The sequence below is a fragment of the Nomascus leucogenys genome, chromosome 18 (genome assembly GCF_006542625.1).
Source record: "Nomascus leucogenys isolate Asia chromosome 18, Asia_NLE_v1, whole genome shotgun sequence".
NCBI lineage: Eukaryota > Metazoa > Chordata > Mammalia > Primates > Hylobatidae > Nomascus > Nomascus leucogenys.
Genome location: NC_044398.1, coordinates 81,190,294 through 81,311,831, shown reverse-complemented (window position 1 = coordinate 81,311,831; position 121,538 = coordinate 81,190,294). Strand labels below are relative to the sequence as shown.

Here is a 121,538-nt window from a genome sequence, read left to right as displayed (position 1 = left end):
ACTGGGAGTCAGAGTGCAGGGGAATACAGAAAAAGGCATCCTTGAGGTCCAGAACTGTGAACCATTCTGCTTCCTCTGGTATTTGAGAGAGGAGGGTATAGGAGTTGGGTACAACTGGATATAAAGGAATTACTACCTTATTGATGAGTCTAAGATCTTGCACTAGTCTCCACTGAACGCTCGGTTTTTGTACTCCTAGAATTGGGGTGTTGCAAGGACTGCTGCATTTCCTTGCTAAGCCTTGAGCTTTTAAATGTTTAGCAATATCCTGTAATCCTTTATGAGCTTCAGGCCTTAAAGGATATTGCCTTTAATAAGGAAAAGTGGTGGGGTCTTTTAGCCTGATTTGGACTGGGCAGGCATTTTTTGCCCTCCTTCCAAATTGTCCTTCTAATACCCAGACTTCAGGGTTGATTCCCTCCTCAAGTAGGGGACAACAAATGGGTAACTTGTTCCCCATATTCATGTAGATAATAGCTCCAGTTTTGGCTAATATATCCCTCCCTAATAAGGGTGTGGGACTTTCAGGCATAACAAGAAAGGCATGTGAAAAGAGCAAAGTCTCCCTATTACAATTGAGGAGATGGCAGAAATACCTGGTTACAGGCTGTCCCAGGATTCCTCGGATGGTAACGGATCTTGAGGACAGTCATCCAGGACAGGAGATTAGCACTGAGAAGGCTGCGCCAGTGTCCGGGAGGAAGTCAATTTCCTGGCCTTCAATGGTTAAACGCACCCGGGGCTCAGTGAGGGTGATGACATGAGCTGGCGCTTGCCCCAAGCACCCTCAGTCCTGTTGTTGGATCATCTGGTTGGGGGCTTCTGACCCAGAGAACCTTTGTCCTCTGGGGCAGTGCACCTTCCAGTGATTGCCTCGGCATAGCAGACATGGATGAGGGGGCGGCTTGTTTCTCATTGGACAATCTTTTTTAAAGTGTCCTTGCAAACCATACTGGTAACAAGCCCTACTGGGTGATTGGCCTGCTCCATTTTCTGTCCTCTCTGAGCCACCAAGGTTTGTTTGTCTGAGGGCCAAGACTAAGGCTGCAGCCTTTTTCTGATCTTGCTTTTCCTTTTGGGCTTGTTCCTCTTGGTCCCTATTATAGAACACTGAGGTTGCCAGGTTTAATAATGCCTCCAAATTTTGTTCAGGGGCCAGGGCTTGCTTTTGGAGCTTTCCTCTGATATCTGCAGCTGGCTGGGTAATAAACTTATCTTTTAGAATCAATTGACCCTCGAGTGATTTGGGTGACAGGGGAGTATATTATCTTAAGGCCTCCCATAGCTGCTCAAGGAAGGCAGGATTTTCTTCCTTTCCTTGAATTATGGTGGACATCATTGAATAATTCATGGGCTTTTTCCTAATTCTCCTTAGTCCTTCTAGAACACAGGTCAACAGATATTTACGACTCCAGATCTGGGTCAAGGTCCCAGTGGGGATCCATACTGGGGACGGCTTGCTGACCGGAAGGGAATTTATCCCTTTCTTCTGTTGTCATTCTATCATTCACTTGACTAAGATACCAAGTATCTTTAAACTCTCGGGCTGCAGCTAAAGCTGCATTCTTTTCATTAAAGGCCAGGGTTTGATCTAACAGCAGCATGACATCCCTCCAAGCAAGGTCGAAGGTTTGCCCTAGACCCTGTAAGACATCTGTGTACCTATCAGGATCATCTGAAAACTTCCCCAGTCTGCCTTGATCTGCTTTAAGTCAGACAGGGAGAAGGGGACATGTACCTGGGTTGGGCCAAATTCCCCTCCCCCTACAGCTTGATGGGGACATAACCGATAGCCTGGGGGTTTTTGTGGTCCTTTGGAGATTTCTTTGCTTATATCCTTCTGGGCAGGGAAGATTAGAAGAGGCTTATCATTAATATGAAGGGGAGCTATAGGGATGCTAGGATATGGGGGTAAGCTGAGAGGTCTTCCTGTGGGATGTAAATTGCAAGCTTTGCATAGTTGTGTATTCTCCTTCAATGAAAAGAAAGCTTGGGCATAAGGTGTTTAACTCCATCTGCCTTCCCTCTTACAGAAAAGGTCAAGCTGCAGGATAGTATTGTAATTTATACTTCCCTCACGTGGCCATTTTTCCCCATCAGAGAGAGAATATTGGGGCCAAGCCATAGTGCAGAAAAAAATGAGCCACCTCTTTTTCAGGGTTTGTGGGTCAAATTTGTCCCAATGGCTTAGGATGCATTTCAAGGGTGAGCCTGTTGATGCCTGTTTCCTATCTGAAAGACAAAACTGCCCACAGTTTTGGTTTGTTTTGTTTCTCCCCCTGCTCAAGAACCCGCAACAGTCCCTGGACCCTGCTGATCAGAATAGTTGCACTCACCAACGTGGCAGCAGAAACAACCCCTACCCAAGAGCCTGCAAAGGTCCCTGGACCCTGCTGATCGGAATAGTTGCGCTCACTGACGCAGCAGCAGAAACACTAGTTTTCCTCCCAGACCACAAGGAGGACCAAGGAAGGTCGGATTTAGTGGCCCTTATTGATGCATTCTCGAAAACCTGCACCCTTGCCTGTCCTCCTAGACCACAAGAAGGACCAAGAAAAATCAGATTTAGTGGCCCTTACCGACGCATTCTCAAAAATCTGTTAGAGTCCTAAGCATTCTCCTGTTAGTATTGGGAACTTACCCATGTCCTATAAATATGTTATGCCCCAAAAATTAAGTGGAGGGCCATACCCTGAGGGAGGGAAGGGATTCTCCAGGGTTGGAAGAGTGACACCTTTTGTCCTCACTTATATGAATAGGAAGGATATGATTTCTGAGGCTGCCCATATCCTAGCTTCATGAATAGCTTTTGTTAGTCTGAGGAAGGATCCTACAATTCCAGGTAGTCCCCCCTACGATGGGGCTTTGGGCAAAAATTATGTCTTTCTGACTGGTGAGCCCAGGTGCCTAAAGAAGGGAATAGAGTCCTAGAGTTTATAATAGAAATCATTCTTATAGGAGAAACTAGAAAAGCACCAGAGACAGTGAGTGATTTTTAGAAGTGGGACTAGCCTCAGAGAAGAGAGGTGAGAGGAAGTTTGTTTGGCAGGCATTAGGACCCAGGAGGCAAGGGTCAGGGTAGATAGAATAGATGGGCGAGTCTTGCCTGGGCGACATGACTTTGAGAGTTCCGCGCATGGCTGCAGGGTCAATCAACTTGTTGTCAGGACCCCGGAGCTGAATGGCTTTCCTCTCTGTCGACCCTCGGCTCAGCCCAGAAGTACAGGAAAAGCAGAAGTCGGTTCCAGGTAAGCCAGTGCTCCCAACTCTGAAGAGTTGGGGGTTGTTAGCCCTTTCCCAGAAAGCCTGACACCTGTGTCTTTAGTCTGGCGGCCGCACTAGTCGCTTTTAACTGGCTGACAGGTGCCCAGTATTTAGCCCCTGAATTCTAAGGAAAAATAGGACAGAATAGCAAGCAAAAGGGGTCCAATGGTACTCACCACTTGGTGATAGGCGATAGTCTCACCGCTTGGCAATAGGCGACAGTCTCACCACTCGGCAATAGGCGACAGTCTCACCACTCGGCGATAGGTGATAGTCCCATCTGGGTCACCAAAATGTGTCCAAAATTGATGGGTTCTTGGTCTCACTGACTTCAAGAATGAAGCTGCGGACCCTCGCAGTGAGTATTATAGTTCTTAAAGATGGTGTGTCTGGAGTTTGTTCCTTCAGATGTTCAGATGTGCCCAGAGTTTCTTCCTTCTGGTGGGTTTGTGGTCTCGCTGACTTCAGGAGTGAAGCTGCAGACCTTTGCGGTGAGTGTCACAGCTCTTAAAGGCAGCGCATCTGGAGTTGTTCATTCCTTCCGGTGGATTCACGGTCTTGCTGGCTTCAGGAGTGAAGCTGCAGACCTTCACGGTGAGTGTTACAGCTCTTAAAGGTGGCGCGGACTCAAAAGAGTGAGTAGCAGCAAGATTTATTGCAAAGAGTGAAAGAACAAAGCTTCCACAGCGTGGAAGGGGACCTGAGCAGTTTGACACAGCTGGCTCGGGCAGCCTGCTTTTATTCCTTTATCTGGCCCCACCCACATCCTGCTGATTGGTCCATTTTACACAGAGCTGATTGGTCTGTTTTACAGAGAGCTGATTGGTCCATTTTGACAGAATGCTGATTGGTGCATTTACAATCCCTGAGCTACACATAGAGTGCTGATTGGTGCATTTACAATCCTCTAGCTAGACATAAAAGTTCACCAAGTCCCCACCAGATTAGCTAGATACAGAGTGCTGACTGGTGCATCCACAAACCCTGAGCTAGACACAGAGTACTGATTGGTGCATATACAATCCTCCAGTTAGATATAAAAGTTCTCCAAGTCCCCACAGGACTCAGGAGCCCAGCTGGCTTGGCCTAGTGGATCCTGTGCTGGGGCCACAGGCAGAGCTGCCCATCAGTCCCGCACGGCGTGCCTACACTCAGCCCTTGGGTGGTGGATGGGACCAGGTGCCGTGAAGCGGGGGGCGGCACCCGTGGAGGAGGCTCGGGCTGCGTGGGAGCCCACCGGGGGTTGGGAGTCTCAGGCACAGTAGGCTGCAGGTCCTGAGCCCTGCCCCGTGGGGAGGCGGCTGAGGCCCAGAGAGAATTTGAGCACAGCGTGGGTGGTCTGGCAGTGCTGGGGGACCCAGCGCACCCTCCACAGCTGCTGGCCGGGGTGCCGGCTGGCCACTCCGAGTGTGGGGCCCGCTAAGCCTGTGCCCACCTGGAACTTGCGCTGGCCCGCGAGTGCCGCACACAGCCCCGGTTCCCACCCATGCCTCTCCCGCCACACCTCCCCACAAGCAGAGGGAGCCAGCTCCGGCCTCAGGCAGCCCAGAGAGGGGCTCCCACAGTGCAGTGGCAGGCTGAAGGGCTCCTCAAGCGTGGCCAGAGTGGACACCGAGGCCGAGGAGGCACTGAGAGCGCATGAGGGCTGCTAGCACATTGTCACCTCTCACAATCTTCCTTTATTTCATTTATTTTTAAGTCTTTTTTTTTTTTTTGAGATGGAGTCTCACTCTGTTGCCCAGGCTGGAGTGCAGTGGCACAATCTTGGCTCACTGCAACCTCCACCTTGGGTTCAAGTGATTCTCCTGTATCAGCCTCCTGAGTAGCTGGAATTTACAAGCATGTGCCACCACACCTGGCTCATTTTTTTTTGTATTTTAGTAAGGATGGGATTTCACCATGTTTGCCAGGCTGGTCTCAAACTCCTGACCTCAAGTGATCCGCCCACCTCAGCCTCCCAAAGTGCTGGGATTACAGGTGTGAGCCACTGCACCCAGCTTACCTTTAAATCTTTAACCTATTTAGAATATAGTTTAGATGGAGTCATAACATAGGAATCTAACTTTATTTTGTTTCTAGTTATAACACAAGTTAATTAACTTTTTCATTGTTTTGCTATTGATTTAAAATATCACCTTTATCATAAATTGGGCCCCTAAAGGCAATATTATCAAGGCAAAGTTGAGCACAAAATAAACCTACACACAGAAGGGGATAGAAAGGAGATTTGCTAATTTGACCTTCACACTAGATGGAGAAAATCTCTGCTAAAAATTCATAACCACAAACCAGGACTTACATGAATGTGTAGCCTGAGTTCATGGTACTTAAAAAAAAAATCAACCAACTCTCAAGCAGGAAATGTATTTCAAAGTGGCCCTGGGTTACTTGTATGCCAAGTAAGTAGCAGAGGCAAACATAAATTTTCTCTGGACAACAATAATTTCAACTCATGCCTCAAGAACTTCCATAATAAAGTTCTAAGAAACATGAAATAAGCAAATTTAAAAATCACAAAACACAAGGAAATCAGGTGCCATAAATAAAAGAGAATCACACATACAAAGATTTCAGATATTGAAATTATCAGACACAGAGTATGAACAACTATGTTGGCTGGGGGCAGTGGCTCATGCCTGTAATCCCAGCACTTTGGGAGGCCAAGGTGGGAAGATCACTTGAAGCCAGGAGTTCAAGACCAGCTTGGGCAACATGGTGCGATCCTGTCTCTAACTAAAATAAAAAACCTACCCAAGCATGATGGCATGTGCCTGCAGTCCTAGCTACTCAGGAGGCTCTCTTCAGCCCAGGAGTTTGAGGCTGCAGTGAGCTATAATCATACCACCACACTCCAGCTCAGGCAACAGGGTGAGACCCTGTCTCTAAAAAGAAAAAAAAAATATGTTTAATATGTTTATACACAAAACAAGAAATTGAAAATAATAAGCAAGGAAATGAGAGACTATATAAAGTAACCAGATTTGAAAAAGCATTAACTAGAAATTTTAGTTCAATACAATAAATAAAATTAAAAATTCAATGAAAAAATTAAGTGGAGGATTAAACAGAACCGAAGACAGAATTAGTGAACTGGAAGATAGATATCTGAAGACAATGAGAAAGAGATAAAAATATTAAAAAGTGGCCGGGCCTGGTGGCTCATGCCTGTAAGTCCAGCACTTTGGGAGGCCGAGGTGGGTGGATCACTTGAGGTCAAGAGTTCAAGGCTAGCCTGGCCAACGTGGTGAAACCCTATCTCTACTAAAAATACAAAAAATTAGCAGGGCGTGGTGGTAGGCACCTGTAATCCCAGCCACTCGGGAGGCTGAGACAGGAGAATCGCTTGAACCTGGGAGATGGAGGTTGCAGTGAGCCAAGATTGCACTTCTGCACTCCAGCCTGGGTGACAGAGCAAGACTCTATCTACCTATCTGTCTGTCTGTCTATCTATCTATCTATCTATCTATCTATCTATCTATCTACAAGTTATTAAAAGACAAACAACAGAGTGAGGTCTAACAAACATTTTATGATATTCCACAAGTAGACAAATATTCAATGTTTTAGAATTGAACTGGTAAAAATTATTAATAGGTATTAATCTGCATACCTAGCAAGATCAGTGTCTCCCAAGCAGGATAAATTAGAAATATTTCCACAAACAGGATAAATTAGAAGGATTTCCACACTATTTTAAGATCTTAGAAACAAAGAGAAAAGCAGATGACCTATCAAAAAAATGAAAAAATGGTAATTCTCTGGGCATGGTGGCTCACACCTATAATCCCAGCACTTTGGGAGGCTGAGGCAGGCAGATAACCTGAGGTCAGGAGTTCGAGACCAGCCTGACCAACATGGAGAAATCCTGTCTCTACTAAAAATACAAAAAAATTAGCCGGGCGTGGGGGCACATGCCTGTAATCCCAGCTGCTCAGGAGGCTGAGGCAGGAGAATCGCTTGAACCCGGGAGGTGGAGGTTGCGGTGAGCCAAGATCATGCCATTGCACTCCAGCCTGGGCAACAAAAGTGAAACTCAGTATCAAAAATAAATAAATAAATAAAAATAAAAAATAAAAAAAGGTAATTAGACTGAGGATTTACTTGTCAACAACAACAATTTAAGGCTCAAGACAATGGAATGATATCTTCAATGTGCTAAGAGAAAATAAATGTCAACCTAGAATTATCTGCCCAGTGAAAAGATCTTTCAAGAAAGAAAGCAGAATTAAAAAAAAAAAATTAGGCAAGCAAAAATAGAATTTACTACAAATGGTAATATGGTTAGGCTGTGTCCCCACTGAAATCTCATCTTGAACTGTAGTTTCCATAATCCCCATGTGTCGTGGGAGGGACCCAGTGCGAGGTAATTTAATCACGGGGGTGGTTATCCTTATGCTGTTCTTGTGATAGTTGTCATGAGATCTGATGGTTTTATAAGGTTCTTTTCCCCCTTTTGCTTGGCACTTCTCCTTGCTGCCACCATGTGGAGAAGGACGGACTAATATAAATGGATTTTCACTAAAGAAAATTCTGGCCAGGCGCGGTGGCTCACGCCTGTAATCCCAGCACTTTGGGAGGCCGAGGCAGGTAGATCACGAGGTCAGGAAATCGAGACCAGCCTGGCCAACATGGTGAAACCTTGTCTCTACTAAAAATACAAAAATTAGCTAGGCGTGGTGGCCACACGCCTGTAGTCCCAGCTACTTGGGAGGCTGAGGTGGGAGAACTGCTTGAACCCGGGAGGCAGAGGTTGCAGTGAGTCAAGATCATGCCACTACACTCCAGCCTGGGCAACAGAGCAGACTGTGTCTCAAAACAAAAACAACAAAAAAGAAAATTCTAAAGTATGGGCTGGGCGTGGTGGCTCTTGCCTGTAATCCCAGCACTTTGGGAGGCCAAGGTGGGCAGATGACCTGATGTCAAGAGTTCTAGACCAGCCTGGCCAATGTGGTGAAACCCCATCTCTACTAAAAATACAAAAACTAGCCAGGTATGGTGGTGCATGCCTGTAGTCCCAGTAACTCGGGAGGCTGAGCCAGGAGAATCGCTTGAAGCAGGGAGGTGGAGGTTGCAGTGAGCCAAGATCATGCCACTGCACTCCAGCCTGGGCGATAGAGCGAGACTCCATCTCAAAAAAACCCGAAAACCAAAACCAAAAAACAACATGGAATGAGTAGAAGAGGAAGGATGATATAAACGTCAATTAGTGCTAACTAGTTTCAGAAAAGAAAATGGATTATAGCAGCCACCCATGGTCTCTTTCTTGCCTTGTTATTAAAATACTATATATATGTATATATATATATATATTATATATATATATATATTTTTTTTTTTTTTTTTTTTTTTTTTTTTTTTTTTGAGATGGAGCCTCGTTCTGTCACCCAGGCTGGAGTGCAGTGGCACAATCTCGGCTCACTGCAAGCTCTGCCTCCCAGGTTCACGCCATTCTCCTGCCTCAGCCTCCCAAGTAGGTGGGACTACAGGTGCACGCCACCATGCTCGGCTCATTTTTTGTATTTTTAGTAGAGACTGGGTTTCACTGTGTTAGCCAGGATGGTCTCGATCTCCTGACCTCGTGATCCACGTGCCTCGGCCTCCCAAAGTGCTGGGATTACAGGTGTGAGCCACCGTGCCTGGCCAAAATACTATATATATTAAGCAATTTTCTTTTCTCTTTCTTTCTGATAAATCAATGGTAATTTAAAAACTTAATCCTTAGAATATAAGATATCAAGGTACAGTTGATACCAGGAATTTAAAAAAATCTATTCAGAACTCAAACTGGATTTGTTTGCTCTAGTTCTTTGAGCTCCTCTCTGAAGCAAATAAATGCCCACCAAGGCTCTGAAGCCTATGGGTGGGGGAAGGAAAGTAGAGAGGAAAGAGGAGGCAGAAGAAGAGAAAAACCTATGCTAAATATTACCAATTTTTGACCTGATAAATAAACATATATATATATATATATATATATATATATATATGAAGCCAAAATTCCTTAAAATACCTTTCTTCATACTGATATAAATGAATACAGAGTGGGAAAGGAAAGACCTTCCCTATAGTAGAATGCCAACTTAAAAATGTGGAAAAACGCAATTTGGTAATCCACATAGTAATAATTGACTCAAGGCAAGAAAAATCAATAAATGCTAAAACTACTGGAGGTGTAATGAGGAAAAAAGGATATAGTATTTGCAAGTTTCAAGTATTGGCCTGCAAGATACTTATTAATTGCAGAGAAAGTAGTAACTTTACATTTGAGAAACACGGTAGATAGCACCTTAATCAGGAGATCAAAGTTGACATTACTAATAATGGTACCAATTGGTATGTTTCCCCTGTAGAATAGTATTTTTGCCAACAATGCATATTTCTGGATCCAATATTAAGGAAACAGTAGATGAACAAAAGTCATGAGACATTCTACAAAATAATTGGTTTTTCCTCTTTAAAAATGTCAGTCATGAAAGATAATGATCGAGGAAACTTTCCAGATTGGAAATAAACAGACAAAACCAACTGGATACAGTGAGTGACCTGGGAATTTTCTTCGCAAAGGTTGCAAATTGAGTCTTAATTTTGACCATTTTTCTATGGCTATGTAGAAGAATATTTTAGGACATACAGTTTGAGGTATTTATGGATAAAGGGGCCTTCTGTAACTTACTCTCAGGTGTTTCGGGGGAAAAAGAGTTGTAGTTATTAACATTTATTTCTCTGTAAAAAATTACCCCAAAATGTAGAGGCTAAGTACAATATTTACTCAATAATATTTACCCAAGTGAATACCTTATATATGGTTTTTATAGAAACCAAGATGTTCAACAAGTAAAATGATAAACTGTAGCATATCCATATAATGGAAAACTACTTAATAATAAAAATGAATGAGCCATTGATTCATACAGAACTAATGAATCTTAAATGAATTTTGTTAAGAAACCAGATTCAAAAGGCTATATGATTCAATTTCTATGATATTGAAAAGACAAAACTATAGAGTTGGAAAATAGATCAGTGCTTGCCAAGGAAAGGTGAGTGGTTGACTACAAAGGGCCTGTATGAAGAAGGAGTTTAGGGTGATGGAACTGTTTTGTATAGTGCTAGGGTAGTGAAGACATGTCTTGCTACATTTGTTAAAATAGAAGTTTTACTGCAAACAGATTTAAAAAATTAATTGGGAAATCGGGGGACGTGGGAATCCAAGTATGAAATGCAGATTGAGAGAAGTGAAATTTAACTGTATTTGTCATGACCTCATCAGAAGCAGTGATGAAAAAAGGAGCTGACCTAAGTAACTTTGGAAAATTTGCAAAGTGTAATTTGTAATTTGAAAATTTGCAAAGTGGTGTAATTCTGAAACTACACCACATGTTTACCAGAGTCAAACAAATAAGTAAACACACTGAAGATAATTGGAGCTAGGTTTATTACTTTCAGAAAAATAAATTATAAATAAGTAAAAGTGAGGGTGGAGAGGGAAGAGACTAGAATGGATTGTAGCTGAAGATATTTGAAGTTATGTTTATTTTCCTATAGTAATAGAGAAATGTAGATATGTGGGTATACATGGGTTCATATACACATATTTCCTTGCCCTGCTCACTGAGAGGACTAGAACAGTGGCAGTAGCAGTTAACTCACACAGTGGCCCAATCTTGGTTTCTAAATGCCATCCTCCAATAAAAAGAACCAGGACTTCTTAGGGAAACAGCCAATTCTAGGGCTGGGCAGGAAATATACAAGATGGGCCTGGAGCATCATATAGTGCCAGAAAGTAAAGAAGTGCTACAAAATAAAAAAGGGTGGGAGTATGTCAAAAGTACACTGCTAGGTGCAATGGCATGTGCCTGCAATCCTAACTACTTGGGAGGCTGAGGCAAGAGGATCACTTGAGCCCAGTTTGAGCCCAGCCTGGGCAGCATAGCAGGACCCTGTTTCTAAAACTAGCAAACAAACAACCCCTCCCCACCGACACACGCACACACAGGAATCAATCTGAAAGTGTTCCCAATAGTCTAACCCAGAACAAGGTGGGCAATGAAATAATGATAGTATTAGATTATAATCCAAAGAATACAACAAATATTCACGAATCCATACTAACATAAATTACTAGATAAACAGAAAAATAAGAGAGAAGGAACAGTCTTCTTAAGAGAGGAATTCCAAATAGGATATGTAGTGCTCCCCCTTCCAGGAGGTGAGGTTTAATTCTTGTCCTCCAGAGTGTTGGCTGAACTTGATTAGCAGTTCAAACATTTGAAACTGATGGTATGAAGACCTTAAGGTTCTCCTCACTTTGTGATGAAGGAACAGAGAAGTCATGTGGCAGGGGGAGGGGGAAGGGGAAAAGGAGAGAAGGAGAGAGGGAGGAGAGAGGGAGAGGGAGTGTATTTCCCAAAAGAGGAAGAGGGGAGAGGGAGAGGGAGACTCAGCTGGGAGATACAGAAAGGGCCAGATGACACAGAAACCTGTGAAAATTTGATAGGCCCAAAAGAACTATAAGAAACAAACAATCTTAGTATGTCAAGTATTTCTGCAAAGTATTGGGAGCAGAGAATTCTCCAACAAGAATATGTTTAAGGGACGTTGAGATTAAAGGAAATAAAGACATCTAAAAGGTAGGAGAAAGGCTTAGGTAAATTTCAGTTTACATATACAGGTTATCTTTTATGTTTCCTAAGAATAAGATAGAAGCTTTCTGAGATATCCATGAATCTTCCTATTCAACAAAATCGTTTTTGTTGGGTCCGGGTGTGGTGGCTCATGCCTGTAATCCCAGCACTTTGGGAGGCTGAGGTGGGTGTATCACTTGAGGTCAGGAGTTCGAGGCCAGCCTGGCCAACATGGTGAAACACTGTCTTTACTAAAAATATTTTAAAAATTAGCCAGTGTGGTGGCGCACTCCTGTAATCCCAGCTACTCGGGAGGCTGAGCCAGGGGAATCACTCGAACCCGGGAGGCAGAGGTTGCAGTGAGCCAAGATCGCGCCGCTGTACTCCAGCCTGGGCGATAGAGTGAGATTACATCTCAAAAATCAAAATCAACAAAAAAAATTTTTTTAATTGGGACATTATTATTCAATATTAAATACAAAGCTACAGGAATTTAACTTTCAGCCACAAAACAAATTTGCGGTAGACAGAATGGATTAATTGAACAGTAAATGTATTTATTAATACCACACATCCCACCATTTATGTGCAAACTTCTGGTAGATAGAAAAATTTGAAATAGTCATCTATTTTTTTTTTTTTTTGCCAGATTTGCAAGTAAGATTAAATTGGCAGCTTTGGAAGATTAGAAAAAGTAACAACGCCAAGTAAAACTTTCTTCTGATAATATGATGATTAACTGGAATGGCAATTCCTATCAGAAAGCCACAGAAGATAGCTTAGTACTGATCTCTGGTGCAGCAGAAAGCCTGAAAAATAGATATTAAATAATTCCATTTGGCTGGTTGCCAACAAACACTTGAGGAGCTCCTGTCTTTATCAGTCATCTTTAATTTGGGATTATGACCATTCATTCCTTTGGCTGATGAAACTATAAGACTTAACCAAATTAGATAATGGGTTAAGGACTAGTGGGCATCTTGTTCCTTCATTAACCCTGAGCGAGTCTTAACTGAATGTCTCTCGTTTCTTTCCCACCCCTGATGTGTGAGCCCAATCAGAGTGGGGAAATGCTCCCCACACCAACAGCGTGCAGTCTTGACTGCCATCATCAGGACTCTATGCTGTGGCATAGCAAACCTCACAGTCAGACAGGAACAAGCAACCATCAACAGATGTATCAGGCCTTTGGACAATAATCACCTGTATCAGTCTGATACTTGAGCTCTGTGTTGGTAACAACTTACCTAAAGATGGGTGGCAGTGACAGTAGAGTATTTTTGTTAAAGCATGGGCTCTTGAGTCACACTGATCAATTATTTGGGTTCAAATCCTGGTTTCATTACATACAACTTATTCGCTTCTCTGTGAGCCAGGAATAATAGAACTTACCTCAGAGGCTGTCAAGATTAAATGAGTTACTATACGTAAAACACTTAGACATGTCCTCATTCATTCAACAAATATTTATTGAGCATTTACTTTGTTTCAGGAATTGTTCAGGGCACTGGAGATACTTGAGCAAACAAAATACACAAAGCCTCTGACATCTTGTGAACTGTACATGCTATTTTGTTATTGTTGTTAAAAGGGAACTTCAATTTCCCAAGAACTCTCTGGGTCCTTGCTAACTCAAAGTGGGTGAGGTCCATAAACAAACAATGAGGCATCACCCGGGAGCCTGTGAGAAATGCACAATCTCAGGACCAATCCAGACTTAATGAATCAAAAGATGCATTTTAACAAGATTATCAGGAGACCCACGTGTACATTAACGTTTGAAATGTCCTGTCTATATCATAAACACTGTACTTGGACTTAAGGAAATATCTTGAAGGTTTCCTGCATTCCAAGGTGAGAATGGCATTGAAATTTTAAAACTGCTCTAAAAAATGTTTTCAAGATTATTTTCATGTAAAAATGCATGTTGAAGTAAGTGAACTTAAGGGGTGGAAATATGCTTATTATATGTATATGCCTTACATTCCTACAAAATACTGTTCTGATACTAACATTTCAGGGTTAATCTAGGTAAATGGCTCCCTCTAATGGAAATATTTTGATTTATACATCACTGGGTATAGCTTAAGCTTAGAGTCCTAAGAGAATCTCAAGAAAAATAAAACTCATTTTAAGAATCTTAAGGAAAATGTGCATGCCTATAAAGGACAAATAAAGGATGAGGTTTAACTAAAACAGAAATGCTTGTAAAATCCTAGCATACATGGGAAAGACTTAGTAACCTTCAATTCCTTTCTTTTCACATATAAAGAGTGGGCCTTCGAACAAGTGCTAACTTTTAAACCGTAAGGAAGTGTTAAGAGCATCTCAGATGTACTTTTCTAGTTGGGAATATGTGCCTTCAAAGTGAAAAAGTGAAAGTACTTAAGGAATTTTGTCAGTAAAGATGACAAAATTTCAACAGTAAGAACGTCAATTACTTTTGCACCAACCTAATATATTATCTGTCCTTGTAGAAAATATTGAATACTTGAGTCTAACAACAAAAGCTCTTATACTCTTTAGTTCCCAAGAATACTGGATTAGAAATGATCTTGAGTTAACACATCATATAATATGTTGTGTTGTTATAAATTTGCCTTTTTAGGATGGACATGGTGGCTCATGCCTGTAATCCCAGCACTTTGGGAGACCGAGGCAGGTCAATCACCTGAGGTCAGGAGCTCGAGACTAGCCTGGCCAACGTGGTGAAACCCTGTCTCTACTATTAAAAAAAAAATTAGCTGGGCATGGTGGCGGGCACCTGTAATTCCAGCTACTCAGGAGGCTGAGGCAGGAAAATCTCTTGAACCGGGGAGGCGGAGGTTGCAGTGAGCCAAGATTGTGCCACTGCACTCCAGCCTGGGTGACAAGAGCAAAACTCCATCTCAACAAACAAACAAACAAACAGACAAAAAACAAACAAAAAACCCTGCCTTTTTTCGCAGTCTTAGTTCTATTATAAAAGGCAAATTTGCTAAAAAAAAAAATAAATAAAGATAAGCTGCCATTGCATGGTAAGCAAATAGAAGTCTTCTCTGGTGCAATGAAGTTATGTGTGAAATGAGTATTTACGTACCATTTAAAGAATATCCATGTGCCCAACACCCAGGTACACAGATGTTCATGATTGTATTCTCAGCTCTGCTTCAAAGATGTAACCATCTTAATTTTGTATTATACATGCATCACTATGTATTTTTTGTTTGTAAACTTCGATATAAATGGCTTCTCTTTAGGTACAGAATTGAGACTGGCTTTTTTGGCCAAGCTCTATTTTAAAAATTTGCCCATTCTTTCGGGCATTTGAGTTATTCCTTTTTGTTTTTTTTGCTATTACAATGCTGATATACATTGTTTCCTGGCACAGATGTTGTTATTCTAAGGCAAATATACACTGTACATACACCTTGGGGGTAGAACATAAGTCTAGGGATAGGCATAGGTTTTAGCCTATGCAAGTGTTCAACTTTACTGGGTAATGGCAAATTGGTTTCCAAAGTAGTTGGACTAAATCATTACTGTAAGTTCCTATTCCTCCATCATTCATCCTAACAATTGATAGAGACTGATTTTTCAATTTTTGCCAATTCAGTGAATGTGAAGATATTTAACACCTTTCCATTTGTTTATGGAGGTTATCATGCAGGTTACTTAAGGGATGATTTATAGGTCAAACTATACACACACACACACACACACACGTATTTTAAATATATTAGTAATTTATAAGTTCCCTTCATGTTGTACTAATTTACTCCCACTAGCGATGTATGAATGTCTGTTTCTGTATTCCCTAGGTAAGAGTATGTCCTCAGCCTCTTTCACCTTTAATGTGTGACCTACTAAATTTCAGTTGATTGGAGTGACTATCTTTAAAACTTAAATTCAAACTAGTCAACTATACATACTCATTGCCTACTTTTCTATTGGGCCATCCTGACTTGTAGTGCTTTATAGATTAGAACATTACCATTTTCTGTGAAAGGAGTCTGTCAAGTTTTTCCCAAGCTTTACTGTCATGCAGACTTTTGTCGTTTTTTAAGACAGGGTATTGGCCAGGCGCGGTGGCTCACGCTTGTAATCCCAGAACTTTGGGAGGCCGAGGCGGGCGGATCACGAGGTCAGGAGATCGAGATCACGGTGAAACCCCGTCTCTACTAAAAATACAAAAAAAAAAAAATTAGCCGGGCGTGGTGGCGGGCGCCTGTAGTCCCAGCTACTCGGAGAGGCTGAGGCAGGAGAATGGCGTGAACCCAGGAGGCGAAACTTGCAGTGAGCCAAGATTGCGCCACTGCACTCCAGTCTGGGCGACAGAGCGAGACTCCGTCTCAAAAAAAAAAAAAAAAAAAAAAAAAAAAAAAAAAAAAGACAGGGTATGATTCTGCTGCCCAGTCTGGAGTGCAGTGGCATGATCATAGCTCAGTGCAATCTTCAACTCCTAGGCTCAAGTGATCCTCCCGAACCAGCCTCCCAAAAGTAGCTAGGACCACAGGTGTGCGATACTATGCTTGGCTAATTTTATTTTTTGTAGACATGGGCATCTCCCTAAGTTGCCCAGGCTGGTCTTGAACTCCTGGGCTTAAGCAATCCTCCCAACTTGTCCAACCAAAGTGCCACAGCGCCAGGTAATTTTTGTATTTTTTGTAGGGATTGGGTTTCACCATGTTGCTCAGGCTAGTCTCAAACTCCTGAGCTCAAGATCCACCTGCCTTGGCCTCCCAAGGTGCTGAGATTATAGGCATGAGCCACACCTGGCCTTTTTAAAATTATACTTTAAAGTGCCATAAAATGGTTTCCAAATATACTAGTGTATTTAGATGTTTCTAAACTTAGTTCTTCTAAGCTGCCTATTCATCCATCAGTTTTAATTCCTGAAGCCATAATTTAAAAGAATGTCAAACTGGTATTGTCCCACACTCATTGTTTTAACAATTTTTCTGCCTTATCTTACTTTTTCATATGAACTCTAAAATAATCTCATCTAACTACAAAAACTTTCTACATCTCCCATAGCAATACAAAAATCTGCCAAAATAATGACCTTCATGCTATAAATGTAATTCTCACTGCAGACAATATACATCACAATACTACGCTCCTTTTTTAGTCAGCTCTCAGACTTCAATGTTGAGTGCTACAGGGTTAGTCCCTACCATATTTAATTGTTCCAGTCCTCAGATGATGTTCTTGTTCAATGATTTGAAACAGTATTTATACACCAACTTCCAGCTTTCATCTTCAGCCAGGTTATCTCCCTGAACTCCCAACTGCCTACTCTACTTCTCGTGGATGTCTCAAACCAAATGCCAGATCTTTCCTACTCTGGTTAAGGTAAATTGCACCCTTCCAGCTGCTCAAGTCAGACCAAAAGTCTTAAGAGCCATCTGTGATTCTTCTCTCCACAATCCAAATCCAGTATGTTGACAAATGTTGATTCCTCCTTAAAACATATCTAGATATCCAGCCACTTTTCACCTTCCCCACTACCACCCTGATTCAAGCCATTGATAACTCTTCCCTGTTCATAATAGCATCCCCTAAAGGGTCTACTTGCTTCGACTCTTGTGCTATAGTCTATTCTCAATTACATCACTTTTCTAACACAAAACCCTACAATGGCCCTTTGCTTCATTCAGATATAACACCTATACCATCTGGCCTTCCAGTTATCTCTTAGATCTACTCTACTCTTCTCCCTCACTCTGGGTGCTCAAATTAGAACCCTCTCATTTGTTTTACACAAACGCATTACGGTTCTTGGGACATCTGTCCTTATTGTTCCCTTTACCTAAGTATTCTTCCTCAGACATCCATCATTTCTTCAGCTTTTTGCTCATATGACGACACCCTCTCAGACCTACCTGCTTACTCCATTTGAAAAAGCAACCTCCCCCACTCTATCATCACCTTCCATCTCCTTCTTTCCTTATGGGCACTTGCCACCGTTAACACACTACTATCTGTCTTCCTAAAAGAGAATGTTAAGCTCCATGAGATCATGGAACACTGCCTGCAATATAAGACTCAAATTAACTGTTAAATATGTAATATAAAAACCTAGATTTGGTATATAAAATTTCCTAAAGTTAGAAAATCATGCTATTAAATCACAACTTACAGCACACATGACAGAATCCACTGAAGTTGGTGCTGGATATGAAAATTAGTACAATTTAACTGAAAGGTAATTTGACTAGACCAACTACCTTTGACCTGCTAGTTTCACTAAGAAATCGCTACAGATGTTTGCAAACATTTAAGCATTGCGACTCTCATTACAACTTTATTTCTAAGAGTGAAAAATTAGAAATAACTTCTGAATGTCCAACAACAGTAAGATAGTTGCATAAATTGCTTATAGAATAATATGTAGGTATGTCCATGTATATTAACAATTCTGGATATAACTAAAAACACAAATTCACCATATATTTATATATGTGCACAGGAATATTAACAGCAGTTATCACTAGGTAGTTGTATTACAATTCATTTAACTGTTCACTCTCTTTCTTAAAATTGTTTCAAGTTCTTCAAGAAGTAACACAAAGCTTGAAAAGAATACTTAAGATTCAAATCATCAGAGTAAGACTGCCATAACATGCATATAAGTGAACTGACTGGCACAAAAACCTAAAGGGTCTCAGTACAACAACTCTTCTCTGTATTGTTCTTGCCAATGGCTTAGAAATTGTGTTAAATTTACAAATTGTGGCCGGAGTGGTGGCTCACACCTGTAATCCCAGCAATTTGGGAGGTAAAGGTGGGCGTATCACTCGAGGTGTTCACTCGAGGTCAGGAGTTCGAGACCAGCCTGGCCAACATGGCCAAACTGTCTCTACTTAAAAAAAAAAAAAAAAAAATTAGCCAGGCGTGGTGGTGTGTGCCTGTAATCCCAGCTACTTGGGAGGCTGAGATGGGAGAATTGCTTGAACCTAGGAGGCGGAAGTTGCAGGGAGCAGACATGCCACTGAGGACTGGGAGACAGAGCGAGAGTCCTCTCAATTAAAAAAAAAATTTACAAATTGTGATGTGTAAATTATTTGTGTCTATCTGAATACTGGAGATGTTTCAGGAGATTCTTAAACTTTTACATCAAATTAACACAACTCAGAAATTAAGAATTTTAAAAATGACAGAGCTTTGGCAATTCCATATTCCACTGTATAAAACACGAAGGAAATTCAAAGTTAGCTGTGTAGTTCCTACTGCCACTTTTCCAATCATTCTTAAAGAATCACGTGAAATTGTGGAGTCATACTGATAATGAACTCATTACAAGAATGCCCGCCAGTCCAAGAATTGTTAAGCCAGCCTTATTCATTTATCATTACGATGGTTTAATCACCTGAACTGAGAAGAAAAAGATCATTTGCATAAAATGAGTAGGGCTTTAGTATCACTAAAATATTGACGACTTAGAAAAGACTTTTGGTTTCTGATCTGGAACAAGAATTAGGATGACTTTAATTATCTTTTCCCCACAACCTAAGTCCTGAAATTCTGGAATATTAAACTCTTGAGGCTGTGTTTTAGAACATGATATCCAAGTTCCATTTTTATTTTCTTGTTAACACAACAGAAGTATCTCAAATATTTTCTTGGCCAGGTAACAAAGAAAAAGAAACCCCAAGCCTCACTTCTCTTAAGAGTTTTGGAATTGTACTGATCTAATCTTAGGCTCTTTCCTGTTCTAAATCTCAAATAAAAGACTGTATGACAACGCTAGGCACGGTGGCTCACAGCTGTAATCCCAACACTTTGAGAGGCCGAGACAGGTGGATCGCCTGAGGCCAGGAGTTCGAGACTAGCATGGCCAACATGGTGAACCCCCATCTTTACTGAAAATATAAAAGTTAGCCAGGCATGACGGCACATGCCTTAATCCCAACTACTTGGGAAGCTGAGGCAGGAGAATCGTTTGAACCCGGGAGGCAGAGGTTGCAGTGAGACAAGACTGTGCCACTGCACTCCAGCCTGGGCAACGGAGCAAGACTCCGTCTCAAAAACAAAAGACAAAAAACAAAAAAAAAACCATACGACAGTTATGCACACATACTTCCTGAAATGTGTTAATACATTTAATTAGTAACATGCAACTATATTAATGGATTACAACCTGAAGAAAAAATTACTTTTATAAACGTTAATTTCCCAAATTACAAATCTTAACTGTTTGAAGGATAAACAGGAAGCCTTAATAGGACATACATTCATACACACTCATGCAATCTCTCCTTACATCAACATTTTATATTCACAATTTCACCTTTAATTCCTTTTAGAGAATAGTATCTCCCCCATCCTCAAACAGCGGAACCTAGAATCAACTGTTTAAAACACATCAAGGAGTTAAGTTAAAACGTGGAAAAATAGGTTTTTACTATACTATACAAACAAGAAAACACTTGTTTTAAGAAATAAATGATGCTCAACAAAAGTGTACTAATGTGTAAGCTAAGGAAAAAACAAAAGCTCAAACTGAAAACAAGGAAAAAAATCCCAAAAAACATAAGGCTTATCTAGACCCAAAATGGGGTAAGAGGGAAAAAGAAAACTCATTTCCTTTCATTAAAAATCAGAGTGCAACATCTATAGTTAAACAACTTTATTAACATAGTCAAGCAGTGATTAACATTCACATCTATTATGTCACATCATACAAATGTAAATACAAAATTACTACAGTACAATATATATTCTCTGCATGATCCAAAATATTTGGTGGCCCCAAAAAACTCTCTTTAAAATTCAGCAGCTTATCAAAAATTAAAACCGTATTCTATTTAAAATGGAGATCTGTTAGCACAGAGTTAGACTTCAAGAAATATCAATTTAGTACAGTTTGAGAAGTTGCAGGAGGATATGTTTGAAGGACACATTCTAACATAGTGTGGCAGGTACAGGAAACATCAGATTTAAAGCTTTTAAGCATAACTCATACAACCTAAGTTGTCAGCAGAAAGATCCAGTTATTTATAACTAAAGCTAATGCTACTAAATTATTGCACCCAATGTTAACATATTAAGTGTAAAACTGTTTTGTAATATGAAGTGATTTACCACGTTTAAACATCTCTTCTCACAAGATGATAATCTATTAAGTAAAACTAATTATACAGTATTGTCTACTTATTATCTCCATAAAAATCACTGAAGCTCAATTTGCTTATATATCCACAAAGGAAAACAACAACAAAGTAATATGCGGAAAGTACAGTGGAACCCCTTTATGAGGCCGATATTAGAAGGGGACCAACACTGCCTTATAGGCTAACCATGTTATAATAGGCTTTTAAAAAGATGTAACACCTGCAAAATAGCTAATCTTGAATAATACCAAGCCACAGTATAAGGAAATTCTATGGTAGATAAACAAAAACTGCAATAAAAGGAAAAACTGCTTTTCTTATTAGTGATACACTGCTTGGCAAATAGATTTGGCTTGGTTTTAAAATGTATGAGGTGAAAAAAAATCACCATTTTAACTTCTTTCAAAGTCATGCATACATTCAGCTATTATGCATCTTTTAAAAAACAATACATTCTGGGATACAAACCACAAGGAACAATTGTGTAATTTAAATGTATACCTTAAAAATTAATATGTATAATAACTAGGCATAAAGAATTATCTACGTAAGTAATGCTAATGGGTGAAAGATCTATGTAAGATTGAAAAAACTAGTCACAACTCACCTGGAAAGCCTAAAGGTGAATAAAACTAACTTTTATGTAAAATTTAATTTTAGAGAGGCATTAGAAGTATCTCCATATTTAATACAGTATAAAATGCACTAAGTTGGTATACAATGCTATATTGCATGGTATTATTACCAGGTAATATTGTTAACAACACAGCTCATTACTGATCTGACTTTTCACTTAGATTATCCCAGGCCCTTAACTATCTGAAGACCAGTTTTCTTAAATGTTCCAAGGCCTATACTTCATTAACAACACTAGTAGCAACAGTTAGTTTCCCCGCCTTGTATTATTTGCAAAAATAATTCAGTAAGCAAAGCTGTGTGTGTTTTAAAGTACTATCAAAGGAAGGACTTAAATTGCAGTTATGCATGATACACTCTTCCCCTGGGAAGAATGCTTTTGCACCATTATCTGTTAATACATTCAATATGAATAATATAGATTAACCATATGAAGCAAAAAACCACTTTTTCCTCATGGCAAAGGACTTAAATTTAGACTAAGAGTTTAAGATGTAATTAATTTATTTCTGGCATTTCTGCTAGGCAGAATAATTTTATATAGGGGAGAAAAACTTCCACTTTCCTATTTTGAGAGTTTGAAGAAAATGACGACCAAAAGTAGCTCATTTTCAGGTAAACCTGTATGCAAAAGGCTTGTCAGGAGGGCTTTATACCACCCCAGCCTGCTAGAATATTAGGAAAAAAATCAGACTAAATGGAAAGATTCTCAATGAAATACACTAAAAAACAAAGAATGTAACTAGGATGACCCTTTATAAGCATGTCACCAAAGCAAAAACAATACAAGAGTATTCACCTGAGATAAAACTTTTATCTGAATATTTTATAACTGAGTAGACAAAGCATTTCAAGAGGAAAATCCATTGAAATTAGTTTAAAATATACATCTGATCCTATTTTACAATATATGCAATTTAAGCAATTCAGATCAATGAAAAAGTCTTAACCAAAAAAATCACAGTGTTTATCAATATGTTAATTACAAAATGTATGCTACTTGTTTTGTTTTTAAGATGTAATGGCTTGGTTAAGTGTTTTAAAATCTATTCTTCTGAAATCTAACTTGCGTAACAAAATCAAGTAGCAATAATGTAAAGCATCAGAACTGGCTCTTAAAAGATTATTTACATGTTGATTATTTGGGAAATAACCAACCAAAAAATATAAAAGTGATTTTTTTTTTTACACAGTATGAAGTCGTTGAAGAGATTAGACAATACAAAAAGCAAAATTCTTTCCTGAATAAATGAATACCTGTGGCACTAAGTTCACTCGCTAATGGACTGTAACATGGAACTGCCAAACATGCATTTAAGTTATATTAATTACACTTTCTGTTTCCAACTTAGGTTGATCAGCAGCTTTGTTCTGTTAGAATCCTTCAAAGAGAGAAGCTCAAACAGGAAAAAGAAGGCATATATAAAACAGTAAACACTGACCTCCTGAGGTTCCTACAACATAAAAATATTCAAGTAGAAATCTACATCACTTAGCAGCGGCTATTTCTGTAGTTGAGCACACTAACAGCATTTTAGTGTGTAAGGAGCAGATGAAGTAAGCCGTGCTTTAAGCATGCCAAGAGGCAGAAACACTGGAATGTAACAAAGACAAACTCACAATTTCATAGACATTCAGTCAACATTCAAAACTATTAAGACTACACCACAAGAATTAAGTTGCTTTATATATATCCCATGATGTATTAGGTTTTATCAGAATAAATGCTAAATCAGAGCTTACCTCAAAAGATAACTTAAATGGCTTCTGCAAATTCCTGTTCTACACTATGTATCTGAAATATAAATTGGGAAGAAACAATAACCTCAAAGGGAAAAAAATACACAAAAAATCCCAACTCAAATTCAGGTTGCCAGTCATATTTCCCTAATTTTATTTTCTATTTTCAAATTAAATTTCATTTAAATTAAAAAAAAAGTCAAGTGACTACTAAACCGGGTGCATTTTTAATAGTGTTATTCATCTGCCTAACTGGAAACTAATTTTTAACGTGACAGGTGACAATATTGCCTTTAGTCAATACAGAATTGCCAACCACAGGTTCAAATAACTTTACTGAAGATTGTTATGTGTTTGTTTTAAATTGAATTTGGTCATTTCAATTTAAAATACTATTTATTCCAGAATATTAAACTATCTCTCATATTATTCTAAGTATTTGAAGCACTACAGAATAATCTAAGAATAAAACAGCTACTCTACTCAGTTATTAAAGACTAACAGGGAGGCAGATTTTGAGCTCCCAGTGAAGCAATGGTACTAAAAAACAAAATGCTGTATACCCTTTGAATCCAACTTAAAATTTTAAAAATATCAGGCACTATAAAATAATTTAATTTCAGGCTCTACAGACTGAAATTTGCAAAGCCAAAGTAGAGGAAAGGTGAAAGAACATGTTAAAAAACAGAACAAAACAAAACACACACACACACATAACAAAAACCTTTCTACATGCTACCATGCATTTGAAATTTTTGAAACAGTATAAATTCACACGCACACAGCTCAAACTTCAGTGCAATGGCTGTATCATTCAACACTTTCAGAGAATAGAACCATGCAAAGAGGAGCAACTGCTTATAAAAATGGTTATTCAGTATTTATTCTGCAATGCAAAGGTGACAAACTAAAATATAAAAAGGCTGTTATGGCTTAACATTTTTGTTGCAGATTAAATATGCAGCATTGAAAAATGGAAAGGCGTGGCTTCATCTCTGACCAGCAGAGTTAAAAAGAAAAATCTCTCCATTTTCCTTCATCATCATGGGATACACTGTTCAGGCAATCCAAATTAATAAAGACTTGCACTTTCATATGAACACAAGATCAAGTGTACCAGTTAGGTTTTCACATTCACAGTATATAAGAAAATACACATGGAAGGAAAAGTAAAGGGTTAACTTAACAAGGATTTATTCACAGGAATACATGTAAGTAGAGAAAAATAACAGAAAAGCTAAACAAATGAAATGAAGAGGATCCAAACCAACTTTCACTCTGTAGCTTTTAACTTGCACCCTGTGTGCATATATCTAGGGCACAGAGGGCCACCAACATGCGCCAAAATACAGTGTAGGAACCCTGCATTACATCCATTAACTTAAACATATCTTTAAGATCATGCTTTGAACAAAAAAAGGGAAGCTTAGAAGGCAGTATGTTGAGTGGGAATAAACACTGAAATATAGCAATCATTTTTCAACTTCTACAATTGTCTTTATGTGCCAACTAACATTTATGCAGCCTTTTACAGATCTTTTACCATGTAATTTAAATTTTAGAAGTTTTGATAAAATCACTAGTAGTATATAACCATGCAGAAAGCACATCACACTGACAGCACAGAGGCAAAGATTTTGCACAGGTATATCAGCTTTCCACATTGTGCAGGTTACACACAATACAATATCAATCTTATTCCTAACAGATCCTAAAAAAGATATTTCAAGGCCTACCTGTAAACTACAGTACTTTATTATATCTATATTCTTAATAAAAATAAAATCCACAAATCTTAAAAAGGAACTTTAAATGCAGGGCTATACTGAATTGGTAAACTGCAACACAAACTGGCGCAACATAGGTAAATGAATACCAATCTCACTCTATGTGATGCAAGCATGCTACTTTCCCACTAATTTAAATTACTTTCAACCACTATGAGCCAGAATGCATGCCTGAACCTTAAACTGCACTTTAAAAAGTAACATCTTGGCCTAGAAATTAAATCTAACGAATTATAACCATCAAATTATATCCGCTACATTAATGTTCAATGCAAAATTAAGATGTCATCTTTAGTTTGATATGCCCAACCCCATTTATTCCTCCCTCCCTGCCCACCCCAAAAAAGGTAAAAGGAGTGACTCATTTGGCATTTCACAGGGTGCTTCATTGTTTATGTTTGTTTTATTTCCAACTTTTTTGGGGTACCTTAAATTGTAACTTCCAAGAACCTGCTTCTACTATGGGAAGGCAAGCTGACTTTAACTATATTAGTTTTGTTTGTGTAGTTCTTCACCAACATGCAAAACAAGGCCCCATCATGTGGGAAAACTTATATAAAAAAAACTTTAAATTAAAAAAAAAAAGCTTCTTTACTATTTGTAACTCCCATTCTTAGGTTTCCTTTATTGTGCGCTATAGAATTGTTCCTCTTTCTTCTCCCTAGGCATCACTTATGTGGTTCTTGTTTTGGTACAATTCCCCATAATATTCCACAATGTACTGTTTTGTGAGTAGACTGAATAGATTTTTTTTTTTTTTGCTTCTTCACATCCACTGCGGAGTTGTAACTGGAGACATATTTCCACCCACAAAGGCTCCAGATGTTAAAACGTTTCCCAACATCGACTTAATACAGTGACGGCAACACCTCCCTCCCGCCCCTCCCAGTAGGGTTGGGATTGTACTGTATTCCCTACTGGTTTACCCTTCCCCCCTGTAAAGGGTAACATTTTCCCTGGGTGCAGAGGCTCCCTCATAGTCTCCAAGACTGAAGGACCTATAAGAAAAAGAACAAAAACAATTTTATCTTTAACAATCGTTTGTCTTTCAAAGCCAGCAGAACACAAAATTAATCAAATAAGAATGCTATCTTTACCTATAAAGAAAATGAGAAATTTGGACAAATTGCCTAATATCGTGTTAGTCACTTAGTCACTTATAACCATGCTGCTTCCTTCTCCTATGGTGCTGAATTGTTTGCTGCATCAGGTATGAAAAGTGAGGCCAAGCTGGGTAGGAGACTTGTATAGACAGGTGTACAACACTTTGTACAGTGAAATATGCCTCGTATGATGCTATCAGTCTAATTCTTTATTCCCTTTTGCAAAATGGGACCCAATGGGAACTGGTTATTTCTTATATAACAAGTGGCCTTACTTTCTTAAAAATAAAGTAGCACTTTCTTTAGGACAATCCTTAGAATGAAAACACCATCTTTTTTCCCCCCAGTATTCCCAATATTAAGCAAACAAAAATCCAACCTATCAAAACACAAAGGAGCATTTGTTATTTGGGGTTGTCTGGTATTTTAGCCAATAAGGCACTAGAAGTGTTCATTACCACAGCAGGGTCACTACGTTCAGTAAGTATCAAAAAACAAATTCTACATAAAAAGAGAGGAAAAAAAAGCAAATTTAACATTTATTTACTTATTTTGGAGATAGCACCTTGCTCTGTCACCCAGGCTGGAATGCAGTGGTGTGAATATGGCTCACTGAAGCCCCAACCTCCTGGGCTCAAGCAATCCTCCTGCCCCAGCCTCCTGAGTAGCTGGGACCATAGGTGCATACCACCACGCCCAGCTAATTTTTTTCTTTTTTTTTTCATAGAGATGGAGGTCTCATCATGTTGCCCAGGCAGGTCTCAAACTCCTGGGCTCAAGCAATGTTCCCACCTCAGCCTCCCAAAATGCTAGGATTACAGATGTGGGGCCATCACACCCTGCCTACACTTGCCTTCTTGATGTTCCTAATTAGTTCTCATTCTGATCCTATTTCACTTGGTCATTTCCACTATCTTCCAGTCACTTGGTTTTCCTGGTAAGAACTTTTTTCTATGCTGAACAGTTTTAATGATAAAAAGGATATTAAGAAATAAGGTAGGATTACTGGGAGATTTAAACTGTTACCTGATAGTGGTCCTTTTACAAACAGAACTCTACTACCCAATCATGCCAAATTTTGGCCATTTATGAACGTCCATGTGAATTCACAGAGGGCAGTTAATCCATCTGTGTAGAAATACAAACAACCCCTTTTCTCCTGCCTCTGAAGAAAGGGAAGAGGAGTACAAAAAGGCAGGAATAAAAGATACTCATCTACTTTTAGCTCTAATTACAAAACCGAGAACTATTTCATACCTTGTCTTAGAACAGTTAATTCATAATTGTTGATGAGACCACAGAGGTAATAAATCTGAAAGTGCTCAAGACTTGTTAGTAGCTCATTGAACCTTTGAAGCTCCAAGTCATTCTCATCTTTTGCATTCTCATAATCTAACATAAGGTGAATCCAGCACTTTTCCAAAATGCCAAAGCCATTTTGGAAAACAGCTCTTGAGGACTCAAGACTGAAGTAGGACAACACATACAAAGGGCTCTGACATATTCTGGAAGCTTCGAGTCCATTTCTACCACCTCCTAGGTTAGACAGCTTGGATGGTGAAATCTTTCCAGATTTAAATTTTAGCTTGGAGTAAACAAGCAAGCAAGCCAAAAAAAACCCCTCCAATTCAATCTAAAGGGTAATTCAACTTGGTGTACATCTTCTGTACATGCTCATTCGGTACATCTTCTGGCTTCCAGTCAAATATGTCTTAATTCATGCTGAAAATCTAAAGATGAATGTCAAAACCCTGATATTTATTGTACTGGCCCAGTTCCTAACCTTTACTGAGTCAACTTAGTGTGCCAGGCAACATACTAAGTTCTGGCATCACATACAGTATAGTATTTAATCCTCAACATAACTCAATGACAAAACCGAAGCTCAGAGATGAGAACTGCTAGTCCCATTTAAGTACAGAAAAGCTCAAGGAGCAAGAGTCCAAATGAATATAGTCCATCCCAAATTAAAACAATCTTTCATTACTTATTTTAAAACATAGTGCTAGGCACCGGGCTCAGTGGCTCACGCCTGTAAATCCCAGCACTTTGGGAGGCCAAGGTGGGTTCATCATGAGGTCAGGAGTTCGAGACCAGCCTGGCCAACATGGTGAAACCCCATCTCTACTAAAAATACAAAAATTGGCCAGGCATGGTGGCATGCGCCTGTAATCCCAGCTACTTGGAAGGCTGGGGCAGGAGAACTGCTTGAACCCAGGAGGTGGAGATTGCAGTGAACCGAGATTGTGCCACTGCACTCCAGCCTGGGCGAAGAGTCTCTGTCTCAAAAAAAAAAAAAAAAAAAAAAAAAAAAAAAAAAAAAGTGATGGGTACATGGTAGGTACTCAGTGAAACATACAGTGAAAAACAAAAACAGTGGGCCAAAACCCAATTGAGTTTTCTTTCAAAGCACATGAAATGAAAAGTCCTTGTTATAGCAGAGACTATAAATTCATGCTCCAAAATGGAATCAATTTTACCCCGTCACTATGAATGCCGAAGTCTTCTTGCAGGAAAAAAGAAAGAAAAAAAGGAATAGTTGAAGCAATGTCGAGAAATCCAACCAGTGTACCAACATGGATTTCTTTATACCTCCGATTCAAACTGGAGCTATTCATTTTTATTGGCTTGTTGGTTCTATTAAGAAAATTTCTTTAGCCTTCACTTAAGTAATTTTATTTTCTATTTATTTGAGATGGAGTCTTGCTCTGTCCCCTAGGCTGGAGTGCAGTGACAAGATCTTGGCTCACTGCAACCCCCATCTCCCAGGTTCAAACAATATTCCCACCTCAGCCTCCTGAGTAGCAGGGACTACAAAAGCACATGCCACCACAGGTGGCTAATTTTTGTATTTTTAGTAGAGATGGGTTTTCACCATGTTGGCCAGGCTGCTCTCAAACTCCTGACCTCAAATGACCTGCCCGCCTTGGCCTCCCCAAGTGCTGGGATTACAGGCATGAGCCACCACGCCTGGCCCACTTAAGTAATTTTAAATTTAAAGCCCAAGATAGAATGATATGAGGCTACGTTTTATTCAACCTCTGTAGAAAACAAATAGCTTTTTATTCTATTTAGTAGTTTGAAATGATAGCCCTAACAAAATTTTCTTCATCCTGAAAATTCACAAACTTCTCATAACTTACCCCTAGTTTTGGGACTGCAGCTTAAGTGTATTAAATTAAACACCATAAAAAGCTGCAAGACGCTCTTTTAAGGGAAGAGGAAACTGGTCAGAGAAACGCCTCCAATTTTCATCACCAACTTGATTTTTAAATCCATGAAGGATCTGTAAGAGTGAAAAACCATTAATCTATCAATAACAAAAGAGAAAAATTCAGATCTGCATAGCTTCTGAAATCCAACACAACTGATTTTATTATTTATAAATTTTATCCATTTTAAAGTAGCAATTCTCAAACTTCGTAGGATTCTACACCATTCCCTGCTAATATGGCCTGGCTCTGTGTCCCCACCCAAATCTCATCTTGAATCGTACTCCCGTAATTCCCACGTGTTGTGGGAGGGACCCGGTGGGAGATAATTGAATCATGGGGGTAGTTTTTCCTATATTCTTCTGGTGGCAGTGAATAAGTCTCATGAGATCTGATGGTTTGATAAGGGGAAACCTGTTTCACTTGATTCTCATTCTCTTTCTTGCCTGCTGCAATTTAAGACCTGTCTTTCACCTTCCACCATGACAGTGAGGCCTCCCCAACCACATGGAACTGTGAGTCAAATTAAACCTCTTTCTTTTGTAAATTACCCAGTCTTGGGCATATCTTTTTGTGTGTGGGGGCGGGGGGAGGGGGCAGAGTTTCACTCTTATTGCCCATGCTGGAGTGCAACGGCACAATCTCGGCTCACTGCAACCTCCACTTCCTGGGTTCAAGCGATTCTCCTGCCTCAGCCTCCTGAGTAGCTGGGATTACAGGTGTCCACCACCACCCCAGCTAATTTTTTTGTATTTTTAGTAGAGATGGGGTTTCACCATGTTGGCCAGGCTAGTCTTCAACTCCTGACCTCAGGTGATCCACCTGCCTCGGCCTCCCAAAGTGCTGGGATTACAAGTGTGAGCCACTGAGCCCGGCCCTTGGGCACATCTTTATCAGCAGCGTGAATATGGACTAATACACCTGCCTTGCCTAAAAGTACCTCATAGCATATGTTTAAACTCTGCTTTGAGAAGTTTAGAATTTGGCAAGTGTTCCAGTAACAGATATACTCTAAGCAATCTCTGATACCATACTAATGAAAAAACAAAGAAGTAGAGAAGTCATCCAAGCAATACAATTTTTATGTCGTATTTTTCAAACTGGAAACATACAAGCTTTGAGTTCATGACAAACTATAGTTCACTAACTTTAATCTTGGGTGATTCAAATGTGTAACTGCATTTTATTTTTTACTGTGGTTGAGTACTGACGAGTTAATCAAAAGGGGGTATTAACAAAGCAAATAATGACATGGGCTTACTCCTGTGGCAGCCATTTAGATTTACTCTTTTTCAGATTATACTCCAAGTCTCCATTTCCATCTTGAAAAACATACACTGTTTTCCTTAAATGGAATAATAGGACCACCTAAACTAGTGGTACACTTGGGAAAATACTTTCAAAACGCATCCTCTACAGATAAGAGTCACTGCTGTATTTTAAGAAAAGATCAAGCCAACTTTGTTACCAAGAATAAAGGTTATATATATAAACTATCAATACTGACTTGAAGAGCCTAAGTTTCACAAAAAATGTAAACATAATTTGAAGTTTTCCACTAGGATATTAACAGTCCCAAGATGATGCATTATAAAGACTTATTAGTTACCTTACAGAACATGTCTCTGAGATCATCTTTTGGATTAATCCATGATGCAACGGCATCACAAAAAAATATAAAATCCTGTAACAAGCAAGAAATACATATTAGATTGATACTATATTTGTCAAACTCAGCAAAAGATATATGTAAACCTCGGAGTTTATGTCACAATAGAATCTAGCTTAAAAAAGGAAACATTTAACAATTAACTATGATCATAAGGAATTAGAAGAGATTACCTTAATGGCTGTCCCTATTAGCCCACAGTCAAGGAACCTCAACTCATTCAGTTTATACTGGACTTTAATGACCTGCATCACACAACAAAATAACCCCCTGTGCAGTACATGTTCAGCATCAGAAAGGAACTGAAAGCACCAAATCGACACCCATAAAAATACTCTTTCATTTACTGGATTAAAGAAAAACATAAAACCAATGATCTTACAGTTCTGACTGGCCTACAAAGAAATTAAAGCTAGCTAAATATATATTAAATGACCTTGATTTGAAACAGGGAGATTAGTAATTTCAAGGTCCATTTTCAGACATAACTTAGTTGAAACAACCAAAAAATTGAAGAAAAACTAATTATGTAATTACAAATACCCAATCCAAACAAGAACAAAAAACCCAACTTTTGGACAATTACTTAAAAGGTAATCAGGCTATTCTGACCACAAGAACAAGATGACAATATGCTTTAAGCATTTCATTAAAATATTCTCAATCTTGCCTATCATACTGAAACATTAACAGTTCAACAAACAGCATTCAACATATTGCTGATTTTCTGACATGTCAACTATAAATTTTACTATTAAATTCAGAGAACTTCACTAATTTCAAAAAGTTTGGTAATACTACAGTGTATGTTTATTTTAAGCAAATAAGATTTGCTTAACACAATTTATTCAAATTATGTCTTCCAAATACCAAATCTGATGTTAAAAATTTAAATGCAGATACCTAGAATTTGTGATTAAAAAATTTAAATGTAAATAAACCTATGACATTTTATTTTAACCATATCCAAAATAAGGTATGTGAATAAAAGTTATAAAACAGAAATTTCTACCAACTCTTAAGTTGGTAACAATTTTATGATCATACATGTGCTACTTTTATCATCTTAAAACATCAATTCAAAAAGAAACAATAAAATCCTGGTCGGAAGATGCTTTTGAAAAAGATGGTACATGTCTTATCTGATACCTCTAACACACATTTGAGATCACACAAAGTTCCTAAGTATTAAAAAAAAAACAAAACCCAGAAAATGTCAAAAGCTTATTTTGTAACTAGAAACGTCTCAAGATGGCACTGGCTTGTTCTAACAGTAAGTTATGAATATTTTATGAGTGTGAAATCAGTCAGAAGTTATTTTCTAATTCTAACTTGTAGGTTTTCAATGTCTATCACCTGTATCAATTTGAATTTTATAAAACAGAATTAACGTTTCTAAAACGGAGTTAAGAAAAACCACAATACAAGCTAGGAAACATCAAAAGGTCACAATTTAAACATGTTTAAAACACCCCTGAGTGGAAAGTTTCAATTTTCTTGAAAATTGAGAAATGTGAGAAAGTTATTGCTATAAAAGCATTTTTTGGGGCAGTTTTATAACTCTTGTGTGCATTCCTGGAAAACAAAATTTAGTTCTTCACTTCCCTCCCTCAACTACATTTTTTTTTTCCAGACAAAGTCTCGCTCTTCTCCCCTAGACTGGAGTGCAATAGCGCGATCTCGGCTCATTGCAACCTCCGCCTCCCAGGTTCAAGCAATTCTCCTGCCTCAGCCTCCCGAGTAGCTGGGATTACAGGCGCCTGCCACCACGCCTGGCTAATTTTTTATCTGAAGTAGAGACAGGGTTTCACCATGTTGACCAGGCTGGTCTCGAACTCCTGACCTCGTGATCTGCCCGCCTCGGCCTCAACTACATTTTTAAATTGATTTGATGTATCTTGGGTCTCTTGTCTACAGGATTCCTTCTATGCTTTCTTTTCCTTAAACATGTCTGCTGAAGAATCCAGGTATTTAACTTACAGTCCAGTCCCACAGTTAGCATTTTGTTCACTGAATATACATGGTGTAATTCAACATGTTTTTGTTTTGTGTGTCTAGAAAATTGGCAGTTGGATCCAGATGCTTAACTGGACTCATGTTCAATACTACTGCCGAATAATTAAAATGTCTACATATAACTTGAACTTGGAAAATAAAGTAAAGATGAATAAATCATAAGCTCTCAAAATTAGAGCAATTTCAATGGCTGATTTGTATTTTATTTTATTCATTATTTCTAAATCTGATTCAAAGTATTTTATTTAGAACAGACAGATAGTATTCCTACTATTTGGTCACTCTCTTAAATGTAGATCTCCACAAACTGATATCCAGGGATGGGAGGCAGGGACAAAGTAAATAAATGAGGTCTGAAATTTGGATGAAAGAAGCCATGGCCTGATTCAAGACAAGAATATAACCTTGTTGTCCCAATCTGCTGTTACTATCTCATTTCATGACAAAAAAAATTTAGGAAAAAAAAAAGGCATTACAATTTCAAGATATTAAGAAATATACATTTTAAAGGTTTAACTGTATTTTGATATCTTTGAAAATAGTTAACTTTTTATAATTAAAGTATCAGAATGTTTCTTCCTTTAAAATTTTATTAATTAGACATTAAAAATAAATCTTTGTGAACATCTTACTTGGATTACGCCACTGGGATTCACACTGATCATGGTACAAATTCCACGGAATGCTGAATCCTTTTCCTCATTGTCTCTTATGTTTCTCAGAGAGGTGCACCTATTGAATTACAGAATTGAGTTTAGCATTTAAGTAATAAGCAGATTCAATTACAATACTAATGGACAGTATTTAATGGAATAAGCACCACAGTATAGATAATGATTATATTAAAAGAGTTTTTCGGAAAGCTTTAGTTTTGTTTACTCATACTTCCTGTTTGTTGGGCCCATCTTATCTCAATATAGTAGAAACAGTGAAATCCACATTTTCTTAATAAATTGCATTTATAAAGTAGATAACTAATTTGAATCTCCCATTTAAACTATTAATGAGACTGAGCCAAGAAGAACAAATTACCAAATTAACTTTTAAAATTGTACTCATGACTTGTATTCCATTAAACACTACTAAAATGATTTGAATTGAAAGATTATCAATTGAAAGAAGCAAAACATAGGATATAGTGCCACAATATAAACTATTACTATATAGCTTATGGTGTAGATGTTTAACTTTTACATTAACAAGCAAATAATATTTTTATACATAACAAATTTAAACATGTATTTCTTAATGCAATCCAAGTTTCCAAATTAATTCTAAAAAAGAAACGTAATGCAAAAACCTAAATTTATAGAATTTGCATGCATCTTTATTTTTCTGGTGGATATTTAAATGCTTTTTATGTATAATCAAGCTTTTTAACACAGCAAGCATGTGACAATCTTATCCCATGCATCAATTAGTCGTTAGCCACAACATAAAATAAATATACATGACGATGCTATTGAAAAACCTCACAAACCTGATAGGACAAGATTAGTCACATGGTTGGCAATGATAAAGGATTGTGATTTTTGTAACCAACTGAAAATATATCTAAAAGTGAGATAGAGAAAGAAAGAGTGAAGAAAAATGAATTAAAAAAAAAGATTGAATAATACACACCAGGGTCTTATAAACTGCTGTAGCATGGGGGCCACCTCTTGAGGACAAACGTAACCAAGACGACCAATTGTTATTGCTAAGGTAACGCAATCACGGTTATACACCACCAAACGCCAACCAAGACATGAGCAAATGAGGGGGAAGGAGAAAAAATAAAGAAAAAACAACAAATAACTCAGAAACAGAAACCAACAGAATTTGTGTATGATAATAAACATAAGATTTCACCAGTGCTGTTTATTACCACCCCCTAAAATAAGGGGCAGCAACATATATGGCATACTCTTGGAAAAAGAAAAACAAAAGGAATTAAAAAAATCTAAAGATTGAGAGAACACCAAAAACCATGATGAATTGCTTTTCTCGCTCAATCGAGTGTCAAGGTATCATTCTGTTAATAAGATGAGCAGTTAAATGGACAAATTTAGAGAACCTTCATTCAAAAGCCAGCCAAAATTTCAGAATTTAATAATAAAACCTATAGTTTTTTTGGTGAGGAAATATCAGTAAATATGATTATATTTCTCAAGTATCTCTAACTAATACAGGTGAAAGTGATTTCCATTCCTTGGAAGTTATCTAGAGAATTTAAACCAAATTTTTGGTAGTTTTAAAAATTTTTTCTTTGATTAACATTTGCCAAACCAACCAGTGGAAATTTGTTACCTTACATCAAAATCAACGGTCAGATTTTAAGTCTCATGGTACTCACTGAATGAATGGATTAGAATATTGCTATGCTACAATGTCAAATCTCATGTTGTCAAACCTCTGATAACTCAGATAACAGTCCACTAACTTTAAGCCATGTTTGAAATAAAATTCTAATAAAGGAAATTTACAGTCCACTGCAATGACATATGATATGTGGACCATAGGAAAAAATATTGTTTCTGCTATTAAAGGTATAGCACAAAATAGATAATACATTATACTAATTACACACTGTTTTTTTTTTTACAATTTTGAAGTGGGCAAACATATATTCACCATAAAAATTGAGGAAGTCTTTAAACTTACAAAGAGCTAAAACAAATGCAACTCGGAACTGCATTCTGCAATTCAAAGGTACGTACATGTAAATACATTCATACACAACAGGAAAAAATACAAACAGAAAACAAACCATGAAGTGCTTTAATGGTGTTCTCTCAAAAACTTACAGGTTAACCTTTCATAAAAAAAGGGTGGGGGGTAAAGAAAAATGTTTAAGGATTACTTGAAGCAAACTACACAGATAATACTAAAATCCAGCAGATTCATATGAAGCAAGAGAAAGAAAACCTATGTTCAAAAGACACAAAAACTATGCAACATTCTCATTAAACAGGCAAGTATGAACAATCCAATGAAACATGCGATAAAGCAGATGATGGTCCATTGAAAAAGTTCAGTGCAGGATATACTAATCGGAAAAAGCAAATTAACGGCAGACTAAGGAATTGGCTTTATGAAATATTGAGATAATGGTAATTAAAAGCTGCTAAAATCTAGATATTAGCCATTGACAATGATTTTAATAACTAAAAAAACCCGCTTTTTTGGGTAAGAAATAAAGAAAACAATACTTTATGCAGCCACTTGTGATAAGAGGTAATCTAATGAATCCCAAGTGTGTTTCTCAATAATATCAATTTAATCCATCAACTTTAGGGCATTATGACTTGTTTATTTATGTAGGATATAATCATATTTAAAATATAATCTTATAAATAAAGCCAATTTGTTAAACTATGTAACAAATTCACCAGCTGATATCCCACAAGAAACTTTCATATACATTACACTCAACATTTATTTGCAGTTAAGCATTCACATTTAAAAATAAATAGAAGTTTCTTTAGGTTCAACAATAATTTTATAATGGCAAGTGTTTCAAATCTGAATGTCATGTATAGGTACTGCATTCTGAAAAGATAAAATCCTAACAAGATTTCATAACCCATCCTATACATAGATTTTTGTACTTTTCAGCAAGAAAATCTAATTCACTTTGTGAAATAAACAGTACCCATACAGCCAAACAGCCAGATAACTGCTTCATAATTAAAAGATTTCCTTCCATACCAATAAACATTATCAATTTTAATAGCATTAGAATAAAATGAACTTTCTATAATTTAAAAATACCAAATAAAAATGCCTTTGAAAAGTAACTTTCTTATTTGGAAAACCTTATTTTAATCTTTGTCTAGTATTTTGGTAGAATACTCATTGAATTATAAATAAATTATGGGAATCATCTTAGCATGTAAAGAAAGGAATGTGCCTGAATGAAAACAAAACTTCTCTTTCTGGATTGTTAGCAGCAATCAGGGAGGGTAGAAAGAAAAGGACCGAATCCACCCACAAATGTGTTCTATAGTATGGAAGGTACTCTTTAATATAAACATGCTCTCTATAAATGCAAAAGAGAAACAAGCTTCCTAAAAAAAAAAAAATAAAAATAAAAAAATAAATAAATTAAAAAAAAATCCCATAACATACTGCCTAAAGTCCTAATTCGAATAAAATTATATGATGAAATACAAACTACAAATGCCACTGTTAACCAATTTGCCACTGAATCTTTTTGACCACATTTGGACAGATTAAAAAAAAAAAATTACTTCCCAGCTCCCAGTTACTCTCTGAATTAATTCAAAAGCAAAATTCAGATGGTTCAATAGTTATCTTTGCTGGGATCCATTTTAGGAAGTATTAAAACACTGGAATAGGGGAAAAAAGTGTTTTTCTGGTTATACCACTGAATATATAACCACTGAAAACTGGTTATAGAATGTAGCTGAAACATCCAAAATAGCAATTAAATATAAAATATGCTAAATTTTAAAAGCTAGTTTTGCTTTGGTTTCTCTACGCATATTAAAATTAAAAGGCAACAAATTTTCTCTTCACTGAAACAGTTCAGTCATATGGTACCTGTATTCTCTAACAACGTCTTTGGTGTGTTGGGTCTGTTAATGATTTCTACAAGCTGGTGCAACACCATAGGAATATAAGGCTGCATCTCTATACCTAGAGTTCATCCCAAAAAGAAAAAACAAAAAAGAAAAAATTGAACGTTAAAATACCAATGTGAAATATTTTGCTTCCTGTATTAACTCTGACATGTCATATAAATATAGAAATACAAATAATTAAAATTAAAGCAATTACAAAAATATCAAGGCACCTAAAAATTTATATTTTATTTATTTATTTTGAGACGAAGTTTCGCTCCGTTGCCAGGATGGAGTGCAGTGGTGCAATCTCAGTTCACTGAAACCTCTGCCTCCCAGGTTCAAACGATTCTCCTGACTCAGCCTCCCAAATAGTTGGGATTATAGGCACCCACTACCACGCCAGCTAATTTTTGTATTTTTAGTAGAGACGGGGTTTCACCATGTTAACCAGGCTGGTCTCAAACTCCTGACCTCAGGTGATCTGCCCGCCTCATCCTCCCAAAGTGCTGGGATTACAGGCGTGAGCCACCGTGCCAGGCCTTATGCTTTTAAATAGGGAAAAACATCTTACCCATTTGAATGGAGATTTCTCCAATTGCCCATGTGGCATTGTTGCAGACTGAAATGAATTCTGGATTTAGGTTGGTTCCCAATATTGGCATGAAATCAGCTAGAAAAAAAATTTAAACTATGTAGTAAAGTTTTCAATAGCAGTATATTGTACTTTAAAGGAATTCTACTAAGTGGAAACAGAAATCTAAGCAAGAAATAAGTTTCACCATTAAAAAAACTATTGCAACATCAATTTTAAAATTGGTGGAAATAAACTAGGCAACTGTATTTAAAAAATATTTTTTAAAGGGCTTGGTAATGTTTACCTTAAGAAACTGAAGAAAGCAGTATCTGGCCAATGAACTTTCAAATAATGTGGAACAGGAAATATAAGTTTGGGTATATTTTACATACCACTAAAAAGAGTTGGTCAGAGTAATCTCTTGTAATTAGACTAAAAAAAAAAAATCAATGATTTTGGCTTTTAAAGCAACTTTCACTCTTGTGCTCTGATTGTGGTCTCTGAATATCATTCGCCACTAAAAAAAAATAAGGACTCTCAGAAAATGTCACATTACAGGCAAAGGCAGGAAATGTGCAAAATAAGTGGACTATTTTGTCATAATGAAAGGACTCGGGAGCCAACTTAAGTTCTCACTGCAAGCAGTACAACAGCTTGAACATCATGAAGTCACACTAGCACTAAAAAAAATCAAAAACTAAACTCTGAAACATCAAAGATACCTTTGGAGGATGCTAGGAATCAATTCATTATTTTGAAAATTGGTAAATAAAAAGAATCAAGTATTTATCTTGCCTCTGCTATATGATTTTACCTCAGGATAGTTAATTTATTGATATGGGAAATGTCTCTCTATATAAGTACCTTCATTATTAATGAAGAATTAGAATATCATAATTTTTTAAACTCCTAATAAATCAGGAGATGTAAGCCAGGGTTTCTTGATCTCAGCAATATTGACAGTTTGGGCCAGATCATTTTTTTGTTGGGGGGAGGGGGAGCTGTCTCCTGTATTATAAGATGTTTAGCAACATCCTTTGCTTCTACCCACTAGACATCAATAGCACCTCTCCAGCGTTAAACAAAATGTCTCCAGACATTGGCAAATGTTCCCCAAATGGCAAAATTGCCCCTAGTTGAGAATCACTAATTGAGACAATCATCAAGATTGGTAACATTAAAAAAAAAAAAAGGAGGGACAACTAGACACTATGTACACTAAGTACACAATACCATCTATAAAGTCTTAAAAACAAAACAACGTAAATCTCATTGAACCTCAGTCTCTGTATCAAAACAATTTACAATAAATACAACGGACAGAGGAACATGTTAAAGACAACAGAAAGACGCAATCAGTAAAATCCACAGTAAGGGAAACTCTTTAGAATAAAAAACATGGTTTCTTTAACAAAAAACAATTGTAAGAAGAGATAGTATAGTATGTACTAAAATATTAAGACTTCAAATGCTGTGTTTGAGATTTGCTCCAAAATATCTGAGATCTATGTGTCTCACCATTGACAACAGTATATAGGAAACATGACTGGACAGTTGAAGCTGGGTGATAGGGGGTTTGTTACATTTTTTCTACTTTTATACGTCTTAAACACTTTATAATAAAAAAATTAATCCTTTCATATAAGTTTCAACTAAAAAACTAAATTAGATGGTAAATATGAGAATGATAAGCTTCCCATAAGAATTCATTACACTGTTAGGTTTAAACTTGATGGTTCTTAATATATCATAATTAATGTTAATTATGTTAGTTTTTTGAGAAATGGTTATTATCCAAAAGCACAATTACATCAGATGATAAAACATTCAATTAGTATTTTAAATTAAGGTTTAAATGAAGTATTAAAACAATTTTTTTTCTTTTTTTTTTTTTGAGACGGAGTCTCGCTCTGTTGCCCAGGCTGGAGTGTAGTGGTACAATATCAGCTCACTGCAGACTCTGCCTCCCGGGTTCAAGTGATTCTCCTGCCTCAGTTTCCCAAGTAGCTGGAACTACAGGCACATGCCACCACGCCTGGCTAAGTTTTTGTATTTTTAGTAGAAGCAGGGTTTCACCGTGTTAGCCAGGATGGTCTTGATCTCCTGACTTCGTGACCTGCCCGCTTTGGCCTTCCAAAGTGCTGGCATTACAGGTGTGAGCCACCGTGCCTGGCCGTATTAAAATAATTGTTACCCAACATGCTGAGATACAGAAAAGGGGGAAAAAAAATCCCATAACTCATTTATAACCCATAGGTTTGAGAACAATTCAGGGTACAACATTCAAGGAATTCCTTATCATTGTCACAAAAGGCCAAGACAAATGCTATGCTAGTCTCCAACCTCACACTCCTGGCCTCCCAAAGTGCTGGGATTACAGGTGTGAGCCCCCAGACACAGTCTCAGTTAAAGTGACATTTGTTGGAAGTTTTCTGCAATATGTGAAAAAGTATGCTGGTTTGCTAGAGAAGAAAATCTGGTATTACTATTTCTGTGTACCTCTACCAAAAAGGTGGCTGCTCAAAAAAGGATCTATTAACTAGTCCATGGTACCAAGGCTTCCCTGGTGGGCATGTCCTTTACTCTGAAGTATTATTACTAAGCTTTCCTCCAGTCACAGGAGTACCTAAAAAGCTGAGATGATGGCAAGCTCAAGGAAATATTAGGGGTTCCTGCCATCTTGCCTGCTTCAATCACAGCAAGTTTACTTTAACCAATAAAGTATACATTTATAAATGTTGGGATTCCATGCAATTTCAGTTTAATAATAAAAAAACAAAGCTGGTGTAAAAATAACTTTAAAAAACCATATTCATAGCAGTAGAAAATATTCATACCTATACAAGGCTTAACATGCTGAAAGCAAGCTTTTGTGAGGTCACCTAACAGGGCAAAAGAACTCTGTCGAACTTCTGGCATTTTATCCTACAAGAAATAAGAAGAAATTAACCCCAATGTGACACAGAGAAACAGGCTTCAATTCATTTTCACCTTTCAAGTCTCACCTGCATGCACTGATACATTAGTGTTAGGATGTTACTTCGGGCTACCAGCTGTTCAATGTTGCCTCCAAGTCCTTCAGCCAGGCCACTCAGTAAATCAAGAGCCACTATCATAAAATCTTTATCTGGAGCTTCATATTGATCTGGTTGGGCATTGTTTAGCTGAAATTAGACACAATGTTTTTTGTAAGTTTGTTTTTAATTAACTACTTAAAAAGGTTGTATACATTATGCCTATCTTTAGAAAAATGTCCACCATGTCAAGGGGAAGACATTTTAAAAATATTACCATGGCTTGTGCAAGAGTCTTCTGTACTAGGTTTACACAACGCTGATACACAGGTTCACAGTATGGAAGGAAGCCAGACTGCAGTGCTGTGGCAACTGAAGATAGGCACTAGGAAGAATAGAGTACACATGCTAAATTTTCTAGGTATACTGAAGATTATGATGAATGCTTGAAACTGCGCTCAACAGGATCCTGGTCATTTATGAGCTTGCTCTACTAGTTTCTACAGTAGCAGGTTTGTTTGTCCCCACCCCCCGCCCGCCAAACCTCTCTTTTGGAGGCCATTCATTGCTGTTAGTTTGCCAGCCAATCAGGTCAGGTTTACTCACAGGAAGCGTTTCTACAAGAAACATTATCTTTTAAGGACAGATTGAGTATTTTGTGTTCATATTTTCCCCTCAAATTGAAGAGACTCATTTCATGCTCCCATCATGGTCAATGTTGTGAATGGACTTTACTGGGCACATTCTGAGATCCCGCCGGAAAGTAATATATATACAGTTGGCCCTCTGTATCTATGGATTCAACCAATCTTGAATCAAAAGTATTTAAACAATTAAAATGATTTAAAGTATATTGGGAGGAGGTGCATAGGCCATATGCAAATACCACACCATTTTATATAAGGGACTTGAGCATCGCTGGATTTTTGTATCCAAGGGGAGTCCTGGAAACAATCCTTGCAGATACTGAGGGACGACTGCATACAAAAAATGAACCATAATGATTCTTCTTGTTTTGTTGGGCCCAGAATTAGTCATTGCTCTTAGTCATAGAAAATTTAACTTCTTTGGCTAAGGACAATCCACGGTAGAAGATGGTGAACCTTGAAGTAACAGGGAGCAAGAATGAAAAGGCCTGAACTGGTTCTATTGATGTCAATTCAACTAAGTTTAAGTGACTACATTTCACAGTGTGTTCGGTTACTAGAACATCATATAAAAGTTTGCAATGGAAGGGGTGTAAAAAAAAAAAAAAAAAGTAGTAAGTACACATGGAAACATTTTCAAATTCGAAAATAAGTACCTCCTTGCACCAAATCCCACTACTCCACATCTATGTATGAGTGAAAAGATACATATATACCCCGGTATATATATCCTCCTAGTATGTTATCTACTCTATATAGAGAGTAGATAACATAAGAGAACTTAAAACTCTAATTTATTATCAATTTAGTAAAGCAGGTTAGAGAACAACATGTATAATTTCCTTTGTCTACTTCAGAATATAAATTTATTAATACTTATCATATATACCCATTTTGGATTTGAACATGTGTTTTTGGCAACAGATTAAATATTACTAGCCCTGCATACCTCAAGTAAAGGGAAGAGATCTTTATCTTCATCCTTTAACATGTTCCATTTCTGGATCAGTGGAGGCATTAGCATCTGAATATATTCCTATTTACAATGATGAAAAACATACAAAGTTCCACTATCACATGTCAACAAGACCATTTTGAGTCTTTGAAAATTAAAATTCATTTTGAGGAATTGTGTAAAATCATTACAAAAGGCATTTTAAGAGTCATTCTTCACTCTGCACAGTCCCTTTTAAAGTTTTCCTTTCTTTTGCCTACCTTTATACTTACATGCCCATGTTCTACTTTTAGATCTAGAACTAGCGATCTACTGATCTTTTATCCTTGTCGAAAAAAAAGTCTATCAATAAACACACAGCTAATCAAAATCTATTACTTAAAAAAATCACAATCAAGGAAGATCTAAGTTTTTCTCTTTAAGTTACAGAATATTTTTAGTTCTGGGGCTGGGCATGGTGGCTCACACCTGTAATTCCAGCACTTTGGGAGGCTGAGGCAGGCAGATCACTTGAACCCAGGAGTTTGGGCCAGCCTGGGCAACATGGCAAAACTCTATCTCTACGAAAAGTTGGCCAGGAATGGTGGTACACGCCTGTGGTCTCAGCTACAGGGGAGGCTGAAATGAGAGGATCACTTGAGCCCAGGAGGTGGAGGTTGCAATGAGCTGTGATCACACCACTGCACTCTAGCCTAGGTGACAGAGTGAGACCTTGTCACACACACACACACACACACACACACAATTCTTTTCAGTTATGGAACTGTAACGTGTAATATGGTTGTTACTATATAGTACATTTTTAAATCAACAGGTAAACTTATATAGATGCATTTGTAGAAAAACAGACTTAAAATCATTTAAGTGTCAAACTAAAGAATGATCCATAAAACGACTAAACATAGTGATCATGTAAACAGGGGCACAGATTCTAAAGACATTCAGAAAACAAACCCCCACAAAAACCAAACCAACCAACCAACAGCAAAGCAAACCTATGACCTGCCCTGTACCAAATCTTAAGTGTAACCTAAAAATAAAACAATTTCTTAAGACTTTGGATATAGCAATCATATAGAAGTCTACTCATTCAGCAGGGTATGTGGAGCTATATTAAAATTCTACTATCACTTAAATCCTCATTAGGCAAATCCATCCTCCTCTTCTACTAACACTACTGGAAACAAGGCACTTTTGCATTATTATTTAGCATTTTTAAACCTACTACCCCAATTTCTAATTGTTTTATACAGTATACTCCTCATACTTGCTGAGAAAACAAAGATGTCTAGATATGGTACTTTAAAGCTATAGTGTTTATGAAACGGTAGATTCAAAAACATTAGGAATTAAGTAAAAGCAGATATCCAGATTATAAAAACTTTTTTACCCCTTTGCTTTAGTCATTCTAAAAAGTATCCGAGCATTCATGTGAAATGCTGCTGTAGTTTCCACACCAAGTATATACTTACCTTAAGAATACCATATGAAAGGGGATATACTTGCTGCCTTTGTAAGATCTATACTCTTAAAGTAGCTAACGCTAACTATTCACATCTCCCAAAACATCTTAATTTCCAAATATATGCTAATCTATTGATTGTAACTATGCTACACATTATTTTCCGTAATAGTTCTTAACAGATACTTACTGGTTTGTTTAAATGATGTCCTACTGAATCTGCTAATGTTCCTATGGCATCGTAAAGAATGAGCAGGTTCTTATGCTGGTATTTACTAAATGCAAAGACCAGGGTATCAAGTATATAAGCAAGGTAAGGAACAAGTTCTGTACAAGCCTCCTCTTCTAGGGTAGCAAAGGCACTGTTTAAAAAAAAAAAAAGAATACTTATTGACTGTAAGATATATCTAACTCTTAATTTCTAAAATGTTTATGTTCTGTTTTACCCAATCAGGAATTTCCTAAAATGGTCTAAGCCATCTGTTAATGAAAGCCCTGGTCATCAGCACTGTGAATTATTTACCGATTTCTTCTATAGCACTTGCCATAAATGTTAATTATGTTGTTGCTTTGTATTTCCTACTAACCTGTAAGTCTCAAGATGGCAGGGACTTTATGTAAACTCAGCATTTAGTATATGCTTAACAATTAATAGCTAAAAAAAACCCAGGTACTGAATGAATAAATTATAGGATCTCAAACATAATCTATATCCTCCCTCCCTTAATATCTTCCAGATATGACTGCCTCAGATGGATTAAGGTCAAACTCAAATTTACTTTCCCTGCCAGGCGCGGTGGCTCACGCCTGCAATCCCAGCACTTTGGGAGGCCAAGATGGGTGGATCACTTTAGGTCAGGAGTTCGAGACCAGCCTGGCCAACATGGCGAAACCCCATCTCTACTAAAAATACAAAAATTAGCTGGGCATGGTGTCGCACACCTGTAGTCCCAGCTACTCAGGAGGCAAAGGCAGGAGAATCGCTTGAACCCGAGGCGGAGGTTACAGTAAGCCAAGATCGCACCACTGCACTCCAGCCTGGGCGACACAGCAAGACTCCATCTAAAGAAAATAAAATAAAATTTTACTTTTTTTGTTAAACAGTTATTTTTTCCTACTATCAAGGTCAATGGTAAAAGCAAACCTACTCGAAAAAGTAAGAACTATAAACATAAGCAGAAGGCCCTTTTAAAATATAAAGGTATGTTGCAGGAAACTGGAATATCTGTAGTAATAAAAGCAACTGCTGGCTTGATATAAAAAGACAGCCTCCAAACCAACCAATAGAATGGCTACTAGAGCAGAACTATTAAGCACTCAAAGACCTGTAACTGGGACTTTCTGAGTTACAGTGGTTGACCTAGTCTGAGGATGTCAATCTGCTCAAACTTTGTTATTCCTTCAAGAGCAGGAGTCCTGCCATCACTACTTCAGATGTCTGAGGGAATTACGGTGTAAGATAATTCTGTTATAATAACCACTGAGTAGGAAAAATGAGCCAAAGAAGAAACAGCTAAGATCGATGTTGTCACATTTAGATCTACAAAATCATCAGGTAAAACCTACGTAACAAAATTCTCCCGGCCAAACAAAACGTATAAAATATGCTAATATGCAAACCCAAAAGCTACAGATCCTGCAAAAAACTTCACCAAGAAGAAAAAAGAAAACTAAGCTTTCTGATATAACTGGAAAATTTTCAGTTACGAAACACTTCATTAAAGATTTAACACCAACACTCCATCAGAAGGTTGAAAATTAGTTTTTCACTCCCACAAAGAACACTGTGTTATGAATCTGTCCCACCTGCAGGCAGCTTCTTGTACTCTCTTGTTGCTATCCAGGATGCGCTTTAGCAATTCTGTCATTAATGGCTTCAGGTACGTGTCTGGTGGCTGGCTGACTACCCAGTGTGCATAGCGGCTAAGAGTCCAGCAGGTTATGGAACGCACAAGAGCCTTTTTATCAGAGAGGCACTGAATAAGGTGAGGAATAAGCTCAGGCAAGTATGGAATCATGCCCTGCATGCAACCTAGAAAAAAAATAAATCAAAATGCTAAAATTTAGTTAACATTATTTTGGTTATGAAAATAAAACATGTATCTATGAAAAAATTCAGAATATTTCTACCGCTATAAACATACTATAATAACCTATACCAAAATTATTTTTAAAACCCTGAAGTTAGAGCTACCTGCTCCCAAGCATCTTACAGAGTGTTTCAATTTCTTCTAATAGATGTTTATTGCCAGGACAAAACCAATAGTAACCCTTCATAGAGAATGATGAGAGTCTTGCCTTATTGTGTTTCCTATACTTACCTAAAGAATCAAGGATTTTTTTTTTAAAGCAATGGGGATGCTTCAGACATCAGAGCCTTTCATTCTGTTCCCTTAATTTTTTTTTTTTTTATTTTTTATTGAGATGGGGTCTTGCTCTGTCACCCAGGCTGGAGTGTAATGGCACGACTTCAGCTCACTGCAACTGCCACTTCCCAGGTTCAAGCGATTCTCCTGCCTCAGCCTTCCAAGTAGCTGGGACTACAGGCACATGCCACCACGCCCAGCTAATTTTTGTATTTTTAGCAGAGACGTGGTTTCGCCATGTTAACCAGGCTGGTCTTGAATCCACCTCAGGTAATCCACCTACCTAGGCCTCCCAAAGTGCTGAGATTACAGGCGTGAGCCACCATGCCTGGCCTCTGTTACCTTTAATGAAACAAAAACATTTTGCAAAATATCTAGCTGGGGTTGGAAGACAGCCTACGGCTGTTTAATACTAGTTATCTGGTTCAAAATAGCCTAGGCTTAAAGTAGCCTAGCCTTATTAGTACCTAATAGTAGATACTAATTCCTTAAAGTAGCCTAGCCTTATTAGTACCTAATAGTAGTAAGAAGCCAACTTACATAATTCAAACTGGACTTAAGCTTACCTTCAGCAATTGCTCCTAAAACCAAAATGCCTGATTCTTTAACAACCCATTCATGATGAAAAAGCAATTCTTTCAAAAGGGGCAAAATATGTGGCAGCAGTTCATCACGATACACATTTGCAAGAACATCTAGGGCAGCAGCAGAACATTTTCCTAAGGAAATATTTAATTCAAAAATATTACATTAACCTCTTATTACTTATATATTCAAATATTTATTGTATATGTAAAATTTTATTCGTATCTCTAATACAGAGTTTTAAAGTAAGAATTCAATTGAATAGGAGGTAGTCTGTCACGTGAAAACATTTTCTTTTTTTTTTTTTGAGACAGATTCTTGTTCTGTCGCCCAGGCTGGAGCGCAGTGGCGCGATCTCGGCTCACTGCAACCTCCGCCTCCCAGGTTCAAGTGATTCTCCCGCTTTAGCCTCCTGAGTAGCTGGGATTACAACATGATCAGCTGATTTTTGTATTTTTAGGAGAGACGGGGTTTCACCATGTTGGCCAGGATGGTCTCGAACTCCTGACCTCGTGATCCACCCTCCTCAGCCTCCCGAAGTGCTGGGATTACAGGTGTGAGCCACCACGGCCGGCCGAAAACATTTTCTATTAAGATGAATATTTTTTATGACAAGAACTTACTTGGCAAATTAATTGTGAAGACATTGTATTCTGTACATAACTGTCATACTAGAATTGTCTATACAGTAAAAGAAATACTGAGCCACTCAATTCAGTGCTTCTAACATAACCATTCAATATGATACACTCATATTACAATCATGATTACAATCACTGTTACAATCATGCAAAAAACATACATTATTAACTCTACTTAACATTTCCAGCAGTATATCATCTAGAATTAAACAGACAATTACTTAGCTGGACTTTAGACACAAAAATTGGAAGAAAAGTCACTGGCACATGAAACATAACACATGCTAGAAAATACTCTTTACAGACAAAGAATTAACTATGGGACTATAAATCAACCCAGATTTTATTATCATAATAATTTAGACAAGAGCAACAAAACCGAAAAGAACAACAAAAATATCATTTAACTGTTATGGGTAGGAACGTGTTCCTGAAAGTTCATGTATTAGAAACCTAACCCCTAAAGCAACAAAGATGGGAGGTGGGGCCTATCAAGAGATGATTAGGTCTTAAGGGTTCTGCCCTCCCAAATGGGTTAATGTCGTTATTGTAGGAGTGGGTTAGTTATCAAGAGAGTTGGCTTATTATAAGCGTGAATTGAGTTCTCTCTTAGGTGTGTCTTTCTGTCATCAGATGATGTTGCAAGGAGGTTCTCACCAGATGCAGCCCCTCCACTTTGAACTTCAGGTATCCTGTTATAGTAGCATAAAATGGACTAAGAAAATATTAAAAATTTCCAACGTGAACTAGGCATAGCAAATGGCTAATCACAAACTACTAGACAATAATAAAATCCTTAAAAAAAAAAAAAACCAAAAACCAAAACAAAACAAAACCATTACATTGGCCAGAAGTTAACACCTTACCCATCAACAAGGATCTTAGTTATACCACATGGTAGATCCATACAACTAAACAGTACACTGACATGCAACAAAAGGAAATCTAAATCTGTATGTACTGAGGAAGAATGAGGCATGTGATATACAGAAAGAAAGCAACAGAGTACATATAATCTGATTTCGCTTTTAGAAATTTGGCTTCTCCTCTAAAAAAGTTGTCTGTATGTTCTTCCAAGCACGCACAGAAAAACTTTTGGAAGGATACAAAGAATGGGATGTGACGAGGAAGTATTCCCCCATCCATGTATATTATTTTGTAGTTATCTGTGTAATGATCTTGAGCCATCCTGCTCCCCCAATCTGAAAGTAGGGATACACTGGGAGGTAATTTGTAATAGTAGTAAACACCACGTGTTGTCTTAACAAGTGAGACTTGGGTCCCAATATTAGATGTGCTATCAGTACTAGCTATGCTAATCTTGGGTAAATCTCTCTGCAGTTTTCTTGCCTATTCAAGGTTGTCGGAAATCTTAAATATGACTTTATTCTTACTTATGATTAAACAGACTTTGATATGCATGCAAAGTCCTTGGCCTAGTGCCTGGCACATTAGGCACTCTAAATAGAATGTTAGTTATAAGAAACTGAAGAGGCAACAGAGAAATTAGCATTATCTAACCAAATGAATAACACAGCTCAGACTGATAATGTCTGTTCTTAACTGCTTTAATCACAGTTATTAGAAATCCCAACACTTTGAACCAGAGTAGTGGCTCTAAACTGGGGTTGATTTTGTTCCCCCAGGAGATAATGGTTTGTCACAATTGTGTTTGTGCTGCTGACATCTTTGGGCAGAGGCCAGGGATGCTGCTTAACATCCCACAATGTGCAGGACAGCCTCCGCAACAAAGAATTACATGCATGATGTGGCATTCACATGTAGAAAAAAAAAAAAAAGAATTATGTGGCCCAAAATGCCAATAGTGCCAAGGCTGAGAAACCCTGAACTAGAGCAGTAGAGGTTTAAAATCCAGCAAGCAAGCAAAATCAGAACACAGGTGTTTAGGTTCATCCCCAATTAGGAAGTGTGGGCCAGAATGCTAGCTCCACCGGTGACATGATTTGCAGCTAAGGTTGGAAATTAACATATTTTAAAAAGCATATTTCATAAGTTTTGAATATAACAAAGCAACTTACATTATTTTAGAATTACCTATGATAGCCAATTCTCATGCAAATTACCACACAAAAAACACTCACGTTAGAAAAACCAAAAAAGCTTGTGGCAATGTTCTTACAGTATTAAAACAAACAGTCTTTTGAGAAATGGTAGTTTAAGAATATAGTAATAACAAAATAAGAGCAGGTCCACCAGGAAAATGCAAACCAAAACCACAAAATACCACTTCACATCCAGTAGAATGACTATAATAATAAAGAGATAATAAAGCAAGTGAGCATGTGAAGAAACTGGAACCCTCCAGACAACGCTGCTAGGAAAGCAGAATGGTGCAGTCACTTTGGAAAACACCCTGGTTATTTCTCAAAAGGTTAAACATACAGTTACCATATGACCCCAACAATCCTCCTCCTGAGTGTTTACCCAAGAGAACTGAATACAAATTGGGCCAGACACAGTGGCTCACGCCTGTAACCTTAGCACTTTGGGAGGGCAAGGCGGGTATAGAGCCCAACAGTTCAAGACCAGCCTGGGCAACACGGCAAAACCGTCTCTACCAAAAAAAAAAAAAAAAAAAAAAATCAGCCAGGTGTATTGGTGCGCACCTGTAGTCCCAGCTACTTGGGCAGCTGAGGTGGGAGGATCACCAGAGCCCGGGGAGGTCAAGGCTGCGGTGGGCTATGACTGCACCACTGCATAATCACGCTAGCCTGGGTGACAGAGACCTGTCTCAAAAAGAAAAACAAAGCAAAAAAACAAACAAAAAAAAAGTCTACACACAAAAATTATACCTGAGTATTTATAGCATCACAACTCAACAGCTACAAAAAGAGAAACACAAATGTCCACCAACCAATGAATGGAGAATATATGGCATATTACTACAATGAAATATTATTTCACAATACAAGTGAATGCTACCAACATGAACCGTGAAAACTTTATGCTAAGTTAAAGAAGATGGTCACAAAGGACAATGCATTGTATGACTCCATTTACATGAAATGTCTAGGATAGGCAAGCCCAGAGACAGAATATTGACTAGTAGTTGCCCAGAGCCAGTAAACAATAGGAAGTTACTGCTAAAGGGTATGGGTGATGAAAACATAGTCTACAACTGATTGTGGTAATGGTTGAACAGCTCTCTGAATATACTAAAAACCAATGAAATGTATACTTTAATGGTTAGTAAATTGTACAGTAGATGAATTATACCCCAATAAAGTTATCATCAAAGTAGGCAACTGTGCTTTTCCCTTTCTGACTTACTTAGATTCCAGTCAGAAATTGTATCATCATCATCAATTTCATCATCATCATCATCTTCCTCTTCAATTCCATCTTCATCATGCTGCTGAGCCACCGTCCTTGATCGGTGAAAACGTGGCCGTATATCCTGTTCACTATCAGGAATCGTTTCGTCTTCTTCAACATCACCCTGTTGTTTTTTTTTAAGAGAAATTTTTGGTGGCATTCATGATAGGCTAATATGTACATGAGTAAGAGAAACAGAATATCCAGAGATGGGGTCATGCACAGAATTCTCAACTATACTTCCAGAGTGATTAAGAACCACGCCCAAGTACAGAACATATTCATCATGGAGGGGCGAACAGACTGACGTAACACACCTGTTAGGTTATATGGCCCTTTAAGTCAACTACATGGCCTCCACTGGCTGGTATAATCTAAGTTACCTGAATCAAATTCAGAGCAGCATATATAAGAATGTTTTTAAAATAACTCCAAGTAATTAAGGGGAAATTAATAATAACCCACCAATGTCACCATCTAGTACCAAATTAAGCAAGAATGTATCATTACTCAAACTTATGCTTCTATCTTTAAACTTCTGTAACCTATTATGGATAACAGGAAGTCTATTTACAGGAGATCTATTCTCAATGAATGTTTTATTGGCCAAATCCAGCCAAAGATGTACTAAGTCAATATAAAAATCATGTTCCCTATTCATCAAAAAAGCTTCCTTACCTTAAGTAGGATAATATCTATATCTGAGTACTTCATGCCATTCACTAACACAGGAATCAACCTATAAAGAAAGAAATTCATGAAACAAAGACCTAAAGATCTCAACAGAATAATTAATAAGTCTTAACCTTACATGTACTAATAAAACCAATGAGATAATCAATGGTAATATTGTCTTTGAACTTATTCAGTGATATATGTCCGCTCTCATTAACTGAAGAAATGCTAATAGAGAAAAGGAAGCAGTGAAATATAAAATCCCCTGGATAGGTTTAAGAAATGTGGGCCAGCCAAACTTTCATGCTCAAAGTCCTTCTAAATTCTAAAATAGAAAGATTAGTAGTAATTAAACATTACATCTAGCATAATTTAACTAGGTAAGACTTGCAATACATAGAACTGCATTTTGTAAGATACAGGCATTTTGCAGGAGAACCAGGTGTATCTGGATCACTAACACTTTATCACTGATGACCTTTGTCAACAATTTCAGGGAAATGGTCAGGACAGACATCAGAATGTTAAGATAATGAAGAGTTAACAAGATGTGGGTTAAAGAAGTGAAGACAGTAAGTCCCACTCAAAAAAAGTTTTGAGTTTTTTTTTTTTTTTTGAAGACAAAAAACGGCAGCAAGTTATAAAGTTATGGAAAATGAGGCAACGAGGAGAAGCTAAGAGTGAATATTTATCTGGTACGGTGAGGGTCTTTGGGTATAAGAAAAATTTATATTATACAGACCTTAAGGAGAAAATTGGTTAGGAGAGAACAGCTCATATGAAATTACTATCTGTTAAGTTTTGGGGCAAGATAAAGGGTCACCTGCTTTCTTTATAAGCCTAAGTGCTCGAAGTGAATTAAGAGAACATCAAAAGAGTAATAAAGGTTTCAAACAGTTGCTCTTGGTGAATAAAAGATAAAAGCTGATCTGGAACATGAATTAGCAGATTGTGAAGAGACCACTTGCAGTTGAAGACCACAGATTTCTATAGCCAACAATCCCCCTGGGGGAGTGTAACTTTCCCCAAAGGCATTTGACAACCTGGTTAAAGAAAAGAATTCAGAGTTCAATTAGTCTAGAGCAGGGTAGATAGAAGTTTTGGGTTAGTATGGTTTATTTGTGGCTCTGATGTTTGTCAGATAGAGAATAAAAAGAATCAGATTAGGTCGAGGCAAGCAGACCATGAGGTCAGGAGTTCGAGACCAGCCCGGCCAACATAGTGAAATCCGGTCTCTACTAAAAATACAAAAATTAGCTGGACGTGGTGGCGCACGCCTGTAGTCCCAGCTACTCGGGAGGCTGAGGCAGGAGAATCACTTGAACCCGGGTGGTGGAGCTTGTAGTGAGCTGAGATCACGCCACTGCATTCCAGCCTGGGAAACAGTGAGACTCCATCTCAAAATAATAATAATAATAAAAAAAAATCAGATTAGAACACAAAGGTCAAGGGCCTTGGAATGGGGTGGCAGATGGGCCTACTAAGGTTTGCAAGAAATAAAGGACTGGCTGGTAAAGCTGGGCAATAAGAAAAAATGAGGTCAGAAAATAAGACAGAAATTCACTGTGACCATGTGGCAATTTGGCATTTGCCTGGCCAGGTCTAATCATGCTAGGCAAACTCTTATTTTTGAGCAGGTCTAATTGTGAAGATTTCTCCTGAAGCCCCCATGTAGCCATTGAAAATGAGTTTTTGTTTGTTTTGAGATGGAGTCTTGCTCTTGTCACCCAGGCTGGAGTGCAATGGCACGATCTTGGCTCACTGCAACCTCTGCTTCCTGGGTTCAAGCTATTCTCCTGCCTCAGCCTCCCAAGTAGCTGGGACTACAAGCATGCGCCACCATGCCTGGCTAATTTTTTATATTTTTAGTAGAGATGGGGTTTCACCACGTTGGCCAAGCTGGTCTTAAACTCCAGACCTCAGGTGATACACCCGCCTTGGACTCCCAAAGTGCTGGGATTACAGGCATAAGCCACTGCACCCAGTCAAAAACGAGTTTTTTAATGCAACATCACATAAAGTAATAACATAGACAATAAACGTTTACTGAATACTTAAATATGGGCTGAGCATTGGGTTGTTTTACATGGAAAATCCACACAACAGCCCTATAAGACATTAATGTACAAGAATAAAGGTGGGAAATAGCCAAAACAACTTGTAAAAACAAGAGAAATCAAGAGCTGCTATACCAGATCACAAAATACATTAATGTTCAATAATAAAAATAGTACTAGTTAAAAAAAAAATGAGAGACTATATAGCCCAGAATGATAATAGAACTTAATATCCTCCTTGTTACACTGGTGCATTTTTTTTCTGAGAAAGGGTCTCACTCTGTTGCCCAGGCTGGAGTGCAGTGGTGCCATCTCAGCTCATGGCTCACTGCAGTCTCTGCCTCCTGGGTTCAAGTGACTCTCCTGCCTCAGCCACCCAAGTAGCTGGAATTACAGGTATGTGCTGCCGCGCCCAGCTAATTTTTGTATTTTTGGTAGAGACGGGTTTCACCATGTTCCCCAGGCTGGTCTTGAACTCCTGAGCTCAAGCGATCTGCCTGCCTCAGGCTCCCAAAGTGCTGGGGTTACAGGCATGAGTCACTGTGCCCAGCCTACAATGGTGCTTTCTAAATGAGTTTATATTTATGAGCGATCTTGTTAACACATACAATTTTAATTCCTATGCAAACACTTTTTGCTCGTATTATACTAAGCAAGTGTGGTTAATAAATAGGAAAAACAAGTTATTTCATTGTGCTTTTTAATCTCAGCATCAGATTGATGTTGATATTCTGCTATCCTGTCAATACATTATCTAAAACAATAAAAACAGCTGCGTTTTATATACAACAGTGGCTCCCACTGGGTACCGTGGCCCATGGCTGTAATCCCAAAGTTTTGGGAGGCCAAGCAGTATGAATTGCTTGAGGCCAGAGGATCAAGACCAGCTTGGGCAATACAGTGAGACCTCCTCTCACAGTAGTAGGGAAGACATAAGTCAAACTCAGTCATGACTGGCTTGAGTTGTTTAATGTTGGCACTAATTAGCACAGCAAAATGGGTGGTGCTAATCTTTTAATTTCCTGCTTGGTTTAGGACTATTTGGATTATATTAGTGCAGTAATAGAGTTAGAGTACCTAGTTAAAATTCCATATTTTTAACATCATCTCTAATGTTATAACCTAGGTTTTCATTAGCATAGGTTTGTTACAGCATAGGTTTATGTTATAGCGTAGGTTTTCATTATAAAATAGTGAAGCAGCTGCTGCTGAAATTTGGGGGCAAATAACTGCAGCCTGCTGGGAATAGGACTTCTAAAAGGAAGTATGTCTGGAAGGCTATGGCCCAAGGCCTTTTCTGCTGGCTAAAAGCAGGGTCTCCAGAACCAAAGGAAACACACAGCTCTTCTTAAAATTGAAGATGTTGATGCATGAGGTGAAACAGAATTTTCTTTGGGCAAGAGATGTGCTTATGTACATAAAACAAAGAACAACTCAGAGACTCCCGGTGGCAAACTAAACAAAGCCAGAGTAATCTGGGCCCATGGAAACAGTGGCATGGTTCATGCCAAATTTCAAAGTAATCTTCCTGCTGAGACCACTGGACACAAAATCTGAGTGATGCTGTACCCCTCAAGGATTTAAACTAACGAAAAGTCAATAAATAAAAGTGGATTTCTGCTCTTGAAGAAAAAAAGAAAATCTCTGCATTTTTATAAAAATTAGTATCTATGACTTTTAGAATTATATGACCCCACAGAAACACGAACGTTATCATTAAAGTGGTATTACAAAGTAAAGAGAAAAGGAAGAACAATTAACAGATTTCCTAAAGAGAAAAAAATCCAGTCAGTGTATCTGGAGGGCAAGGTCAAGCAAGTATGATGCACCTTGCTTAACTTTACCCTCCAAATAAACTGACTGGAATTCTTGCTTTCTTGATGGAAAGAAAAAACTCAATTGACCATATGAAAATAGGAACATTCAAGTACCATAAACATCCAGAAAAAAAAAACCCTTTGCTATTAAGACGTATTAAAAACTTTTTTTTCGTTTTGTTTTTTTGCTTATCCAGATGGCTAAGATTTGAGAAATTAAAATTCATGGCTGGCAAAGTTGTGAAAGAACAGACACACAGTGAGGTATACAGTTCTATAAATTTCCTAGAGAACTATTTGGAATATTGTGAAAAAACGTTAAAATGCTCATATACTTTGACTCTGAGGAAAAAAATCACTCCTAGTAATTATAACAAAAAGAAACAACCTTTTATTGACAAAGAAAGATATTCACTCCAGGATTATTTATGAGGGGGAAAAAAAGCCAAAACAACCTAAATATTCAATGGCAGAGAACAGTCTCTCTCTTTCTCTCTATAGTGTACCCATATATAATCGTCAATTATGTAAATAAGGTTATGTATACCATGATAGAATAGCATACCTCCACTGAAGTTTTAAAGACTAATGACATGGAGGACAGCACACAGCATACAATAACTGAAAAGAACAAACCATTAAACAGTATATTTAAAATTTTAAGCACTAACTATAGGCGAGATGTCATGTTAATGTATTATATATTATTAAATCAAATTCCTTCTCAACCACCCTGAATACATGCTATTTAGTATACGGTACTTTCACAGAAAAGAACATTAGAAGATGACATAAAAAATACTACCAGTGATTACTCAGGGTGGTGAAAATGCAGAAAATATAGAATTTTCTGCAATTTAGTTTTCTCTCATGAGCTTATATTACTTTACTTTTAGAAAAATGGGCTTAACATCAACTAAATTTTATTTCATCACAACTAGTGGGAAATTATTTTTTGGAAAAAAACAAAACTTCACAAGAGTCTGTGGTTAAATAACAAGGATTGTTTTTTAAAAACAAAACCAAAAAAAAACCAAAAAAACCCCCACAAAAATACTGTGCTGTAAATTATCCAAAATCAATTACAATTTAGAAGAAACCATACTCACATAATTTTTTTAAAATAGGCAATTGCTTTTTGAAAAATCCCTTTACCGACAATAAAATTAAGTCTGGCTTCTTTAGAATCTCACTCCCTGATGGCAAAAGAATGAATTTTATAAAAACATGAAAATGAAGAATCACTTAAGAAATTAACGAACAAGGCAGCATTTAAAAGAGAGAACACTTACTTAGGAAGATGCCTTACAAGCACATCTTTGCATATTGGCTGTTCAGCTAAAGTTAGCCAAAATTCACAGGCTTCTAGAGCCACATTTTCATCTTGATCTTGAGTCCTCTGTAGCATGTACTGGAAACACAAGATCCTTAATATTAGTCAGTTTAAATCACACAATATCAATTCAGTCCTATAATCATGCAAGCTTTTGACCTTATGGTTTTCAACCTAGGCATTTTAATTTTTTTTTTTTGAGATAGAGTCTCACTCTGTCGCCCAGACTGGAATGCAGTGGCGCAATCTCGGCTCACTGCAAGCTCCGCCTCCCGGGTTCATGCCATTCTCCTGCCTCAGCCTCCCGAGTTGATGGGACTATAGGTGCCCGCCACCACGCCTGGCTAATTTTTTTGTATTTTTAGTAGAGACGGGGTTTCACTGTGTTAGCCAGGATGGTCTCGATCTCCTGACCTCGTGATCTGCCCGCCTCGGCCTCCCAAAGTGTTGGGATTACAGGTGTGAGCCACCGCGCACGGCCAGCATTTGAATTTTTAAAAAGTTTCCTAGGTGACTATAAAATACAGTTAAATTTAAGAAACACTGATTTAAACTGTTACTCAATGAAAAGTGTTCAGTGAATATATTATCTATTTCTGTGTAGTTTTTTTATGATACTACTGATTTTTTTGAAATGTGAATGTTAATCAAATATTAAGCCTTCTTAGAAACATAAAAAATTAAGAACTCATTATATATTTCTTAAAATGAAGACTCTACAACTACTCAAGCTGTCTCTTGTATATAGACTTTCACATATTTAAAGTGACATATACATACTGAAATTATAAAGATAATTTTTAATTTGGGAAGTAGTAGTGACATCTCTTAGTGTGAATATAATTTGTAATTCTCAACAAAATAGATTTCTCATGTCCTCTGAACACACCAAGCCAAATTCACTCATGTGATTTCACAATGTACCTGAGGGTAGAACTGTCAGCTAATAGATTGTACACATCCTCTTATGGACTGAAACATCTCACCTAACAAAATATGCCCATACAACAGTGTCATAGGCCAACCCCTATTACATGCTACATCATGTCCTACTCCTTTGCTACTGAGTACTGTGGAAGAACTGTAACATTATAAATTAGGCTCCCCAGCTGTGACCAAGCAACTGATAAAATTTCTTCACTTTAGTTAACACTAAACTTTCAATCAGTCCTGCCTGACTTTTCAAAGAAAAAACAGGCCTACCTTATGCAGCCATGTGTAAAGTTTTAAAACAGGAGTTGCTGCATACCATGAATGCTAGCCTTTTAACAGATCTTAGACTGCATCCTTTAAAAAAGATCCTCCCTTCTCTCTACCATATGGAACTTTGGAAGTGAAAAGGAGGCTCTAGATAACATACTACTTAAAACACTTCCAAAGTTATACAGTATGTACAACTATACCCAGAAATACAAAACTCCTCACAAAGATAACTTATAATTTTAAGACAATCCTAATTATTTTATAGTCCCCTTCCCATCCGGTATGTTGTATTTTCTATCTAGTATTTCTCTTAGGGAAAAGATGATGAAAGAGCCTTTATTTTAGCCAGTGTTACCTCAACTATATTATGCATGTGAGGAAGCAGGCGGTCCATTCGAACTTCGAGCAACATCACAAGTGCTCGGCACACATTTTTCCGTACCTCTGGTTCTTCATCACCAGCTAATGCAAAGAGATTCTGTTGCACAAGAAATAATTTTTTCTAGTTTTAGAAAGGCTTACACACAAGTTATAAGTAATCTGCAAGTTGGTGACATTTAAAGAAACCCTGCGAAGGTACCAAAAACTGACTGAATTGGCCTACAATATTAGATTATAAGAATTAAATGTGAAATGATAACTGACAAAGATTATGATTTTGATAAAAGATGAAGAGCTATTCTTTTCTGATAGAGTACAATCAGTTGTACTTTGAGGAAATTTTTAGTTTTTAAGAAACCATGTCATTAGGACATAGGAGCATTTGTTTGCTCACCCAGAAGCAGAGACAAAAGACTATTCCCTACCAACCCTGATTTTTAAGGTGAGAGGTGGTAATAGATTCAAGATTTATAAAAAGGTGATACAGATTCAATAATCGGCAAATATTAATATATACTGATTTTCTAACTTAACCCTAAAGTGATGTTCAATAAAATTAGTAATACATATTATGCTGTTCCCGTCTGCAAGGTAAAAAGCAATGTCTGAATGGACAATAGACTATTTTGTTTAATCTTCAAAACTCTAAGATGTTATTATTCAATTTTACAAATAAGGAAAGAAATTAATAGAAGTTAAGTAACTTGAAAACCAGCAGAAGATCTGAATCTGGCTTTCATGGAATCAGAGTTCACACATTCATTTCCCTATACCAACAAGCTTCCACTAGAAGAAAAAGACATCTCTCAGAGTGGGGATGTGAGAGGAAAACCAATGAAGCCTTCCTCATGTCACACATAAAGTCTTACTTTATTTACACATACATGTATTAAAAGCAGTAAAACAAGCATTTAAAAAGTAAGTAACATCCAACGTGTCCCACTGTCTTTTTCCGGGAAATCACAGAAATCTCTACAAAATGAACCTAAAATCTCATTACAAGAAAGAGGAGAAATTCAATGATCAAATGGGACACTGTGTGAAGTACTATTGCAGCATTTTTAAAATGTTGATTTCCCCAAGTCCTGCTTCCACATTTGACACTCAAAACTACGTAGTTCCTGTTTTAATTGTATTTTACATAGAAAAGAGCACTGTTTTCTCAGCAGGCATTGCCATTAACAGTACCTCCTCCATTAAATTTTATTAAAAGATTTCATTAATTTACTCTAGAGAACAGCAACTGGGTTGGGGGTGGGGATACCCAATGCCATCATCTTGCATTTGTCAGTTTTGTTACTACTGTCAATGAATACCCAGTTTTGCCAAGGTTATACATTATAGCCATGTACTGGTAACCAATAAACTTTTCATCAATATGTTAGACTTAGCAGACATACCATGAAAACAATGGCAAGTGAAGAAAATTAGTTTACTTATTCACTTGGCAAATTGCTATTGAGGGCCTACTATATGTTAGAGGCACTTCCTCTAGAGGTTTACTGTTTTTGTAGGGTGGAGAACTGGCTAAATCCTGTAGTACTATCAAGTAGTAAACAAATATTAACATATTTAATAGTAAAGCAAAATACTTTAAAATGTTAGAAAATGTTTCTGCCTCACTTGCTGAGTACAGTCCTATGAAATTTTTATTTTCAGAGATAATTCAATTTCATTTATTTTAGATTATATTTCCTTATAAGGTGCTGGTTTGTCTATCACTGTCCCCTTTATTTAACTGTGAAAGAGTAATACCAAAAGAAAACACCAGGATATAATTGCAACAGAAATACTACTATTAATACTTTAACAGCTAACATGAAGTGCTGGCTTACTCTGTGGCAGGCATTGTTCCAACTTACTTATATCAACTAGGTTTATAACAATCCAACAAGGTAGGTCAATTATTGACTCATTTTACAGATGATATAAAGAAAACATCAGTTAAATAAAGCATCTAAGGTTAAAAGCTACTAAACTGAGAAGCTGGGATTTGAACACCAATAGTCTACTCCAGACCTCTAGTATTATCCACTACATTATACCACCTCTAGGCTAGACTGAAAGAAAACACCTTGCGGGCATAAAGTTTAAGTATCCCTAGTATCAAACACAGTATCTGTTCCATAGCAGGTAGTAGTCAGTAAAACTACTTAAGACACATTTTGGTTTTAACTTGTAAATGGCTAAAGGATCTTTATGGCTACTACTCTATGTCTATTGGTAAAAGATGCTCAGAAAGAAGCTGGTCAATTTAAGTGACGAGAAAAAAAGTAACATAACCCGCCCCCACTCTTCCTTATAATTTCCCAACAGTAGTATCAGCAGTCTGACTTCTAAGGGACTTCTAAAATTCCATTTCATGAAAATAAAAGTGAAGGTGTTTAAGGAACTTTAACAATCCTTTTAATTGTTATCAAGTGGCAGAGATTTTGAAAAGAAATTGTGGTGCTTATGGTTCCTGGCCAGAAAATTATGCTTTCTTTCCGCTTTTATCAGAAAGTTCAAAATACCTTTAAGAGTCTATTATTCCTGATGCCTCTAATTTTACAATGGAAACCAATGGAAAATACTGTCCTTGTAGTCTGTGCCTTCAGATTCTACCAAATCAACTTAATCTAACCTCACCAATTTTTCGCATTTCAAAAACTGCATGAGCTGAGGGACTTGGTTTCCATATGCCATTTGAACAGTATATTGAAGGAAAAATTTTTTGAAGTAGTCAAGATACTAAACATCCCCCGCCACCAAAACCAGTGTTTGTAGAATGATACAAGTAGAAAAATTAGTAAAAGTGCTTTCTCAGCTAACAAAAGTTACAGTCTATCCCATATCCAGTTTTAATACTATCAGAAATCATTTAATTAAATATTGGGTTTAGAATTATAAATGATTCTTGTTTTAAAGCAAAACTACATGCAGTTAGCATCACCTAACCTTCTCGAAAAAACAGTTGGGGGGTGGGGAGGGAGACAAGAACAAGTCTTACCTCAATAAAAGAATCAATGTGCAACATCAGAGCTTGAGTCCTACTGATGATAAACTGATTGACACACGCAACAGCGTGAGACCTAGAAACAAAGTTTAAAATTTAACATATGCTGATTGTAACTTTGTTCTATCTATAGAAAATTGGTAAAAACATTCCTCCATAAAAATATTACGGTATGTCTATCAATATACCCACTAAAAAGAATAAGTCAAACTTCTGTATCAACAAGGAAAGAATTTGAATGATATATTAAGTGCAAAATGCAAGTTGCAGAGCAATATGTATTTCTAAGCAACTGAAAAATGTTAGAAAGGACATGTGCAAATTTTTAATAGTGCATACCCCTAAAGAGTGGAGGCTGGGGAGGGGCAAACTTTTTTTTTTTAGATACCTACAGATTTAAAAATGATAGGTAAACATTCCTTTTGAAACTAAAAATGGAGAATAGTCCATGTGTTCTGGTCAGCAGTTCTTATTGGCACCACCTCTAAAAATTTACTCTTAATCTAATCATTTCTCACTGCTTTCACTTCTCTCATCCAAGCCATGATCTCTGATCCCTTACTAGGGTTGACGAAATAGGCTGTACTTGGTTTCCTGACTTCCATTGTGCCAAACCCCACTACAGCCTGTTTGACACACACAGACCACACTATACTCTCATTCAGATTGCTGCAATGAAACAATCTACTTTTTCTACAAAAGGTCAAACAGTAAATATTTTAAGCTTCGTGGGCCACATGAAGACCTTTGTTGTCATTTTTTTCCCTCTTAATTACAACCTCTTAAATTTAAAAATCATCCTTACCTTGCAGGTCATGGGCTAAATTTGGCTCCATGGGACATAGTTTGCTGACTACTTGCCTAGACATTCCTTTATACTGTGGCTCCTCCCTTACCCCCTAACTTCAATTCCCATTATGCTGCTACAGCCCAAAGTTTCTTTCTTTTGTCACTCTAAAAGGCTGATTCCTAATTCCAGAGACTTCTCACTTGCTGTTCTGTCTTAAACATTCTTCACCACCTTTCAGACTCACTTCCTTACTTTGTTCAGTCTTTGCACAAATGTTTCCTTTACAGAGAGCCATTTATATAAAGTATCTCTGAATCACTGTCTATCCCTGATCTCATTATTTTTCCATTGTACTTATCACTGTATGAAATCATATTACTTATTCATTATCTGTCCTGTCTCCTCTTCTGAAATATAACCCCATGAAAACCTTTCTTTGTCTTAACCACTGTGCCAAAAACAGTTGATTTTTGGTTCTGCAGTTACAGCAAAGCACATAAACATTTACTAAGATAACATTAAGTGAAAAAAGCATACTATGGGGAGCTCAACCACTTAAATGTGCAACACAGGGTAAGCTACCTATGCTTTAAAGTCTGTTTTTCTCATTCTATAAAACTACTACTGGCTGGGCGCAGTGGCTCACGCCTGTAATCCTAGCACTTTGGAAAGCTGAGGCAGGCGGATCACTTGAGGTCAGGAGTTCTAGACCAGCCTGGCCAACACTGAAACCTTGCCTCTACTAAAAATACAAAAATTAGCCAGGCCTGGTGATGCATGCCTGTAATCCCAGCTACTTGGGAGGCTGAGGCAGGAGGCAGGAGGCAGGAGAATCGCTTGAACCCGGGCAGCGGAGGTTGCAGTGAGCCGAGATCACACCACTGTACTCCAGCCTGGGCGATGGAGTGAGACTCAGTCTCAAAAAAAAAAAAAAAAAAAACCCAAAAAACTCTGTCTCAAAAACAACAACAACAATCTACAATTCATTCATCTGTTGGGGGGATTAAACTACATGAGCTAATACATATGTTAAGTACTTGGCATAGTAAACAAATGGAAAAAAAATACAATAAAGTCTTTTAAAGGGCCTTTAAATCAACAACAAAAATATTTTAACTTGCATTTTTTTTGTGTGCATGTGAGGCAAAATTTAAAGGCAGAAATCTCTCCTATCCCCAACCTCCAGAGGCACCTACTACTAGCCTCCCCAAACAATTTTTAGAAACTTGGGAACAGTTAGGATTTACATTTTAAATTAAAAAAAAACAGTTTGATATGCTTTCTTTAGAAGTTTAATATAGTTTCTATACATCAGCAATGAAGAAAAAAACTAGAAAGTGTAACTTAAATGCTACCATTTACAATAGTATCATAAGACCAAGTGCCTGGGAATACATTTAATATAATATGTTCAAAGCCTCTAAAAAGAAAAGTATAAAACTTTATTAAAAACAAGCAATTGGCCGGGCATGGTGGCTCATGCCTATAATCCCAGCACTCTGGGAGGCTATGGTGGGCGGATCACCTGAGGTCAGGAGTTCAAGACCAGGCTGGCCGACATGGTGAAACCCCATCTCTACTAAAAATAAAAAAATTAGCTGGGAGTGATGGCATGCGCCTGTAATCCCAGCTACTTGGGAGGCTGAGGCAGGAGAATCGCTTGAACCTGGGAGGTGGAGGTTGCAGTGAGCAGGGATAATGCCATTGCACTCCAGTCTGGGAGACAAGAGTGAAACTCCATCTCAAAAAAAAAAAAAAAAAAAGCAATTAGTATTGTGAAAATGACAATTTCTCCTAAGTTGATCTACAAATTTAATGTTATTCCAATGTAAATTCCAAAAAGGCTTTTCATAAAACTTGACAATTCTAGAATTTATAAGGAAGAGAAAAGGCATTCCTACTGTCCTACTGTAAGCTCTAAATATCATTTCCCAATAAAAGGAATCAGATCTAGGCCAGAAATACAGATGATAAACTTGGAATGCTATGGATATCTGTGTATATAAAAATAAAACTTCCTTGTATTGATTTCTGGTAATCAAAGGCAATAACAAAGGCAGAGTAATTACTCATGTCACATATTCATAATCAACATCAATTTGTTAATTAGATCTGATACTATATAAATGGCATTTGTTTGTGAAGAATGAATTTTTTTTCCAATATGATCTCTTCCTTATAGATTATTAGAAAATATTCCCCCTAGAAACATCTGAGGTATTTAGTAAGCTCAGAGTAATTCTGCTAAATCATGTATATTTTCAATTCTAATTTCTCATCCTGAAAGTCTGCATATTCCAGGTCAAATTCTGATTTTTAGCCTTTCTTCAACTCATATTTTTATAAGGTAAAACTGTTCTTATTTATTTTTTTGAGATGGAGCCTCACTCTGTCACCCGGGAGGGAGTGCAGTCGTGCAATGTCGGCTCACTGCAACCTCCGCCTCCTGGGTTCAAGTGATTCTCCTGCCTCAGCCTCCCGAGTAACTGGGATTACAGGTGCATGCCACCATGCCAGGCTAACTTTTGTATTTTTAATAGAGGTAGGGTTTTGACATGTTGGCCAGGCTGGTCTCCAACTCCTGACCTCAGGTGATCCACTTGCCTCAGCCTCCCAAAGTGCTGGGATTACAGGCGTGAGCCACTATGCCCTGCCATTTATTATTTTAAAAGTTCTGCCAAATTTATATGTTGTAAAACTGTAGGCCTTATTTTCATTCCATTCTGGGACAGAATATAAATTTACCTTATAAACAGGAGTAACATTACCCAAAATTTTTTTCAAGTTGAGATAAGCCAGAACACAATAAAAATATGGAAAAATTATCTTAATATAGTTTGAGCTGTTTGTACAACTCTTTCCTTGCTGTGTAGAAATTCATTGCAATATGTTATAAACTTTTTTTATTTTGAGACGGAGTTTTGCTCTTGTTGCCCATGCTGGAGTTGCAATGGCACGATCTCGGCTCACTGCAACCTCCACCTCCCGGATTCAAGTGATTCTTATGCCTCAGCCTCCCGAGTAGCTACAATTACAAGTGCCCGCCACCACGTCCAGCTAATTTTTTGTATTTTTAGTAGACACAGGGTTTCACCATGTTGGCCAGGCTAGTCTTGAACCCCTGACGTCAGGTGATCCACTGCACCCAGCCTAAACTTCAAGTAACTGCAACTTGTTAAAAAAAGAAAAAAGCCTCAAAACACTCCAATTTTTGCTCTAAGATATAACAGAATTCAATTTGAAGCTTTAGCCTTGAAACAGCAATGGAATAAAATAAAGGGCCCATTAATACACCTATGCACGCATATAACTAAGCATATATAACAGAGATGACATTTTAAAATGATGGGGAAAAGGGACTTCATAGTGACAGCAAGAAAAGTTACCTAAATGGAAAAGACAGAAGGTTTATCTATCTCGTAACACACCCACAAATGCCTGATACATTAAGCTCTTTTTTTTTTTTTGAGATGGAATCTTGCTCTGTCTTCCAGGCTGGAGTGCAGTGGCACAATCTCAGCTCACTGCAAGCTCCGCCTCCCGGGTTCACGCCATTCTCCTGCCTCAGCCTTCCGAGTTGCTGGGACTACAGGCGCCTGCCACTATGCCCGGCTAATTTTTTGTATTTTTAGTAGAGGTGGGGTTTCACCATGTTAGCAAGGATGGTCTCGATCTCCTGACCTCGTGATCCGCCTGCCTCGGCCTCCCAAAGTGCTGAGATTACAGGTGAGAGCCACCGCGCCCGGCCATATTAAGCTCTTAAATGTCAAAAAGCCCTTAACATTTTAAACTCTTAGTAAAGACAAAAAGGGATTAAGATATTCTCTACACACATAACTGATAAAGGATGAGAATTCCTGTAAATCAATGGAGTACAAATAACCTAGTAGAAAAAAGGAAGAGACAAGAACAAGATAAAGGCAATAAACATACAAGATTTTCAACATCATTAATGACAGCAGAGTATTATCAAGACCATAATGAAACACCAAATATCTATTTGATCGGCAACACTTAAAAAATATGCTAATTGTCATGCAATGGAGTATTACAGAGGAGTCAAAATGAGCTATAGTGATTCAGTACAGATGAATGCAACATAACATTAAAGTTGCCTACGTCTACATTCAGTACTGTGCAGTTCTTACAATGCTAAAAACTAAGATATGTATCACCCTTTGCATATGCATGCAATAAAATTATCTATCAAGAAATGTAAGGGAAATATGAAATTGGGATTTAGATGTAGACTGTTGTCAAGGTCTTCATTTTGTTTCAGGTGGTGGATCTGATTGCTTATGTTATTAAAAATAATATATAACTAAAGGCTAAATATGAGTAGGCCATGATGAGAATGTCATCAACTAAGAATAATTCAATTCTGAGTACTTCAAGTCTGATAAAATGGTTCTTATTTTTAAATTGTTTAATCATTGCCTATAGAACTAGGCAATATAGTTTCCTATACTCTAATTTTATATTCTTGAAGTCCAACAGTTATGTTGAGAGAGAACGCTTAAGAGTACATAGCAAATGCCAGTTAAACTATATTAATAAGGTATTAAATAATGTAGAATGACATCATATTAAAGATGGATGATACATTTAGTATATATTTATAGCAGATAGTTATTTACCCAAATATACATTAAAAAGAAATGCTAAAAGTATGTACAACAGAATCTCAAATGAGTATTAATCAACATTCACGGAACGGAATTTTTTTCCAGACAGGGTCTTATTCCATCACTCAGGCTAGAGCACAGTAGCTCACTGCAGCCTTGAATTCCTGGGTTCAAGTGATTCTCCTGCTTGAGCCTCCAGAGTAGCTAGACTATAGGCACACACATCACTACACTCGGCTAATTTTTTAAACGTATTTTTTGTAGAGAAAGGGTCTTGCTATGTTGCCCAGGCTGATCTCTAACTCCTGGCCTCAAGCAATCCTCCTGCCTCAGCCTCCCAAAGCGCTGTGATTTTAGGTGAAATATTTCTGAATTGCTCAACTTTACCTAATATTTTAATCAAATGACCATCTACAAAATAAAAATCGTGAAAAAATATTTATTAATATTTAATATCCAGCAATGGTGTTATCAATTACCAGAAATATAGTTTTTGGATTTTTTCTGTTTTTCTTTTTTGAGACAAGGTCTTGTTCTGTCACCCAGGCTGGAGTGCAGTGGTACGATCTCAGTCCACTGCAACCTCCTCCTTCTGGGCTTAAGCAATCCTCTCACCTCGGCCCTCCAAGTAGCTGGGACCACAGGTGTGTGACACCATGCCCAGCTAATTTTTATATTTTTTGTACAGATGGGGTCTCATCATGTTGCCCAGGCTGGTCTTGAACTCCTGAACTCAAGCGATCCACCCACCTGGGCCTCCCAAAGTGTTAGGATTACAGGCATGAGCCACCAGTCCCAGCTGTTTTTTTAATTACTGAGAATCAGTCACAAAAAGTGAAGTAGGTATATTACTACATTTTCATTATCTTAGTTAAAATGTTAAAAGGGGGAAACTTCCTGGAAATGTGAACTCCTATCAACTATGCCAGAAATAACAACATTATAATAATGTTGTAATAATGGAAAACCAAATACCTGCATGTTCTCACTTATAAGTGGGAGCTAAACATTTGGTACACATCCACATAAAGATGGGAACAACAGACACTGGGGAATACAAGAAGGGGGAGGGAGAGGGCCAAACCAGCTAATGGGTACTACGCTTACCACCTAGGTGATGGATTCATTTGTACTCTAAACCCCCAGCATCACGCAATACGCCTTTTTAACAAACCTGCACATGTATCCCAATTCTAAAATCAAAGCTTAAAAAAAAAAAAAAAAAAAAAAACAAAACAAAACACAAAAACCCACAACTAATCCTGGCCTTAAATAAAGGAAGTTAGAAGATGCCTGTTAACTATCATGAATATAATTAACCACTATAAAAGGCACAAAACCTTTATCATGTTTAACGAAAATTTCCTCACAAAGAGTCAACATTTCACAGGTTTTGTTACTGAAGTAGTCAATTTCAATTATGTAAGTTCACCTCTCTGGAACATCCAATATCTTTTGCTAATGTCAAAAACATTAGGTAATGAAAACTAAGATAATGGTCAGGTTTATATCAGAGTTAATCAATTAGTACTGGCAATATAAGTACCTTATTTTTGGACTACTATGCTTGAAGAACTGTAAAAATTTGGGAATCATGATGTTGAGAGGACGATCTAAAACATCACTATCTAAAATCTCAGCAGAATCTTCACAAATCTTCTGAAGGGCACCAAATGCTCCCTGTAAGAGACACACTTAAATTATTAGAATTTGTTAAAAATGAAGCCATTTGAAAACAAACTGAAGAATGCTGATTAATTTGTATGGACTAATGTTCTCAGCCCTCATAAATGCCTTCTAAAATCCATAAATTTAATCATTCATTTTTTTTTTTTTTTTTTTTTTTTGAGACGGAGTCGGTCTGTCGCCCAGGCTGGAGCGCAGTAACACAATCTTGGGTCACTGCAACTTCTGCCTCCTGGGTTCAAGTGACTCTCCTGCCTCAGCCTCCCGAGTAGCTGGGATTACAGGTGCCTGCCATTGTGCCCCGCTCAGTTTTGTATTTTTAGTAGAGATGGGGTTTCACCATGTTGGCCAGGCTGGTCTCAACTCCTGACCTCAGCTGGTCTGCCATCCTCAGCCTCCCAAAGTGCTGGGATTACAGGCGTGGGCTACCATGCTGGCTCTAATATTCAATTTTAAAACAAATTATTATATCACTGAGTATGTAAAAATCTCAGTTAAAATACAAGGGTATATTTTAGTTTTAGCATTAAATGACTTAGAAGTGGAGGATATTTTGGTTGGCCGGAATTAAATACCAGTTTGTTTAAATTAAATATAAAACTCTACATTTACATAGAAGAGTATTTAACCACTGTAATACTTTTCTTTTTGAAGCACAGAGAGGTCATTAATACCCCTAAAAAGTTACTTAGGCCAGACGTGGCTCACGCCTGCAATCCCAGCACTTTGGGAGGCCAAGGCAGGTGGATTACCTGAGGTCAGGAGTTCGAGACCAGCCTAGCCAACATGGTGAAACCCCATCTCTACTAAAAACAAAAAAATTAGCTGGGCGTGGTGGTGCATGCCTGTAATACCAGCTACTCTGGAGGCTGAGGCATGAGAATCACTTGAACCTAGGAGGCAGAGGGTACAGTGGGCCGAGACGGCACCACTGTAGCCTGGGTGAGACAGAGCGAAACTCTGTCTCAAAAAAAAGAAAAAAAAAAAGTTACTTACATATAGAAAAAAAAAGTTACTTACATATAAAAGTATTCACTGGGTAACTCGTGACAAAATCTGTTGCAAGGGCAGGCAATGCAAATTGGCAACCATTTTCCTATAACCATTTTAATACTAAAGGGGATAATCCAGAGCCTTTGTACATAACATGTAACCTACTAGCTACCCACCCACCTACTTTACTGTTTATATTATATAATGCCATCAGCAGCAACTTGATGCTTATTCTCCATAGTACAGTTTTAAAGTGTCCAACAGAAGGTAAAATCCTTTAAGGAAATTACCCAACATCCTTTTAGATTTTATAATATCTTAAAAATACTAAATCTGAAAATATTTTTAAGCCAAAAATTTAATCAATATATTAAATTTCAGTCTTCAATTTAATATGCATTAAATATCAGGAATTTTAATTGTCATGCTAAAATAGTCATATTTAATTATTACGGTTTTTTTTTTTAAAGCTTTACTTCTGAAAGCCTATTACATCAAATTAAATGTGAACTTGTTACCCATGTGGCAATTAAAAATTTCAAATAAGAACAAACATTTAACTATCACTCCATACCAACATTTGGAAAACCACTATCTTTAGTTCAGATGGATGGGAATATTGTTTATTTACAGTATGACTTCTATATAGTACACTACCTCAACAATTTCACAATTACTGCAGCTTAAATTTTTTATTCTTGGAAAGCACTTGCTTAAAATTTTGATCTTCTTTTATGTTATTACCATCACACCAAAGCACTATTTAAATACAATCAACTGTCACATGATGACTTATTATTTAGCTTTTCTGTAATCTCTAATCTTATCAGTGTATTTCCAAAGCTTTTTTGTTTTGTTTTGTTTTGAGATGGCTGGGGTGCAGTGGTGCAATCTCAGCCCAATGCAATCTCCGCCTCCTGGGTTCAAGCGATTCTCCTGCCTCAGCCTCCCAAGTAGCTGAGATTACAGGCATTCGACACCATGCCTGGATAATTTTTTATTTCAGTAGAGATGGGGTTTCACCATGTTGGCCAGGCTGGTCCCTCAAACTCCTGACCTCAAATGATCCACCGGCCTCAGCCTCCCAAAGTGCTGGGATTACAGGTGTGGGCCACCACAGCCTCCTGAGTAGCTGGGACCACAGGCACACATCACCACACCTGGCCAATTTCTTCTAATAGGGTTTTACCACATTGCCCAGGCTGGTCTTGAACTCACGCAATCCACCCACCTAGGCCTTGGGATTACAGGTGTGAGCCACCATGCCCGACTGTTTTTTTTTTTTCCCTTTTAGGTTAGGTTATTCCTGTGGGGTTTTTTTTGTTGTTGACAGCTTATTCCTGTGCCCGCCCTGCCTTCAACCTCCGCTCTTTGAGAGGTAGAGGAGTCACTGCTTTATAGAGTCAAAACACCAAATATGGTTTCCACAAAAAATAGATTTCTACCCAAATCTGAAGTCTGTTAATTAAAGAAATACTTAAGTATCCACTAACCATGAGAAATCATCCTCTCTCCCCAAACGAAAAGGATGCTAGTGATCTAATCAGTGGCAAAAACAAAACAAAACAAAACGAAAACAAAACAAAAAAACCCACAGGTCAGAGTTAATGTATGATTAAAACTAAGACAATGGTCTGGCACAGTGCCTCACACCTGTAATCCTAACACTTTGGGAGGCTGAGACAGGTGGATCATTTGAGGCCAGGGGTTCAAGACCAGCCTGTCCGACATGGTGAAACTCTGTTTCTACTAAAAATACAAAAAAATTAGGCGGGTGTGGTGGCTCATGCCTGTAATCCCAGCTACTCGGGAGGCTAAGGTGGGAGAATCACTTGATTCTGGGAGGCAGAGGTTGCAGTGAGCCGAGATTACGCCACTGCACTTCAGCCTGGGCAACAGAGCGAGACCCTGTTTGAAACAAACAAACAAAAAAAAAACGAAGACAAGTTTAGTGAAGTGCAGTGGCTCATGCCTGTAATCCCAGCACTTTGGGAGGCTGAGGCTGGAGGACTGCTTGAGCTCAAGAGTCCAGGGTCAGCCTGAACAACAGCGAGACCCCATCTCTACCAAAAGAAAAGAAAAAATTAGTCTAGCATGGTAGCACACGCCTGTAGTCCCCACTACCTGGGAGGCTGATGTAGGAGGATTGTTTGAGCCCAGGAGGTTGAGGTGAGCTATGATGGTGCCACTGCACTCCAGCCTGGGCGACAGAGTGAGACCCTGTCTCAAAAAAAAAAACAACAACAAAAAACACAAGTTCAGCATCCCTTAGATATCTCACATAAGAGGCATAAAAACAATTTAGAGAAGCTAAGAAAGTACTCATGGTCCAGGAATTTGGTAAATTTCATTCTATCTTTAACTGATTAAGCTTGACAAAAACTGTTTATTACATACATATACATCCAAGAATAATTTTAGAACAGAAAAGCAAGATATGTCCTTGTGTGAAATATAGTAAAAGAGGTTTATAATGTAACGGTTTTTATAGAAAAATAAATGATTTACAAATGTAATATAACACAAAGGTAACTTTAGGTTTCTAAGTTTTGAGAAGCTGTATGTTTCAGAGGAAATATTTTTCCCAAAAGCTGCTAATACACAACATGACAAGAAAAACAGAAAAAACCCAATTATGTATGAAACAAATATCCTTACCTCACAGGTATTATAATCTTCAGAATCCAACAGGCTACAGAGTTTTGGTAAGAGGTCAGGCCAATTCTGCAATTCTCCCTTGGAGGCTATAGTTGTGATCAAAATACCTTGAACAAAAACACACTTCTTTAGGAAATCCAACAGCATTATGTCAGGTATTGCCATGTGAGCAACTGTGTGCATAAACACATTTTATGTAAATAATAACATTTGGCCAGGCATGGTGGCTCATGCTGTAATCCCAGCATTCTGGGAGGCCGAGGTGGGCAGATCTCTTGAGCCCAGGAATTCCAGACTGGCCTGGGCAACATGGTGAAACCCTATCTCTACTAAAAATACAAGAAAATCAGCTGGGCGTGATGGTACGTGCCTGTGATCCCAGCTATTCAGGAGGCTGAAGTGAGAGGATCACCTGAGTCAAGGAGGTCGACGCTGCAGTGAGCCATGACTATGAGACCACACTCATGCCTGGGCAGAGTGAGACCTTGTCTCAAAAAATTAGTAACACTCACTAACAACACCCATATCACCATTGCGTACCTTGTGGAAAAAAAATCTCACATAAACCAGATCTGTTTTTAATACTGTTTTTCAACATTTCACCCTCTAAGGTTTTTTGAGTTAAATTTACCAAGTATAAGAATCCAACTTCTTTTTCTGCCATAATACCAAGAATAGCTCCACCAATTAAAATTAATTCTAATGGCTGGGCACAGTGGCTCACACCTGTAATCCCAGCACTTTGGCAGGCTGAGGCGGGTGGATCACATGAGGTTGGGAGTTCAAGACCAGTCTGACCAAACATGGAGAAACCCCATCTCTACTAAAAATACATAATTAGCCGGGCATGGTGGTGCATGCCTGTAATCTCAGCTACTCAGGAGGCTGAGGCAGGAGAATCGCTTGAACCTGGGAGGCGGAGGTTGCAGTGAGCCAAGATCATGCCACTGCACTCCAGTCTGGGCAACAAGAGCGAAACTCTGTCTCAAAAAAAAAAAAAAAAATTCTAATTTATCCATACAAAAGAGTAGAAAGAAAATATGCCAAAATGTTAGCAGCACTTAACACTGGGTGACGAACTTATGAGTCTGTTAGGTTCAAATAAAAGACACATTAAGATGCTAAAAATAGCCCCCTGACTTAATCTGGAACCAGAGCCAAGGACCATGGTAGGAAAAACTTAAGTAGATGAGTATCACTTGAGAATAATCCTGTATGTTTCACTGCTTACAACACTCTCACTCATGTAGGCAGGCTACATACTCCTACAACAGTTCCCACTTACTTGATCAAGAATGAGTCGCCAGAAAGGCGATCTCGGAGGCTGGGTGGCCCATGCTCACTGATCATGTTGTTCTGACTGAATGGATTATCTCAACTGTATTATGCAGTAGAGTTGTGACAGTCAATTAATTATGCAAATACACACAAATGTAAGGAAAGTTTTGTGTTAATACAAACACAAGGACAACGGAAAGGTTTTGTGTTAATATTTTTTTCTGCCTTAGTAAACATATTAGTTATATAATATGCTTAGTGATTATGGATCTTTTAGTGCCAGAAGAGTATAAACTCTGACAATAGGCAAACTATATGCATTCTAAGCTGTAAAATATGAGTGTACAAAAATGAAAAGAAAATTCTTCATAGGGTTATTTTGAAAATTCAATTGGATATATAGAACATGCCTGGCATCTAGTAATTTACTGAACAACAAATAACACCATGTGTATAAATTTTCTGCCTTTAGTTTTGAGAAGGTTGCTCTCAATGATAAAGAACTAAAAAAGAATCTAGAAAGTAAAGCTCCTGGCAAATTTATTCTCCACACACAAAAAAATTAAATTGTATAGTAAGAATTAATGTACTGATAGTATTTTCAAGATATAGCCCTTACAATAAAATAGCCTTCCATTAAGATCCAAAATCAGCAAGATCTGATTCTTCCTGCAAATTAGTCTTTCCTAAAGTTAAAATATAAAAGAAATAAGGGAATGAGAAAGATCTGGATCTGTCTAAAAAAACCAAGCATAACTTAAAAAAGACTACAAACAAGCAATAAACAACAAAAATTAAACCCAATCTACAACTTGGTACTAACAAACTGCTCACATTCATTACTTCTGTTAACAGAACACTAAAGAATGTTGATGGACTAACAAACTTATCTGGACCCATAATCTCACCTAAGCATGAAGAAGTATCTAATACCTAGCATAGCTGCAAAAAGTGGGAAGTGACACATACTTCTCAGTATTTATAACAAGTATGGGAATGAAATCAGTGTGCATGGCAACACCTATTAAAATCTTAAAAATGTTTAAACACACTTTGACCCAATAATGCCAAATACACAAATTAATCCTACACAAATTTTCCTGTAAGTGTACAAACATATACAAAAGAATATTCATTGAAATAATAAAATTACAAACAAACTGTATACTCTCTAAACAAGAGAAACATCTTTACTTCATCTGATGAATTACCTCACAGTCATTAAGATGTGGTCCCTTCCAAATACTTCCTTGATAAGATTCCCAACATGTATTGTTAAGGTTAATAAAAACTTTAAAAGCCAAAGCTGCTAGTCTATTTTTATAATCAGTAGTCTTTTAATTAAAATATTTAAGTATTGTAAATATTATTAATAGATGCTAAGAAATACAAAAATAACACATGGTCCTTGCCCTTAAGGAGCTCAGTCAGGCACTCCCCGACCCCAACATGTGGCATGGTCTGGAGACATTTTTGGTTGCTACAGCAGGGTATGTGGCTGCTGCTGGTATCCAGTGGGTAGAGGTCAGGTGTGCTGATTAACATCCTGTAGTGCACAGACAAAATAGCCCAACAACAAAGAATTATCCAGTCCAAAATGTCACGTGCTGAGGTTGGAAACTCTGGTCTAGAGGAACAGAGTCCTACATCAACTGATAATGCAGAGTCAGAGTACTTGCACTACTATACATATACCAAGAATTTTCTGTAAAGGTTAATAAGTGATGAAGAGTCTGTTGCCAATTCTTAGAGATGATTTTCAGAAACTCCAAAAAATTATTTCACTTACAAAATATGTTCCCAGAAGTGTTTTAAATCTTTTTCTCATGTAAACTAAGATTAGGCAATTTGGGTGATTAAAAAAAAAAAAAAACCTTCCCAGATTTGTTGGAAAGCACCAATGTGTTTAAATAACTCATCAATTTTCCTGAAGCAAAACAAACAAAACAACAACAAAATTATAAAATACTTTATAGAGTCTTTTTTTTTTTTTTGAGACGGAGTCTCACTCTGTCATCCAGGTTGGAGTGCAGTGGCGCGATCTTGGCTCACTGCGAGCTCCGCCTCCCGGGTTCACGCCATTCTCTTGCCACAGCCTCCCGAGTAGCTAGGACTACAGGTGCCCACCACCACACCTGGCTAATTTTTTGTATTTGTAGTAGAAACAGGGTTTCACCACGTTAGCCGGGATGGTTTCGATCTCCTGACATTGTGATCCACCTGCCTCGGTCTCCCAAAGTGCTGGGATTACAGGCATGAGCCACCACACCTGGCCAATACTTTAGAGTCTTAATGCTGTGCCCCCAAAATAATTTCTCCCCTCTTTGGGAAGAATCTCGTCAATCATACTTTCCACCACCTTCACTAATACATATCAAAAAGTGGGGTGGAGGTGGGTGTGAAGGGAGGAGGGACAAAAATGAACTCATTTTTAGCTAACTTATTTCAAGCTCATAGCTGTTTTATCTAGTTAATATTACAGACTTTTTAAAATAGAAAATTTCACATACATATATAAAAACAGAAAAATATAATGAACTAAATGTATCCATTAACTAGCTTCAGCAATCATTAATACATGGTCAATCTTGTTTCATCCATACTTCTACCCACAACCACCTTCACATTCCTAATTGCTTTTTTATCAAATCCCAGACATCGTGTCATTTGAAAATACACTGCAGTTATGTTTGAAGCTCCTTCATCTGCAGTAAAGCAACTAAATAAAAGCTGTTTCTATACTGAAAACTGCAGTGGTCCCTCACAATTAGAATACTTAAATATCTACTTAACATAAAAAACTAAAATGAAAGACCTTCCTTTCATATTCTACTAATACACAGCAAGAAATAAAAATGCCTACATAAGTCAATTTCACCAATCTCTGTCTTAAAATAAGTCAGATGATACCTAAGTGCTTAAATAATTCCCAAGATAAAGTCAGCTCCTAAACATGTTCAAAAACCTTACGAAGGTGAAAGTATTCATTGGGAGATAAAACCAATTCTTCTCTCCCTAGTACTATTACTTCTAACCTTTCAAATTTAAAGACACAAAGTATTGTAGTTTGAACCAAATGGCACTTAAAGATAGGTTTATAATAAAATACAGTTTAGGAAGAAACAATCTCATATCTGGTTTCTATATCCTCTCCTTTCCTTTCAGCTGAGTTGCCAACACTCAGAGGAAACCCACCTTCCTTCTAAATCCCATTCCATTTATGTATGGGGATTTCTCTCCTGGATCTGAAATGGAAAAGGCTGGCACACACTCACCATTCTTTTTAACAGTGTCAAGAGTAGGTAAAGCCTTAAGGTATATAAGAGTACATTCGAGTAATCTAGGGAGTCCTTTTTCTCAAACCACGAATGTCCTCTACCCATCAAATTTAAAATCAGTGTCAATGATGGCACTGTTTAATACAAGAATATCTGGAGGGAGGTCATACAGCCAATGCTTTGTAACTAAGAGGTGAATATTTTTCAAACCCACAACAAGACAAAATAGGAACTCTTTTTTTTTTTTTGAGACAGATTTTCACTTGTCACCCAGGCTGGAGTGCAATGGCATGATCTCGGCTCACTGCAACCTCCACCTCCCGGGTTCAAGCGATTTTCCTGCCTCAGTCTCCCAAGTAGCTGGGATTACAAGCACACGCCACCACACCCGGCTAATTTTTTTGTATTTTTAGTAGAGACCGGGTTTCACCATGTCAGGCTGGTCTCGAACTCCTGACCTCAGGTGATCCATCCGCCTCGGCCTCCCAAAGCGCTTGGATTACAGGCGTGAGCCACCGTGCCCAGCCAGGAACTCTTAACGAAAGCATGTGACTCATTTAATGGACTTTCATTTAACCAGCTTGGGTAGATTAACAGAAGCTTTTTCCAGGTCCTTGTAGAAGTTAGCTGCTTAAGCCCACGGTATACTAAAGGCTGCCCATTAGTAGGCTCCTCTTCAGTATGGCTATTTATTACTGCTTCCATTGGTTGGCAAATGGTGTTAACCAATAGCCAGTTGTGTGTGTTTCCAAATATTTATACGAGTTACTATAATTAAGCATGTTAATTCAGTATTACATAAGCTAACAGAAAGTTGTACTGCCCCTGAAAATAAGCTGAACGCTCTGAAAAGACTAAAAAGTTGCTGCTGAATTACTGACAAGGCAAATATTTAAAAACAAGGGAAAAAATGTAAAAATCTAGAAACCTATAAACACTTGGGTTTTTCATAAACAATTAAAAAGTATTTCTTTACATGTAAAAGTGAAACAAGAAATTATGCATTATGCTAGGCAGAAAATAGGAACTCCAAGCCAGGCGCCATGGCTCAGGCCTGTAATCTCAGCACTTTGGGAGGCTGAGGCAGGCGGATCACCTGAGGTCAGGAGTTCTAGACCAGCCTGGCCAACATGGTGAAACCCTGTCTCCACTAAAAAGTACAAAAATTAGCCAGGCATGGTGGTGGGTGCCTATAATCACAGCTACTCGGGAGGCTGAGGCAGGAGAATCGCTTGAATCCAGGAGGCGGAGGTTGCAGTGAGTCAAGATTGTGCCACTGTACTCCAGCCTGGGCAATAGAGACTGTTTCAAAAAACAAAACAAAACAAAACAAAAACACAAAACAGAACTCTAATCTGCATGCTCAAGAAAAAGCAGTGTCCGCAAATTAATATCACTTGTTGATGCCCCATTTTAACCAACTCTGATTAGGCTAAGTTTGATTAGGCTCTCCTCTTATCCAGGGTCACTGGTTTCATTGGATGAGAGAGCTTTTTACCATGATTACACCATTTCAAAAGCATTTAAAGGCAATGAAAGTTTCCCCACCACAATTTAACATGAAACAGATAAAAATTTCTAAGGAAATAATCTGTCATCTCTAAAAATGACCCAGTTACAAACAAAGTAAGCAAAACTGTTGTAATATAACTTACCAACAGTGGCTCTAATCAGAGGAGAGGAGTCACCAATATTATTTAAACATTCACTTTTAATAAAGTCTGTTACACCATTTGGGAAGTTCTGAAAGTGTGCTTTCACATTATTCTTCAAGATGAGACCACTCAATGATCTTGTGGGTTCATCTGTAATAAAATAATAATAGTAGTGAGTTTTGAAGTAGTCTTAATTTCAAAATGTGCCGATAATAGTTTTAAAAATATTTATATTCAAAAGTTGATTGACATTCAAACTTGCTATAACCAGTTAAAATAATTATAAATGATTAACAAAAGATTAGCTCTATGATTTATAGCTCAGGGTTTTTCAATCTTGACATACTGACAATTATTTGTTGCAGGGTGCTGCTGTCCTATGCATTTTAAGATATTAAGTAGCATCATCAGCCACAGATGCCAGCAGCACCCCTCCAAGTTGTGTTAACCAAAAATGTTTCCAGATAATGTCAAATGTTTTCTGGGGGTTAAAATTGCCAATGGTTGAGAACCACTGATTTAAGAGTGAATTTCGTTTATATATATGGCCACTGTGCTCAAGCTTTATTGTTTCCTGATATAATCGTCATCATAAGGCTGGAAGTATTAGTCATTAAAAATATCCTATTAAAATTTTGTTGTTTTTTTTTTTTTAAGGCTGGGCGTGGTGGTTCATGCCTGTAATCCCAGCACTTTGGGAGGCCAGGAGTTTGAGACCAGACTGGCCAACATGGTGAAACCCCGTACCTACTAAAAACCCCCAAATTAGTCAGGCATGGTGGTGTGGCAGTGCCTGTAATCCCAGCTACTTGGGAGGCGGAGGCAGGAGAATCACTTGAACTCAGAAGGCAGAGGCTGCAGGCAGAGAAGCCAAGATCATGCCACTACACTCCAGCCTAGGCGACAGCGTGAGACTCTGTCTCAAAAACAAAAAAAAGAATTTTTGAAATCATTTTCCTCCAGTGTCAAAAAAAATATTGAAAAATTAAGTGGACAAAGAATATATAAGATCATCTTCATGTAACAAATGTAACTGCTGTAAATTTATATCATGTTTTTCATTTGCCTCTGAACTTACAAGCAAAAAACTACCTCTAAAAACATTTAAAAAGAGTTTTCTTAAAATAAGTTTAATCCATAGATAGTATTTACAAATTTTCAAAAAGCTACTTAATACTAGTAGAACATAACTGATGGCTTTACCAGTTGGCATCGACACCAACAATATTAGCAACAGTTAACACCTTCGAAATGCTTATGACTTATTAAACATTGCTAAGTGCTTTCCAAGTGGCACTGCACTTAATCCTTACAACTTCATGAGGCAGGTATTATTCACCCCATTGCACAAGTGAAGAAACTAAGGACTTTGAATCATTCTTCAGTATTACACCCCTCTCAAAGGGCTATAAAATGAAGAGCTGGCGTGTTGAACAGAATGTTATTGTAACACCATTGTTTTACCTGTCTTAGTAAAAAATAATATATCCCAAGCTCGTTCTAGTTAGTATGATGTTCCCAAACTCTGACTGGCACTGAAATCTTCAAGAATGAAGCACATGCAGAGGCAAAAAGAGCAGTTTCTCTGCACACAAACTCCATTCAGGTCATCACACAGCACTATAAAACCTTGTATGTCATCATTTAAAAACTACTTTCCATTTTCAATTACAACAATTTCAATTGCGAGACTCCGTCTCAAAACAAAACAAACAAAAATACTTTTAAATTCTCTTAAAAGTTAAAAACTGCCATGAAATAAATGAAGCCAGATATTTAACTTCTTTAAGCAATAAACTTGCCTTAAATTACCTGTTAATAATTCAGCCATATAATTATTTTAAATGGCATGACTTTGTTTACAGGAAATATAGTATATTGTTTTTACCATAAAGGCTACAAGATGAAGAGTTTTAATAAACCACAACATGAGGTGAAACAATATTAAAAGTATATACTCTCCTAAAATCCATTTTAAAAATTCAACAACTAACGATTTCCTGTTTTACAAAAATTAAGACTACTTCAGTGGACCCTCAATTTGTTCATTTGTAAAGTGAGATAATTAGAGCAGCTGATCTGAGGTATCTTACAGATCAAAAATTTTACTCTACAATTCAGTGATAAGATTACTAAATAAGCATTTTCATTTAAGATGTTACTTGTATTCCTGCTTTAATATGAACAGCCATGATGCAAAGATTTTTTTAAATGGAAAACTACATGCAGCAAACTTGTGTCCCAATCTTCCTAGGGAAAAAAAATAAATGCATAAACACAAGAAGAATTATCAAGTGTTAAACCAACGTAAAACTACTGCATCCTCGGAGAAACTGCATAATGAACATAAGAAACATTTTAGGGTCAAGAAAATCTGAATAAAATCCTTTCCAACATTTTATGGTTTTGTAATTAATATCTTTGTGGAAGCAATGACTTCCAAACTCTCTTGCCACTACTGAACAAATTGTGTGTTTTTTTAAGTACTTCTTAAGTACTTAAGTACACTGGAGTGCAGTGGCACGATCACAGCTCACTGTAGCCTTGACCTCCTAAGCTCAGGTGATCCTCCCACCTCAGCCTCCTGAGTAGCAGGACCACAGGTGCGTGCCACTATGCCAGCTAATTTTTATAGAGATGGAGTTTCACCATTCACTATGTTGCTGATCTTGAACTCCTTGCCTGAAGCAATCTTCCCGCCTTGGCCTCTCAAAGTGCTGGGATTACAGGCGTGAGCCACCTTCCCTGGCCTGAAGTATCCTTATAACCCAAGAAAGAGCCACCTTGCCTGGCCTGAAGGAAGTATCCTTATATCCCAAGAAAGCTTTACTCAAGAGTATAATATTGTAACAATCCTAATATTTGGAATGTAGGATAAGAACATGAGAGTGGGCAGCTTAGTGAAAATAAATTTAAAAATTTCAAATAAAACAATTAGATTTAAAAAAATCCATTTATAAATATCTTAGTAAAGAAACAAACAGGTTGATCATAAACTGTGTCAGAAAAATTTCTATATTAAGAAGCAATGTATCACAAATATATTTATCACACTAGGAATTTTAATTGTTGAAATAATTCTTAAGTTTCTTAACACCTAGACTTGAGTTCTAAATTTTCTATTGTGTCCTTCATTCACAAATTAAAATCCCCCAAATTAACTACAAAATCAACTGAAAATACTTCAAAAGAAATCACCGTGCATGAATTATGAAAATCTGAATACAAGATCAGTGAGTTTTTACTACACATTAACACCATTAACCTGTCAGAATTTGGAGCTGAAACTTTACAGATGGTCTGGTTGTCTAAAACTTGTTATTTCCCAATTCCAAGTGCGGTGATGTTATTAATTGCACCATGGCTTCTAAAACACTAATCACTGAATAGGGTACAGTGCTTTCATTTAGAGGCCAATCAGTTGCTGAATAAATATTTAATTGACTTCTATGTGTCCACAATGTTTCAGGAAGGGAATACCCAAATAATGCTATGAAAAACAACTCTCACTACAATGTAAGCTCCTTGAGGGCAGTGATTTTTGTCTGTTTTGTTCACTTTTCTCTCCTGAGCCTGCAAATTGCATGGCAGAGATGGTGCTCCATAAATATTTATGAAATAATGTCTAGTGGGATGCATGACATATTATTAGAAATAATCAAATGACCATGTCATTTAAAAATCAGACTACTCAGGCTTTAAACTGTCATAGAAATCATTTAAATTTAAAATTAAGAGTCATGAAAAAGTTTCATGTATACTTTCATAAGTTTTTTTAAAAAGTAACAAAAGTCTACTTATGAATAGAATGATCCCACTTTTTGCTAAATAATTTTAAAATAGTATGTGGCCATATAAGAGCAGAGAAGGATATAATTCAAGAGATCAACAATAATTATCTCTGGAAGATGGGATAAATAATTTTTCATTTTGATTATATGACCTTTCAATTTTTTTTCTACAAAAAACACGCATATTCAGTTATTAAAACCTACATTCAATCTTTGTATTACCAACTTTTGTTATATCCATCTATATGCATGAAAGCAAAACATTAAAGTAGACTTGGCAACAAGTTATTCACCTGCAAAGAATTAAGTAACTTATTATACAAACACCCTATTAAAAATGAATGCTGGCTGGGCACGGTGGCTCACACCTGTAATCCTAGCACTTTGGGAGACTGCGGCAGGTGAATCCCCAGAGGCCAGGAGTTCAAGGTTAGCCTGGCCAACAAGGCAAAACTGTCTCTACTAAAAATACAAAAAAATTAGCTGGATGTGGTGGCGCATGCCAGCTACTAGGGAGGTTTGGCATGAGAATTGCTTGAACCCGGGAGGCAGATGATGTGGTGAGCCGAGATTGCACCACTGCGCTCCAGCCTGAGTGATAGAGTGAGACTCTGTCTGTATATACATAAAAAAAGGAATGCTTATTAAACATGTAAATATTGAGTGGTATTAACTAAGACTGTTCATCCCACATCTATAAAGCACAAGGTTACTACAAAATGAAATCCTCTGAAATGAATAATTCTCAGTACATTTAAATAGGTCTTAAAGAAACTTTAAATAGTTATCAATACAAATCCTACTTACCTTCAGACTTTAATTTTGTAAGAACAAAAATCAAGTAGTTGTTAAAGTCTGGATATTGATTAAGTTGTTCCAGTTTCTAGAACAAACAGTAGTTAAGGAAACTTCTCTGTGTAATCTCAGAAGAAATTAAGCATTTTAAATCTAAAAATCAAGGATCTCTTTGGTGATATTTTCAGTCTTGCATTTTTTTTTTTTAAACTAAGAATAAGGATATCTTACTAAAATCTATCAACATGTTATTTCAAAAACACACTAGTGCTTGCTAAACCTCTTAGGTGCTTTATGGCTGAAATGTATCAATTACATGCAATAAAACATAAAGTTCCAGCTTCAGCATGCTCCATATAGCAAAAAATATTCAAAAAAATTCTTGTATTTCAACTTTAAACCACTCTAAATAGAAAGGTATTTAAGCATAAAATAACAAAAATAAAAGCATTCCAAATGAAAACAAGTCTCAGAGTTGAAGATCATTTAGAGAAATTAACTTTATAGAATAACTAAAAAAAAAAAAGATACTTTTCAGACTCATTTGTTCTTTAGAATCCAAAAAGATAAAGTGCCATTTATGCACAAGGCTATATATCTTATAAAGTCAGCATTATGAGATTATTGCACTATAGCTGTACAACTCTTCCCCTCATCCCCAAGATTCAACATTTCTAGTGATACCAATTTGCAGGTATTTCATCGCCGTCGGGAGGCAGCTGTGACAAAATGCTCTTACATCTTTCTTCAAGCCCTGACTCTCAACCCCTAACTAATATGCTTCCCAACTGTGTTTTACTACATAGAAAGATTAAAATGTTTTGTTACCCAACAAATCTAAATTTCTGATTAAATCCATGAATCAAACTAAAGTAACACTTTATTAGCTATTTATTACTATTTGAATACCCTCAATGTTTAGGGGTCAGAAAGCAAACGAACCAACAACATGGTCTCTGGTAAAACTGCAAGGTGTAACTACTTTCTCCAACCAAGACAGTAATTCTTGTTTTAGTGAATGGCCCAGATTAACAACATGCTGATATGCCAACGAATTTTTCAAAACTATTTCCTGATAAGGTTTACCTTCTTACAACTTGAGCTACATCTCTTTATCCTATTATAGTGGTCTTTCAAAAAGTACTCAAAAGCCTGTACAAAACAATAATTAAATATATTACCTTCTTAGGAGAGACAAAATTAGGCACTCTGAAGCAGCAGTATGTATTTTTAGCTAAAGTAGTTTTCCTCTCACAGCAACAGAAAGTTGTTCTTTCTCAGAGGACATACTAAGTCCCAGGCACACAGAATAAACTGTAAATTGACTACTAGCCCAAGCACGGTACTAAGCATTTATGAGGTGCCTAATAAATGTAGACTAAAACAAGAAATTATGATATATGGTGCCACAGAATAACTACAATGCAGGATTGGGCTTAGCTAATTTAAGAAACTAGTAACTGTATCATATAATACCTGCAATTAATCAACTATCAACTTCTATCATCCCTAGAACTATGACAACACAAATTAAGGCTGAGCCATAGCACGGTTTACAAGATACAAACGGCAATACATTCCAAAACTGTTCTTTCTCAGTACTAGAAGTACCCAAACAAAATGGCTTTTAAAAATCCAAGCAGATCTAAATCACTATCCCTTCCACTTTTAAATGGGAAGCATTATATTAACCAAGAAGGTAAGTACTAATTTTGTCATCTATTGAAGGTTTTAAATTACGGCAATGCAGTATTTCTGCGAAACCCTCGGGGTAAATAACTCCATCTTTATAGATGTTTTAAATGTAAATAAACTCAAACACGAAGAGCTTACTTACCAAACTCCATATTAAGTAATTTTGCTGCTTTTTGACAATAAAAATCAAGAGGCTTTTCTGCAAAAAACAGTAGACTTAACTTCTTTAGGCTTAAAAGATCGGGGGTTAAAAGGTTATTCATGATATAATGAGTGAATGTTTCCTTTACTGGATCCAATAAGAGCTCTCCATCTGAGCGCGGTTTAGGGCACTACAGAAAGCATACGTGGTAAAGTTTTGGTTCTCTTAACCTTTTCTGTCTCTAAAACCGTAGCAACAGGATCACTACACCAGCACACTCGGTAAAGACCTAGATAACTGTGCAGTCAGCCTTGAGCCAAAGCTTTAAAAATAAAATCTCACTTGGGTGACAACGAGCTCGCAACAGGTGTTAACACCAGTAATCCCAGGGTGAGGCACAGAGACCCCTTTCCCCCACCTGTAGGTCCCCAGCCCTTTTAGGGCAAGGACGTGGAAAAACCCCCAGGACCCACACAGCTGCAGTTCAAACCCCGCGCCAGCTCCACCCATTTCTGGCCAGCCAGGCTGCGAGCTCCGCCGCGCACAGAGCGCCCTCCACCCGGCCTCCTGCTCGGCCCGCCACCCCCACCCGCGGGGCGCATTGTGTGGGCCCGGGCCGCTCCCGCCCGCCCGCTCTCTACCCCCGCGGCAGGTCAGCGGCGGGCGGGGACGTGGCGGCCCGGCCCGCGCACATGTCGCGATCCGGGGCGGCGGCCGGGGGCCCCCGCCTCCTGCGCGCCGGAAGCCAGTGGCCTTGGCGGCGTGAGCCCCACGCGGCGGCGCCCCCGGCCCAGGCACAAGGGCCGCGTGCGCGAGTCGCCCGGCAGGGGCAGCGGCGGCTTCCCCCGCGCGCGGACCCAGGGAGGAGGCTGGGCTCGGAGGGCGGGGGAGGGGCAGAGGCGGAGGCGACGGGAGCCCCCGGCCGCCGGGAGCTGGGCCGCAGCGCGGGGCGAGCTGCGCGGGTAGCTGCCAGGCCTCGGAAAGGATACTTGTTGCACGGTTCTCTGGATGGTGGTGTCTGGGGACTGGGATTCCTTCAACAGCTGCAGGATTTGCTGAAGCCCTTGCTCGTCAGGTTTCCACTCATACTCCATCTTGGTTTGCTGCAAATAAAGCCAGACACAGGAAGAGACGGAGCAAATGTTACTCCCGGTGCACAGGCCCAGAGGTTTCCCGCGCGCAGCTGACCCGTTCTCCCCGCCGCCACAACCCCAGCGCTCCCCAGACGCCGTGGACCTGCCTGAGGTGCCCCGAAGGAAGTCTCGGACAGTGAAACCCGGCGGAACTGCTCCTGGCAGCCCGGCCGCCAACGTCTGCTGCTGCTGCCGCCGCGGCCGCCGAGCGCAAGGAGCCGACCAGACTGAGTCACCGCGAATTTGCAATCTGGCCCCAAGATCCGCTCACGGGAGCCCCCTGGGTCCTAGTGCCACGCAGTTTTCTCCAACCCAACCCATCTCTAATTCCGTCCAGATTACTAATGACTTAAGGGCTAATAAAAAGTCAAGTCCTTATCAAAACCCCTGCGAAACACCTGAAGAGATCTGTTTTGGGTATATTATTTTACATACACATGGTGAATTAACGAAAAATGATTGAAATAGGGTAAAAAGGTTGTTAATTTCCCTGACAGTTCAGCAATAATTAGAAGCAATAAAAATCTTTACATTTCAATTTGATATATAAGGCACTAAAAATAGTCTAAAATATTGATGCAGTCACAACCCAGACCTCGAAAACCATTATATGCAACATTTGCAGAACTTGACTTAAAAAAATTGCATTTCTGCATAAACTTCAACTTTTGAACTCCTATTAAGGGAAATAAATTCCATTATGAAATAACTACATTCCATAAGTAAGGACTTTGGGTCGAAGGAAACACAATAAAAATGATGTAATTTTACAACTGGGTAGTGTTTAATTCCATTAAAGTATTTTCACATACTACATTTTCTCATTTGATTTTCATTACAACCTAGTGAGGTATTATTTGCCTCCATGTGGCAACTAAAGCGAAAAAAGATCTGAGCAAACAACCACACTTAATCAGTGAAGACTGAGACACGAATATAGGTTTTTAAAGCTACTATGAGTTGCATCTGCTACAGTCAACTGAAGCTATTAATGACATTTTTCACTAAAACTAAATGCTTAAACAAAAACAACAAAATGTAAGTATCAAGCCTGACGTATTTGTAAAAACCAAACAGTTTGATAAAGGAGAGGATTTTTAACATGAAAAGTCCCTTGCTAGTAGGGGCTTAAAAAAACTACTACCTTTCCACCTCTCTAGTTAGCTTTTTCTTTCTTTTTTAAAATGCCTTTTCCTCTCTCTTTCACTCTTATTTTTCTGCTTAATATCCTGTAATCTGACTTTGCTCACCAAGTTCTAATGACTTCGTAAATGGCCCAATCTAATAAACTGTTCTTAAAAAAAAAAACCCAAAACAAAATCACCACCATCTGGACATAAAATGTATTAATACTGTAGTGTTTTTATTCTAGTCTTCATTCTATGTGTTTTTATGCACATTACATTTTATAATAATGGGATTGTCCTGTTTCTTGCCGGACTTCATATATCATTAAATATTTATTGGAAGTATTTCAATAAAAAGTGAATAGTATTCCATTGTACCACTGTCATTTATTTTTATACACTTTTATTTGATACAATATAGACACAACATTGTACAAATGATAAGCATATGATCCATAGATGGATTTTTACAAAGTGAACCCATCTGTGTAACCAATACCCAGCTCAAGATAGAGATCACTGAGTACGAAGAGGTTTCTTTTGCATCCAATCCCAGCCATTAACCCTTCCTAAAGTAATCCCCAGTATAATTTCTATCACTATAGATTTCTCCCCTTCCCTCCCTTAACTTCAGAAACTTTTAAAAAACTACAAATATTATAATAAATCAAACAACATGGTTGTATAAGACAAGTTAATTCAATCCTATCTCTAGGCTCCCTAGAGAATCCGTTTTAACAATTTTATGTGAATCTTTCTACATTCTAATCTCATATATATTTTTCCTCTTTTTTTTTAGATCATCCTCTATACTACACTAATACTAACTCTATAACGTTTTTTACACATAATATGACATGGCAATAATTCCAGGCCAATACATACCAATTTAACTCACCTTTTAATAGATGCACATTGGTCTTGAGAATGGATAGAGCATAATTTGTTCAACCATCTCCTGATTGGCTTCCAGATTGCTTCTACTTTTTTGCCACTACCAACACAGTAAAAAAAACTTGTACCAATGTCCCTACATAATAGTGGCAACCTGGTGGGGTTATTAGGCCAAAAAGCATGTGAATTTAAAAACTTTTAAACAGTTATTACCAAATTACTTTCCAAAAAGTTATGCAATTCACACACGCCAACAATATGAATGTTTCCTTTATCTCCACCAGCACATTCTTTTAATTTTCATGAAGCTAACCAATGACAATTTAATTTCCCCTGATACTAGTGGGGGTGGTGAACTTAAAGTCTGAGCCTTAGTAATATTAGAGTTGGAGCTGCTACCAGGCATACCCTACCTGCTGAAGTGACATTCGGATAGCCCACTTAACCCCCTAGCTGCCCTTTTAAATAAGAAACTAAAGCAAGGGGCCAACAGCAGTCAAGTCTGAAAGGCATCTTCATTATCACATCCATCCTGAGGATGGCTGCACTATAATATCAGGCCAATAGCATGCTTCCTTATTTCTGTCGTCAAATAGGGTTTTCTTTTCAAACAACTTGGTATTAAGGATATTTAATTTGATCAGTCTATGATGACAGAATAGGTGTTTCCCCACACCTTACTCAAATTATCTGTAACAAAGGGCTCTCAAGAATATTTGATTCAGATAACTGCTTGATAAGAGATCTTAGGCCACTTTGAACTTTTCTATCACATCTTTTTAAAAATTGTGATAAAATCTACATACATAACATTTACCATTTTAAGTATACAGTTCAGTGGCATCCATCTCCAAAACTTATCATATTTTAAAAGCCATTAAAATAAGGAAGAATCTTATACCCTGGGGTAGCCAGACATTGTGGGGTTAATTAGATAACATCTGAAGTACTTCAAGCTAACCAAGCACATCAGGATTATTATATGAGGTAGAAATCATTTATTTAAATAGTAAACTACATTTATATTAATTAAATAGAATATCAAGATCAATATTGGATTTTCTTATAAAATTTAAATATTACCTGGAGTATTCTTTTTGCATGTTGAAGGCTCAGCTTTCTAAATGTCTCAAAAAAAGGAAGCAGTACTTCAAATTTCGCTCCCTTAGATGATACTCCATACTACACTAATATTAACTTTACAACTTATGTCTGATTGGCCCATGACATTCAATGGTGACCAAAAAAGAAAAAAAAAAAAAAAAGGCATTTCAACAAGCCAAAATACAGTTATTTGAAAAACAAGATAGAAGACAGCCCCAGAATAAAAAGTAGCCTGCAAGTGGTGAGTTACTGTGATAACATTTTGGACTTTCAGAAGGCTAGAGCTTACTCATGAGTAAGTTTTTAACTTAAATTTACATAAAAATTTTGAATTTGCTACAGTTGAGAATCATGTGAGGTAAAGAAGCCAAACTGGCTGAAAAGAAAGCAAAAATATATAGCTTCTTCCTTGCTGGATAGTCTGTAAAATATAGTTTAAAAAGCAGACTGGAGCTATGGACTCAACTGACCTACGTTTGAATTCTAGCTCTTCCACTTAGTAGCAGTGAAAACCTGGGCAAGTTAATTAATCTGAGTCTTAGTTTCCCAACCCTAAAATGGAATATACTAACTGTGTATGCAGATAATAGGTACCTGGCACGCAATATGTGTAATTTGAAAAATAGTAGTTTTATAGTTAAATGAATGGCTTTCTAGCATCTGCAAGATAAAATCTAACTTCTTTTCATGGAAGAAGTCTCTTCATCATCTGGTTCATCACCTTCAAAGACACTTTTATCTATGACTCAACTTCCAACTTTATGCTCCATTATCTTTTCCTGCACCTCTCCTACCTCTGAGCCTTTGCATAGGGATTTCCTGCTGGGAATGCCCTCTTTAAACCTGACCAACTGGCAAACTCTTTCTCAGTCTTTAGAGCTACCCTCATTCACTGATTTTCCAAATATTTATTGAGATTCTTTCTTGGCACTATGATTGATACTGGATACTATTTCTCTTCTGTGTCATTATTCCAAGATCTCCCCACAAGACTTAAGTGTATTTTTCATTACAGATCTATGGTTTATAGCTATTTCCATTCTAGAAACTGTCATATTGTATTATAATTATTTCTAGGTCTGTCCTGGCAATAGATCACAAGTTCCTTGAGAGCAGGGACAGTGTCTTTTCACTCTCTTTGCCTAGCAGAGTCCGATTCAACAAATACTTGTTGAATAAACGCTATTGTTGTTGCTATTAATTCAACTGAGTAAATATTAAGTAGAAGAACTACCATGTGCTCAGTGAATTTTGGAGATTCAAAGATCAGTAAAATATAGTTTTTATCCCCACTAAGTTCTCATTTGGTGAGAGAGGCAGATGAGCTGTCAATGAATAAAGTATATGATAAAGTACAATAGGAAAAGAGAGAAAAGCAAATACATTCCACCAGGAGACAGAGATGCATTTTCCCCCCATCTGATTCAATTAAAATTTTTTCCATCTAATTTCAACTAAATTCAAAGTTAGATGTTTCCATCTATATGCTGAATCACTATGAATGTGAGAAATGTTGCTATTAGTGACGTCATTTCACAAAATGGTAAACAACTCTTGGTAGAGATCCAAACAAAACAAGGTACAATTGTCCTTCAATAACATAGTAGTTTTTTGTTTGTTTGTTTGTTTTGAGACAGAATCTTGCTCTGTCACCCAGGCTGGAATGCAGTGGTGCGATCTCGGCTCACTGCAACCTCCGCCTCTCAGGTTCAAACAATTCTCCTGCCTCAGCCTCCCGAGTAGCTGGGATTACAGGTGTGTGCTAGCACGCTAGGTTAATTTTTGAATTTTTAGCAGAGACAGGGTTTCACCATGTTATCCAGGCTGGTCTGGAACTCCTGACCTCAAGTGATCTGCCCGCCTCAGCCTTCTAAAGTGCTGGGATTACAGGCATGAGCTACGCTGCCCGGCCATAGTTTTTATTCCTAGAAAATTTAACATATATTAAAACTCTGCAAAAAGTTCCATGTGTATATGTAAAATTGAGTTAGGCTCTTGGCTCTGATATCCATAAACAGATTTCTTACGCCTTTGTGACTATCTAACGAGACATTTACAAGTCATACAAAGCTAGGACAATTCTTCATGGTGAACATCTAGCACCTCTCAGCCCTGCCCAGTAAATGACAAGAGCATCTCCCAGTCACCAGGACACCTCCAGAGAGCAGCACTGCTTCAATGGAGAATGACTATGGTAGGGAAAGTCAAAGGGCTGTGAAGACATTATGCTAACCCAGTTAGGAGGTCAAGAAAGGACTTCCTTGAGGAAGTGACTCTTTATCAGAAATCTAACAGGAATTACCAAAAAGCAAAAGTGAGGCTAGGAGGACCTCATAGATGATGTTAGGAAGCTTGGACTATCTTAAGGATAATACAAAGCTTGTGAAAGGGGTTTAAATTGATAAAAAAACATGATCAAAGTCTGGAAAAGAATTAATCCTCCTAGAAATGGGGAAGGAGAGGTTCATCTTTTGCTCTATAGTTTCAATATTAGGTTAATTTTTAGAATGTGTCATATTTCAATAAAAATGATTTTTAAAACCCATCAGTTTGCAATGAGGGCAGGAGGAGCCATAGGAAGACCTAACTGTCCAATCTGCATATAAAATGGAATTCCAGTTTGTTAGGGGAAGGGCAGTCCTGTTTCACAGAAAGCCAACAAGCTATCAAAAACTCTGGTACTTAAATATTGAAGACTTAAACACATGCACTATTTTGTTAGTAATAGTGATAGCTAATATTTTTTGAGTACCAAGCAATGTTCTAAGCACTTCACAACTCTATGATGCTGCCCTATTAATTACATTTTACAAATAAGTACATTGAGGCACAGAGAAGTTACTTGCCTAAGGTTGCTCAGCTAGTAAATGCCAAAGCCATGATTCAAACCCAACTAATCTGGCTCCAGTGTCCAGTCTGGAAGCCCCTGATATACTGCCTTTCCAAAAGAAACATCAATCTCCATAAACTGGGAAACTACTCATAAATACATCTATGTGCATACTAAAGAATATATATTTTGACACCTTTGTGGTGAGGTAAAAGAGAAAAGTAAAATCACACTTCACCATCATAAAAGTCATAATAGATCTAAAAAACCAGTAGTATGTATATAGTATGACAATATAATAAAAATGAGGTATTTCCATAGCATTGAGTAAATGAGTTAAAAACATTCTAAATATAATCTTCACAACACCCCTCTGTTGTAAGTAGGTAGCAAGTATTATTTTTATTTGACAAGCAGATAAATCAAAACGGCTTAAGAAATTTGCTGAATCATTTGCTGAATGTGAATCAGATATGTAGACTTCCACAGAAAATGTCTCTTATACTGTTTTTTTTTTTTTTTTACAGAAAAATGCTATGATGAGCAAGGACAAAAAAAATCAGAGCTATCCAATGATCTAAAAAGAGCATGCTATTTAAAGAATACAATTATTTAATAAAACTTTTATGAGAAATTGAACCAAAGTTCAGGTATGAAGGGAAAGAAGGAAAAGTTTACAGGCACCTAATGATGAATCAAAATGTTAACAAACTTGTTAAATTATAGCTATCAGTGGAACTAGAAAGTCCTTTAAGAAAGTCTATAGGCTGGGCACGGTGGCTCATTCCTGTAATCCCAGCACTTTGGGAAGCCGAGGCGGGTGGATCACAAGGTCATGAGTTCGAGACCTGGTGAAACCCCGTCTCTACTAAAAAAATACAAAAATTAGCCAGGCGTGGTGGCATGCCCCTGTAATCTCAGCTACTTAGGAGGCTGAGGCAGGAGAATCGCTTGAACCTGGGAGGCGGAAAAAAAAAAAAAAAGTCTATAATGAGCTGGGCACGGTGGCTCACGCCTGTAATCCCAGCACTTTGGGAGGCTGAGGCGGGTGGATCACCTGAGGTCAGGAGTTCGAGACCAGCCTGGCCAACACGGTGAAACCCCGTCTCTACTAAAAATACAAAAAATTAGCTGGGCGTGGTAGCGGGCACCTGTAATCCCTAATAGGGAGGCTGAGGCAGGAGAATCTCTTGAACCAAGGAGGTGGGGCTTGCAGTGAGCCAAGATTGCGCCACTGCACTCCAGCCTGGGCAACAAGAGGGAAACTTGGTCTCCAAAAAAAAAAAAAAAAAAAAAAAGAGGGAGAGAGTCTAAAATCAGAGGTTATGGATCAAGAAGGAAGAGAAAAAAATGCAAAACTAACTGTTGAGCTCATATTAGTTGCAGAAATGAGCTCAACTAGATTAGAAGGGCAGGGACCATAACTCACGTTACACAGTGCTAGGCACATGGGTTTTAAATCACCCTCGATTGAGACTGATGGGTAAATCATCTAGTTCACCACTTGAAAATAGGCTAAGATGTTAAAATTTTAACTTTCTGGCATTACAAAGTTATTGTCATCTAAGAGCTGAGAGATTAACAGAACACAGAAAATGGAAAATAGGTACTAAGGAAAGTTTGAATAAATGTATGCTTAGAGTGCTTTCTCTGGAAGAACTCTGAAGATGACTAGACATGCTTACCAAACGCTAGTTAAAGTTTACAAATCAACATTAAAAAAAAAAGAGAGTGGTATCAAATTGAGTGATAAGAAGGAAAGCTTGATCTCAAAATTTGACCCAATCTATAACCAGACACTTCCTATTCTTTAGCCCATTTAATATTCACAACAGCACTATGAGGTAGATGTTAACTCCATTTTATATTAACCGAGGTTCAGAGAGGTTAAGTAGCTTGCCCAGCCAGTATGTGGCAGATTAGGCATTCAAAACCAAACCTGTGTGATTCCAAAGTCTGAACCATGCCTACTAATAACAGCAACCCTGTTATCATTAATGGGTCCTTCCATATGCCAGTTATTATGTTAAATTCTTTAAATACATGATCTCATTTAATTCCATGAATATGTACTATGATTATCTCCATTTTACAGAAGAGGAACAAGCTTAAGAGAACTTAAGCAATGTGTCGAAGATCACACAGTAATGAACAAAGCGAGGACTCAAGCCCAGATGCACCCAACTCCAGAGCCCATGCACTGAACTACTACTCTGCCATATTATTCTCGTTCTGCCACCCCACAAACATGTGACTAACCCTTAGAGAACTTAACAGTGGGCAGACTATGAGGGGTCTGCGTTATACAACTCTTTCCCTTTCTATTACATGCATCACCAATAGTTCAACAGCTCTCTTGATGAATGTCTACTTCAGGTCAATCACTTCAGATATGATAACTGCACCTTGCTTTTCAGAGCACAAAGTTTTCATTTTTAATGAAAACAAAAGGCTGATAGGAGTAACACCTCCCATATATTTAACTTTTAGTTATCTCATTGTCACCCTCAAAACATCAACTCCTTGTTGAGTTCTAAAACAGATTTAACCTTCACGGTTGGTCTCACTCTCCATGTATGTTTAAGCAACTTAAATCAGTGGTTCTCAACCCTGACTACACATTATAATTACTGGGAACTTATAGCCAGTTGAGAACCATTATATTAAATTAATATATCTGCTCCTGGCAATTTCCATTATTTCTTACTCTAATAAGCAGTGGTGTTCTAGCTGTACTAGAAATAACAGAAAACAGAAAAAGACAACAGAATACAGACTGCACTGATTAATATGGGAAACATTATTAATCACAAAAAAAGTCTTTGATGAAAACCAAAACATAAGAATATACTGTTTAAAGTTACATAATAATTTGTACTTCTTAGTAAGGACTAGTAAGTACAATGTTTATTTACTTTGTAATTTAACAGTGACAGAGAATGGGTAAGAAGTTCCACTTAAGTTGTAAGACAGAAATGAGAACTTGGGAAAAGTAAGTTTTGGGGGAAGTTTATCTCCAGTAAATAATTACAACACACACTAGAAAATTATGATCCTTAACTGGCAAAATATGATTTACATTTGTACATCAAATCAACTTACCTTGTGAATAACTAGATCTTTCTTCAAATGACAATATTAAGTCATTCACAAAAGTAAACTCTTCTAATAAGCCTACACATTAAAAACCAATTAATCAAAATAATTAGGTCCCTGATTCTCTTAGTATCATAGGATTTATTAATGTACTTTACCAAGGAGTGTCCCACTGCTACATTCAACTGGAGAGTTAGTTTTTAAGTAGTTCAATGGACTACTTTCACTGCCTATTGTTAACCCTAGTCCAATAGTTTTCATTTTTGTGACACAGATTTAAGAAAAAAAGCTTTTTAAAAGCCTTACGTATTGTAACATGATTATAAATTTCCTTTCAGAACATTGACTTATCACTGCCAAGTGGTTTTAAGTAAACACAGTGCTTAAAAAGTTTCAAAGTACTTTCATATTTTACCTCATTTAATTTTCAAAACTACCCTGTGAGTTAAGGAAACTGTCTCAATGATATTAAGTCACTTGCCAAGAATTGCTCAGCTAGTAAATGTTAAGAATTGGGTTGGAATGAATGTCTATTTCTGGTCGCACGTTTCTACTACTCCAAACTATTCCTTTAATTCATAGTTCATTAAATATGTTAGTACCATCAATTAAAAGAGTAGCTTGTCTTCAAGTAATACTGCTCTACACTGATTATACATTTGCTGATTTATATGTTGATACGCATAAAAGATGGAGACAAGCTGTAGTACTCTAGGTAAAATAATGGCACTGAATGACAAAATATGAGCACCAGGCAAGTTACTAATTATAGCTATACTTACTGAATTTAAGGAGCTGGTAAAAAAGGCTAAGATGCAAATAGCCAAATATTTTCCTGTGAAACACATCTGAAATTGTAAGTTAATAAAAGGTATGATTCAATATTTTAGAATCCACCTTATATATTAATAAAGTGAGACATACCTAAACAGTTGATAGGAAGCCAAGCTGATAATTAAATTAGCACACTGGGATAACCATTATGGCTCATTTTGTTAACTACAAGTATACTGTTTTATTGCCGTTCGATTGCTCCTGAAGTTCTGAAGTGAGAGGGATCCAGGAATGTCTTATTCATGTCCAAAGCTATCCTTCATTAAGTATAATGTATGGATTCAGTATTTCACATTTTCAAGTGTATGCAGAAAAAGGAACACAGCACTGTATTTATTGGTAATGGCTGAATGAGAAAAGGATCAGAGCAGTTTAGACAGCAAAATAGAAAGGTTAAAAAAAAAGTTAAGTGGTTAGTAGGCTGATTAGCATTAGGTTTTACCTAACCATACATTTCTTCATAGAAATCTCACACACAACAGGGGCATATATTAGTCAGATTTCAGTTATGAAAAGATAGACATAGCAGAAAAAACTTTTGAAAGGGAATCAATTTTTACAAGTTTAGTTCCTGATGGAGTAGAGGAAGCATGGGTTCTGGAGTCATACACTCATTGGCTCAAATCCCAGTTCTGTTAATTATTGACGCTGTGTTTTTTAGGAAAACTGTCCAATTTTCTGAGCCACAGTTTAGTCATCTGTGAAATGGGATTGATGAGAAGATTAAATGAGAATGTAAAGTACCACAATAGTCAGTACTTAATGTTTGTTCCCTGCACACTACACTCCAACTAAAATTGTCATTAAGACCCAGGTTTACTGATGGCAGTCTGTACCATCAGATAACAATAGGATGAAGATTTTTTAGATTATTTTTGTACAATCAAAGAGTATGTATCAAAATGGGCTGTTTAACTTGTCATTTAAATGAAGTGATGCTATGGTTTGAATTTTGTATCCCTCCAAAATTCATGTTGAAACTTAATTCCAAATGCGACAGTATTAAGAGGTGGGGACTTTGGAAGGCACTTTGGACTGCCATTGTCATGAAGGCTCTGCCCTCATGAATGAAATTAATGCCCTTATAAAAGGGCTTGAGAGAATCTATTTGGCCCTGCTCCTCCCCTTCAGCCATGTGAGAAAATAGTGTTTGTTCCTTCCTCCATGTGAGGATGCTGCAAGGTGTCACTTACAAAGCAGAAAGCCAGATTTCATGACACACCTAATTCACTGGTGCCTTGAACTTGAACTTCCCAGCCTCCAGAAGTGTGAGAAATATTATTATATTACTTACAAATTACCCAATCTAAAATATTTTGTTATAGCACAGGAATGGACTAAGACAGAAATTGGCACCAAGAAGTGGGGTGCTACTATAAGAAATACCTAAAAATGTGGAAGTGGCTTTGCAATTGGGTAATGGGAAGAGATTGGATGGTAAAGGGCTATTCTGGTAAGGGCTCAGAAGAGGAGAGCTGCATGACATGCCTCAATCCTCTTAGAGATTTCTTAAGTGGTCCTCTCTGTACTGGTAGAAATACAGAGAGTAAGGGCTATTCTGATGAGGTCTCTGAGACAGATATGAGGAATATGTTATCGGAAACTGGAGGAAAGGCCATTCTTGTTGCAAAGCGGCAAAGAATTTTGCTGAATTGTGTTCATGTCCTAGCGTTTTGTGGAAGGCAGGACTTAAGAGTGATGAAATAGGATATTTGGCAAAGTGTTCAAGGTGTGGCATGGCTTCTCTTGACTGCTTATGGTAAGATGCAAGAAGAGAGAAACAAATTAAAGATGGAATTTGTAACTAAAAGGAAGGCAGAACTTAAAGATTTGAAAAATTCTGAACCTGACTGTTTGATAACGAGATTAGTATGGACAGAAAGAAGCTAGGTGCTACTCATCAAGAAAATGAACAAATGAACCAAAAGGCATTTCAGAGATGGTTGGGACTATCTTGCCTATTATAAGCCCAGAATGCCAGTGCCTTGGGAACAGAATGATTTCAAGGCTCTGCTACCCACATTATAGTGCAGCACTCCCTGGCTACCCTAGCTGTGGCTAAGCCACACCCAGGTGCAGCTCAGACCACCCCTCCAGAGAGCATAGGTGGTAAACCTTGGTGGTGTCTACATGGTGCTAACTCTGCAGGTGCACAGAATGCACAAGCTATGGGAGCACTGTTACCTCACCTAGATTTCAAAGAACACCCTGAAAAACCCTGGGCCTCAGGCAGAGCACCATCACAGGGTGGGGCCACTGCAAAGGCCCCACTAGGGCACTGCCTAGTGGAGCTGTGGTAGCGGGGATACAGCAGAGAGCCTACACAAGGGCAATACCTAATGGAGCTGTTGGAGTGGATCCCCTTAGACTGAAAGAGCCACTGGAGTGCAATTCCAGCTTGGGAGAACCACAGGCAGTAGACTCTTAACTCATGAGAGCTGCAGCATAGGCTGTGCCCAGCAAAGCCATAGGGGCAGGGCGACCTGGAGCCTTGGGGGCCCAATCCCTACCCAACTGTATCTGGAAGGCAACACATAAAAGTCAAAGAATATTATTCTGGAGACTTAAGATTTAATCTTGTTTGCCTTCTTGGGTCTTGGGCTTACTTGGTTTTGCAGGCTCATAGCTGGAGAGCAATTTGCCTCAAGATGAATCATACTTTGGGCCTCACTCATATCTGATTTAGATGAGATTCTGGGCTTCTGACTTTTGAATTAATGCTAGAATGAGTTAAGACTTCTGGGGCTATTGGGATAGAATGAATGTATTTTGATGAAGCACACAAATTTTGGGGGTCCAGGGGCAGAATGCTATGATTTGAATGTGTCCTTCCAAAATTCATCTTGAAACTTAACCCTCAATGCAACAATATTAACAGGTGGAGCCTTTAGGAAGTGATTACATCATGAGAGTTCTGTCCTCATTAATGGGATTAATACCCTTATCAAATGGCTTAAGGGAGCCAGTTTGGCCTTTCTGCTCCCCTTCCACCATGTGAGGGCACATCCCTTCTTCCATGTGGGGATGCAGCAAGAAGGCTCCATTTATGAAGCAGTGGGCAAGCCTTCACTAGACATCAAATTGGCTGGACTTCCCAGGCTGTGTACTACTATGAGAAATACATTTTTATTATTTTATAAATTACCCAGTCTAAGGTATTTTGCAACAGGAACAGACTAAGGCAGGTGATATTCTAAAGTAGAAAAATCAAAACAGAAATATTGGAAGAATAAGAACAAAGAAAAAAATGGAAATCAAGGGGTGGACATTAAAGCAGATATGAATTAAATCAGTACAAAAATTGTATAAGGGCAAAAACTAAGTATAGTCATGTGTCAGTTAAGGACAGGGATATGGTCTGAGAAATGCATTGTTAGGCAATTTCCTTGTTGTAGTAACATCATAGAGTGTGCTTACACAAACTTAGATGGTGTAGCCTACTACACACCTAGGCTATATGGTATAGCTTGTGGCTCCTAGGCCACAAACCTGTATAGCATGTTGCTGTACTGAATACTGCAGGCAATGGTAACACAATGGTAAGTACTTGTGTATCTACACATATGTAAACATACAAAATGTACAGTAAAAAAGCATAAAAAGATAAAAGGCATAAAAATAAACAATAAAGTATAAAAAGCATGAAAGATGAAAAAATGGTTTATCAGTATAAGGGACTTACCATGAATGGAGCTTACAGGACTAGAAGTTGCTCTAGGTGAGTCAGAGAGTAAGCGGTGAGTGAATGCAAAGGCCTAGGACAGTAGTGTACACTACTGTACTTAAAGAACATTTTCTTTCTTCAATAATAAATTAACCTTAGTTGTTACTGTAACTTTTTACTTTTTGAACTTTAGATTTTAAAAATTTTGACTCTTTTAATACTTAGCTTATAACACAAACACACTGTACAGCTATACAAAATTATTTTCTCTTTATATCCTTACTCTATATGCTTTTTTATATTAATTTTTGTTTTACTTTTTAAACTTTTTTGTTATAAATGAAGACACGAACACACACATTGGCCTAGGCCTGCACAGGGTCAGTGTCATCAGTGCCACTGTCTTCCACCTCTATATCTTGTCCCACTGGAAGGTCTTCAGCAGCAATAACAAGCATGGAGCTGTCATCTCCCATGATAACAATGCCTTCTTCTAGAATACCTCCTGAAGGACCTGGCTGAGGTGGTTTTACAGTGGACTTTTTAAAAAACAAGTAGAAGTACACTAAAAATAACAATAATAAATACATGAACCAATAATAATTATTTACTATCATTATCAAGTATTATGTATAGTGCATAATCATACGTGCTATATTTTTATATAACTGGCAGTGCAGGTTTATTTACACCAGTCCCACCGCAGACATATGAGTGAGTAATGCATTGCACTATGGCATTAAGACACAATAGAAGCTTTTCAGCTCTATCATAATCTTATGGGACCACCATGGTATATGTAGTCCATCGTTGACTGAAATGCATGAGTGTAGTTGATGGAGGGTGGACCTCATGTTATGCAAAGGGATAGGACAAGAAAATTCTATAGAGATGGTCCAAAAGTGGGAAAAAATCAGTAGGAACTAATGTCATATGATAGACTACTATACAACTAAAAGTTTAGTACAAAAAACAGCAGCATATATTCTGTAAGTGTTCACATTATTTTTCTGTTACTGTGATAAAGAAACATTGAGGCTCAACCAAGATTAATGAGACATATAAAAATTCATGAGTATAAAAAACAGAATGAAATGTGAGATGGGAAGGAAATCTGAAATTACACTGGACACAAAAGATAATGTTAATCTGTACACATTAAGAAAGTGTTCAGTTTATAAGCATAGTCCCTTAAAACTGAATCTTAGGTTAAAAAGCTTATTTTAGTCTTACAAATAGAGATATTAAGTTGTCGGCCAATTGAATATCATGTCCATTCATTCCCCTCAGCCCACAAAATAAAAATTTATTAACTTTAACTGTAATTAGAGAATGGCAATCATAGCATCTAAGCTTCAGAATGCAATGAGTACTAGACGACATCTATCCAATCCCCTTATTTTAAAAATGGGGAAATCAAGACCCAGAAATCAACATTACAAATTAAGAGGGGCTGTGTGCCGTGGCTCATGCCTGTAATCCCAGCACTTAGGGAGGTAGAGGTGGAAGAACTCCCTAAAACATTCAATTTCTTCCACTTAAAGCAAAAACATCTTGGGACTAGTTTGTCATAATACATAACATTATATAATTATGTAATATATATAATCATGTGGCATATATTTGAATTTTTATCTAATATTGCTATCCTGATTAAGCTCTTTTATTTTCAAGAGGGGGAATAACTCAAATTCAGATTTTCTAAGAGAAAAGGGGAAGTTTATTTTAAGTCATTCATGGATTAGAAATAGAAAGCCATCAGGAAGTAAGGCAGTTTTCAGCAGCAGAGAGTTCTCTAGGAACTGCAGGGTTGGTACAATGAAGGCTAATGACTGCCATGGGAATTAATTTCCTTTGATTTGAACACCAGTGTAAATCTGAGAGCTGACATGCAAGTCTCTGAAAGGTAGGAAGTCTAATGAACATACCCAGATGGGTGGAGAGTAAACTGAGTGGGAAGAGTACAGAAAACCCAGAATAAAGTCATCTGCCAATTCAGGTGTACACCTCTTTACGGACAACAGAATTCCTTCCCCATCTACTTCTACCCCTCTCCTCTCCTCTCTTCCCCTATCTTTTCCAAATTACACTATTTTGTTTCTGAGCACTGACAAGCACTGCCACTGATGCCATCAAGGGAAAAAACACCTCACAATATTCATTTTACTAACACTTTACACCAGGAGAAGATGTAGGGACAGTGGCAATTTACTCTCACTATGATGCTAGCTTTCAGGTAGTACTTGGTTCTCTAGACTCAGACACTCCGTGTCTCAAAGGACCTACAACATCTCTTAGGCATTTCCAGGAGGTACCACTGTTGACAAATATAGCAGATGAATATCTGCTTTATATGAACAAGTATAAAAGAGAGCTCCTAAAATATTCCAACAAGAAAGCAATACATTAGTAACTTTTCTGGGAAGCTAATATAGAACCAATAGTAGCACATGAAAGAAAATTCACAGGAGGAAATACAACATTAAACAAACATGAGAAAATGCTGAACCTTACTAGTAATCAAATAAATGCAATAATAAAGTAATGGTTTTAGTCCAATTAGCAAAGATAATTTTGGAATGATAATATCCTATGCTGCTGAGGAGATGATGATTCAACTTTAACAAATTACTGATGGTAGTGTAAAACTAATATGACCTATAAGAAATAACTCAACAATCTATATTGAGCCATATACACTTTCATACACTTTGTCCTCATGATTACACTTCTGAGCCTGTATCCTAAGAATCCTAAATACATAAAAGAGAGTATTATACTCAAAGATTTTACCCCAGGGTTATTTCTAGTATCAATAGTAAATATATGGCAAATAATATAACCTTCAACTGATGGGGCTATTATGCAACAATCAAAAAAAGAAGGTTAATTTCTGTAATGATGTGAAAAGTATTTATGCTTAAAAAGTGAGAAAAAAGATAAAATACTTAAGTTATGGTACTTGAACGGTTAAGTTTTAGTTACCTGGACAATTAATGTACTTAGAGCAACTTTTTCCCAGATTAAGCTATTAAAATAAGTAGGCATACTATGAATACTGAAAACAAAAAATCTTCATGGTTATAAAAAAAAATGGATTCAACTTTTGCAAAGCTCAAGCATTGTACCAGAAAAATTGTTTGATAATCCAAGAGACTTAGTTTCAGAGAAAGACTTTCTTGAATATTAGAGAACAGAAGTTTTACTTAGATAAAAGGAGTTATTACATATTCTATAGTTGTGATTACTGTTCTGATACCTTGTGTATACAAAATAATTTTTAATATGTTAATAATATGAAATTCATGCTGACATTTAAATGCTACAAAATACTAAGTAAAAAATACAGAAACAGTAATAGTACAAAATTTAAAAGAACAAATCCCCCAATTTTATTTTATATCAAAAGACATAATAATACAAGGATCTTTCATCGATTTCCTAATTTTTCAAATGCTGACACAAAATTCTGGAAATATAAGAAAAAACAATAAATAGCTCAAACAATATGTTGAACTAGAAGAACTAAGAAAAAAACCCTACTAAATGTGTAAAAGCCAAAAGCAAATGAAAATGAATTTTAGCTTAGAAAAGAGGGCCTATATTCTTCTACAAGGGTTCTTGAGACTTCTGCAGAAATAAGTTCTACAGACTGTCTCAATAATCATAACTAAAATATGTTAAGTAAAAAACTAATTCATAATAAAATCTCTACTGCAAAAATAAATAAATCTAAAGTACTTATGTTAGAATCATCAATAGATTCTTCTTAATACATTTTTCTGCCGAAGAAAACTAATGTGGTAAGAAGGGATGGAAAGAACAAGAATGCTTACAAATATCTTGACTAACGAGCTAATGGCATAATTCTGTGTGCCTGTTTAGTCTTTAAGGTAGATACCATTCATGACTATACACTTACAACTCGTAGACATAAGAATCTAATTACTATTTCAAAAACACATACTATTTCCATTATAGCAAACCAATTCTTAGAAAAAAACATAAATTCATTTATTATAAACTTCTCCTAAATCCTGGAGGAGGATTGAGAGACACAAAAAGAAAATCTTTGTCTTGAGTCACATGAAATGATACCTCAATTTAAAAAATAATTTCATGTAGTAACCGATCCATATTATTTAGTTAATAAAATACATAATTTTCAGTTAACTCTTGGTCATACATTATTATCAGCACACTGTGCATCTTCTAGAAGGAAGGAATGCCAGCTATTAAGTCAAAAGCAAACATTTCTTAAGTGCTTGTATGTGCAGGATCTCACAGCTGGCAATTACCAATATAATAATAAAACATCTGAAATGAGAGGATAATAAAACATCTGAAATGAGAGGATGAACTCAGAAATTCCTAAGATTTCTTAACTTATTAATTTAAATTGTTATTAAATTCAATAATTCAATATGTGGGTAGGCATTTGATGAACTTGCCCAAAAACATTTGAGATGTTCAGGAGTTTGTATTTCCCAGAATCGGAATACAATAATTTTATCTAAAATGACAATTTTGCCCTAGCTGCTGAGCAATTTAAACTCTACGGGAATCACACTCCAGTCAGTGTGTGTATATTCTGCTTTACAAATAAAAATTACCTCCCACGTACCTAACAAAAGTCTCTAGCCCATTAGGATGTAAGGTTAAAACAAAGCTAGAATTTTTATTAGCGCCTTATCCTTTTTATGTCTCATCCTTTTATTTCTCTACTGACTCTTAAGCTTCTCCATCAAATTCCTACATTAAATATTAAACTACCATACCACTCTCTTGATTCAGAACTTATTATCTATGCTAAAACCAGACTCCAGGAAAATCTCCTATCTTCACAATCCCTTTAGGTTTCATTGTTTCCTATTTGGGCAGGGGTATCAGGCCAAGGGAAGGATGACACAGACACTTAAACTCACAGCCACAACCTATCTAGAGCTAACAGCCCAGGGTAACTGCATGGGGCTTTAGGACCAACTGCCTTCCTCCAAGGGTGTTTAAGTCTTCAGTGCCAAGAAGAGCCAAAATAACATCAGAAAAAAATAAGGGGCACCCGGAATCTGGGGCTGTAGTCTCAATTCTCTGCATAAGAACAGCCAACTTGGGAATCCTACACTGATCACATACTCTCATTTGGTTTAGTTCCTCACCTATAAAGCAACTAAAGACCATGTTCCTTTCAGCTTCTAGAAGTAAAACATTTAGATAACTATAAACAAGCAATAGTCATACTTCACATACAAAAGCTGGCATTGCTTCTTATACCTGCTACTGAAATTCTCCAAGCCACTCCTATCCTTGAGGGAAACTTGTATTCAACTCGATTGTTCAAGGGTAGTTCTGGGTCTAAGTTACCTGAGTGAACGCTACATGTCACTTGAATCTTTCAGCAAATACTTGGGCTCCTGTGAAAGAGCACAGTACTGTGCTAGCCTTAGGTGACTTCTTTTATTTTATTTTATTTATTTATTTTTTTTTATTATTATACTTTAGGTTTTAGGGTACATGTGCACAATGTGCAGGTTTGTTACATATGTATACATGTGCCATGTTGTTTTGCTGCACCCATTAACTCATCATTTAGCATTAGGTATGTCTCCTAATGCTGTCCCTCCCCCCTCCCCCCACCCCACAACAGTCCCCGGAGTGTGATGTTCCCCTTCCTGTGTCCATGAGTTCTCATTGTTCAATTCCCACCTATGAGTGAGAACATGCGGTGTTTGGTTTTTTGTCCTTGCGGTAGTTTACTGAGAATGATGTTTTCCAGTTTCATCCATGTCCCTACAAAGGACATGAACTCATCATTTTTTATGGCTGCATAGTATTTCATGGTGAATATGTGCCACATTTTCTTAATCCAGTCTATCGTTGTTGGACATTTGGGTTGGTTCCAACTCTTTGCTATTGTGAATAGTGCCGCAATAAACATACGTGTGCATGTGTCTTTATAGCAGCATGATTTATAGTCCTTTGGGTATATACCCAGTAATGGGATGGCTGGGTCAAATGGGATTTCTAGTTCTAGATCCCTGAGGAATCGCCACACTGACTTCCACAATGGTTGAACTAGTTTATAGTCCCACCAACAGTGTAAAAGTGTTCCTATTCCTCCACATCCTCTCCAGCACCTGTTGTTTCCTGACTTTTGAATGATGGCCATTCTAACTGGTGTGAGATGGTATCTCACTGTGGTTTTGATTTGCATTTCTCTGATGGCCAGTGATGATGAGCATTTTTTCATGTGTTTTTTGGCTGCATAAATGTCTTCTTTTGAGAAGTGTCTGTTCATGTCCTTTGCCCACTTTTTGATGGGGTTGTTTGTTTTTTTCTTGTAAATTCGTTTGAGTTCATTGTAGATTCTGGATATTAGCCCTTTGTCAGATGAGTAGGTTGCAAAAATTTTCTCCCATTCTGTAGGTTGCCTGTTCACTCTGATGGTAGTTTCTTTTGCTGTGCAGAAGCTCTTTAGTTTAATTAGATCCCATTTGTCAATTTTGGCTTTTGTTGCCATTGCTCTTTGACAAACCTGACAAAAACAAGCAATGGGGAAAGGATTCCCTATTTAATAAATGGTGCTGGGAAAACTGGCTAGCCATATGTAGAAAGCTGAAACTGGATCCCTTCCTTACACCTTATACAAAAATTAATTCAAGATGGATTAAAGACTTACATGTTAGACCTAAAACCATTAAAATCCTACAAGAAAACCTAGGCAATACCATTCAGGACATAGGCGTGGGCAAGGACTTTATGTCTAAAACGCCTTAGGTGACTTCTTGCAGAAGTCATATTCAAGTCATATTCAATAGCAGGAACAATCTTTGGTTGAAAATGTCGGAGACAAGTTTTCATCATAACTTGTGCTTCTATCCAACGGAAGTCTTTACTCACTATCCCTCAAAACTGTGTAACAGAAAACTGTGTTCATCACTGAATCAAAAATCCAATGGAGCATTCTAATGCCTATTCTGAAGCACTTGTGGTTCCAATGTTTCACTCTTTAATGCTCTTTTCCTAAATTAAGTCTCACAATATTTTCTAATAAAGGTTTGACATGCAGGATTTTATGAGCTGAAACAAACTCTTTTTGAAAAACTCTTACACCATGTCCATATACTACTGCCAACTCAACCCTATCACAAAAGAATCCAAGTTGTTTTACCTTTCTAAACAATGAGTACTAATAACTCTGAAAACACATCATTTATGCCAAAGTCTGATAAATTTACATATAAAGTATCTTCACTTTTCTTGCTCTTCCTTCTGTCCTAATGTTTATCAGGATGACATATTAAACTGATCTACCATTATGAAGAGTTATAATACACATCTAGAAATTTTTAAATTATCCTTCTTATATAACGATCATTGCAAATACCTGTCCATCTAAAAAGACATGACCACTAAATATAGCATAAAATCCTAGAACAGATCAGGTACTGGTAGAAAAAAAAAAAATGCTACAAAAGATGTTACTGGGACAACTGGCAAAATTGTAATGTAGGCTGTAAAAAACTAAATATCCTGAATTTGCTCACGTTTGCAGTTTCATAAGATAATATCCTGGCTCTCAGGATATGCACATTAAAGTATTAAGGGCTAAAGAGGCACAGATGTATGCAGCCTACTCTCAAATGACCCCCAAAAAATTTGTGTGTGTGTGTGTGTGTGTGTGTAGAGAGAGAGAGAAGCAAACAAATGTAGCAAAATGTTAAAAATTGGTGAATCTAGGTAAATATGGGAGTTTTCTGAATTACTTATACTACTTTTCTGTAGTTCAAAATTAATTTAAAATAATATCTTTAAAAACCAGCTTAGACTCCGTTCATCCCCCACAACGAAATTTCTCCACTCCCTACAATTCACAGAAACATCTTGAAAGTTGTAAATAGTCACTGTCTCCCATTGTACTCCACTCCACTGAGAGATTTCCATGGTGCCAAACCCAACAACTTCTTCTTGGCCTCATCTTAATTTCTTCACAGAGCTGAATGCAGGTGACCACTCTTTCACCTCTTATGGCACCACATCTCGTTGGTTCTCCTCGTATCTCACTGGCTGCTCTTTGTCTCCTTTGCTGGCTCCCCTCAATATCCTATACCCACTTCTATTCCCTATCTATATAATCTCATCAGTCTGCAACATTAAAAGCACCCTGAATTCCAGACTCAAGTATCCAACATCTGACAAGACATATCTGCTTGTCAAATGGGCATCTCCAACTTTGCTGGTTGAAAGAAAACTCTTTTTTTTTTCGGCAGGATCTCCCTCTGTTGCCCAGCCTGGAGTGCCGTGACATGACCACAGATCACTGCAACCTTGACTTCCCAGGCTCAAGTAATCCTCTCACCTCAGCATCCTGAGTAGCTGGGACTATAGGCACATGCCACCATGCCCAGCTAATTAAAAAAAAAATTTTTTTTGTGGAGACAGGGTCTCCCTATGTTGCCTAGGCTTGAAACAAAACTCTTGATTCCCTTCTCTAACCCATTCCTATCTGCTCCTCCTCAAGTTGCCTAATACCACTAAATACTACTAGTTTTCACTCAGTTGTTCAGGCCAATTATGGAGATCAGAAGTAATGATCCTTATTTCCCTTGATTTCCTTCATATCCCAAATCCTAACCATCAGCCAAGACTCTTAAAATACACCATCAAAATATACTCTGAACTGACCACTTCTCACCCGCTCTGCTGTCTACCCTAGTCCATGGTCTAGGCAGATTTGCCTGCTTCCTCTTTTGTTCCCTCATAACCCATTCTCTGAGAAAAAGCAGCAAAAATGATCTGTAATTATTAAATCTGTAATTAAATCATGTATTCCCCCCATCAAAATCTTCCAATGGTTTCCTATCACACAGAAGATCTTATATCCTCATCACAGCCTGCAAAGCTGTACCTAACATGGGTGCCTGCCCATCTCTCTGAACTTATCTCCTAGTAGTCTCTGTCCCCTTTTTCACTATGTTCATCACACTGGTTTTCTTACAGTGCCCAGATCATGCTAAGTTTGTTCCCACCTAAGGGCCTTTACTTTTGCATGCTTTTTCCCCCATATTCACATTGTTCACTCCTTCCCCTCTTTCAGATTGACTGCTGGCCAAATAAGACATTTAAAAAAGGCAATGTCCTCTTCCTTTTCTCTCTACCCTACCCTTTACTCTCCATTTCCTCTCACTGCTTTATTTTCTTAATATGTATTTGTTTTTTCTCATCTCTTCATTAAAAAAACTTAATGTAAAACATTAACATGTGACAGTTTCTCATTGCTAAAAAAAAAAAGAAAACAATATATATGAAATTCAAGCTCCTTTCAACTATCTCTCTTAATCTTGGTCCCCTCCCCAGAAGTACTTTAGTATGCATTTGGTTACGTATCCTTGTAGTGTTCTTCTCTATGGAATTAAATACACAGGTATCTCACGCCTGTAATCCCAGCACTTTGGGAGGCCGAGGTGGGCGGATCACGAGGTCAGGAGATCGAGACCACCCTAGCTAACACGGTGAAACCCCATCTCCACTAAAAATACAAAAAATTAGCCAGGCATGGTGGCTGGCGCCTGTAGTCCCAGCTACTCGGGAGGCTGAGGCAGGAGAATGGCGTGAACCCCGGGAGGCGGAGCCTGCAGTGAGCTGAGATCACGCCACTGCACTCCAACCTGGGCAACAGCGAGACTCTGTCTCAAAAAAAAAAAAAAAAAAAAAAAAAAAAAATACACAGGTATCTGTAGAAACAAAACGTGTTTTAGGCCTGTTCCATAACAAACTTCAAAATACGCCTTAACTTTCCTAGTCATTATACACAGATTTTGTTACTCATTGTAATATATAGGTCTATTGGTGAACATTTAACATAACTACCATTTTGCACCATCATGAACAATTCATTTAACAAATACTTATTAAGTTTCTACTACATTCTAGGCTCTGTATCTGTATCTTGCTGCAGATACAGCAAAAAATAAAGCAAAGATCTTGCCCTCTTGGAGCTTGTATTCTTGCAGGAGGAGGAGGACAATAAACAATAAAATACATAGTGTAAACTTTTTGTGAAAAGGGCCAGAGAGTAAATATTTTTGGCTTCGCAGGCCACATGTATATGTCACGCATTTTTTGCTTTGTTTCACAACCCTTTAAAAATGTAAAAACCATTCTTTTGCTTATAGGATGTACAAAAACAGGGCAGAAGGTCATGGAGCTGTGGCTTGCTGACCCCTAATATAGTATGTTAGAAGGTGGTATGTGCTATGCAAAAAATAAAAAGGAGTCCAGGATAAGAGTGGGTGGGGAAGGGCAGGATAGAATATAGTATTAAACAGGGTATTCATAGACGGTAAGATCTGAGCAAAGACTGGGAGGTAAGTCCATAGAGCCAAGCAGATATGTGGAAGAAGTACATTTCAGAGAGTGGCGCCAGCAAGAGTCCTAAAGTAGGAACAGGACAGACATAGCAAGGAGGCCAGTGAGTAAGGGGAGGACAGTGGTAACAGTAAATGAGGTCAGGAAGGTAAGGACAAAGTGGAGTAGATTGGGCAGATCATGTAGAGCCTCACAGGACCAGCTTTTCTCTGAGTGAATGAAAGGGAATGTCAGTCCATTTGGGTTGCTATAACAAAATACCATAAATGAGATAGCTTATAAGCGACAGAAATTGATTTCTTACCATTCCGTAGGATGGGAAGTCCAAGATCAAGGCATATTCAGTATCTGGTGAGGGCTGCTTTCTAGCTCACAGACTTCTTGCTATGTCCTCAAGAGACAAAGGGCAATGGATCTCTCTAGGGTTTTGTTTTGTTTTGTTTTGTTTTGAGACAGAGTCTCACCCTGTCACCCAGGCTGGAGTGCAGTGGCGTGACCTCAGCTCACTGCAACTTCCGCCTCCTGGGTTCAAGCGATTCTCCTGCCTCAGCCTCCCGAGTAGCTGGGACTACAGGCACGTGCCACCACGCCCGGCTAATTTTTTGTATTTTTGGTAGAGGTGGGGTTTCACGGTGTTAGCCAGGATGGTCTCGATCTCCTGACCTTGTGATCCGCCCACCTCAGCCTCCCAAAGTGCTGGGATTACAGGCATAAGCCACCGCACCTGGCCTCTAGGACTTTTTAACAGCACCAATCCTATTCATGAGGACTCCACTCCCATTTCCTAATACTACCACCTTGGGAGTTAGGATTTCAACAGGCTGGGAGGACACATACATTCAGACCATAACAGGAGCCATTGCAGGAGAAGTGACAGGGACTGTCTTAATTTGCAAAAGGTTTATTCTGGCTACTGTATTGAGAAAATACTGCTGGGAGGGGATAGGGCAGAAGGGGCAGACCAGGTAGTAACCTATTTCAGTAATCCAACAAGATGTGATGGTAGTGGCTTGGACAAGGGTGGTGGCAGTGGGGGAAGCGGTGAGGCATGATAGGATTTTGGATGTATTTTGATGATACAGAAAACAGATTGTCCTGAAAGAACAGATCTGAAGAGTAAAAGAAAAAGTGAAGTAAAAAATAAGGCCAAGATTTTGGTCTGAGCTACAGGAGGATGGAGTTGCCACTGACAGAAATGGGGGAGTCTGTGGGTAAGGCAGGCATTGGGGAGAAAGTTTAGGAGTCCAGTTTTGGATATGCTGACTTTGATGTCTATTATTAAACATTTAGGGGAGATGTTGAATAGGTAGTTGCACATATAAGACTGGAATTGAGGAGAGAGGCTAAAGATCTAAATTTGGGTATTGTTGATATTTACATGGTATTTAAAGCCATGAGACTAAATGAGATTACCAATAAAGTGAACATAGACAGAAACAAATAAACAAACAAGACTTGGGGCTCTCCAACATTAAGAGGCCAGTGAAAATAAAGGAAAAGGAGAATTACAAGGACCAGCACTGAGACAGCAGATAACCAGGAATGTGTGACATCCTGGAAGGCAAAGAAGAAATGGTTTCAAGGCTAAGGGAAGCAAACAGCTTGTCAAATGCTGCTGACAGGTCACATAGGATGAGAATCGATAACATAGGGCATTTAACAATATGGGGGCTACTGAAGAACCAGAGGAGCTGTTTCTGTGGGAGTGGTGCAGACAAAGGCTTGACTAGACTGGGTTTAACAGAGTACTAGAGGAGAGAACTTGGCAATAGCAAGTACAGACAACTATTTTGAGAAATACTGCTCCCAAAGGAAACAAAAAATTGGGGTAATGTGGTGAAGTGGGACAAGTTTTTTTCCTAAGAGGGGTGAAATAATAGCATATCTGTTTGCTGATAGAAATGATTCAATAAAAAGAACAAAATTGATGATGTGGAAGAAGAGAACCTGAAGCAAAGTCCTTGAGCAGATGAGAGAGAATGGGGCCTAGTACAAAGGCAGACAAGAATATGAACAGTTAATCTAAGGTAACGGGCAGGAAGACAGCCATGTACTGAGCAGATGCTGCGTAGACCCTTTCATAAATAGAGTGCCAGAGCTACGTGGGATGGTGGCAATCTATGGAAGTTCTGATTACTTCAATTTTCTTAGCAAAGTGGGAAGCAAGGTCATGAGCCGAAGGTGAGGATGGGAAAAGAGATATAGAAGGTTTGGGGAAAATAAGATATGAAATAGTCATTTAGAAGAGTGGAAGAGTAAGCAGACTAGGAAAATACAGTACAACCATCAGGCAGCATTACAGACCCACTTAAGGTTTGTGGCCATGTGTGGTTGTGTGGTTTTTTTCTGGCCATGCTCAGTTACATAGGGGCGAGTGCAAAAAAAACCCCCAAGTTTGTTTTAACTAGGGCTCTGGTTTTGCCAAAGCAAAGAGCAAGGAAAGGTATCCAAAGAAATAATTAAACTGATTAACCATGAAATTTAGATGAGTAAATTCCATGTAAAAGGGAGTGAAAACATCAAGAGGGTAAGGGGCAGGGGGGCAGTAATAGGATCAATGGGTTGGAGATTCCACTGGGGTTAGAAGATGGTTAGGGCTGAGGCACTAGGAGTGAGCTGCAAAAATAGGAAGAAGCGGTAACAGAGTAGAACACATGAAATGGCAACTATGGAGGGACTGCAGTTATTGACAGTGCACGAGGGTATCACTGTGGAATGAGTGGCTGATATAGCGTAGATGGGAAGAGCACTGGAAGAGAGGTCTAGGAAATGAGAGGCCAGGGTTTGGGTGGATCAGTTATGTACATTCTTATCAATTTCAATATAAAGACTGGAGAGTGGGACAGTGAGCCTTTATGACATAAATCAAAACTGAAGATTATAGGGAGAAAGGAGGAAGCATAGTCTGAAAGAAGTAAGAAGACTCATGACAGATATCTTTCCCACCTCTAGAAACTGTGGAAGGAAAGTTACAGAGCAAACAAACAAAAACAGCCCCAACTGCATAGTGGAAGAGAGTCCGGTTTCCATTAGAGCAAAAAAGTGAAAACAACATCTAAGAATGGTTCAGACTGGATTTTGCAGATGATGGACAGTTAATTTCACAAAGTACAGTAGAAGGGTATGAAAAGTTGAGAAGGGGTTTAAGAAAAAGTGTAGACTCCAGCCTGGGCAAGAGAGCTAGACTGCGTCTCCAAAAAAAAAAAAAAAAAAAAAAAAACGTGTAGACCCAGGCTGGGCTGGGCGCAGTGGCTCACACCTGTAATCCCAGCACTTTGGGAGGCCAAGGTGGACGGATTGCCTGAGGTCAGAAGTTGGAGACCTGCCTGCACAGCACAGTGAAACCCCATCTCTACTAAAATATAAAAAATCAGCTGGGCATGGCGGTGTGTGCCTGTAGTCCCAGCTACTCAGGAGGCTGAGGCAAGAGAATTCCTTGAACTCAGGAGGCAGAGGTTGCAGTGAGCTGAAATTGCGCCACTGCACTCCAGCCTGGGCAACAGAGCAAGACTCCATCTCCAAAAAAAAAAAAAAAAAAAAAAAAAGTGTAGACCTTTTTATGAATGGAGTGCCACAGATAAAATGTGAACAGGATGTCTGGAGTTTCTGTGGTTACTGACAAAGACTAATCCTAGCACACATGACTCCTGATACACTCATGTGTTTCTCTAAGAAATGGAAACTGCTGGGTCAAAGATGTCTTTACTTTAAAATAGCCGTACTGATATATTCAATGTTATCCCTACAACCTTCTCAATACATACTAACAAAACTTTTTTCTCTTTTGCCAGTATAATGAGAAAAAAAAAAAAGTCACTGCTTTACTTTGCATTTTTCTGCTGGTGAGGTAAATCATTATTCCATGTTTACCTGCTAGCCATATTTCCTCGTCTGTGGAACTTGCCCACTTAAAAAACTGAGTTGTTTTCCTTTTTAAATTGATGTAGAGTGCTTTAAAAATCTGTTTTATTCTGCTCTTAACGATTCATACAAATCAATCTTCTAGATTCATTTCATATCTTTCAATGGCTCATGATAGGGTGGCATAAGGCTCAGTAGGTTCTCTCTCTTCAACATCCCTCTGTACTATATATTAGAGTTTGTCTAATTAAGGCCTTAGTCAAATCTGGCCATACCATTGGTTTCATAACTGTTTTTGCACTACAGTGGTAGAGATGGCATGGCCCACAGAGCAGAAAATATTTGCTATCTGGCCCTTTACAGAAAGTTTGTGGACCCCTGCTATATAACTTTCAGGGCCCCTGAACCGCTTAAGAGTTCCAAGAACACAGCAGATCTTTATGTTTACTGACACACTCACTGAAATGCTGTTCCTAGTTCCCAAAATGCTCCAGACATTCCCCCTAATCTATTCAACGAATCTATTACTGGCCTTTCTTGGTGTTTTTACAGATTTATATCACAAAAGCTGTAAATACACTTATTGAACTTGTTTATTTACCTATCTCTTTCTCCACTAGTATGTAAATCTCTCGACAAGAGATAATCCCAGCATTAATAAATGGCACAAAAGTCCTTCATGGTTTGCTAGCTCTCTCATCATTTCCTAGTTCTGCTATGCTCCAGTCAAAATATATATTTAATTTCATTAAATATTTTTCAAAAACATAATTTCAAATGGTAACATAATAATCAATAGTTCTGTACTTTTATATCTTTAAAATTTTGGTGGATACCACCGATTCCTAATCATTTATTTGCATTTATTTAGTATATTCATGATTTGCTGAAATACTTCTCTTCCTTAATTCCTTTCTTAGTAAAAACAAAAGTGGTGGAATCTTATCCTTCCTAGCATTAACTTTTTCATCTGTGGTAGAAACATATGGGGCTCCACTAATAAATTATTTTACTAATGGCTTCGGAGTCATCTATAAAATGCAACTCAAATATGAGGGTTTTTTTCTCTAATTTTCAGTATAAATTTAACTTCCTACACCTTGTAGGCAGTTCTATTCTCCTTATGTGAAACATATTTTTTTTTGCTTGTTTCCCCAGTAAAACCTTCATTTACTTTACCAGGAGTTTTACTAAACGTATATTTCAATTTAAGCACTTACGGGCCTTTTCATTTCTCTTACTCCCCAAATTTAATCAAATTTGAGGTTTCTTTGGTTTTCTCTCACCTATTTGTGTTAAGATCATTAAGAATTGCACCCACAGATATTTGGTGCATTCACTTTAGAACCCGGTTTTATATAGTTGTTACCAATTTATCTCATCCAGGTAAAGATTTTCTCTTTCTAAAATGTGGAAAGTTAAGCCCTGTCTTGTTTAACTTTGCAACTTACCCATTCATTATTCCCAGCTCAGTTTAGCTATCTTAAAAATGTGGTCTGTGATCTATAGTTAGTTACAGTATAAAATCCTGAATATGTATATAATATAAAAGTATACAAATAAAACAGCATGATGAACTTTGCAGTCAAGCAGATCTAGATTCAGATTCAGGCTCGAACGCTCTGAGCCCTTGGACAAAGTACTTACCTATTTACACTTTGTTTTCTCATCAGTAAAATAGAAGTAACTCCCGTGTATAACACAGAGCCAAGATAATAAATGAGAAAAATGTACATGAAAGTGACAATGTATGTTAAATGCCTACAAATGATGTCTAGTACATTACAAGGAAAATGTTAATCCACTCTCTATTCCTCCAATCCCAAAGCAACAAGAACAATAAATACTGGGTAGTCTCAATTTATATTAATAAGTTCATTATTAAATTCCCTTAAGTAAAAGCAATTTGGCAGTATGGACCATGAGCTTTGGATGTTTACTTTGACTCAGTATTTTTGCTTTGGGGACTCTAAATAATCTAGAATGCAGAAATTGATTTTTGTATGAGGATGTTCATTGCAGTTCTTATAACTGCAAAAAAATTAGAAACTGTTTAATAATGAGAAATCCACACAAACATGCAAACACTAAATATGGTGACAAAATAATTAAGTAGCATAAGAAAATGCTTATGGTGCTAGGTGAAAAAAGAAGAATACAAAATTACTCATATAGTAAAGTCTCAACTGTGAAAAAAATCCAATAAACTCAGAAAAAAACATTGGAAGGAAATGCACAAAAGGGCTTACAGTAGTTACTACGTAGTACTGATATTTGTAATTTTTATTTTATGGTTTTCTATAGTTTTCTGAAATAACTGACAATGATAATGACATTGATGATAACAGCAGTTATTATTTATAGAAAAGTTAATACATGTCAGGCCCAGTTTTAAGAGCTTAGTGTATTAACTCATTTAATCCTCATAAGATGAAAAAGTGAGATTAAATAATTTGCCCAAGGTCACACAGATAATTACAGAAGGTGCCAAAATCTGAATCCAAATAGTGTGGCTCCAAAGCGCCTGTTCTTTACACCACACTGAAAAGTTTTGCTTTGTTTTAAAACTTTAACCGTTAAAAAGGCATATATCAATCCCAACTTGATGGTCTCACAGTTATCAGCTTTTTCTCAGTACTGAGTTGTAATATTCGCTCTGGCATGGAGTGTCTTTTTGGATTAAGATGTAGCCACTATTCCTATATGTATTCTATTTACTCCAGAAAATTCCAAGACAAATCCACCTCCCTATTTCCCATTTCAACATCTCATTTGACCACTGAGACTCTAGAACTCTAATACTCCTACTTATTACAGCAACTTACAGTACTTCAAAGGACCCTTCAAAGCAACCCAATCAAACTTGCTTTTGAAAACCTCTCCTAACTAATATCCACGCGTATAACTACAAATCAGTTACCACTTGCTGTAGTTTGAATATGGTGTGTCTGTCTCCATCAAAATTCATGTTGAAATCTGATCATGATCTCGTGGACATGATTTAGTTCCCTGAGGGTGAGTTGTTAGAAAGCCAGGCCCTTCCCTCAGATTTCCCCCTCTTTGCCTGGGGTGGCTTCCCCTTTGACCTTCTCTAGCGGGTTATGATGCAGCACAACAAGCTGACCAGATGGCGGCGCCTTGCTTCTTACACTTCCCAGCCTGCGGAACCGTGAGCTAAATAATAAACCTCTTCTCTTTATAAATGACCCAGTCTCAGGTATTCTTTTACAGCAACACAATACGGATTAAGGCACCACTCTTGCAAACATCTGTCTTCCATTGCGAAGTTCATCCCTTGTACAACCCGGAAGACTCCTTCACCTGCCAACACTCAACAGATTTACCATGGCAATGGCTGAATAGGGTCAACTAAGAAAAATCCTCAACCTCCAGGGGAATTTCACTGTTTCTGATCCTTCCTTTTTGAGGATGGCATTGTTCTCCATTGTTTTTGAAAATCTCATCAGTTTCTTTGATTCTCTCAGCTTTCTCACCCTTTTGCTGGTAAACCAAACTGTTTTCAGGGGGGGAGATATCTTTTTGGCACCAGTATGTATTCAAATATCAATCTCAGGAGAAAATATCACAATTTATACCCTGGCCAATAAAAAGAACTCCCCCACTTACTGCTGTGCTCCTCTCTGCAGTTTATATTTGATAAATTCATTTATTTCATTACATATATCACTTGGTTTGACTTTGCTTTATAACCAGGTTTCTTTCCTTAAAAAAACATTTGCAGAATCCAACATGGTTAAAACTCAAGAAATTCTTCTAAATATAGATGTTTACATTTACAACATTTAGAAAAACTGAGTTCATGGACTGGCTTTAAAATTATAGATAAGAAAAACTACAGTCATAAAAACAATGAATACAATAAGAAGTGTTGATATTGGAAAAGCTTACAACTAGAATCATATATTTTTACAAACATCTTATTCTGCTCACATTATATAATGGTAATAAAGCCACTGAGAGTTGAGGTAGAAGTGCAAACAAGATTTTTATAGATATTTCAGTGGGAGGAATTTAATAATTCCTCACTAGGACAAAGATGAAGCCACATCAAGGGTGGCGGCCCCTTTTAGGAAAAAGAAAACAGAACACTAGTACTTCATTAGGCTCTCGTTAAATTGCATGAAGTAAAAATCATACTGCCAAACTAGTATAAATTTATGCATTGCATAGTTAGAGACTAAAAAAGAAATCTGCACCTACAAACTATTATTTCCCTTTTGTGGTTGCTAATTTTCATCCTGGTACAGACTTCTCTAGGAACAACTAGGGTGCCAGGTAAGGTAAAAGTAGAAAACAGATCCTTTCCCAAAAAACGGAACTTTCCCCTTTTCCACTAAACATAGTTTCTTCATCACTCTAATATGGAAGCTTTGATATAACAGGGAAACTTAAAATGCTGCAGGAACTTTTGTTATTCTAAAAGTGAGTACGTCAGGACAGCCATTTTACAACCTTCATTTCCAAACACCTATTACACCATACATCTTGCAATTTTAAAAGTATCTTTTCTTTAGGGTAAAAAAAGTACCACTTACACATTCATCATTCAAGTCATTACTGTTTCAAAGGACAGTTATTAAGCTTCTTAATACAGCTGTCAAAATCAATTTGTAGATAGCCTCCAATTTCAAATTTCTACATTTACATCTACTGATAGACCAACCTGATTAGCGATTAAGATAACAATCTTAAACTCCAAGCAATCCTTGCAAAATCCAGTTGATTTTTAAAATCAGTAAGCAACATGCGATCATTTTTAAAGAAAGTCATTCCGAAAATAGCTTGATTGTGGTGGCCAGTCTGCTCCTCAGCAGCTGTTTCCTGTTGCTTGTACGCATGGGAGCGGAGGTAGAAGTGCAAAACCCACAAGCCCACGCAAAACTCGTACAGTCACAAACATTATGTAAACATGTCGTGAGGCCAAGAGGCCCCAAGGAGAAAGAACCGCCGGGAGGAAGAGATCGGCAAGCTGCATGTGAGGACGATGGGCGCTGTGTGCGGACGCGGCAGACCCGGGCAGAGGGGCCCAGGGCGGGACAAAGACTGGCCCATCTCGGGCAGCACCGGCCAGCGCCCAGAACCAGTGAGAGGCAGCCGTCCCGGGGCAGCCGACTGCAGCACTCAAGGGCCCTCAAACGCCACAGCTTAACAGGCGAGGCAAACGCTCCCCTGAATATCAGACCCTTCCCTTCCCGCCCCTTGTAACGGGCTCCCGCCGCCCCTAACGGGCTCCTCGGACACTTGAGAAGCCGCCCTCGCCTGCTCCCTACCCGGGTCCCGCAGCGCCTGGGCGGGCAGCTGTTGGGGTTAGAACCGCGCCGCCGCTGCCTCCCGGCTTCAAACGGCCGGGCAGGCACCGAGAAAGCGGGCGAGCCCGGCGTCTCTCCCGTAGGAGCGTCAGGCAGCTCGGAGCTCCCAGCCTCCGTTCCCGCCCCTCCAGTTCGGGGCCGCGCACCCTCACGCCACCTACCCGGTCCCACACCATCCCAGAGGCCTCGGGCGCTCGGGCCTTCGGCCGAAGCGGCACTGCCTCCTGTCCGGGGCCTGAAATGGCTGCGGAACAAAGAGAATCTGGGCTCCACCGAGCGCCGGTCCGATTGGCCAGGGGGCGGAGCCCGCCGCGGGAACGTTCGGCGGCGGTCGCCTTGGCAACGGCGGCGAGGCTGGGAAAATTGCGGCCTGGGTCGGCTGGGCCTGTGGGCCTGCGTCCGGCAGCGCGCGGCCGTGCTTTCTAAGCGAGCTGGGTAGCACCAGACTTCACCTGCCCGGCGCGGGACTCACAAGTGCTCGCACTCCCTGCGGCCGGCGCGCTGACCGGAGCCTCTGGGTCTGGCACGCAGCAGCTGCAGACGCTGCCCGACGCTGTGGGGCTGTGAGGAAAACGGCCCGCCGGTGTGGTTGCCCAGACTGTCCTGGGCCCTCCTAGGTGGATGGCCTTGCCCCAGCCTAACTTCTGTGCCCCAGCATAACCTCCACAGTAACAGCCGTGCCCTGGGAGCCTGTTCAACACTGAACACAACCCCACAATAACACAGTTCCAGCGTCGCTGGTAAAAAGCAGAAATGGCTTCGGTAGGTAGATGCGGGTGGATGGCTGCCTGCTTAGAACAATATAGGCTTTTGACGTATGTTGTATCTGGCGTATAAACTACTATGTAATTAAAATTCAGTGATTTATACAATTTTTACGTCTCTAGGTGTGCAATCCTATAAAACTGTAGTTTCTTGCTCTTAGAAATAACAAGCCCTTCTCTCCCTAACCTGCCATCATGAGAAATCAAAATGTCGTGTATTTTCTGTACGGCAAATGATTCAAAATGGGAGTGGTGGACGTTTTTATACCCAATTGCAACAAGGCTAATGAGATAAATATCAGTTCCCTTCCCGCAGATTATTCTTATATATAAAATTTACTGTATAAAAATACTTAAAATTTGCATAGCTAGCTGATTTTTATTTTCTAAGGTGATGATGCCCGTGATAATATTCCTCACATGATCAATGTGAGTAGAATACCAGCAGTTCCGACTATCTTACTGGAAGTGCTGTATATATTTTGAAAATGTGTAACAGTTGTTGGCTTCCTGTCATAGTTTAGGTAAAATTACAGTACATAATACTAGAAAATGTCTGTAAATTTTTACTAAGATAATTTGTTCATCTAAACGTGTTAACAATTTTCATTTGAACTACAGTCATTTTGCAGGAAAAACTAGTTTATTTAACCTAAAATTTGAGACTAAAAGTACCATTTTTTAATCATTGGGAAATTGAACTTAGCAAGGGAAAATATTATAGATAACTAAAATACTCATGATTTCAACATGTTATATTAATTTGATAGTAATTGGATACAGTAGTGTATATCAAAAAGAGGCCCCCCCCCCAAATAGGAGTAGATTACTAAGAAAAAAATGTAATATAAACTTTTCTAAATGGTAGTTTATCTGCAGGAAAATATACCCAGAAAAAGTATATTTATCCAAATAACAAATGGCTTATTTCTGCGTTTGAAAAGTTACATCGTGGACTAGGATCTGTACAAATCAGAGGGTGTGTAGTATTTGCATTCTACTTTGCTAAAGGAAAAAACAGAAATATTTCTAAAATCTAAAGGATTAGCAAATAATGACAGATGTAAATACTACTGACTAAGCAATTAGTAGGAGTTCACTTGATTAATAGTTTGGAAATAACTGAAATGAATTGAAGAAAAAGTAACATTATTTAGCATAAGAGGATTTATTGGCCAAAATATTTTGAAAGAAAAAAATGTTGATTATCAGATGTTGTAAAATTGAGATTAAGCAAATTAAATATGTATTCTTTTGTAAAAATTAAAGTGAATGAAAATATTAATATAAAATAGTTCTATGTTGAATAGAGATTCTTACACATGTAGCCTTTTTGTCTCTTCTAGGTCAAATTAAAAATTCATGTTTTAAACAGTAAATCTTATTAACAAGGATTTA

The 121,538-nt window shown here is 37.9% G+C and overlaps 1 protein-coding gene and 1 pseudogene across 5 annotated transcripts; one reads left to right on the top strand and one right to left on the bottom strand.

Annotated features, from left to right (window-relative positions):
• Positions 1-20,481: 20,481 nt before the first annotated feature.
• Positions 20,482-119,829, bottom strand: TNPO1 (transportin 1). Of its 5 annotated transcripts, none has more exons than XM_030799139.1 (25): positions 119,338-119,829; positions 86,128-86,241; positions 83,314-83,389; positions 78,716-78,865; positions 72,505-72,611; positions 68,714-68,847; positions 61,747-61,828; positions 58,732-58,854; positions 57,133-57,251; positions 51,970-52,030; positions 51,247-51,415; positions 47,296-47,448; positions 46,170-46,395; positions 44,554-44,725; positions 42,896-42,982; positions 41,577-41,684; positions 41,291-41,449; positions 41,123-41,210; positions 38,283-38,381; positions 37,689-37,784; positions 34,767-34,842; positions 33,776-33,875; positions 31,068-31,142; positions 29,390-29,532; positions 20,482-26,141 (listed from the first exon to the last, which is right to left on the bottom strand). In XM_030799139.1, exons 2-24 carry the CDS (start codon positions 86,230-86,232, stop codon positions 29,425-29,427), a joined length of 2,673 nt encoding a protein of 890 aa, XP_030654999.1. In that variant the 5' UTR covers positions 86,233-86,241; positions 119,338-119,829; the 3' UTR covers positions 20,482-26,141; positions 29,390-29,424. The 5 variants fall into 5 exon arrangements, 4 of the variants coding, with proteins under 4 accessions (XP_030654999.1, XP_003266098.1, XP_030655000.1 ...); XM_003266050.3 differs by having other exon boundaries at positions 119,538-119,746; XR_004026819.1 differs by lacking the exon at positions 34,767-34,842 and having other exon boundaries at positions 119,538-119,746.
• LOC100589504 lies at positions 55,205-55,607 on the top strand (annotated as a pseudogene).
• Positions 119,830-121,538: the final 1,709 nt, after the last annotated feature.

Excerpts from the sequence above, each read along its gene's own strand:
- TNPO1 (XM_003266050.3), bottom strand. Across the intron at positions 78,866-83,313 it reads TACAAAATTAAAGTCTGAAG|ATGAACCCACAAGATCATTG; the intron begins GTAAGTAGGATT and ends ATTTTATTACAG. Across the intron at positions 46,396-47,295 it reads TTTAGGAGCAATTGCTGAAG|GTTGCATGCAGGGCATGATT; the intron begins GTAAGCTTAAGT and ends TTTTTTTTCTAG.